Source organism: Barbus barbus (genome assembly GCF_936440315.1).
Source record: "Barbus barbus genome assembly, chromosome: 1".
In the NCBI taxonomy this organism is placed as follows: Eukaryota; Metazoa; Chordata; class Actinopteri; order Cypriniformes; family Cyprinidae; genus Barbus; species Barbus barbus.
Window position 1 is genome coordinate 5743092 of NC_136729.1, and position 144179 is coordinate 5887270.

Here is a 144179-nt window from a genome sequence, read left to right on the forward strand (position 1 = left end):
CTCTTGCTGTGCAGAAATCCATCCACACAAAAATAATCACAGTGGATAAGAACAGAGTTCCTCACATCCAACAAATGAGAAGACAATATATTCCCAGTGTGGGTGTGATAAAGAGAACTTCAACTGAAGCATTTGTCAGATATGTGCAGAAATATTTACCTTCATGAGATTAAGACGGTGCCTCTTCAAGTACAGTATGTGTAGATATTTCCATAAACACATTTTTGGTCTGAAAAATGGCCATAGGTTGTTTGTTGGATCACTCAGTTGGAACCATTTCTGCCAACATAAAACATGTATAACTCATAGCCCTTGGCTCAGACTTGACTGTTATTTGCTTAGTCAACACTGAAATACATTATTGGAAAAGGAGCAAATGCATACCAAACAAAACTTTGTTGGCCAGATTAATAATTATTTTTTGATGTTCTACAAGAGAACACCAATCAACACTGGCAAACTAGTAAAGGGTATACATTTTTTTTACCTTGCAGGTAAATGATTTTTACCACTTGCCTACTATGTATAACCACCATTGTGATTATTTTTCAATGCATTTTCCATGTACTTCTACCAACTTCAATCAACCAATCAATGCTAATGGTCCCAAATTCTAAAATAAAATTGACATTTTGGTCTTTTACTTGTAAGCTCCAGTAGTGTTTTTTTACTGTACCTGCCAACATTTTCATTACAACATTTCCCCACTGTAAACTAACCAGAATCAGAACCAGAATCAGTTTTTGCAATGCATTTTTATATTTGCTATAAATACTTGTATTTTTCATGTTTTCTTTACAAAACATTTTGTTCACTAAAATGATTTTTTTTTCAGAAAACATGCAACAAACTATAATTGTTGAGAAAACAAAAGAAGAAAATAGAGTTGCATTACAGATTTTCAGGAGATGGAAAACAATGCTATACAATAACAAAAGATTAAAAACTGGTTTTGTGTTTGAAGTCATCATTAATACAATTGCACACAGTTGTCAAATGTATATATGATGACTCCAGCGTATATTACTAGACATTATGTGCATATAGTCCCATTATACCTAAAACTCTGATAACAGTTTCCGTTAGTTGCTATTTATGGTAACAACAACTAGATATTTTCATGAAAACACTCCATATATGCATTAAAGAAAAGGTTTTAATAAATGAGCCAGGACAGACAAACTGATCAAGGCAACACATATAATTTCAAGTGTTATGAAACATAAATATTAAAATAAAAATTTTGAACTGCACATACTGTTACATAAATATACCTAAAAAAATCCTGAGTCATATGCAGCACATTCAAGATTAAAGAAAGATATTCTCCTCAGTATAAATATATAAAACAAAAGAATTCTGTGTTCCAATATTTCCAACATATTCGCTGTGGCACTGGCACAAACTGAGGCTACGGCTTCAATTGATGTAAACTCATTATACTCAAATGTAGTCTAACTGAAAATTTCTTCTAGAGAATATAGGCATATAGAATGTGCTCTATTCAACCTGCATCAGCATGTGTAGCTGCTGTCGAACAACAGCAGTATTGAAGGAAGACAGGAAGCGAGGTATTTCCCCTCTGAGAAGTTCTTCTAAAGGTACAAACTGCAAAATCTGCCTCCCCAGCTTAAGCTTAACTTTTTTCATCTTCTCTAGAATGTCCCGGAGGAAGTCCAGCAGCCGGGGTAGTGCTGATGGCGGAGAGAAACCTACACACACAAGAGCAGCAGGAGGCCAACCAGACGAGCAGCAGAATGTGATGTAACGGAAGCACAGGTGGAGTGTGAAAACCAGGCCGGAGGTGAAGCGTGTTAAGACAGAACTTAAGGGAATCACCAGGGTTGATCCCTGATGCTGTTTCTGCAGAGCTAAAAGCACAGTGTTCAGAAGCTCAAATTGATAGTCTGGTTGTCCGTCGTGCAACGTGGAATCCTGTACCTCACAACAGGATGGTCCTTGCAAAAACTCTGGCTGCAGTTTAATGCCTACAAGTGTGCCGTTACACCAAGACAGGCTTCCCAGCACCAAACAAGATGTCACATCAGGATGGCTGCAAATCTCAGATAAGATGCCTACAGGGGAGTCAATGCTGCAGGAGCTGCATACTGGCAAAGCTCTGTCAGAATGATTCGCCGCTTTGACCCTCACGTTCTCTTCCAGAGCTTCGTTCAGGAAGTCTAGCATTTCTTGGTCACAGAAGGTGGAACTGCAGACTTTCGGCAGGGCAGCTCCCTCAAGGGCAAACCAGGTTCCCAAATCACACTCATCCAATGGGCCACTAAGTACATTCTCACACCCTTCTGTCCCTGCACAATGCTTCTCTATGAATGCCCCATAATTTCCTTGGGCAAGGCGCTGCTTCCATCCCTGAAGTTCCATCTCCTTGCGCTGATTGAAAGAGCCCATTTGCTTCCTTTCACAGAGTTTTACCCATCTGGCCACGCCACCACGACAAACCCAGCTTTTCCGAGGGAGGTAATGAAGATTGAATCGTTTCGTATAAAACTCTGCAGCATATTCCCTGAGCTGCTCCAATCGCCTGCGCTGTTCTACGCTCATGCCTACAAAAAGCTTAAGGTTCTCTTGGATTGTGTTAACTTGCAATGCATGGAAAAAAGTGCATATCTCTTCATGCTGACTTAGAAACGAGTCTGGAATGCAGCGACGGGGAAAGAGCGCCGCTGTGGATGCCAAGTCAGGTCCGTAATTACAGATTAACTTTGAGAGCAATGGTTGAATTTGTTCTTTGGCCTGATAGTCCAAGCACACTATATACAGTTCTGAATTTCCAGACTTGCTGGTGCCTGGCTTGAAGACGTTCACGGAACGGAAGCAGCAGGCAAGGAGATACAGCAGACAGACAGATGAGTGTTCAAATAGTGTGAACATCTTCAGGACAAATGAGCCTCCGGTTCCTAACAGCAGAAGTGCACAAACGGCTTCGCAATATTGAAGCGGGGCAACTAATCTCTCCTGTTCCCCTGGGTCCCCCTGACAGTCAAAGCTTCCATCTGCTGTAACCAAATCAACACTACGCATGTTGCTCACAAATCTTGGCAGTTCCAGCAGATGCTTCTGAAGCATTATGTCTCCTGTGTTGTCGGATCCAAAGAACCACCAAGGCAGAGTGTGTGCGATGAGTCTGTCATCTGTAATAGTGCAACCTCTTCCGTTGGCTTCATAGTATGGGTTTAGAGTGTTCGCAATCCAATTCCAGTCGCAATGCAGGCCACTCGTCTTGAGGAAGTGATTTAGAGCTGATATGAAGGCACCAGGGGCTTCACACAGGTGTATGGAGTTCAACTCGCCACTCTTCAAAGCACTGTCAGGCAGAAGTTTAAAAGTCCCTAGGATCTCATAGAACTTGGCCCAAGCTTGGGTGCACAGCTCTGCGTTGGTTGTGGAGCGAAGGTGGGCTGTAACACTACCTGCTCGGTTGGTGAAACAAGTATGCTGGTGCCATACTGAGAGGTCTTTATCGCTGAGTTGATTCTTCACTTCATTTAGTGATTGTTTCAGAGCCTGCAAACGTGGGTGACTTACATGCGGATCACAGAGCACCACACTTGGGTTTGGTAACGTCCATTCTCCTCCAGCAGGGGGGACATAACTTCTGACCTTGTTGAAGAGCTGGTGAATCTCCACATGTATTTCCTCGTTGCACGTTTCAAAGGCATCTGATTTTCCCGGTGCTGTTCTTTTTCTCACTCCCCGGCCCCGGTTCATCCTTCAAAACTATGTTTGGCAACATCAATCATTCAAAAACTGTAAAAAACAAGGAGAGTCAATCAAGATTTCCATAAGCACTATAACATGGCCGAATAAGAAGAGTTTAATGTGACAGTTCACTCAAAAGTGAAAATTATTTCATCATTTACTCACTCTCATGTGGTTCCAAACCTGTATGATTGTTCATCTGTGGAACATGAAAGATGAATGGTAACAGTTTTGGTTACCATTGACTTCCATTGTATGGGGAAAAAAACAGAGAAAATATATTTTTCTGTGTATCACAGAATGTAAGTCATACAGGGTTGGAATGAAATGACTGTGAGTCAATGATGACAGATGTGGGGTAATTTTTGGGTTAACTATCCCTTTAATTTAAGACTAGTAAGTTCTTATTAACAATCTTTAACAATTTGCTTTAACATGACAGTGAGGCTCAGTAAATCTAATAAAGGCTATTCTGCATGAATGCACACATTATGTATAAAGTGCATGTGTCAACTAAAAACGCACAGGCAAAGAGTCAAACAGCACATTATCTCTCTGATATGGTCTGTCAGACTTACTTGGGATGCACTGAATAATTATGTTGTTACATACCACGATAAATCTATAATAATCTTTCATGATATGTTTTACATACATGCACAATTATAAATAATTCCCAAAAGGCAGCTTAAGACGGAGTATAGCCGGTCACACCGTTGTACATGACATTCAATTACTCAAGGAAGTTGACGACTTCGCATTTTCTTCCAGTGATACAGTTCCCAGCGTTCAGAGAAGCTCGGTGTTTTTACAGACCACCAAATCATGACACAAAACAACTGCGACAACTCCTACTATGTTCACATATTTCTGAGGAGTACGTTTGTTCTTGTCGTGGATTGTCTCCCTCTCTGGCTACTAGCTAGCAAACAAGCTAACGTGGCTACTTATCATAGAAATGTAAATAAAACTTCGTTCCAAAATTATTGACTTTGAATTATGATTCTTATTATGCTATTGTATCAACCGCTGCATTTTCTTCACATCAACCGAATATCCGACAGAGTTGACAGATGAACACGACCACTGTTTTATGGCTAGTTTGGGGAAGAGTTAAAGGAGAATACGATGTGTCGATTACAGCCTGATAAATTGAACTGGATCACTAAACACCAACTGAATAGAATTATTTTTCTACTTTGTGTTAACGCTTATCGTTGTCAAGATACTAACAGAATGAGATCTGTGCTTACCAACCTCACTCAGCACGTTTTCTCGCTTCCTCGCGCGTGCCTCAGCGTTAACAAGCTCGGCTGTGACGGGAGGGGGAGTGACTTTCGGTAGGAGTCACTTTGTATTTCAGTTCATGTGAATGCTAAATTGAGACGTTGAAATTAAATTGTTAATGTTTTTCTATCGACTTTGTTCTGACATGTTTCATCAAACATGCATTTCTCTCTACGGGTTTCACAGCAGATCCAACAATCACAACTTGGGTTAAGTGCACCGTATTAACAATTGCTGCTCTCTCTCTCTCTCTGTCTCTGTAGAGACTATAGTGAGAAATTACATAACATCGTTGACTTATCTCATCCATTGGTTTCTAATGCATACAAATTTGCTCTTTTTTTAATTTGCATTTTTAACATAGCTAACACACACACACACACACACATGGGGATATCCCATAGGCATACTAGTTTTTATACTATACAAACTGTATTTTCTATCCCCTACCCATACCCTAAACCTACTCACACATTTTTATTTATTTTATTTTATTTTTTTGCATTTTGCATTTTAAGATTTTCAAAAACTTTATTCTGTATGATATATTGCTTGTTTCCTCATGGGGGACAAAAAATGTCCCCGCAAGGTCAAACTTTAACCGTGTTTGTGTGTGTGTGTGTGTATTATGTGAGTCCTTGAATTCTTTGAGAATGTTGTAATCTGTTATGCTGTTGACGATGTCTATATTATACATACATACTTGTTTTGTTTGTCCTTTATCTTTACATATTCTAATCATCATATCCATAAATAACATGCTGTTATATACACTAACGTTCAAAAGTTTGGGGTCAGTGCCATTTCATTAAATAGTCATAATTTACTCTCCCTAAGGTTGTTTCAAACCTGTATGAATTTCTTTCTTCTGCTGAACACAAAAGAAGATATTTTGAAGAATGTGTAACCAATCCGTTTGTGGTCCCCATTGACTTCCATAGTATTTTTTTTCCATACTGTGGAAGTCAAAGGAGACCAACATTTTGAAAATTATTTCAAAAATATATAAATAAAAATCTTACTGACCTCAAACTTTTGAATAGATATGTGTATATATTTGATATATATTTGTATGTAGATGTAAGCATATAGATATGCTATGAGTACAATTTGCTATTGCATTACATAGTGTGACTATCTGTGTTTTATGTCATTGAATGTCTTAAACAAACCCCTCTCTGCACTATTTGTTAAGCTCATCCACTGTCTTTATCGTTGATTTATAAAACAGCATGTCGTACAACAAATTGAGTTTTATCCGACAAAATGTATTGAATTCAAATCATGTCACCCATAGAAAATGGGGGGGAAATACTGCCAGTAAGCGATAGGAACGTGTGAGTAGAGATAACAGCGATGCAGAGAAATTTCCCCTGGCTCAGCATATTAGAAGTATGTGGCCATATAACTGCCTGTGCAAGTGTGAATTTAAGGCACAGTAATCTGTCAGGGTCAGATCATTAATATGGAGATGACAAGCTGCTTGCATCAATGGAGAGCTTTATTGCCATGGTGACAGGCAGATTTTGACCCCATTGCTCATTTTTACAGTAAATGCCCAAGAAACAGAATAAGGGTCACTGGAGAAAATCCGACCTGTTTAAGGTGAAAATAAAATTAAAGAGAATGAAAAGAAAGAGTGATGGTGCACCAAAACACTCCATATAGAAATATAGACACATAGATATTGTTCTTACGGCAACTAATTCTGAGACATCAGTGTTAAAATGAGCAGCATTTAGATGAACGGAATACAGCTGAGCTGATGTGTGGGTGCTGTCATGCATAAAAGTACACTACATGTGTACTCAAGTGTATTCATCTACGTAAGGGCGCTTGTGCTTGCATGTGCGTTCGGCTCATATGGCTGTTCATTCATGTGTATGAGAGATGCGTTAAGCACGCTTATGTTGATTAGAATGCAGAATGCTAAGAGACTTATAAAGACAAGAAGGGTAATGAGAGAACATGTTATAGTTCTTAATTGTAATGTCTTATTGCTGTAATTGGAAAGTTCGGCACAAAGAAAGAGAGCCATGAGCTATCACCGCCGTGCCTTTGAGGAAGGCATTTAACCCCAGGTTACTCCAGAGGGATTTTCCCTGTAATAAATATACTGAAAGTCACTCTGGATTATGTGTTCAGATTGGTACCCTGCTTGTTCTGTAGGATTATACCACTGCTAAAATGACGATGGAGAACATGTTGAGAAAAGCTTTTTGCTGTAAACTGCAGCACCTCATAATGTCAACGTCAGAAAGGTTGCTCCCTTTAGGCCTGTGCTTTATAGGGCCTGACCTGAAATGTTAATTTCACAACAATTTTTATTAGCATCTTTATAATGTCATGTTATTGGCTTTGTATTTTCCCCTTCTTTTGAATTTTTTTTTTTGAAGCATAAAGCCTGAAATAGTATTTTCTTGTAAAATGTACTCCAATAATCTTTGTTGTATTTATTTACAACTTTTAAAAATACATTTTACAGCTCTCTCTCTCTCTTTCGCTATGAATGAATGTATGTATAGCTATTGCATGTATTAATCTTAAATAGAAAACTTTTTGAATGTGCTGTAAATTTTACAGTGCATCACTATAGTTGCGTATTTTTAGTTTAATATTAGGACTCTTCAGTCACACTCCTCAGATAATTGGCTGATCAAGTGTAGTGTGTGAGCGTGTGCTACTACTTATATGTTTGACAAGTAATTGATTTAGACACGCTTTTGCAGTCTCTGATCATTTGGTTTCCAGCTTAATAGCTGAATGCAGATGTCCTAACAACATGACAAATTGGACATCACTGGACTTCTGCTAATCACATAGCTGAATGAATAAGGAAATAGCTGCTCATCAATGTGGAAATGATTAGTAAAGAAAGGTTAGTGCTCATCCTGAAGCTTTGATCACATATGCTGGCTGCAGGCTGAGCTTTTACTAAATGGTAAAAATACAGTTTGACAAGTCACAGTATGTCACACTTCTACAACACATGAAACAACAGCTCCCCCAAGTGGCATTTTATACTCTTACGTCTACTGATTATGTCTAAAATTTAATCAACGTTTTGGTCACTTTCAAAAAAATTGTTTAGCCTACATAGCTAGTCTTGATTTTTGCGTTTTTTTTTGTTTTTTTTTGTCTAAAAGGGCTTACACTTTATATTGTAATTACCCTCAATTTAGGTTGAATGTATGTTAATTTAAAATACATACAAGCTTAATAGTCGTCACCTTTATTTATACAGCGCTTTTTACAATGTAAATTGTGTCAACTGCACAATATCAAAAAAGGAAAATAGTGTGTCAATAATGTACATATTCATGTTTTTTTCTATAGCTTACATTATTGCATTTGCTGCACTAGTTTTGTTTTTTCCCACCTCACTTGTCAGAAAGAGAAAAAAAATCTCCTTTTTTTAAATAACTGATTTAACAGAAAAAGTGATCATTCACATAACAGAGTTGAAATACTAAGGTCCCAAAAATAATGGGAGAGTAATGAGAGTTGGTTGTACATTTAATTGTCTTTTGAGCTGATGTCTTTGTAAAAATCTCTCGATTGGGTAACATTACAGTTCACTGATGCCTTACTTGAAAACCCATTTAAAGCTTCCTGTCCAGCTTTCATGTAATTGTAGTTTGAAAGTTATGATCCAAGAGTTGACGGCCAACTTTCTTGAGTTTTTCCAGACAGTCGTACAATGGACAATGCAGCGGTCGATCAAAATCCTGCCCCTGGTACGATTTCATTGGTCAGTTTAGAGCGACGCGCTGTTCTAATTGGCCGTTCCATCTGCCACTCAAATCCACTCTTCATTCTCAAGCACTTCCTCCACTAACAGTCCACTGAAAGCCCATCATCACCGGCCAACCCACCGCTTGTCCTCTCATGCCCGGAGTCTCCGGTTGTCGAGATGAAGTTGGGTCGTGATTGCAAGGCGATCGGACGAAGCTGAAAACACAGAAGTCACGATGGAGACCGTTGAGCAGCTGGTGTCTTTCCAGCACATCCATGTGCAACTGAACGGAGGCGCTCCGTGGGGATTCACTCTGAAAGGAGGACTGGAGCACGGCGAGCCGCTCATCATTACTAAAGTAAGACCGGAGTTTACAAAGAGCTAGAAACTCTTACTATATGCTCGTGTGTGTCTTATTGATTATATCCACTTGATTACATCGTGCTGAAAGTTTAAACGCACTGTTTATGCTCTGATGAATTGTAACGGTGCCCTCGTGGATGTTTGGGAACTTTGTGAAAACTTAGTGGTGGGGAAATGGACATGGATATAAACATCAGCAAACTTAAAGCTCTTTCACATATCTATTTTCACAAATGACAGATCATCAATCTCATGAGATCTGTGAATCATTGACTTTCAGATCCATAAAAACCAAAAGAAATGAATGAATAATCAATGTTTTCATAAGAGACACATTTCTGCATCACATACTGGACATGTGACCTGGACGTCTGCACAAAGTATTCATTAGCCATTTACTTTCATAAGTTTTGGTCAAAGTGGTCATTCCTACTAACATCATATCCAAAAATCCACTGACAGATATCTTAAATAATTTGTGTTGTACAGTGATTTTTGTGTGAAATAAATATACGTTTATACATTTTGTATGTTTTATTTGCATCACTTGTCATTAAATTAATTAAATTGCATCTTGCTCTCTAGAAATTGCATCTGCATTCAAAAGCTGAGTTTATTATAGTTCTTATTACAGGCTGGCATTTAATTTTAGTGCTAAAACTGCAGCTGCTTTTTGGTTGGAAAAAGATTATGAAAATATGGCTGTACCAATAATGATCCGTTTTAGAGATGTCTCGGGGATCCCTCTGTGCTCACCATGACTCTTGCTTGCTGCTTTATGTCATCAGCTCATTAACTTCATCTTTAGTGTGTAAAACCATCTGGGATTGTGGTACTGTGCAGTAATTTAGATAAAACCCTTGTATGAGCTTGAGGCAGATAGGAAATCAATGTTCAATGATTTATTTTAAACCGTATAATTAGTAATAATGAGTTAAAATACACACTTTAAATGTATCATAATTCAAATAACTGAAAAAAAGCAACTTTAATTTCTCAAAATAGTAATATAAGTTATATTTTTTTAAATTAATTCAACCCACCTATCACTAACAACCATCTTTTCCAACTCGTGTTTTTTCCTCACAGGGAGGTAAGGGGAATCATGTTTTATTTCTTCTTCTTCCACCCCCCATTTCCTCTCCAACGGCATTTGACCAAAAAGTGTTGATTTATTTTTCTTAAATGAAGATGTTTTTGGGGGACAAGACCCCCAGAGATCACATTCCCAGACTCTGCCCCCTCAGTCAGTAGGGGTCATGAGGGGGGAGGCTGGTATTTTTTGTCTGACAGAGGGAAGAAATTAATTTGATTTGTGCCTTTTCAGCGTGTTTTAGGAGTTTACAGTTGTTTATGCTAGTGCTCAAAACATCTTGATAACTTGTAATGTGCGTTGAGTTCGGTTTGGCTATGCAGTTGGTAAAATGTCTTTTCTTAGCTCTGCTGTGTTTAATTTAATGTGCTTTAACGTTTGGCACTTTAGCAACGATATTGTCCCTTTTATCACTTCCAGGCTTTTGACATTTACGTGTCATTTGATCGCTGTTTCTCAGCAGGATCAAAATGTGTTCAAGATGAAGATTGTCTTAATGATTCCTGGGTCATTCTGACCTCAGCCAGCAGTACGAAAATACAATGGTTTTTGAGTTGAACATTTTAGGGGTTTCAAAGCAATTTGTCCAATGCATGACAAAAGATTGGCAGACTTGTGATCTTCAATTGTGGTGAAAATGCATGTAAACCATTTATTTACAAAGAATGCGTGGTTCTTTTCCAAAGTTGTGCCTGTTCAATCCCCCCATCCCATCCTCAAAAATCCTCAAAGGCTTTTACATTGAAATTGGCATTGATTGAACATGAAGAACAGGCTGATTTATGTATGAAAACCTCATTGTTGCTGTTTTTCCCCCCCTGACCACTTTAATCATCCCTCCCTCACATTCCCTCTCTTTTTTTTTGTTCTTCTGTTAAAGTGGAGATGGAAACATTGTGCATTTCCTTGCATTTCTCTTTTCTGCTATGAAGTTTATGTAAACCACATGGCACTCCAGTCATCCGTCTCTTCCCACTCCTACTCGGTCAGTGGAAGTTCTGAGGTGAAAGAAAGAGAAGATTTTGGACGGAAAGATGGAAATGCTTTACTAAGGCAAAATGTTAATGTTTTAAGTTTGCTGACAGTTTAAACTCACAGTGCAGTGGAACACTGACCGCTTGTTTTTTTTACAACTGCTTTAGTTCCGGAAGTATTTTTTTCCATTAATTCCATTTAGCCTCTCCATAAATTTTAAACCATGCACTTAACCAAACAATTCAGAAATTAATCACAACATAACTAACTTTGATTCAAAGCCATTTTCAAATCATTTAAAAAAATTATATTATATTAAATTATTTTATGAGGAATGAACTACTCATCCCATGAAACACTGTGAGTACTTAAATTTGAAACAAACTTAATATAATTGCAAAATATGTAAAATTGACCACAAGTATAAAATAATTTTATTTTTATTTAACTTATTGTTGCATCTGCAGAAGCATACACCGTTAACAACCTCAAAGGTCATGGTAGGTCTGTCTAGTGTTGTTTATACAGTTATTGCTAAAAATTCATTGCACTATGGGGAAAACTAATGGATTTTTGCCTCCAGAGTCCAGAACCTGACTGTTTCTCTTTATTCGAAGCCATTTTCCACTATTTTTCCCTTTGTTTAATATGATCTCTTTGTTTAAAGTGGGATTACTTCCCCAATTCTGTTACTCAGTAACTGCATACTTCTGTTTCTGGATAGCCTCCCAAAGTTAAATCATATCAGTTTTGGACTGCTGTGTGCAGCTCATCAGTCCTAAGAGGTAATGCTTCCTTTTCTCAATGTTATTGCAATTGGATTTGATAGAGTAAATAAATTGTTTCTTTGATTATTTGATAAAAGGCTGTTTGTTTTGAACGATGTGTTGATTGTGGTGAAGTCCACAGCTGGTTATGGGTGTGGGAAGGATCTGATATGTGACAGGAATGTGAGCTTGGCTCCCGTTGCCTTTGGCAGCGAGGCTTTGATGGTGGGAGAGATATTGGGGTCTTATTGCCTGAGCCCCTCCATCACAAACACTCACCAGTGTTTCCACATGGTCTCTTAACAGAGCTGGGAGTGACAGGACTTCTAATCAGTGAGGCATGTAGTAGTAGTAGTAGTAGTAGCCCTTTATTGTCACTAGTCACAAGTACAAGCGAAATTAGCCATCAACCTGTCCATACATACACAAACATACATACAATACAATATGACAGGGGGGTGGACAGGACCGGAAGACAGGGAATTGAGGAAGAAATACAGCTTAAACATGAGGAAGGAGGGGAGAAAAAAAAATAACCCACAGACTATGCTCCTATGGGAGTACAGTGTGAGAACAGGAAAAACACCCCAGCAACAAAAGCACATAATCAATACACCATAGACACACGACTTGCAACAGGTGGGGTGTAGTCCAGGTCCTGCAAACAGGCATCCGGTCCAGCAGCTATTCTCAGCGCCGGTCACAGACCCGCCTGTCAGACTGGCGGAACAAAGCGGCGAAGGCGAGGGATCGGGGGTGGGGGGGTGAATGGAATGTCTGTATATATGGGTGTGTGTGTGTGTATTTGTAAGCCTGGAGATTCGCCAAACTGGTATTCAAATCAAGTTGTCTCAGTCCGCAGATTGTGATAGCGACACAACAATTGCCATGGAAACGGCCTTGATCGGGACCCAGACGGAGTCGACAATCACCAGGTGTCTGTGCAATGGGGGAGGAATGCAAGAGCGTCTCACTGCAGCGCTCTTCCGGGGGGTTGTTTTGGGAAGCCGAAAGAAGATAAGATTGCAAATTGTTTGGTCTTGGGGCGAGTAGCTGCATACCAATTTCACAGCTACTCTCTTTGTCCATTCTGGTCTCCAAATCCATCAATTTTTCTCAGCAAAGCCGTGAGCTTATCCGTGATAGAATCCATATTGCGGTTGATAGTCTCAGTCTCAGTGCTGACCGCTCTGCCCACTGCTTCAATCATGACGGGCAGCCTTGTGAGGCTTTGGACAGCTGTTCCCGTCTCCTGAATTTTCCGATAACCCAGGGCAACAATCCAATCAGCAGAAACCCCGTTATCATGGTTCCGAATAGGTAGATGTCTTCAATGTCCTCCACAGAAAGAGCCGCCAGACACACGACCCGCCATCTCTCCCATGCGTCCATCGTGTAGCCAGTAGCGAACGTTCCAGCAGGACAGCCAGGTTCCCCAAACCCAAAAATGAGGTCAATTGCGTTGGGAGACCAGTTGATCAAATCCATGATTTTTCAGTTTGGAGAGCAGTGCAGAGAGAGTCTCTCAAGTATTAGACAGTAGACGAGACGAGAGAGCAAAGCAGGGAGGGTAAGCGTAGGAGAGGAAAGAAAAATGCGTCCGCCTTCGTTGAGAGCCAAAGTAGAAGGTGTTAGTGTGTGTTAGTTGTGTGTTTGTTCTCTGAGTGAATGGTTAATAGGAGTAGGAAAGGTTGTAGTGAAGTAGGGACCGACCTGGCGATATGATGTTATCATGATATCTTTATCATGCTATGATAATATTGAAATTGTTAATAACTGCAACATTCTTTACTCTCTTGAGTTTTGGTTGATGTTGGTTGATGTTTTGGCACATGTTAAAGTTATTTAAACTCTACTTTTGACATATTAGGAAAATGTTGTAATACGTGAACATTTACAAATAAATTGGGAGGAGAAAAAGGAAAATACTACAAAAACAATTAGCGATTCACAATATATTTGTTATCAGACATTTGATGTGGAAGGCTATCAGAATTTTTTTTAAATTTAAAGATCTCACTGATGTTGCATATATCAGCTGATATTTGCTACATAATTGTGTATGCTAATTTCTCCTATTTTGCTATTTTTACCCCATTTAATTTATTCAAGCTTTATCTGTCATCTAATGATCACTCAACGTTTGTCTAATCATATTATAACACTAATAAAATGTATTCTTTAATAATTCTAAATGTGAATACATTTTTAATACTGTTTGATGCCTAAATTTACTTTAAACATTAGAATGGGTGCTTTATTGTAATTAATTTTAAGTTGTATATAATTTTAATATTGCCGTTTATTGGTTATCAACCCTAATATGAAGGCAATTATCAGCTTACCTCAATTTCAATATCAGTGCATCCCTAAAAATGTCATTCTTTGACAGTATTTTCCCACTCAAACCTATTGTTAATCATAAGTTTTTTGAGATTGGACTGTGCAAAACTGATCGCCGGCCTGCATGGAGATGATTGTCTTTGCTAATTTGGTATAATTACAAACTTACCATTTAACCTCAGCCTGATGAAATGCAAGTTTGTGGTCTTCAGAATCTTCTGTAAATGATAATCAGGGAGTCAGTTTTCAAACTTCATCTGTGTTCTGCAGGAGACCTGACCACATCAAACGCTTCCACCAAAAGCTTGTCGGCCAACCTCGTTTCCAACATTTGGGCTCAACCAGCCGTCAAAACCACTCCAAAAGGCCTCGTTGCTCCCAGGGAGGTGAGTCTGGGGGAGGGGGATCCGTGTGTGTGTAGGAGGTTAGCAGAGGGGACAAGGTCACTTCACACACACATTACGACCTCAAAAGACTCACTATGGCCCTATTCATAAATAGCAGGAAGCTGAGGGAAGACAGGTCTTAAATTGAGCCATCATGATGCCCCTCCTCTCACCATGTCTGCTATGACAGTGATGGATCAATCCAAGTTAACTTCGGTCCAAAGGTTGCTGACTTTCTGTCATCCACCATTGTCTTTTTCGGAAATGAGGCCTGCTAAACGCTCTATATTTGCAATTGAGGCCATAATGAGAGCGATGGGGTGATGTCGAGCATGTCAAACTTCCAGACTTGTGCATATTCGGATTTCAGATCGTACCTCATGTATTAGCGTACACGCCCGTTGCTCCAATAACAACCCAGCTCACCAAAGTAATTTATAGCCATGTGCGCTGGGAAGTGGTTTGATGTTCCTTTAATTTGCCTCTTGTTGAACTTTGCTAAAACACAAGACAATATCTGCCCATCAGGAGGCTTCTTCTTGGCTGCACTTCAAAAATGGCTTCTCACCTCTCGAGGAGAGAGACCTTGTTATGAGAGCACACACACTGCTGTTTCTGGACGTACATCAAAAGGTGGAGGTTTTCCCAGTGCACGTCTAAAGCATGATTGATCACTTTGGGATGTTTGTGGAAATGTCCACCAGTGGTGATATATGTTGTCCTGATCATCTAAAGAATGGGTATTTAAGTGAGTCAAGTAAGCTGTACCGAGTTAAGAATGTGATCAAGTAACTCAACAATAAAGGCTGGTTGTTGATCTGAGTGTCATGTATGTGATTAGTGTTGTGTTAACACTGACTCTGGGTGAATGTTGGGTTTCCAATATGAATGCCAGTTAATGTGGTCTGATTAGGCTTTGATATGTGTGCTCATGTGCCTGGTAATATAATCTCAGAGCTTTCTGTGCAGGTAATCGGCCCCTGTGATTATAGTAAGTTTCTGCTTTATTGTTTGGAGGTTTTGGGAAAAACTTCTCATAGTGATAATTTGTATAATTTGATGTGTTTTAAGTAGGATATTTTAAAACTATGACATTTTATTTGTTACCGAAAAAGATTTTTAGTAGTTTTAGTTAACAATAACAACACTTTTTTTTTATGTACAATGGCTGAGGGGACTGACGTGGTTAGCTCCAAAAATATTTTAAAAATCACCATAAAATCGTATATTCCAAGTCTTCTGAAGCCATTTGTTAGCTTTAAATGTATATTGTTCAGTATTAAATTTTCCCTGTTATATTATATGAAGAGTTCATTTGCAAAAGCAGATAACTCCGTTTTTAACAATGTTAAGAAATCATGTTTTTTTCATTGTGCATTCCAATTAATCTCAGTCAAACTGCAGTTGGGTTATTTTGACTAGGTTAAAAAATAACTAAAAAAAACAGCTAACTAATATGATTTTTTTTAATTATATGTTTTTGCAAATAAACTCTTCATATATATGCGTATGCCATTTTTGAATGTGCGTGAACTGAAATTAAACTTGAGAGCTACAAAAAAAGCTTTTAAAGTGATTATTATTATTATTTTTTTCATTTTTGGAAGAACTATCACTTTAAACTATTTATTGTAAACACCAAGTGCAGTGATTCGCATGTTAGGTGTGTAATTTGTTCAGCCGGGGCATTTTTAATCAGGACATTTTAAATCCATGACCGTTGTAATTGTAATAGTGCAGTCAGGGTAATGAGGTGATCTTTGCAGTGCTGTTCTGTGAATGTTTAACATTTAGTTTGTCTTGACTTTCGGATTAGGTGTTGTTTTGGTCTCATTTCATTGATCAGGCCATGTCCCCCACTTATTTTTTGGCTGGTTTAATGGTTTGACTGTTGAAGGCAAACAAATTGAGGAATGTGATAAAATGTTTTTTCCACAGAAAGGCATTTCTTCCTCACGAGTCTCCTTGAAACAAAACATGCGCTGTAAATCACACACTGTGTGACGGACTAGATGATTTTAGGTGTATTTCTTTCAACTCGTATTTATGTGTACTTCCTGTTAATTGTTATGTGTTGGTCATTACGTTTCTTTCGTATCTTATTTGTTCTTGTGGTCATGTTTTCCTGCGAATATAGGTCATTGGCTGTTGATTCAGTTGCAGTGGTGAACCATGGCTCTGTGTCACACCTTTAAAAGTCTCGGAGCACAATGGAACTTTAGACTCAGTCGGGCCACGGCTGTAGCTCAACACACCGAGGTAGCGCTCTCTCATTTTCCCCCAGCCTGAGCCTTGAATGAAGCCTTTGTCACCCTCTCACTCACGCTGTCTCACCCACCTTTTCTCTCTCGGCCTCTCTCTCTTTCTCTCTCCGCCCCCACTCTTCTGTCTCTCCTCATAAATGAAGGAGCTAAATGCCTGCAGTGATCTTCTCACCCACTCTGACCTTGAATGCATCCAAGTATGTCACTTTTCCAGGTTTGCCTGCGTTCCCAAGGTATTAACTCTTACTTAGAGCAGAATCTCCCTTCCTGTGGTTCCTATCTGTCACTCCCCATCTCCTCTCCGTGTATGAGATCAGGGCAGCTCAAGGACAGAGGTGTTCCAGGCTGCACCGTTGACCTCAGATACTGAAGGAAAACGTTCTGATAAGCACTTTGTTCTTAGCAGGGGAGCTTTGTTTCTGGTTTGCCGTAATGCTGAGGTGTTTTCTTTGCTCCAGATAAACCAGGTTTGTGTGTGTGTTGGGATAGATAATAGGGACTTCAGTGGGGATAATACATCTGTCAGTCAGTCAGTCTAGTTGTGTTGTTGAGTGGAGGCTCAAATCCTTGTCCAGCAGTAGACAAAGGCCGTGCTGCAGAGGAGGGGGTTACTCGGGGCTCGCAACCTCATTCTTCTCTCTTTTATGAGCAGCAGAAGACCGCAACACAAGCATGGGTGCTTGAATGTATTCACTGACCACCAGCTTACGGAGCTTTGAATACAACTGCTCATCAGTCCTTGTTGTGAAACTCAAATGCCTCCATGAATGAGAAGATAATGTGTAAGTCAAAGCTTGAATTTTAAGTTAATGATGTCAATTTAGACGTAAAATTGTTTATTTTACAAAATATTAATAAAAAATTCACAAAAGTTATCTGAAAAATTGTTTTATTGGCCTAGCTGTTACTGGTCTTTCACTAGTTTTTACCACATTATACACACACAAAAACATTTTTAGTAAATGCAACAAAAAAGTATGTAGTTAACCAATGATATTTTTTTTACTGTAGCATTTTATACTCAAAGAAAATAATTAAAAAAGATATACTGCATATGTGTGTGTGTGTACATATATATATATATATATATATATTAAATGTATTTTTTGTACTTGTACATTGCACTATGAAACATACCTTTTTAGTTATTCTTTCTTAAAATTCTGACTTTGTAAAGCACATCAAACTACAATCATGTATGAAAAGTCTTCTGATGCCATGAGGAAACGCACCAACAAGGCTAAATCTTTTAAGATTCCAAGAATGAGAGGGGAAGTTTCCTGAAGAGGATTTGGCTTTGGAATGGCAGCTGTTAGGCCTCGTCATGTGGAGGCCACTGGCGGATTCTGGGCACTATGGGGCTTCCAGAGTGACCCACTGGCTCTGCTTTTGATTGCGGTGGAATGAAAGCAAAGCCTGGGATAGCTGTCTGTGTCTGTATATATACTGTATGTGCGTCAGGATATGTTTGTGTTTTTTGAATGGATGTTCTGAATTGCATTCCCCTAGATTTTGGTATTTGGTATTAATTTTCACATTGAATATGTATAAACACTTGCAGGGGAACAAATTGCTATGCAGTGAGCCAGTTGGGAACATTATTATGTTTCATGCAAGAAAATATGACTAATGATAAATGCATGGCATGTTTTTAATTTTCCTAAGGCCTTTAGTTTCCCTTCATGCTATAATAGCTCAGGATAAGTGTTTATTCCAGCTCTGATTTTATTAGAAACTGCATTGCCTAAGACTTAATGTATGTACACGTACATAAAAGATCTAAATTTCCCTTTGGCTGACTTTTAAAACTGAACTTAAAAGTAAAATTTTAGTAAGAATATAGACCCATCTCTGTCCTCCTCAATGGATTTTTTTTTTCTTTTGGTGCGTATGCATTTCCACACATACATGTGACTTATTTTCAACTCTCTTTCCTCACTCCAGTTGCTGTGATGTCGGTTGTTGTAGAGCAAAAGAGAGCCAAAATCCATGTTCCCCACACTTCCTAGACCTGCCTAGGATGTCTTCGTCTCACACAGTTCCCCATCACCTTTCTTTCCATTTTTCCATGACCACATTTCAAGTTGGCGCATCCTTTCCTGGGGGGTTCAGAGTCTCTTCATGGTTTCAAATCAGTGTCGTGTTAAAAGTCATGTATGTAATTTAGCCCAGGATATATAGTAAAAAGTATCTTTGTCATATAAAAACAGGTCAGTCTTATACTCTCAGGCTGTTTCTGGGTTGCGTGCCTCTGGCTGTTCTCTGTCTGTGGTTTTCTGACTGGGGAAACCATTAAGGCATTGATAAAGCAGCACTTGTTTTAGAGTAGTGTTCTTGGACAACCTTCCTCCTCTAAAGGTCCCACTGGAAAACGTTGAAGAATTACTGCTGAAAAATGGTGATGTCCAAACATATATTGTAGGTCTTGTGAAAAATGTTATGACGGATTCCTTTACAAATGAGTTTATTCAAAGGCTGAACCTTCCCAGATTAGTGTCAGTCCACGTGAAATACTTATTCCACTTTTACGGAACATAATGTCATAAAATACAGCTTGATATGTCCGTTCTGCACTCTATTATCTCTCTCTTACGCTCACTCTCGTACAAGTGTTTCCTATAAAATGGCCGACTTTGTTCCCTGTATTCCCTATGTTTCTTTGCTTGTTGTGGGATTGGCAATGCTTGGTAAGAGCCTTCTGGTCTCTAGGCAGCTCAGACGGACCTTTCTTCTGGCCAGCTGTGGCACAATGGCGGGCCGTGAGCCAGACTGGCAAAGAGCGACGCCCTGTTATTTATAGAGCGATAGAGGGGGTGACCTCATGCCTTCAGGGCTGATGCTGGGACTGGGAGACAGGGAGCCCATTCTTCACTGCTGCAGAGGCCCACAGTCCATATAGACCCTCTACTCGCTACAGATCGGTTTTCACACTCATACGTGATGAATACGAGAACTGATGTGATCCCTGAAGTATTGATGCAGGGAAACCTTTTGCTTTGTTTATGAATATAACCAAAATTGATGTCTTTCACATGATTTCATGGATTTTTGTATGCATTATGCAAGGCAATATAATAAACATTGAAATGACCAGCAGTGGACGTCTGTATGATAGTGAGAAAATATCTATTTATTATTCTGGAAATAAATGCAATACATTTGCTAAAGGAAAAAAGGAAAGTCAACATAGTGGAAATTCACTCTTTCTATTTTATAAATGCATATGAATTTTCTTATTGTGAATGATTCATCCATGGATGTTTTGGTGACGTATGTAGGACTTATCCAGTCATTTAGCACTGCTTGTTTCTTACAAAGATTGGCCAAAAATCAAGTCCCCACTCTAAATGTTTTTTTATTTTTATTTTTTTATCATATTGTTCATAATACAGAAGAAATGATCTGTCATTACTTTCAATGCATTGCAACTTTAATGCTGAACTTCATTTGACTTGCTGTTGGACATGCCTGGTGGAAGATATAATTGGCCAAGAAACACCCAACATATAGAGCCTTGTGGGTTACGTTTTGCGTTCAGCAACCACCTGAAACAATCCAATAAAATTATCTATAACACCGTAGCAAAATAGTTTAGCAAACTATTAGGGTCCTATAAAATCTGGAAAAAATCATGGAATTTGTTTTTCTTAAATTCAGGTTTTTACTTTTCCGTTTTACTTTTTCTATACTCTGTTTTAATAATTTATTTCAAATTAAAATTTTATCCATCAAAAAGCATGTCTAATTAATTGAAATCATGAAACTTACAATATTAAACAGCAATTTATTAAAAGTTTCACAAAAATTACATTTTTAAGGCCTTATGAAATTCTGGATTCCATTATAATGGTTTAATTAAATGGGCCCTATTAAAGCATCTTTATTTTATTTCATTTAATTAAAAATTTTTCTCAGAAACATTTTCCATCAAAATAAATTCAGGTAAGTTTTATTAATAATTTTCGCGTGTTTATGCCATTCATTCACACAGATACACTAGTCCATCGCATTTTGGTTTAAGTGTACTGACCTACTTTTGATGTATCCATCCAACATTTGGCAAATTCTGTGACATTCCATGTTATACAGTAAATTCCGTTTTTATGACTGGAGTCTGTGTTTTACGCGTTGCGGAAATCATTGGGCCCTAAACTATGTACTGACTCAGAACTAGAGAGGTTTTTCTGGGGTGTTTACCTGTTTAATACTGGATTGTATGCAGTGTGTACAGTGGGTCAGCCCACATGTCCTTTGTGCTGAATTTAGCAATCATATTGTACAGGGAGAGGTGAAGACTAGCTTGCTTCATCACTGTCCGACACAAACAGACACCCCTCCCTCCTGTGGTCTCCGAGCCTGGGAGTGCAAATGCATTTTTCGGTACACTGACAGCATAACTAGGAATAGCCTCTCAAAGCCGTTATTGTATTAAAACTATTCCCATCATGGGACTTATAATTTTCAAGTCCTTCTCTTGTAATTTAAGGCGTTTCTCGCCTCCTCTAGCTAAAACTCAAGACCGTATTTTATCTCAAAAAGCAGTGACTGGAAAGTAATCACAGTGGTGCCGTTTGTTTGCTGTAGTCTCTGCCCTCACTACTCATCTCGGGTGTTTTTATAAACACAAAATACTCCGGCAGAAAGTTCCCCTAACATTCACATCCTCGACTGTATTTTCCACCAGGTCACGTTTGAAGAATGGGTTTGGAAATTCTTATTCTTCGCATGGCATGTAAGGAGTGGTCACTCCTGAGGGAGATTAAAGGAATGGGGAGACCGAAAAGGATTTGTCATGTAGGACTGTTCAACCTTCCATAAAGGTCCCTTTGTGAACTTTATTTCACAATCACCAAGGAGCGAGTCGGTGCCCATGCCCAAGCCAAACGAGCACTCATGCACATGCGCGCACACACACACACACACACACACACACACACACACACACAGGTCTGATGGAACATAGGTGTGGTTCCAGTTATTTTTATCAAGCCTCGAAGGAGAACATGAGCTCAAGGGAAAGGAAAGAAAGAGTAGGAGAATGAGACTACTGGGTGGACATACAGGAAAGAGAGAGCAAGAAAGCGAGGGATAGAAGTTCAGTGAGGTCCGTGTGGTGACGCCAACAGTTTGACAAAGTTTGTCTAAATAATCCAACGAGATCTGAGAGTGAACATGCACGGATGAAGTGCCAATACATCATGGCCCCGGGTACCCGTTAAACAGATTTAGTGGAGGACAGCAGGTGAACGCTCTTATCTTCTTCCCTCTCATTTTATTTTGGTTGCCCAGTCTTCCTCGCAGGGAAGATCTGAGCGCTTTGGCAGCTTATGAGGTAAGACTGTGCGTGTGAGTTTGTTTTATTGCCAAGGGGGCACTTGGGTATGCCTGCCAACTATGCAAATTTGTTCTCTTTGTGCAACAGTGTTACATATCCTGCCATAAAACATACCTGCTATGAGGGTTTTCCAGTGGAGTATGTGCAGCAGATTGAATTTTAGGGTGGAAAAAGACTTTGTTTTTAGTTTAATGAACTAAGGTCAGGCTACATCACTTCTCTCCTACACCAATGCACCTGGAGAGCATACTGTACACCGGTTTCATTTAGACTCGCACAGAAGTTTATTGGCTTTACAGGACAAATTCAGGTCTCTAAGATGGAACACACATCCATTCAGTTGAAAACCAAGTGGAAAAATAGTTCTTCAAACAAGTGTCATCTGTGTTGCATGTACAAACAAACACATGCAACCTCTCAGAATTGAGATGAAGGCCCTGTGGTCCAGGCTGAAGGGCTTTGAGGATGTTGATCATAGTATGCCGTGGAAACAGTCTGTTTGGAGCAGATGGGAAGGAGGGATGGAGCGAGAAAGAGCAATGTCCTCAGTGAGGCTGTAATTGTGACCATACATCTGAATAATGCTTCCATTACATGCAACCAGCTATTTTGCATCTTAAACCAGCAGAATACAGGAGAAAGACTCCAGGCCTCATTCACTGAAGAAAAAGACAGTCATTCAATCAGCATCTTCGAGTGATGTTATTGCACTGATCATTTAATTTTTTCCAGGAGGTCATGAGAATATGCTAAAGTGGAATCAAAAGTTATCAGATCAGACATTTATGTGGTCTTTTCTGGAGTCCCTCAAAGAGTCTTTCAGACATGCAAAAATTACTTATTTACATCTTGATCTTATTTTCTGTTTCCGTGTATCAGAAACATCTCTGGTCTCTTCGAAGTATTTGCTCTTTCAGGCCACCTGAGTTGACAAGCGAACAGCTTCTGAGCTCTTCAGGGTTCCATAGAATCAGAAAGTCCGTTATTCACAAAGCTCTTCCTGCATGTTCGGGTTATTAAATATGTTGGCTTATTTGATTATGCATTCAGCTACTGGGTATTCTCAGGTCTGTTTAAACATTTTATCCTGTCTAAATTTATACATTTCTGCAGATTTTCCCTCAAGATCAGCGCAGAAAATGCAAAAACATCTTCAGATTGTGTCTGGACCTGCTTATGAGACAAAATCTGAATATTTTGTGAAGTATGAACTTTGCCCACATGCCGACACTCACTGTCCCCCACTGAGCATTTTATTCCGGCTGCATGAATATTCCCTTTATGCCCCTCTGGGCACTTTCTGTCTTTTGATCTCCTCAAAAGCCACACTCAAATATTCCTGCAATGCTCACCGCATACGCACATTCACACACAACACATGTGCATCTGTTTACACTACAATGCAGACCGGCAGTTGGGATGAATGAGTCTTACAAAATGGTAAAGTGTGAACATGTTTCAGAAAGATTTGGTTTCATTGTTGAAACACAGGGGCTCACTTGTTGCAAAATGATTGCATGTGTATCCAAAGATGTTATTTTTTTTTTTTACTCTTGAGTATGTTTACTGGTTCTGCTGCAAAATAGAGAAAAAAAATAGCCTGATGTTACATTACGTTGCATGGGGGAAAAAAAATGCAGTGAAAATGCACTATAAACATGTTTATTTACCAGTCTTTGTGAGTTATATACAGTAAGCTCTTATTTCTTATTTAGTTTTACATGTATGCATTTATACATTTATCCGAAGGGACATTTGCATTCATGCATTCCCTGGGAATCAAACCATGACTTTGCACGCACCATTCCCTGTTTAAACTACTATGTTAAATTAAATTAGATTTCATGATTAACCAATTTATAATTTAATGCATCTATGAAAGGAAGTGTGTTTATAGTATGTATATTGGTAAACTATTAACACTCTAGAAAGAATGTATTTTTGGGGCAGAATATGGCCTACAGGGCTATAGTTTGAATCCCCTGGTTCACACCATGACGGTAGCCGCTAAAAAGAGAAATGTGATTTTTAATTTGAAAGCTTTGTGGCTTTAGCTGTGTGTTTTGATGGATTTGTTTAAAGAGAAATGAGCTCTAATGTAAGACCTAAAAATGAATATGATGCTCTGTAATGCATGTGTCTGCCAAACATGAAAGTTGTGCATTTATGATGGAAGCTGAGATTTCTATGTGCATGACTGAGTGAAAGTGTGATTGTGTATGTTTTGACTAGGCTAATATTTTGTGTATGGGAATTATGTGGCTTTGGAGCGGATCTTTGACCCTTTGTCCTATTTCATGTAGGAAGGTCCCTAATGGAATAACTTGGTATTGTGTGTCTGTTATGTGTGTATGATGAATGGCTATATACATTGAATGTATATTTAACTTCTGACCCCTGCGTCCTGCATTTTTAAAAGAGGAAGTGGTTACATGCTAAATGGACAAGGCCGTGTGTGTAAACGTGCTTATGTCTAAGTAAGTTTTGTCAAGTGTGTGTGCTTCTCTGATTTAAGAATTTGAGAACCTCTTTGACAGGAGAAAAGAATGTTATAATATGGCCCTTTTTTCTTCAGAAGACCTCCCTCTGTGGTGTGTGTGAATGTATATGACGCATATATACATATAATATTTACCCTTAAACTGTTTCTCTCTGTCTCTCCTATAGATAGATGAGGGAGGAAAGGCAGCTCAGTGTAAGAAGTTGAGAGTGGGGGATGAACTGGTGAACATTAACGGCTCTGCTCTCTACGGCTCCCGTCAAGAATCTCTCATCCTCATCAAAGGTTCTTACAGGGTTCTCAAAATCGTCGTTCGAAGGTATGCAGACATACACATATGCTGTCTTAAAGAGCAGTAACATTTACTGTTGTCTGGCGAATTTTCATAGACAAAATCCCAGTCATGGGAATCCACGCAATCAAGAATTTTGCATGAGGGCAAAACTTTCAGACTTCATATCAGGTTAAGTTTTTTATGCAAAATCGTCACTTTAACTAGAAGAATGCTGCTCAGTTTAGAAGTAACTTCTGCGTGTGCTTCGTACATTGCTACTTTATTGACAGAACAGTGGACCAATTTTTTTCCCTCAAAAAATTGCTAATGTGATTGCACCTTTCTAATGAAACTGGCACGTTGACGCAGACACACAGACAAACGCATATTTGCCCACCTTCAGGTGCGGCCACATTTATGGATATGCTGTATGCCCAGCGTGCACATGAGCATGTATTAAATTTTTGCACTAATTAGTTTGTCCACAATGTGGCAACACTGGCCTAAGCTATGTTTCAAAGACAGAACAAGAACAGCAACAACAAACTTTGGCAAAAACCATAGATGCCCGCATTGTCAGGTGCTTGTGTGAAGAGATTTAAAGATACCCGCAATTTTTAACGTAAAACATATGCCAAAGGCTTTACAGTGAAACTTCCATTTTGACACAGACAAACGTACATATGCACAAATTTAAGTTTTTGTTCTGCAAGTTTTTGCAGGTGAAATCCAGTCATTTTAATAAAAGTCCCGGTTGTCTTGTTGAATTTGCTGCGTTGATTTGAAAGTGACTTGTGTGTGAGCTGCGCTTCATACTAGGGTTGGGCGACGTCTACAAAATTGGCATCGGACAGTGTCTACAGTGAAACATCGCGATGGACGATCATATCAGGGGGCGGGAGGGAGGGGGGAGTTAGGGGGTGTGCCCGAAGCGTGAATCCATATTCAGAAAGACATGGGGAAACACATACCGATTGCTAACGGTTGCCTGTTACATTACAGTACATAACATTTCACTTACCACATAAACAGAGTAAGGAGAGATGACTGGGGACCATAGCAAATGGTTTGCAGAATCTCAGCACCACTGACAAACATCTAATCTTGTAAAAATGTGTGGTAAGTACTGCCGCTCCATAGTATAAACCGAGTAACTCACGCAATCGCAGATCTCGAAAGTGAAAGTGAAACTAAAATGCGATTCAAAAGCAGTTTATTATGCCAGGCATAATAGCGGCTCCCTGATGCCCGCAATTATATACAATACAGTATAATTGCCCAATGATATAACTGCAAGAGAAAGTATTGAAATATGTATTTTCCTCCCATCTCGTATTTATTCCCTTTAGGGGTTCTGTAGTACACGTAATTTTCTTTCCAAACACGGTATTGGGATGCGGCGGATTGCGGGGGGATGGGGGGGCGATCGGCAATGGATGATGGCATCGTCTATCGGCCCAACCCTACTTCATGCTGTACATCGCTACACTATTGACAGTAGACAATAGGCCTTTTTTGTCCACAAAATGTAGCCCCAATTTGGTCACACATTTATATTTCATTTTGATTTTTAAAACATCACACCTTGAGGATGTGACCAGGATATACAGAGGGAGGGCGTCTGCACTCTGCACAGTGGTGAAATCCACCAGTAGCCTCTGATTTTGTGTGTTGTTTATTTTAGCTGGCGTCGTGATGCGAGTTGATGTCAGCAGAGTTTGGCAGACATGAGTTTTGTCACCCATGACAGACAAAATTGACTGACACACCCTGTTTGACTCACTCAGAGTGGCCTGATCCAGGATCAGATCTTCTGATATCAGTATAACTCCTAGTTATCAGGAAGTAAGTGTTTAAGCTGTATCCAGCTCAGTGTTAGTCCGTTCGGTCTTTCCCTTTCCAGGCATGTGGACAGCCAAAAGTGTCATGTGATAGTGCCTCACCGTGGCTGTGTGCAGAGGCGCAGACGAGGCGTCTAACCAACACATACGCACACTCGCAAACATTTGAAGAATTGTATTGATGCATTCACTTGCAGTTTGTGATAAATGTTTACCTTTTATTACTAGATTTATGTGTGCAGGGTAAATGAGGTGCTTTGTGTGTTGTTGTTGTTGAGTCTGGACTGGACGTCCAGTCAGCACATTCCAGTGTGTTGAGTCCTCACTGCATTAGCAGCTACCAGACAGCTGAGTGTACATCCCACACACTAAGGGTGCTCCCATCAGGATTTTTGCGGCCGATCACCAATTGCCGATCTTTTTAAAGCCGCCTTTTTATTATGTAGAATTATTTATAGTAATACTCCAATCAGGATTTTTAGACATTTATTCAGGGCCTGAATTTCATTTTTGAGAATGAATTCCCCCCTTATGTGACTCTTGTGAGAGGGGATTTTTTAATTTGAGGGGTGGAGGGGGCATTTTTGAGACATTTTTCAAAAATATATATCATGCAGTGCATTTTTATTTTTACAATAGATTACACACAGCACAAGCCTGATTTTGTGAGCTGTATATGAGGTGGCCTTTTATGCCAGGTTCACACATCTACTCCGTTTGCAGTGTGTATGCAGTCCATGTGCGGTACGTAAGTGGTGCAGAAGCAGCACTGACTGTGCTTTCACACAGGAGTCTGCAACTGATCTGTGTCTGTCCATTATTTTGATTTCAAATCCAAACATTGTCACTGAAAATGCTTTTTCAGCATTGTGATAATTTTTTTTACACAGTACAGCAATACAATCTTTCATAGACGTGTTTAAACACAATAAATATTAGTTTTTTTCTAAGCAAGTTTATAAAAATTACTTAAATGTCCTAATTGAACTATGGCCTAATCCTGGCTTAGTCTAAGCCCTGTCCGTGAAACCGGGCCTTAAACTACTTTTCTTATGTTACATTGACAGAAACAGTCAGCTCTACTGCCTTTCCTTTTGCATTTAAATCTGTATTACAAGCAATCCTGCGGTTCATAAAGAACCTCCACGAGTACCATTCATTATTGCCTTATCTAAAAGTGCTCTCTCCCTATCCAAAAAGCCCTATGTGTTGACTGTGAAACATAGCAGACTTTAATTATATGCATTTATGGTGTTATTTCTACATTTTACTACATTACGTTTATCGGCCTTTAAAACTTCCCCAAGCGATTATCGGCTGATAGTGATCGGTAGCCGATCAATCGGAGCACCCCTACCACACACCTCCCTCTTTCATCTCCTCTCTCACTTATACTGTCCTCCTTTCTTCCTGCTCTATAAACCCACAGTTTCAATGTTCTATAGCTTTTAAAACCTTATTTTCTGTCTTAAATATTCTGAAGCCTCATTTTCTAACATCTCAACATTCTCTGATCTCATTCTATAGCCTCTCAAAATTGTATAATCTTGGTTTATATCCTCTCAAGAGTTTATAATTTTAAAACCTCTCAGCATTCTATAACCATCTGTAGCTTCTTAAATTTATGAAGCCTGTATAACCTCATTCTATATGCTCTCAGAAGTTTATCATTTTAAAACCACTCCATATACTATAATCTCTATAGGCCTCAACAAATCTATAGTATAACTTTTATCATATTTTGTCCTCAAAACGATCTGTAACCTTTAACAAAATTCACCGTAATTTGTGACATTTTAGATATAATTGTATAGAATTTTTAATATATGCCATTGGGTATTAAAATTTTAGGTTTTATCTCAAATAACTTGATTCTCTAAACACTAAGAATTCTGTAGCCAGTATTACCTTATTCTGAAACTCACGAGTCACACTATAGCTTTAATATTCTTTAACTTCTATGACTTAATTTTATAATCTTCTCATTCTTTAACCTCGTTCTCAATCTCTCGACATCCTCTAACCTCTTGACTTTCTGTGTTTATCTTATCTATAGTAAATAAACTAATTCAATATGCTGTTTATTTTTGTTCGACCCCTCACTCAACATAACCTGCTTGAGTGCACTTAAGGTATGAGAAGTTGGAATTGCAGTCTTAGGCTGTAAACATGCTTTTAGTCAAAGAAAAATCTGAACTTTTAAACTTCCAGGTTTAGGATAGCCATCCAAACACCAGCTCTGCAGAAGTTAGCCACAGAATCAGAGGTTCAGGAGAGAGAGAGGGAGAGGAGAGGGTGTAGAGATGGAAAAAATTCCTTTTCTTTTTACATCCGTTTATTTGGCAGCAAGTCAGAAATGCTGCAGTCTTAGTGTTATTACCCTGCCTGTGGTTTCCCTCTTGCTGTGGTTTTCTAGGCAGCACATGCTACTCTCTTTGTGTGTGTGTGTGTATGTGTGTTTTGTGTTCTTTTGTTTGTGGGTTAGTTACACCAGCGGGACTGTGCCTTCAAGGCATCAGATTTGACTTTTCTGTGTGGATACAGACGTAGACTATCGCTGTATAGTTTGCCTTTTTGCAGCCTGTTTTTGTATAAAGCTAATGGGTTGGCTTTAGAATGCATGTTTATTCATACTTGCCAATCAATCTAACATAGGCACAGCTGTGCCATTTAAGGCCAGTACAGTTGCCACTATGTTTTAAATCATGTGTCATTATTGTGAGAACATTCAAACAGCTTTACAGACTCACCATTCCTCACTTTTAACCTTTAGCGAAAAACACATGATTAAATTTTTTTTTGGTTGAGACGTATCAGTTTTCTGCAGTTGTGTTGTGTGTGAAAAAGAGATTCTTTATGGCTGATTTATAGCTCTAAGAATGACTGTGTGTGAGAGGTTTTTGTAATAGTGTGTTTGTGTGTGTTCATCTTTGGACGTCAGTAAAGGTCACATGCATCACGCAGGGCTCATTTCCACCTCCATTTAAAGGCCAAGGAATGTATGACTATTCAGTTAGCACCAAGATAGAGATGTTTGTCTATGTGTGCGTGTGTTTGTGTTTAATGCCAACCTCCTCGTCAATCATTAGAAATTGACCTGTAATGGGTTTTTGCAGGGTGGAACATCTGATCTAACAGCAAGGATTCTAATAAGCATAAAAATACATAAATACTGTGCAAATAAGTGTGTGTGTGTGTGTGTGTTTTAGCATTTAATTAAGAGTATTTTAATAATATAACTACATTTTAATAATTTTAAGACCTATTGAGTGCTCCAGGAGGTTTGCTGAGGCACCCTAGTGGGTCCCGACCCCCCCTGGTTGAGGACTCCTGGTGTAAAAAAAAAAAAAAAAAAAAAAAAACTTTAAATGACAAAAAAGTGCATTTTTCAGTAATGACATATATTATTATATATAGTAAAACATATAGATATTATAATATATTTTTAAAACCGAGATGTACAGTCAAAGGATGTTTGTGGTGTGCCGTGTCCAGAGACACGCTGTATTGTTTCCTGCACACACACTTTCTATTGTTTAGCAGCAACTGTTTTTGCACTTTATCCACTTTGTTCAACTTATGATTGCACAATTTAGTTCAACATTTGTGTCTTCACCTTTTGAGTTGCATACCAGTCTAGTTCTTGTAAATAATAAATACAACAAAAATAAAAAATTTATATTATACACCGAAAGAAATTGCAGTTGATCTATTGAGTTTATCAAAAACCGACGTGCTCTGTCTGGAGGTGTGGGGCCCATCTTGCCACAGAGAACAGTGCTTCTGAAATTTCTGGATGTCTGGTTCCTCCTAGTTCCTACTCCCACTTCCTGTTACACATGCTGACTGTAATAGCAGCTTTAGGAGCTGAGCTGGGAACCATGGGACAGAAATGTTTATTTACAGCAAATAACCATTGTCAGGGGCGGAAGAACATGAAATGCGTATTTTGTCCCTGACTCAAGCCAAGTCTGAAAAACAGACCATATTTGGACTGAGCATATAGTTTTAAGATTCACACACACACACACATGTTGGTTTTTGTGGTTTATGGGGACTCTCCATAGGCGTAATGGTTTTTATACTGAACAAACTGTGTGTGCTATTGCCCTACACCAACCCTACACCTAAACTTAGCCCTCACAGGAGACTTTGTGCATTTTTAGATTTTCAAAAAAACACCATTTAGTATGTTTTTTAAGCCTTTTGAATTACGGGGACATAGGCAGTGTCCTCATAAACCACCTTCATATTGTAATACCCCTGTCATACCCATATCATTATACAAATTTGTGTCCTCATAAACCACATAAACATGCGCGCACACACATACACACACACATGTTCAGACTTAAAGGAAGGGTAGGTCTTTACAGGAAAGCCAAGTGAGGGAGGAAAGTGTTGCTGTCTTGCTTTGGCATATCTGGATTTATTGAGGAATTGGCACATTAGTTCTACACCGTTTGCCAGAGAAAACTATTGCACTTGATCATCCATACATAACAGCATTAATTCTAAAAGTGCTGTGTGTAATTTCCGAGCTGCTATTGGTATTAAGCAGAATTGATTGAGAATAAATTTGTACAAATTCGATTTCTTAAAGGGACAGTTTAGATGTTTTGGATGTGTTTTCTTGTTCATACAATGAAAACCACTGGGGACCAATGTTGTTTGGACTCCAGTGTTCTTCAGAATATCTTCTTTTGTGTTCAACAGAAGAACGTCTTAATGGTATGGAACAGCATGAAGGAGAATAAATGGTAGAATTTTCCAAATTCCCTTTAAACCACCCCAGAGTGAACTTTGGTTGAGCCAGAAATTGACATGTACATGTTGGGCTGCTCAAACAAACAAGAATATTTGGAAAGCACCACATTGTTCACACTATTGGGATGGGAAAAATGATAAATTACATGCATTACATGTTTTAATCATTACCATTTACATGTCATGTCTCCTGCATTTTTGGTAGAGTTCACTTTAGAAAAAGTGAAGTTAATAAATGACACATTTAGCCATGTGCAATTCACATTACAGGAACCAATGGCTGTAATGTACTGTAAGAAGCCAAATGCTGATATTAAAGCTGTAAGCACCACTGCTCTCGTGGGGAAATAAAGTGTGGAGAGCCACTTCAGTCATCATCTATCAAAGGTTGCCTGGTCTCTCTGGGAGAAACCCCAGTTGCACTTCACTCTATGAGTTTATGATCTTGTGGTTTGGAGAGGCCGTGGAGGAGAGTTATGAAGGACCGAGACGGCAAACTCAGGAAGCTTCTAGAAAAAGCAGTCTCACGGTAAGACCCTGCCCGCTGCGCTAAGGAACAAGAAAGAACAAAGGAGACTCGATGCCGAAACAATGGACATTCCTTACATTCCCAAGACACCCCCCCCCCCCCCCCCCTGACTTTCCACATATTAGGAACAAAACTCTAAGACCTTTCAGATTCCAAAACTTTCAACATGCAACCTCACTGAATGGTGATAGTGTATAATGTTTTTCATTAAATTTGTGTGCATAGAATTTATAGTTTATGGCCTTCTTTGTTGTCTTTTGTTAAGAAAATGTGCACAGGATGAATTTCTGTACATGCATAGTGTAAATTAGGGATGCACTGATAGTCGTTAATTATTTTAATGCTTTGGCCGATATTAGAATTCTATATTTTATCTAAATATATAATAAACAAAAAATAAATCAAGCTAATAAATTATTAATGTTTGTACTATAACATTAACTTTCATATAATGGCCACTTAAAATAGGAAAAATGAGCATGCACAATGAAATATCCAGTAAAAATGATGTTGTCTGAAATTAGAGTAGAAAATTAGTGAATGGTGTGTGAGCCTTATATTTTAGTGGTAGTGGACAAAGAAGACATGTTCCTTTTCCTGGAATGTGTCAAGTGATCAATCCAGACAGCTCTCCATGTGTGCGTTTGTCCTTTGGGATTGCTTTACGATCAGACTGTGCATATTGAAATGGCTTCTTTTTTTATTAAAAGGCCCAGTAGCCCAGAGCGTCATGCCATAGTTCTCATCATGGAAAAGATGTGTTGTGATATAACACTGATATGCTGGACATGTGGACAAGATGTAGGCCCATCAGTTAGATTAACTTCTGTTCAGTTGCCAGGGAAAGTGTAAACAAACTGCGGTGTTATCATTGGTGTAAACTGTGAAGCCTTGTGAACTGCCGTGCATCTGTTTTAACATCTGTTGTTGAATTTTTTGTTAAGACTGAGTCGACAGACTTCCTTTTATTCATCCAATTTATGCTCTTGTGATTAATAAGGCACCAGGGTCATGACCTGGAACATCTCACTGCTATGTTTTTCTATTCAAAATAGTTAGGAAGGGTTTGATGTGACTGATATGCTTTTAGGCCATGATGCATTTTTACATGCATTCTTTCCCCTTAAAAAAGTACTTTAAGATCGGAGTGAAAGAGAATCCAAAACAACAAACAAGCTATTGTGCTGGAGAGCCCAGCTCATGACTGCTCCCTTCCTGGACTGGCTTTTTCGTTGTGGCCGTATTGGTAAAAGCCTGGGTGATTACATGGAATGCAGCCTTTGCGTCTCACTCGCTGTTTTTGGGAAGCGGGCAGCCAGAGAACAAACGATGCTGATTGCATGGATTGAAAGCGGAGAGGGGTGTGTGCATATTTATTTATTTATTTATTTATTTATTTATTTATTTTATTTATTTTACAGAATGACCTTGTTGCATATAATTTTATAGGCTTCAAATTAATAGCTAATTTAAGGTGAAAGGTCCATTTGATTTAAGGACATACACATGTATGAAACATGGTACAAGGTTTAAAAATACATGGTAGCACCACACTGTAAAAAAAATTCCGTAAAATTTACGATAAAAAACTGGCAGCTGTGGTTACCAGAATTCTACCGTAAAAAATACGGTAGCAACGTTTTTAGGTTTTACGGTTTTAACTTAAATTTACAATTAAATACCGTAATTTCTTTAACTGATATAATCTTAATATATCAACCTATTAAAGTACTGAAATCTGCTTTGTTCCTTTGAAATACACTGATATCCACCAAATGCAGGTGATGATGAGAAAGTCACATGATGAGCCAAAGCCCATCACAAGCAACTTTTAAACAATAGAATATACAGAAGGTGCACAGTGTCATTCACACAAGCACTAAACACCATCATGGTGAGACTCATTAAACTGAAATATGCTATAAACATTAATTTAACAACATTAGATGTAACATACAACCCTAATAAACATAACCGATAAGAAAAAACTAAGAAGAAACATAGTTATTTCAAAGAAAAAAACGTCAAATTCAAACAGAATTTGAAATGGAATGCAGGGAATTCTGGGAACGTCAGTTTACGGTTTTTCCCTGTAAATTTTACAGGAACTTTCCGTTAACCATGTAACAGGTTTTTACCGTAGCATTTTCACAGTTTTTTACCATTAAAATCACGATCATTTTTTTACAGTGCAGTACTTTGAAACAATTTTGTACTTTGTTAGCACAAAGAAATGACAGAGAATAATATGATTTAGTTTTTATTCTCTTTGCATTACAATCTGTACAAATATCTATATTCTTGATCAGTGTAGACTATTATTTTTGAATAATTGACTAGTAATTAGATATGGACATGTTATGTTATGCATCCCTTACAGTAAGACAGAGGGGACTGCTAACTGACTAATTGGATGTGTTCACTGCAAAAAAAATAAATCGTTGAGAAAATAAGGCAAAAGTCAGCAAACAGCAAAACAATAATCCTATATAAATTCTGTATTATTTAACTGCATAATATATCCATGCTGCAATGCATGCTAGGAAGTGAACGTACAAAGCCTTAACGTTTAAGAAATATGAAATTCTTTCTTCAGACCGTGTTTGACTAGTTTGGGATAATTCTGTTGGTCTGACAAGGGTTTTTATGTAGTTTCGAGAGAACTCCATTTCTCAGTATTTGAGACTCAAAAGGTTAAGTAAACTGGAAAAAATGCAGTTGCTTTTTTTACAGTGTTGGTGTGAAAAAAAACAGAAGAGGAAGGGTCTTTGACCAGAGCACAGCATGCAGTACTACTGGCTCGTGTGTCACAATAACCATTGTCCTCACACCTCAAGATATTATCATTTTGTGATTTTAACCACCCTTCTCTGCGACCACTCATGATCTCAGTTACTACAAAGAATTTCAGCGTAAATTTAACATGCTATCATAACAGAAACTCTGCACCCATAATGATTTTAAAATGGTGTCACTTAATGGTTTTTTATATCCAGAGTTATGTTCCACACACTTGTGTACTAACTTCAAATTTGTGGTGTAAAAGATAGCCTGTGTCCCAATTTGCCTACTTATACTATGGTATAAAAGTATGTTCTCTTTTTGTGATTCAAAAAAAGTACATACCTTTTAGTGTGTAGCAGAAGGGCGTCCTCCTATCGCTGTGTAGTGATTCCATCATCTTGTCACAGTTTACACCCTTGATATACAGTACACACTCCATATGTGACCCTGGACCACAAAACCAGTCATATGGGTCAATTTTTCGAAATTGAGATTTATACATGTTAGGATGGGACAATATTTGGCTGAGATACAACCATTTGAATATCTGGAATCCGAGGGTGCAAAAAACCCAGAAAATCGCTTTTAAAGTTGTCCAAATTAAGTCCTTGGCAATGCATATTACTAATCAAAAAATAAGTTTTTATATATTTACAGTAGGAAATGTACAAAATATCTTCATGGAACATGATCTTTACTTAATGCCCTAATGATTTTTGACATAAAAAGAAAAATCAATAATTTTGACCCATACAATGTATTTTTGGCTATAGCTACAAATATACCCCAGCGATTTCCCCAAGACTGGTTTTGTGGTCCAGGGTCACATATTTCAGTTCATTAATTTATGCTACGGTTACATACCAGCATTTCCACAGATGGACAACAGATCTGTTATTGAAACATGTTGTGTGCTCATCATTCACTGTGTTTTTAACCTCATAAAAATGCTTTTTTTCCCCACACAAAATCTGAATACTCAAGAGAAATATTACAATAGAAGCCTATGGGCACCAAAACAGTTTAGTTACCAACATTCTTCAAAATATCTAGTTCTGTGTCCAACTGAATAACATTTTAAACAACGCAAGGGTGAATAAAGGACTACAGAATTTTAATTTGTGAGTAAACTGTCCCCTTAAGAATGACTAGGTTAACAGTTTCAACTGAAGAACCCATTAGTGGGAGGTTGTGCGACATTGTAATTTGCCCCACACATAATTGTTGGATTTTCTTGTTGTAGTTGTTAATCAGACTGACCCCATTCTGACTTTCATCAGCCATTCTGATTAGAGCAGGAAAAGCTGTTTATTACGCACAGCTGATATGAGTTAAACTTCATTTTATTCTCTCTCTCTCTCAGACAGTTGCTGGAATAACAAAACACACACTGTTGCCTCTCAGATGTGCTTTGCATTCATGTGCTTTCTTCACTATTGAAAAGAGCAAGAATACATGTACCTGGCCTCATGCCCCAACGACAATGCACCGTTTCAATCATTTCATCTTATTCAACCAATTTGTTTCCCGTTTTTTCACATGCAGTATATCCTCCTCTGCTCTTTCTCTCTCTACACCCCCCTCACTCTCTCACCACTACTGGCCGAAATTGACTGCTCTCCCAGGGAGACAGGAAGCGGCCCTCACATTTTTCCCCCATTCAAACAATAATAGGAGAGAATGCTAGGTATTATTTTAGCGGTGGCTTGCCGCTTTATCTCCCCCAAACATAGTTTCCTCTTGGTCTGAGCACCGCTTCCTCTCCCCCTAATGTCATTAGAGCGAGTGAGTGGGAGGTTGTGTGTGTGTGTGTGTGTGTGTGAGTATGTGAGCGAGAGAGAGAATATGCCGTTTAGTGGACTGAATGTTTGGTCTTCAGTTGTGACTTGAAATTTAGAGAGAGAGAGAGAGCTGCTGTTTGAGAGGGGAAGTGGGGGGGGGGGGTGTTTGTCTGTAAATTTTTTCCTGGTCAGAGCCTCAGGCTGCCTCATTACAGCTAAATGACCACCAACCTTCACTCATGTGAGCGTTGAAGCCATTAGGGTCCTGATTACGACTGACCACTCATAGCAAATACAGCAGACCTCAGGGTTGTCCTTTGACTCGAAGCGTCTACTGATGGTTTAGACCTGAACTTCACCTTGAACCTCAAGCTGAACAGCCTTGGATTGGATTCATCTCAGAATATTTCTCTTATTTTGAGAACATCTGGAGTTGTCTGAAGTGTCGTGAGTATCTCAAGACATTTCGTACTGTGCAGAAAACCTTAAGTGGGGGTCAAACCAGCAGTAGTTTCAGCCTGGTTTCTGTTAAGTGAATTTCACTGGAACTGTGCTGCCGTGCTAAGGCAAAATGCAGTAACAATTGAAGCTGAGGAATTTTTTTTTTTTTTTTTTTGGTTTCTTTTATTGTTTTAAAATTTTAATTGCTTTGGTAATTTTTCATGCTTTTTTTTTTTTCTAAATCTGAGCGTAGTTGAGTCAAAACTCTTGAGGATAGATCATATTCTAATAGACCAGATTTCAGTCATAAGTGAATTTTACATGAAGTTACTATTTTGTAACTTTTGCCTTTTAGATAGCTGTATTAATGGAGCCTCATATCAGCTTGGTGTTAGGTTTAATGTTTTAGATTAGATTGTAAATTTTATTGGATGAGGATGACGATAGTTATGAGCTGTCATGAGAAATCTCGAATTTCCTGAGATTGCAAAAGTGATTAGAATGAAATATTAATTACATTTATTGTTTGTGGGTGAAATGAAGGAGATGATTATGAAAAGACTTATTTTGATTCTGGCGTGCCTCTGTGTTGATGTTTTTCCTTTTATTTTTTTAAGCCTCTGTTTACTAAATTTCATGTGTGGCAATAACATTGGTGTTTCTTTAATGTGTATTAATTTGTTGTATTACAATAAATATTCTTCTGCTTGCTTACAATAACTGCACTCTGAGAACTGCCATTAAATATCTAAATTAAGTCAGTATAGATATTGCTGTTCGTTTTAAAAGTGTTTTGAATGTATATACACTAACATTCAAAAGTTTGGTGTCAGTTTGAAAGAATACTTTTATTCAGCAGGGACACATTAAATTAATCAAATATATGCTGAGATTCTAAGCTTTCTATTCAGAGAAAGAATCCTGTGGTTTCCAGAAAAAAAATTAAACATCACAAATAAAAATAAGAAATGTTTCTTGTTGCACCAAATGATTTCTGAAGGACTTCTGTAAGACTGTATGAGTAATGGCTGCTGAAAATTCAACTTTGACATCACAGGAATAAATTACATCTTAAAATATATATTACAAAAAAAAATGTAGCCTTGATGAACATAAGAGACTTCTTTCGAAACAAAAAATATTACTGAACCCAAACATTTGAATGGCAGTGTATAACGACAAAAAAAGATTGTTATTCTATGCATTTTTGGATATTTCTCACATGCTTCTTTTCTTATCTAGCCTTTTGTGGAAACACTTAAATTATTATTAGTTAAAAATATATAAGCCCTTAAAAACGATTGTTCTAACGATTTTTATTGCCATCTGGAATGTTTGGGATTGCTATACTCCTGTCAGTGGGAATGATGGGATGTACCTGGAATCTGGGCCTTGTTTACATTTACATTTATTCATTTAGCTGACGCTTTTATCCAAAGCGACTTACAATTGCTATATATGTCAGAGGTCGCACGCCTCTGGAGCAACTAGGGGTTAAGTGTCTTGCTCAGGGACGCATTGGTGTCTCACAGTGGATTCGAACCCGGGTCTCTCACACCAAAGGCATGTGTCTTATCCACTGCGCCATCACCACCCCATTAACTCTGTTCCATTAACTCTGTTATATTATAAATTAATTGGCCATTATTTTGCTGTACCTTGCGATACCTTAGAAAGAACATCAATCAGCCATTTAAGAGTCTAGTGGATGGCAGGTTTGAAAGAGTTCCAGATGGCGAAGCCAAACATTTCCCTTGATTTCTGTGTTTGTCAAGACTGACACTGCATTGGAGTATAGCGTCTTTTCCTCACTCTTGAATGCTGTGGCTTCCTGATTGTGTTTTTTTATGTCAGTAATTGGTACTTAGGAATATTAGGGTGATGTTATGACTTCATGTTCGCTTATGTCTCTGTTCTTTGAGCAGGCGCAGTGTGCCAGTGATCCGTCCCAACTCTTGGCACCTGGCGAAGCTGTCAGAGGCACCCTGCACTACGGGCACTGGTGACCCCTCAGATGGCTCCCCGGCTATGCAGCTCCACTTCACACCTCTCAGTGTACCTTGGCACTCTGGAGGTGACAATAGGTTGGTATAATAATCGTCATACAGATGATGGAAACATACCTTATTCTGTATGATGATTCATTTCTTTTTAGCATTTCAGTGGTTTAAATTGAGATAGATATCATTTGCAGCATGTACATGATACTAATAGCTTTAACAGATATTTGTGTGTGCACGGGAGAGAGAGAGAGAGAGAGATCTCATTGTTGAATTAGGGAATTTTCACAAGGAAAACAATCCGAGAGGAAGCTGGTGATCTCATGTCTTATGTCGACTGTGGCTCACCGGATGCCACCACTATTTTCAGACGTATGACTCAGTCATTCTTCACAGATCACCAGCAAAGTGACCAAAAACACACAAGAAAACCTGTAGTACAAAATATAGCATTTTGGGACTAATCTTTAACTTTCAACTTCAACAGTAATGTTTGTTTTTGGGGGACTTGTTTTTCAGTGTCTTTCTGCTGAAATTGTGTAACCTAATTACAACAGCTGTAACACAAAATGAAAAGGACTATATGATTATCAATTTAAAATAAAATAGTCATAAAAGTTAGCACATACAGGTTTTTATTTTATTTTATTTATGCTGAGGTATTTTTATTTTAACTGATGGAAAATGAGGCTTACAATAGGAATACACTGTTTTTAGTTCTTTTAGTTTTTTTATTGAATTTAGTTAGGTTTAGTTTTTTTTGCTAAACTAAATACTCAAAATATGTGGCAAGAGACACTTTGTGTCTGAAGCTTTTGCTCAGTTGCTAAATGAATTTTACAAGCCAAATGCAAATTTCAAAACAGTACTTTATAATTTGATACTGAAATTCCAAGCTGACGTTTAAAATTAATTTGGTACTTTTTGTAAGCAATCTCTGAAATCCTTATGGTGATTGTCACATCATCTAACTTGGTTCACTTCTATTTCATTGTGCAGTGAGCTGTCCATGCAGTGGGGCCATATCTCCAGGCACTACAGCACAGACCGCAGTAGCTCAATAGGAAGTATGGAGAGTCTGGAGAATCCTCCTAACCAGGGTTACTATGACAGTCAGCTCTCTCCCATTGATCCTGTCATTTTCAACAACAAACGTGACTCTGCTTACAGCTCATTCTCAGCCAGCTCAAACACATCCGATTACACTGTCCCCGTCAAGCCTGAGGATACCAACTCTATGGACAGTCTTCTCCAGGGTTTTGGTTCTTCCTGCAGATATCCAGACGGAGGCCAACATTGTGCCCCCAGTGGCCATGGAAACCAGCAGGAAGAGCGTGGACACTCCAAGATACTGTCTGACAGATCTGTGGCTAAAGTCCGACCATCGTCCTATAGCTGTGAGGAGGAACACTGTACACCACCGCAGCCACCCATGAGGAAGGACAGTTTTAGGGCTACTAGAGGCCAACCAACAGATAAACGCTGTGTGTCTGCTCCTGTAGGCATCCCAAGTGTAACCAGCTGTATGGTTGAAGATCAATCCCAAATCCAGGAAGTTCTGACTGGTAGTGTTTATTTGAATGGAACACAAGACGATGAGCAAGAACGTAAAGGATGCACTATTGAATCTTATTACATCTTCAACTCTAAGACAGACTCTGAAGGAGATAGCAAGGCAACTGACCGTGAGAAAAAACACTTGGAGAGTTATTCAGAATCTTTGGTGGCATCTACACCTCCTCTCAGTCCCTTTTCACAAAGGAATATCGATGAGAACTTTGATGCCCAACCAGAACGTAATATCCAGTCAGTAATGCACAGACACAGTGCACCTGAGAAACTTCTAGCTTCTCAGCTGCGTATGATGGATTTTACTGGTGACAGAAGTGATAATCGTGTATCTCCAACTTGTCAGTGGTCACAATCACCCCTTTATCTGAGTGATACTAGTCCAAATATGGCCCAGGCCAAGTGGGGAGCGAGTAGATGTTCCACACTTGGTTCAGTGGCAACTTCTGAACTTGAGGATCCCATGTTAGAGGAGGATTCTCTAGATTCTGGACAGAATCTCTGGGGGCAACCCAGTAATGTCTCTGGAAATCCCATGGAGAATGGATTCTCCACTGCTAGCTCTCAGACCAGTGAGAAGAATTTTGGGTCTGTAGGTGCTAACGTGTGTGTGGACACTCACCTGAATGAGAATGGGCGAGAAGTGAGGGTAGACGATGGTAGCGTCACAAAGCAGTCGCAGAAACGTCAGTTCCGTAGCTCGAAGTCGCGTCGTAGAAGTGAGCGTTTTGCCACAAACCTCAGAAATGAGATCCAGAGGAAGAAGGCCCAGCTGCAGAAGAGTAGAACCCCTTGTGGCGAGGAGACTGTAGAAGAAGAGGTTGCAGATCTCAACATGGAGGCAGTAGCTCCTCCAGAGCACCGTCAACCCAGACACCAAACCTTCTCAAGTCCTCTTACCAGTCCTCCGACTATCCAAATATCTGAACAGACACCTCAACAAGATACAACCCAGGTTGAGGAACATTCCAGAACCAGGGCTGTGTGCTTCCAGACATCTCAGACGCAAACCCAGATCCCTCAAAATGACAGACAAGTGTGTGTGCATGTGATGGAGGAGATTGCACCTGAAGGTAAACCACGGAGATGGCGCTGGACACCAGAATACAAGCTTCAACCGGAAACTGAGCCCTCTGAGAGTAAGAGAAATGAGGCTACTGGACAGATGTGGTCTGGGAAAATGGGATCAACAAGAGGGAGGGCAGGTTCCTCCAGTAGTCGCTTGGACCGATCAGACGAGTGTGATATCCCTCCCTTTGCAGACCGCAGGAGGTTTTTTGAAGAGACTAGCAGAAAGTTGAGTCAGTCTGTAACAAACTTGTCAAGTCTGACAATTCAAAATCAGAGACTAGAGAAGCCGAGTAGACCGAATCATCCATCCTCACCTGAACCTCTTGAAATGGCCACTAACTTGGGCCGGAGGAGGTTTTCATATCAAGATGTGCCCTACGTCAACTCACTAGACACTGGAAGACAGTTTATGGGTACCCAACAAGAACAAGAAAAATTGAGGGAGAGGCTGATAGAGCGAGAGCAGGAGCAAGAGAGAGTCAAGGAGCAAGAGAAACTTGGAGAACAAGAGAGGGAGAAGGAAAGATTAAGGAAAGAGAGGGAAAAAGAGCAACAAAGGGTAAAAGACTGGGAGGAGAGGCAAAGACTGCAGCAGAGAGAACAAAAAAGGGAATCAAGGAGAGAAATTGTTCTTTCTGATCACAATTTGAGCGGTGACATGGTTCCTCAGTCTTTATCTCATGACGCCTGTCGGAAACAGCTGCCCAGTCCTCTGATTCCTTCCTCTCTGCAGTCCTCTGAACATTTCTATAGCAACACTACCACCAACATCCAAAAGCCTTGCTCAGCGTTCCACCCAGTGACTACCCAGCACAATCAGTATGATGACTACCACGTGAATCCACCCTACAAGGCCAGGAGCCATACCCCAGCTGAGGTAAGATTAGGAATTTAGCATTGTCCATTGTCTAAAACAAGGATTGTGAAGCTTTTCTAAACCAGGCTCTCAGTCAACCCAGGGAACCACTAATATAAAAATTCCAGATTTTCCGAGTACCACTGTAACCAACATTACAATATACTAAATTAACGCTAGTGTAGTTTTGCAATTTACCTGCTTTTAAATATTCTGCCATGTCCTGGGTTAAGTGTGCCACTGTTTTGTCCAGCAGACAGTAACTTCATGGACCCCCAAGGGATCTGCTGAATCATGTTTGGAGCAAAAACATTAGGTAGCTGTATGTCTTTAGACAAGTGATTATTGAAAGAAAATTTAATAGATATTAGCCACACAGCAAGTACTGGGTATTGATGCAAATGTCATAGTATGCACTATATATATCTTTACAAAATGGAGACATTGTTATTAAATTATTTATGCAAGTAAGATCTTTCCTCCTGTAGTTCACTGTCAAATAACAACCTCATAAATGCATTATGAATAGCCTGTACGTTTGCTTATAAAGAATAGCTTGAGCATGAATATAGATGGAAATCAAACATTTGCTGCTTGATTATATAGAAGAGGGTGTGATTTCCCTTCTTTATTGTGGTTGTTTACAGTTGTAGTTTCTTAGAAACTAAAAGATGAGTCCTTTCAAACACAGTTTGTAAAGTCATTGAACCACTTTTGATTTCAGTTAAATAATTTTGAATTGAAAATAGCCTGCCTTATTGGAGCCAGAAAGGTACTTCTGTTATCTGTCAAATATTATGTCTTCTTTGTGCATTGATCTTTCTGCACACTGTCTCGAATAAGAATGAAACCGTTTATTCTCTACTTGAGCTGTTATTTTAAGACTCTTTGGTATAGTGCCATGTAGATGGGAATGAGACAGTTGTTTTGAGTCTTTAGTGCAGACTTATTTTAATATTAGCATTCATGCAGGATATCTTGAAATTGGGCTTCCTCCGAGTCCCAAAAGGCCAAAACTGCATAAAAACCATGAATTGGCTCTAATACAACAGGAAGATTGAATATGTATTCTCACGTAACAATCACTAGTCTTAGTACATGTCCTTTTGGTTTTTTAAAAGCGTTTTAAGAGCTTCATCTTAAAACATGAATTGATAATCTAACTGATCTCAGGCATTTTCAGTCCTTCAGTGTGTTTAGATCTTTTAGACCTTTTTCTAATCCTTGAGGGCAAAATCAGGTGAATTCAGGAGGGAATTTAATAGTGGAATTAAGCCCATGCCCACTGGTTGAGAATCAGAGGTACTATTCACTGTAGTGACGCCCATTACAGTTCTCAGAACAGAATTGTTTTGAACAGTATCAATTAATTTGGAAGTTATCAAATATTTTGCTCATGGTATGCTTTTAAAAATCTGGGTTATAGATGGTTGGCACAACAGCAGTTAACTGTTGCAGTTAACAACAGTCAAGAGGCATTTAAGTGTCAGGGTTTTTAAGATCACCTACAGGTTGTTTCAGATGTGTCATATGCTAAATAACAGGTTAGTAGACAGTTGAAAATGTAGTTACATAAATCACCAGTATAGTGTTATCTATTTACCTAGTTGCCTTTTTTATAGCAGTTTTTAGTTTTTCTAGTTGTAGGTTTTGGTAAAAATCTAAAACATCATTTTTTTCTGTAAATTTTTTCTAATTATATTTTATTTGTTTAATTTATATTTTATATGTAAATATATTGCAAACACATTTTACAGGCCCACCCTGTGCAGGAACAAGCAAAAAAACTAAACCGAAATTTCAGTTTAATAGAGAGGTAAGATTTCTATTTTTAACTCAGTCTCAATAGATTTACTGCTATTTCCCCATATTTTACATGTGTTTTACTCATTTACATATGGCTATTAACAAGCCATTACCACATTTCTTATTCCACAGGGACTACTCAAGGTGTAGGAGAGACTCCAAAACAGGAGAGGGTGCTGCTGTTCCTAACTTCATGAGTCAAGGTGGCAACATGACAGGTGGCCGCACTGAGGAGCATCTTTTTTCACCCCTTAGAAACCGTGCGATGTCAGAAAATGACATTCGTGTGGACACACAAAATTTTCATAATCACACCAATGTCACACCGAGCAGAATGCGTGCGTCCACTCTTAGTGACTTGGATGAGAATGGAGTATGTGTCGGTGAAGTAAAGAAGAAAAAAGGGCCTCCGCCTCCTCGTCCACCGCCCCCAAAATGGGATCAGTTCCACAAGAGACGGGCATCTCACCATAACCTCTTCTCCTCCCCTCTACTCTATAACTCTCCCTCTTCCTCTCCACCTCGACCACAGCCATGCACACCCCAGCCCCCCAGTGTGTCTGAAATGACACGTCAGCGCTCCTATAGTCTTCCTCCGAGGGAGGTCTCAGAGAACCATCACTGCTGCGGTCAAGTGTACTCTGTGGCTCCCCCCATCCCTGCTTTTACACGTCGGGCCTTTAAACCTGTAGCCCTGCCCCCAAGAGAGGGAGACATAAGAAGAGAACTTCATCAGCCTTTGCCGCAGCCTGAACCACGTACAAGGTACAACATACTCTCCAACCCCACACGCATGACATATAAGACTTATTCATGGTATTCCTATTAATTTCATATGGTTTTAGCTAACCATTTTCAAGAATGACTCAAAAATCTTTGTCATGAAACCATTAAATAAACTAAAACAAATTAACTTTATACTTTGAATACATGGGAGAACACATCTCCATGTTTTTACAAAAAGGTTTATAAATATATTTTAATATTTTTACTGCATGGTAATTAGACCACAATACATTTTGTTTTTTGAATAGTATTAACCATTTTTGAAAAAAATAATAATAAATGATTATGCCAAACTACTAAAGGTTTTCTTACAAGATTTTTTTTTCAGTATGATATAAGGACACTTCTACTTCATACTTCATTACGAGATCAGGACACTTTTATCCTCAATTTCTTTTCACTTTATGCCAAAAAATATTAAAATTCATTTTAATTTGAATGTTTCAAAATTAGTTTGTCTCTACTGCTCACCAAGGCTGCATTTAATTGATTAAAAATACAGTAAAAACAGTAATATTGCGAAATATTATCATTTTAAATAACCATTTTCTATTTTAATATATTTGTTTTCTTGTATTGACAGCTGAATTTTTAGCAGCCATTACTCCAGTCTACATTGTGACATGATCCTCAAGAAATTATTCTATTATGATGATTTGTTGCTCAAGAAACATTTCTTATTACTATCAGTGTTGTAAATAATTATGCTGCTAAATATTTTTGTCGAAATGGTTATACATTTTTTTTCAGGATTTTTTGATGAGTAGAAAGTTCAAAAGAACAGCATTTATTATAAATGTCTTTACTGTTCCTTTGGTCAATTTCATGCATCCTTACTTAATAAAAACAATAAAAAAATCTTACTGACCCTAAACTTTTGAATGGTAGTGAATAAATTAAATTTTGAATGTACTTTTGAATAAATTACCTTCATGTCTGCCCTATTTAGAATACCGGTCCACAATGCTACAGTGTCAGATGAGCCTAGAGTCACACTGATGAAGCCTATCTTTTCTGAGCATCGAGCTGAGTGGGACCGGTCCAGTCCTCACTACCATGCACAGGGCACTACCAGGTCTCATGAAGTCCTAGAAAAAAGTTTGTCCGCTGGACCCTTGTGTCCCGAATCCTACTTCTCCATGAACAACTACCACTTGCAGCCCCATCAAGCAGGCTTCCCTGGAACCGTTTACAAAAACCAGCTTATTTCCTCCCGCAGTCCCAGCAGTATTGAAGATGGAAACCAGCCCCTGGAGACAGACATAGATGAGATCAGTGAGAATGAGCAGTTAGGAGAAATTGACAGGAGGGAAGGAGAGGACAGGATGGAGATGCAGGGTTTTGCTCGACCAGTTATAGTGCTGGAGACAGACATTGACAACATGCCTGAGGAAGGGGCTCCATCAGCGAGAAACATTAGAGGGCCGAGGGGTGCTTTGGTGGACTCCATTCTAGAGGATGATTATGGTTTATCTAGGAAAGAGCTGATGGGAGAGTTATTTCCACACAGTGTAAACAAAGAGATGGGTGGAGAGAGCTGGAGAGGAGGCCACCCAATCAGCGGAGGAACACTAAAGAGGTACACCAATATAATAGTTTCAGTCTTTCTGCTACAAAATGTTATGCTTTAATCAGTGTTACTTGATGTTTCTTTGTAATTATTTTTTATTTGCACTTTTTTTTGGTTGAAACCTCTTTCAAAGTAAATTCTACTGAATTGTCAGTGTATTCTATTCTGCTCTATCAGAAAGATTGTAACAGTGCCTCCATCTTCATTATTTTGCTCCATGACTCTTCCCTAGGCCCTCTAGACTGGGAACATCCACAGTACAAGTTTCACCATCAGCCTGTTATGACATGTCAGCTGACAACCCGCAACTTCTAGCCAGGTTTCGAGAGATCTCAGAGAGGAAAGAGGAGGAGGAAGAACTCAATTATAAGGTGAAAGATTCAGAAATGTATGGCTAGCTTATTTCATGCTATGCAATTTATTCCTATGATGGAATAACGAAACCATTCTGATATGCTGATTTCGTGCTCAAGTAATATTTTCTTCGTATCATCAATGTTAAAAATAATTCTCCTGCTTAATATTTTTGTAGAAACCGTGATACATTTTTTTCCCAGGATACTTTGATGGATAGAAAGTTGAAAAAAACTGCATTTATTTAAAATAAAAATGTCTTTAGTCACTTTTGATAAATTTAATGTGTCCTTGCTGATTAAGTGTATCAATTTCTTAAACAAACAAACAAACAAAAAACTACTGACCCCAAATTTTTGAACAGTAGTGTATGTGTATATACAGGTGCATCTGAAAAAAATAGAATATCGTGAAAAAGTTAGGTTTTTTTTGTAACTTCAAAAAGTGAAACTTTCATATATTCTAGATTCAGTACATGCAAAGTAAAACATTTCAAAAGCTTTTTTTTGCTTTAATTTTGATGATTAGATACAGCTCATGAAAGTCAAAAATCCAGTATCTCAAAATATTAGAATATTTCCTAAGATCAATCAAAAAAAGGATTTGTAAAACAGAAAAGTTCAAGTTCTTTAAAGTATGTTTATTTATGCACTCAATACTTGATCAGGGCTCCTTTAGCACAAATGACAGCATCGGTGAGGAATGGCATGGAAGCGATCAGCCTGTGGAACTGCTGAGACACTATTGAGCCTTCAGCTCGTCTGTTTTGTTGGATCGACTTGCTTATTTTTCTCTTGAAAATATCCCAAAGATTCTCTGAGGTTCAGGTCAGGCATGTTGGCTGGCCAATCAAACACAGTAATATTATGGTCAGCAAACCACTTGAAAGGGGTTTTGGCACTGCGGGCAGGTGCTAAAGTCCTGCAGGAAAAGGAAATCAGCATCTCCATAAAACTCATCAGCAGATGGAAGCATAAAGTGCTCCAAAATCTCCTGGTAGACAGCTACATTGTCTTTGAACTTGATAAAACACAATGGACCAACACCAGCAGACGTCACGGCACCCCAAACAGGGCTCGCAAAATTTCTAAATCCCTGGTAGCCCTTCGGGCAGGTACTCTTCAGATTTTGGTAGCCCGAAAATTAATTTAACTAGCCCGACTAAAATAAAGACCATAAATGTCAATCAAAAACATTTTCAATACACAAATATCAAGGAAAGAGTTTTATTTTACTATTTACAAGGTATCTGCAGAATTCTTAAAAATCTGTTTAAGGCAATTTGAAAAATTATTTCATAGACCGTTTTAAATACGTTAAATGGTATAAGGCCTTAAAAACGCTTTAATTTAGTTATCAAACTTAAGGACCCGTGGGAGCAATGTTCCCACTAATTTTTTTTCTTGCTGAGCAAAACTTTTCTCTTTTGGTTGGACATTTCGGGCACCTGAGCAAAAGCATTCTTTAGACCAGACCTGTACAGCACGCACACTTTAATGTGCTATTGATATTTGATTTGACCCTTGATGTAACTAAATGATGTACATTTTAGGTTACCTGAGAAAACATGTTTACTGTACAATACACTGCAGTTCAACAGTTTGGATCAATAAAGTTTTTAAAAGAAGTTTCTTATGCTCATCAAGGCTGTATCTATTTGATAGAAAAATACTGAATATTATTTCACAAAATAATATTGTGAAATATTGCAATTTAAAATAAATGTTTTCTATTTTAATATACTTTAAAATTGTATTAATTCCTGTGAAGCAAAGCAGTATTTTCAGAGTCGCATGATCCTTTAGAAGTCATTTTAATACGCTGATTTTTAATCAGTGTTGGAAACAGTTGTACTGCTTTTTTATTTTGTTTTTTATACTGTATTTTTTGGGACCTGTGATATTTAAAAAAAATAAAAAGTTAAAAAGAACAGCGTTTAGTCAAAATAGAGATTTTGTGTTACAATATAAACTATTCAAAAGTTCAGACATTTTTTTCTTTCTTTTTTAAAGATACTTTTAAAAACGTTTAAAGAAAAGTTAAACTTTATTCAGCAAGGATGTGTTAAATGGATAAAATTGATAGTAAAGACTTCCATTGTTAGAAAATATTTCTATTTTGAATAAATGCTGTTCTTTTAAACTTTTTATTAATCAAAGAATGAAAGAAAAAAGTAACAGGTTCCAAATAAATATTAAGCAGCACAACAGTTTCATCACTGATAATAAATCAGCATATTAGAAAGATTTCTGAAGGATCATGGGACACTGAAGACTGGAGTAATGATGCTGAAAATTCAGCTTTGATCACAGGAATAAATGCTATTTTATAGTATAGGTAACCAATATTAGAAATTGCAATAATATTTCACTATATCACTGTTTTTTTCTGTATTTTTGAAATGAATACAGCCTTGATGAGCAAGAGACTCAAAGTCAAAGACTCAAAAACAAGGTCAATTATTTATCAGGTTTATAATATAGCCCTAACATAATATATTATCCAAACAAACTATTTAAACTGATAGAATAGAATAGAAACTGAAGCAAAACTTAAGCTGTAATTTAAATATAAAAAACCGTGAACATATGAATTCTTCTATAGCTGTCTAAACAAATAACCATTTCCACTTCTCATAGTAAATGTTTACACTTACAGAAGCAGCTGATGGAGAGCCTTCGTAAAAAGCTGGGTGTCCTGCGTGAGGCACAGAGGGGCCTGCAAGAGGATATTCGTGCCAACGCTCAGCTGGGAGAAGAGGTGGAGAGCCTGGTGCTCGCTATCTGCAAGCCCAACGAGGTGGACAAGTACCGTATGTTCATTGGTGACCTAGACAAAGTGATCAGCCTGCTGTTGTCTCTTTCTGGGAGACTGATCCGGGTAGAAAGTGCCTTGGACTGTATGGACCCAGAGGCTGGCCTCCATGAGAGGGTGAGGAGAAAAATATCATTGCAAAATGTAAACTACATTATCACCCTGCCTGCGTTATATTAAACATTGAATATATAATACATCCAACTTCATCTGCATACATACAGTATAGACCTTAGTCAGGTTAGATGCCATATTGAATTTGAACGTGGATGAAAATGAGGCTGTGAGAGATAGACATACTGTCTTTATAATGGCATGCTGCACTGTATGAAGGCTCTCACAACTTTCAAAACTGTCCTAAGGAGTTTTTGTCTGCTGAAAGTTTTCTTTTTTACATCAGTTGAACAATCGGTATGTTGTTAAACAACAGTACAATCCATTGAACACACTGTACTTCTGTCCCTCACAGCCATGTTTCCTGTCAAAAATGAAATATGATGCTACCCTGACTAAGGTCTATACTTACGTATAGCGATATAAAGTATATTATATAGCACATCTCAACTGCTTGATTGCTTGTATCTTTGTAAATTGTATTGTCGCCCAGCTCCAATCTGCAAAATTTGACTAGAAGGCATGAAGATAGTAAGATATAAACATTGACATCATATTTTTTTACTGTAAAGCAGCTTTAAAACAATGTGTATGGTGAAAAGCACTATACAAATAAATTAGACCTGGAGTTTTTTATCCTTCTGCATGTTTGATTTGCTTAGCATTTTATTCTTATTCTCTCTGTCTCTCTCGCTCTGTCTGTCATGTTATAGCAACAACTTCTGGAAAAGAAGAAGCAGCTGCTGGTGCAGATGGGAGAGGCTCAGGAGCTCAAAGAGCATGTGGACCGGCGTGAACAGGCGGTTGGGAAGGTGCTGGAATGTTGCCTGACCCCAGAAAAGATGCGTGACTACTGTCACTTTGTGAAGATGAAAGCAGCCCTACTGGTAGAGCAGAGGCAACTGGATGACAAAATCAGGCTCGGTGAGGAGCAGCTCAGGGGACTTCGAGAGAGCCTCGGCCTGGGGCTGGGGGTTGGGATGGGGTACAGACAATACTGAAAAGTGCTGAATGAGTGTGTGCACAATGTGATTTGAGATGGACCGAAAAAACCTTGAACTGCAGTATGTTTTAAAGAAGACATTACATTGACATGACAGTCGAGTACAGAAAAGCACAACTATCACAGACTAATGTTCAAGTCAATTCGAAAACACTACATCACTACTTGAAGTTGTCTGTTAGGACTTCAGCTGCACTAATAACCTTTTTTTTTGCGCTACTCCATTAACATCTGACACCGCCAAAGAACGCATGCATGCATATATTTCTCATTGAATACAGCAGGGAAGTGTCCATGCACTGCTATTTATTTATTTATGTGTGTATATATTCATACACATATATATATATATATATATATATATATATATATATATATATATATATATATATAGATATATAGATCTTTCATTCTGGTTTTAAGGTCAAATTGCTTTAATAATTTACGGCCTCACAGTGCATGTATTCAATTTCATTCTGTTCTTCGGCATGGTAAGCGTTATTGTTCTGTTTAAAATGTTTTGTTTTGTTTTATGTATTTGTATGATCATTGAAAACATGTACATAGTGGATGCTAAAGTGCATCTTTAAGTTACAGAAGTTTCATTCTGTCATAACTGGAACTTTTCTTAAACGAAATGTTGTGGCGTATTATTGCAGTGTTTTCAAAAGTGGCCATTTATATTTACTTTTCATATTCCGTATGTCTTATAGTACTTGCTACACTTTTCTCAGATAATTATTATTGCCAAAGATCAAATTTATGTCTACGTAAGAATATAAATGTGCTGTACCTGTTTTGATAAATGACATGCATAAATGTCTTGAGAAGATCAGCCTTGCTTTACCAAAGCTCTTATATTGACAAGTTTCTGAATAAGAGTTTTTAGTTTAATGAGATGCACTGTTTAACCCTTATGTATCATCTCACAACATGGCAACTTTTGAGGCGATTGCTACTAGATTTCCTTTTCTTTGTGAGAAACTGGACATTTCTTTAGAAGGAAGGAGAATGCTGCTTCGTTGACCATTTACTGCCTTGAAAGTCTTGTTTTTTTGGCTTTAGATGAAGATTGAGAGACAAAGAAGAGTGAGATAAAGTTGATTTGTATTTGAAGGGCTTGTACAGGAACAAGAAATGAATGTATTTGATTTCGAAATTCAGATCAAAAAGGTAAATGTGCCTTTGTGCTTATTTTTGCGTTTTTTTTTTTTTTTTTTTGCTTAACTTTGTTTAAAATGTATAGTTTAATAACTAAACTAGCCTACTCTTGTTGTATCATACATTGTAAACAGCATAGCGCTGAAGATGAAAGGAAATACTTGGTCTATTGATAATTTTCCTCTTTTTTTTCGATTGAAAAGATTCAATGTAAAACATGTACAATTAAAAACATCAGGGTTATGCCCTTGGTTTTACAAGTTCATTGTTCATCTTTATTTTATTTTTTTAGAATGTTGTGTTTGAAACTTGCTTTGGCATCATTCCATAAATATTTAAACAATATTTTGCCAATTGACCTCAAACCGATAGACAAGGGAGTTAAGGATGTATTTTAAAAAATACATTATCAACATCCTGTCTGTGACAAAAATATGCAACATTGTTTTAACACTAATAATCATTCTCATGTTTGAGGTGTTTAACAAAGGTGTTGATTAGATAGAAAGCAGTGCCAAGGTGAGCTTATTAACTTATTGGCGGGAAACGTAAAAGTATAAATGAAACGGGCACGTATTGTTGTTTTTTTCTATTTTTACTTCTTCATTGCTGGTTTACAAGAGGCTACATGATGTTTGGCTTTGTAGGAGCACTCAAAAGCACAAGATTTACGCCCAAACAAATAGTCTTAACCCAGCGTTTCTACATTAAGTTACCTCTACATCTGCAAAAAAGCAGAGTCGGCGCTTCGGTAAGTTGAACAGATAAAGTTATGGAAAGGATGGTAAACTCCCGAGTGATTTCCACGAATTAAATCCTTACGTTAGTAAATGGTCAACACGTGTTCAAGTTGCTTTTTTGGTAGGTAAAGTTTTATTAGGTCTCTTAAGATAGTTGTAGACATGATTCACCTAATTTAGAAGAACATAGTTTTTTCTCCTCTCACTTCTCATATTAAACGTCCATCGTTCAAACTGTTGCACGTCTTTTCCAGTGCGTTTTGTAATCTTTCGGGAGTTTTGTGTTTGATATGATGTCTGAGGGAAGTGCTTGGATTCAATCAAAGCTTTGTGAAGCTGCACAACCGGTTCATTTAAAAGTCCCCATGGTTTTTTGGCGTATTGATTACCATTTGTATAACCACAGTTTTACTGTAAATACCACTGTAAACTACGGTTAGTCTAGCAAAACCATAGTTAATTTGTTTTTTTTTTTTTAGATTTGATAACCATGGTTATTTTTCGTAAGGGTTAAAACAGGAGTCGGACATATTGAATGCATCCACAATGACTGCTTTGGAAATGTATTGTCATACACCCTTGCCCCCACACTTTTAGGAGAGTGTATTTGTGATGGCTTTTTCTTCGGTTGCCGTCCTTGGTCCGGCTGGATGGATCCTGTCCAACTCCTGTGACTCCCACAGAAAACGGCCATGATGGAGAAGCATGCCTCCAGATGAATACCAGACACGTTTATAGTGTAGTGGATTGAGTTTTGCATGATTATAATTATACATTTTACCCAAACCAACTTTAAGTAGCCATCAGTCTGCATAAGGTGTAGTTTGTTGGGTAAATGAATGTAAAATGAGCACTTAAATCATTGTGCTGTCTGAGATTAAAACTAATGTAATTCTGATTTTTCTTGTTACTGGCTTGGGTCCACTTCTGAATTGTGAAATGATTTCTGAAACCACAAACGGACTTCAGTCAACTGAGGTGTAAATCCCTTTAATAAAATTAATGAAAGGCAGTGTAACAAAGGAAAAAACACTAAAAGCAAGTTGATGACATTTACAACCACAAAACACCTACTATACAACCCTAATGCTGCAGTTTGATGCAGTGTCAGTTTTTAAGAGATTACGAGTTTTAGGTTCTGTTTTCACAGAAAAAAATCATTCATTTTGTAATGTGGGGAGAACTGGAGTAAGATTAAGCATAGCATCGCATACACATGTATGACCCAACTTGGCTGTAGAACTGGGATGGTTTCTTCACAACGGAACCACGGAATGTTCAGAGTATCACTTATACAGGATGTCATAATGGCCTGGGCGGTAGAGCAGGAAGATGCGTGGCTCACTTCCTTCAGGGAAGACATGATTGTTCACCGTGCCACTCTCTCCTCTGTCCATGTATTCCACTAAAATGGGCACATTCAGTGCCTTTGCCAAGGCAATGATATGGATGTGGTCGCTCTCTTTTGACATGGGTTCCACCTCCTAAAAAGCAAAACATGGATTATTAGATGTTAATGCTTATTACTCAGTATTACTTTTTTTACTTCAGTTTTTATCATAGTCTTAGACACACAAGTAATACTCTTAGGTGGCACTCACCTGCTGGCAAAACTCTTTGATAGAACGGCCGCCCTCTATGAAATGCTTAAAGAACACATGCTCCCGCTGCAGGTATCCAGAGGTGAGAAGCCTTAGGTAAACTACTATGTAGTCAGACACACTCTGGTCGTTGAAGGAGTTCTGCAGTTCACCAAGTGATTGCTGCTTTTCACACAGCTCAATCAGGTCCATGAACTGAGACGAGAGAAACCACAGTGAGCATAATCTAATGTACAATTATAGGATTAAAGGGGTAATTCACTGCAGACAAGGTAAACGATAAAAGTTGGCTATCTATGCAGTAGAAACTTTTTAAATCAGTGCTGCACAACTACAGAAAACAGAAAAATGGCTGTGGTGAAAAAAATTTACAAAAACTTAAACACAACGCAGCACTGGGCATAGTCGATCAGACTAATTGTGAGCAAGGATACAAAAATGCAGAAGTATGAAAAAAAAGCTCTGGAGCTGTCAAAAGTCTGCCAGATGATGCATTTTAGATCTACACAAAAAATACACAGGGATATCTTGGTCCTGGCAACTCTGAAAAATAAAACCCATTGTTCATTTACTTCTACTATGAGATTAGGGTACTTGTACTCATACTTGACATGGACTTGGACATTTTTGACTTTTATTAATTACAGTCAAATCTAATTAATGTGTTATGTGAAAGATAACAAAAAATCTAATTTAGATGACAACACATTAATAATAATCTCCTACTCAAACTTAATTGGTTACGGACTTGGACTCAATTCTACAAGGTAGACTCGGACCCAACGCTACAGTTGGGCAAAAAAGTATTTAGTCAGCCACCAATCGTGCAAGTTCTCCCACTTAAAAAGATGAGAGAGGCCTGTAATTTTCATCATAGGTACACTTCAACTATGAGAGACAGAATGGGGGGAAAGAATCCAGGAAATCACATTGTAGGATTTTTAATGAATTAATTGGTAAATTCCTCGGCTATTTGGTCACCTACAAACAAGCAAGATTTCTGGCTCTCACAGACCTGTAACTTCTTCTTTAAGAGGCTCCTCTGTCCTCCACTCGTTACCTGTATTAATGGCACCTGTTTGAACTCGTTATCAGTATAAAAGACACCTGTCCACAACCTCAAACAGTCACACTCCAAACTCTACGATGGCCAAGACCAAAGAGCTGTCGAAGGACACCAGAAACAAAATTGTAGACCTGCACCAGGCTGGGAAGACTGAATCGGCAATAGGCCAGCAGCTTGGTGTGAAGAAATCAACTGTGGGAGCAATTATTAGAAAATGGAAGACATACAAGACCACTGATAATCTCCCTCGATCTGGGGCTCCACGCACCCGTGGGGTCAAAATGATCACAAGAACAGTGAGCAAAAATCCCAGAACCACACGGGGGGGACCTAGTGAATGACCTGCAGAGAGCTGGGACCAAAGTAACAAAGGCTACCATCAGTAACACACTACGCCGCCAGGGACTCAAATCCTGCAGTGTCAGACGTGTCCCCCTGCTTAAGCCGGTACATGTCCAGGCCCGTCTGAAGTCTGCTAGAGAGCATTTGGATGATCCAGAAGAGGATTGGGAGAATGTCATATGGTCAGATGAAACCAAAATACAACTTTTTTTGGTAAAAACTCAACTTGTCGTGTTTGGAGGGGCCAAAATACCAGCAACAGTGTGTGAAAACCTTGTGAAGATTCACAGAAAACGTTTGACCTCTGTCATTGCCAACAAAGGGTATATAACAAAGTATTGAGATGAACTTTTGTTATTGACCAAATACTTATTTTCCACCATAATTTGCAAATAAATTCTTCAGACAATCAGACAATGTGATTTCCTGGATTCTTTCCCCCCATTCTGTCTCTCATAGTTGAAGTGTACCTATGATGAAAATTACAGGCCTCTCTCATCTTTTTAAGTGGGAGAACTTGCACAATTGGTGGCTGACTAAATACTTTTTTGCCCAACTGTATATACTACTGACTCTGTAACAATACAAAGCTGGTTGAAAATCTGTGATCCTACCCTTTAAGTGTTGAGTTTTGAATTTAAGGCATAGTTTTTAACTGATACAATTTCCAACTCACAGTTTTGTGAAAGTCCTCAATAGTGAACTCAGTGAAGCCCTGGTTCACAAGGTCCAGTTTGCTCTTTGCTGCCACAGCTTTAAACCTATAGTGCCAAAATTGAGACAGGTCTGGTATTTAAACATTCACTACAATGGCAGAAATACAAATGATTTACAAAATAGTTATTTGCGTAAATAGGGTTGCTGCTATCTCCTGAATTAGTTTAACCATTCCAAGCAAAAGCAATGATATCTGCATTAGGCACCCAAACCCAACAGTACACTACCTTTGCAGCTCTTTGCTGTCGTCCAGTAGTGACTCCAAATGTGCAAAGCCAAAAGCTCTGTAGAAACAATTTCCATCTGGCCGTGTCTTTCGAATGTAAGAATACTTTTTTTGAAGGTCCTATAAACAAGATGTAAGAATAACAGTCTTACAGAAGGTTTCCGGTACTTGCTGCATATAAAGTAGGCTTGCAAAAAATGTAGCGACCTTCATCTTGAGCTGGTAAATTCTGTCTTCTGCAGCATATTCACCCTGGAGCACAGAGAGATCTTGTATGTCCGACACTAAAGGGTTAGTGGTGGCTATCTATTAAAACAAATCCCAAGCAATTAGAGGGTTAGATAATTTAGTCATCCTCATATTGTTCCTAACCTGTTTGACTTGCTTTCTTCAGGTACACACAAAGAGAGATGTTAAGCAGAATGTTTGTTCTTTTCAATACAATGAACTTGAATAGGGAAAAATGCTGTCAACCTCTTCAAAAACAGTTCATATGACTTATATGCTTTATAATATTTCAGGTCTAAAAGGCTGTTCACATCAAGAACAATAACCACAATGATAAAGTTTTAAAAAGAGAATAGCACAGTCAAGACCACAACTATGATGACACAGAAGAATGATATTGTTGGAATCACATTCAAAATGATTTTTTTCAGCTGATGAATGATAAAAACACAGACAGCTAAACAGAATCCACCATATTTAAAGAGCTTGAGAAATTAAAGCAGCAGATGATATAACTGCAGCATGCACTCATAATAAACAGAACATTGGTGTGGATGATAATATTTATCTTTATAGCATCTAAAGTGGCAGACAACTGCATCTGCCTTAGAATAAACAGAACGTTAACTACTGTTGGTGTGGATGTTAATATAGTTATTGTTCTTGGTGTCAACAGACAATTCAGTTTTGTGACATTAATGGCAGAAATTAACTACTTCAGCTTTAAATTCTAGATTGTTCAAAGCTACGGTATGGCTTCCGAAGACTTGGAAAATTGTGCACAAGTTGTGTGGACTACTTTCAGCCAGGGTGCTTTTTTCTTTTGAGTGTGACAGCCCATCTCTTTAAGTGTATGAAATTCAAAAACAGCCTAAACATTCTGCCTAACGTTTCCCTTAGAAAAAAGAAAAATAGCTTTGAGAAGGGAGTACATGATCACAGAATGGTATAGGTTTTGTTAAAACAATTCTTCGAGTACAATTCTATTTATCACTAAAAACAGCTACCAATTTGTCAAAAACATACAGAATATCATCAGCGATTTGTTACCATATATCTAAATTACAAGCTTTTTTACAATGTGGCATTACTCTGAACACTCACCTCTTGCTGAATACGGTCCTGCTGTGCCATAATAGCTTCGTCATGTGCAAGGCAGTTCACTCCTGCAAAATAAATAAGTATATACATATATATATATATAAAAAAAAACAGGACCTGAGCACATAATAGTTGAGAGTAGGGATGTGCATCTCCATAACTGAGGCCGATGTGATACGCATCTCGATGCATAGTCAACGATATGATACATTGAAGATACACACGAAGCAGCTAGCGATGCGATATGATTTCGATTCAACACAATGCAATTCGATGCAATGGAAAAAATATGGTCGCTTTTATTTCTTTGGTTCAGACAGACCGCAAATCATAAATTAACTTATATGTATCTTCTGACTTCTAACGCCTCGAGGCCTGTTTCATAAAACAAGTTTACCAAAAAGGCCAGGCTTATTTCAGTTAGTCTGACTCACTGTCAAATGATTTGGTTCCATAAAGCAAATTTAACAAAGATCGACCTCAGTCACTGTGGCTACTTATGCTGGAAAGCTAATCTGGTTCAGGGCTAAGGTGAGCTCACTGACCAATAGGAATGCAATGATATTACCACTGACTCTCTCACATACTATCATAGCCATACAGCCTTTCTCTCTGGTTTTATAACAGCTGTACCTTATATAGTTAGAACAGATAGCATTAGAACATTACAATCTAACATTGCTCTTTAAAGCATTAACAATCACTAAACTAAAAGTTAAAGTCACTAAATTAAATCTACATTTTAACTGCAATAAAAACACATTAACTCATATGAGCTTAGTAATTAGGACTGTATTAGCTTACATTTTATTTACCCATTATAATAGTCCCTTTACAGTTACTGCTATCATAAAATACATATTTGACTCAGAATTATTGTGCGCATGCGCACATCAGCGCTTGTCCACTAGTGTAAGCTCACTCCTGACAGCAAAATGGATATATTTGCATGACTTTCTAACTTTTACAGATGAAAAACATACTCGTGACATGTCAGTTATGCACTGAGGAAAACAAAACGTCTCAAATGCATTAAACAGCACAGATATATTCGCTGTTTGCCATGGTGGATCGATTAAGGGCTGCTTAAGAATAAGCGTGCACAAATTAGTTAGATTGTGTGAACTCACATTGTCATTTATAACCGCTTTAGCCCCGATTGATTTGTTAGGTTATTTCACGTCAGGTTTTGGACTTTAATCCCCGTTTTTCCTCGAGTCTCCATACTGTTGTGATCAGTCATTTTCACGCAGCAAAAAGGAGAAATCAATCTACATATAAAATACTGGTCACATATTATTGGTCACTTTCTTTAACTTAACTTTTAATTTTTTTTGCCGATGCACCGAGCGAATCGGGGTTATCTTCCCATCCCTAGTTGAGAGTGATGACAGTCTTGCTAATGCTGCAGTTCAGTGTCTTAACCTCGCTGACTTGCATCACGTCACATTGCGACATAATGTAAACAAAGTCACGTGTGAGGCAGGGACAGCCATCATTTCATAAGTGAGGGGGACAGAAGAGACAAATGTAATGGCTTTTTTTTTTTTTTTATCTAATTGACAGAAATAATAATAATCATTATTATAGTGAATAAAAACAGAATTTTTTTAACTCATTAAGAAATCAAATACACTGCTGGACAGTGTAATCTATAATACTTTTGCCTATATTTTACTATGTCTTTAAAAGTGAGCGGCTGAGCGCTGCTGCCGTCTTCAACAGCTCAGGTAATGTCAATTTGACCCATTTCAGGGGCTGCCAAAATTACATTTTAAAATCAGTCAGGGCTATAGAAATGCATCTTAATATTTACACGTAAATCTCCATATTATGCGTAGGCTAGCCTACTTTCAATCCCCCCTCCCCCCACACATCTGGGGGGGGGGGGTCTAATTTAAAGGGGTCAACCCGACCGCCTCCCCCCAAACACCCACCCACCTCTAAAACACAAAGAGATTTACCACTTGCATCCATAAACCCTGATTTAAAATTACATTACGGTCTACAGCTGACTGGCGAACAAGGCTACTATCCTATTCAAAGTCTTTTGTAATCGATTTTTTTTTACATGTTAGGAAGATTGGGTTTTAATTTTGGTTAAATGAGCTAAGAGTCTACTCTTTGGACATCTAACGCTGTGCATTACCTCCAGCTGCTCGTGCAGCAGTCAAAGCAGACGGTTTCTCTAATGCAAGCTCCCTCCTGCGAGACGCTTTGTTTACGCATGTCAGCTGATCCTCTAAATTGCGTGGCGGAATATTAATGTTGCACTTACCCTCCATCTCTACCTGTGATGATTCCTGCTGCTCATCCGCCATCTTGGTCGAGCTCTTTCTCCACCGCCCCCTCTCTCATGTACACTTCCGGGTCGTGTCATTCAGTTGCAGGATCACACATGCTACCAGTGTTTTGGAATAGCTTTACTTACGCAGGTTTAAAAAAAATGTTATTGAACAGGCTTGCAGTGCCGCTGAGGACCCTTCCAAAGCTGACCAGGGCACACAGATGGCATCATACTAGTTTGACAAGTTCGTGTGTATTTCCTTTTTCCCAGCTTAACATCTTATCAAATGTTTCACTTTGGTTAAGAGGTTCGTTTTGATTATTATATAACAACGTGGAATATTTTGCAGGATTATTTTTATTCCATTAGAGCAAAACTGACTGTTACATTTCCAAAGGAACCAATAGCAATTTTAAAATGGTTATATCTTAACCTGTTAAATACTTTGACACGTATTAACCTCGATTTAAGCGGCACCAAACAAAAATGCTAAATTAATTACCATTTCTAAACAGGTTACTTATTGTAAGGTAAAGGGGGTTATATATATTTTTTGTTCTAAATTCTATTTATAACTTGTGTTCACAGATGAGTTGATTGAAAACATGGACAAAAAAGCAACATGGGACAGATTCTACACAGAAAATGGAAGCAAAGGCCAATTCAAAAATTTTGAGTGGTTCTTTGGATTTCACTCAGTCCAGGACTTAATTCTTCCTGTACTTCACAGCATGGCTTATTCCCAGAGCGGCCCATTGAACATCCTAGACATGGGTTGTGGCACATCCGCATTAGGACCTTGCATCTACAGAACCTCTCCATGTGCTGTGAAGGTCACCTGTGCTGATCTCTCTTCAGTTGCAGTGAAACTTATGCAGAACCATGCTAATTCTACGTCAGTACAGCCATGTAACCCATCCTCTGCTCTTGCCTTCCTGGAGCTGGACTGTACACAGTTAAGAGGATACTTTGGGGCCAGAAGCCTGGACTTGATATTGGACAAGGGTACTACAGATGCTTTAGTTAGGTCTAAAGAAGGTCAAGTTAAGGCTGGACAGATGGTGAAGCAATGCTTACAGGTGCTGAAGCCCTCAGGGAGTCTCCTACAGTTCTCAGATGAGGATCCTGATGCCAGGCTTGTATGGCTTGAGAGAGAAGTTAGAGGAGCTACACTGGCAGCTGATGTAGGAGTTCAAGAGCTGGGAGAATTGAGAGGGGTCAGCTATTTTTGCTATCAGATTTCTTCTCGTACTTCTACACTTGTACAAAAATATTGAACACTGATAGCATGATCTTTTTGATCTTCTTTAAATTGTTTTGCATCGTATGAACAGGAAACAATTGTACTAAAACAATGAGACTTTTGTAAGAAATACAGGTTTATTTCAGAATTAAAAATGTTTTGTCCTGTGGTGCTTAATTTTTCCATCAGAGTGGCAAGTTATGATGTCACAGCTCAGTGTTTTTGTAACAGGAGAATGATATAACACAGAAAGGCTCTATAAACAAGCATCACTTAAGAAAATATATGAATAAAAAGACACATTTCAGTGCTTAATAAACATGTACACACCCTCCAAAACAACAATTCTTATAATTCAAACAAGGTGTTTAAATGCCCTGCAGAATGTGGATTTAGTATCTGTAATCACGTGGTCTCTCTCGTGTGTATGGATTATATGAATGGTACTGTCTGCTGTGTTTGTGTTTCATGACCAAGTTGTTGACTGGCCGGTAGGGGGCAGCAGCTGAATTAACACCTAATAAATAACCACACATTTAGTCCAGTTTTACATTAAGAGATAAGTGGTTTGAGAAAAATAATTAAATCCATTTGTACCTCTGTAGAAGTGTTCCCTTTCAAAGCTCTGGTATCCTGCTGTTAAGTGGGGAGGTACAGTGTCGCTGTAGAACTGTGCACCACAGTTGAACGGTGAACCAAAGCCACTGAACGGTCTCATCATTTGGCCTTGTGTCCAGGCTGGAGCTGGAAAATGAGAGTAAAAACGGTCACTTTCATTTTAACAAAATCAAACATGACTAATAACTACAACACATACATGTATATATACACACATACATACATACACACACGTAGATGCTTCATTAGCGACTAAGATACGCAAGCCATCCGCCTTTTTTGGAATGGTCTGCTAACTCTCGAGTGCAAGTTGACTCGAGTGCAATTACACGCATGTATATCTTTGAATATTCATTGATTATTATAGAGAATGACGTCAAGTTGACCGTTCCAAAGTTGTGGACGCATCAACGTATCTGGAACAGTCGAATATGGAATCTATACATATCTATGACTACAACATTCCCCAGCGCTTACTCAATTGTACAATTAGTTGTTCCAAAATGAATCATCATGAGAATAACTGTGCTGGTTAAGTAATTTTTCTCAGGAGTGGCTTGATTGTTACCATTGTTATAGTGGATGGCAGGCATCACAGGTGGATTGAAGCCTCTCTCGTTGCTATACGGAGGACCTGTTAAAAATGCATGTTTTGAATTATTAAAATGTTACACAAAAAATGTTGCAAGTTGTATACGGTATATACTACAGAAAGTTTGGGGTTGGTATAATTTTCTTATGCTCACACAAACTTAATTTGATCAAAAACAGAAACAGTGTGAAATATTATAATTTCTCAGTCTTCTGTTTCGCATGATCCATTAGAAAATCTGTGTGCTGAGAACAGATGTTGCTTAATTTGGTGAAAATTGTGATGATCATGATTCTTTGATGAACTGTTAAAAAGAACAATTAATTTAATGCATCCTTTTTAAATCTACTCACCCCCCCCCCAAAAAAAACCCAGAGTCCAAACTTTTGTACAGTAGTGTACCTCGATAGTGTATGGGAGCACTTGAGGTAGCAGTCTTCCAGTTGTCATGTAATGGTGGGTGATTGTCTGCCTTAAGCATGTCTACAAAAATAAGAAAGAAAATAAAAATGGGTGACTAAATGCTCTATGTAAGGCAAGCCATTAAACAACAATTTGATTATTTGAACTATTTTGTTGGTACAGAGAGTGATGCCAGGAATAACAAAAAAAACAAAACAAGTATTCTAGGACCCAACTAATATCCACCACTCGTTCAAAATCATAGCTTACAGTATTTTGCACCTTTTTGCTACAGCTAACCAATGACAACAATCTCAACCTGCATTTCTCACCCAGATTTGGCAATTCCACTCCCCACGCCTGTGCTACATGCTCCAGCAGCAGGCATGTAATCTGCCGGTGGGCGACAGCATTCCAGTGTACACCATCCTGCATACGATGTTGCAGGCTGAACCGGAACTGGAAGTGCAAATCTAGCACATCAAAGCCGTACTCATTGGCAAGAGTGGCTCCAAAGTAGTTGGCTTCGATCACGTCAAATCTCAATGTGGGACCCATGTGTTGGATCTGAATTTGTGGGCAAGATGAAAAAGTCCAGGATTATTGATTCTCATCATCACTGTTCAAGAAGGTTCATTCTGTACCATACAGTTTTTTTTGGTAACCCACCTCTGGAACCAAGAATCCACCCACAATCTTTTTTCCCAATGGCATGGTCATATTCCATACAACCAGGCTTTCTGCAGGCAAAATGTTCTTTAGGTTGCTGAAGAACTTGTTGAGGTTGTCCTTATATTCTGTTGCCCATTCACGGCTGTACCTGTACATTGCAGTAAAACAAAAATCATGTTAATTGAAAAATAATTATGACATTCTAAATATCTTATGGCTGTAAAGACGAGCACTCCCACCTTGATATATCCCACACACAAGAATTGACGATGACCAGGTCTGGCTTCATTCCTGATTTAAAGTCAGTCAAGATGCTCTCCATATAGTGCGAACAAACACGGGTGACAAAATAGAAACGGATCAAGTGGTGATCCGTCCTGTACTGTCTTACTTCTTTATAGGCAGTGCCATTATTCATTTCACCAAGTCGGCCACCTTCTACCAGACAGTCTTGCTCAAAGGAAAACTCACCCTGGGAAATATGGATAAGACAGATGCATCAGACACTGCTTAATCCAGGGATCACCACACTTGGTCCTGGAGGGCCGGTGTCCTGCAGAGTTTAGCTCCATCTTGCCTCAACACACCTGCCTTGAAGTCTCAAGTATACCAAGAAAGACCTTGATTAGCTGGATCAGGGTTGTTTGATTAGGGTTGGAGCTAAACTCTTCAGGACTCCAGCCCTCCAAGTTTGATGACCCCTGGCTTAAATCTATACTGGAAAAAGGAAAGTTCCTATTCTTCTCACAGTAACTACAGAAGTAACAATATTCACAGCAGCTTAATGCTTTCCTCCATTCACACATTTATTGATCAAAAACTTTACATTAGAGCGTTTTGCCAAAATCTTCATAATGAGAAGTATAGATAGCTGAACTTTTGGACATGGTATCTGGTCATTAGATGGTCAACCATCTATAATGTCCCAAAAACCAGCTTGACAGCACTAAAATGGCAAGGCCAGCTGGTACTGTAGCTGATTTGTTGTTGGTCCAAAATGGTCTACCAGTTTACACAAGCAAGAAATCAGGCAGGCCTACCATTAAAACACACACAAACCTAATCTGAATTTTACAAACATATACATTTTTAAAAATTATAATTTGAATATGTACATCAAAAGAGTTGTAAAAAGAGACACACAACTAATAAAACATGAATCCTGATACTGACCTTGCTTTTCAGCTGTGATGCACTCAAATACGCATCTCTCCTCAACAGAAGGACTAGATCCTTGTAAACAGCACGTTGAACTAGAGAGAAAACAGTCTTATTAAAATCACGAAGGCCATTATCATCACAGTACCTATTAATCTTCACAAGTACTCACTTGAATCTCCTAAAACCACAATGAACTTGTTGTGGAGCAGCTGGTTTGCAGTGCGCGGTGTCACAGGCCTCATCCTGATTTTACTAACTTATACCGGTCTCAATTAAAATCACCGTAATTGACTATAAAGCGAACTTTGGAACACACAACAATACGATATGCGTAGAGTTCGAACCTTTAAGTGTCAAACAAACAACTAATTAACAAGACCGTTAACAAGGATAAACTGCGTGTCGTAATGAGACTCTAGGAGGTGCTGTGAAGTGTGCAGAAAAATGAGATATTGCTCCCCTCGCGGTTAATAAGCCCAAAACATGGATCTTTGACTTCCTGTGTAACCAGTGATCTCTTTAACCTACTAACATTGTACTGATTTTCGTACAATTACTTTTTTATGATAAAAAATAAGCAAGTTTAATATATATTTAGATTCAGTTCAGAATATTTTAGATTAAAAAGTACAGAGAAATAATTGTAAAATATTGCTACTGTTAGAAAACACAATTAAAAATCAACACACCTAACCAAAATTAGCCTATAGGTAAGTTTAAGTGTGTCACGTTTTAATCACAGTATTTGATTGTATTTAATTCACTTAAATATGTGTTGTGGGCTATTAAAATATGATATACTTGGTTATGTGAAATATTGATAATTATATGTTAAATATAAGATTTAGATGTTTAATGTGTCTTTTTCTCTCTTAGTGTGAGTTTGTAAACTTTTAAGTTCATATTGATAAATTTGCACCTTTTATGCAAGCAAGCAATGCTAGTTTCAGTAGATCTTCTATGACTGCAGCATGAATTAGTTGATAAATAATCCTTTAAGTGATTAAACGTAGTCTTTTTTTATCAAACTTTTATTGTTCATTTTTTGTTCAGTTGATTTCATCAACAAATTACATTATTCATATCTAAACTTAATTTGTGAAATATTTAGGCATATGATTCTCATATAAACAAGTAATAGAAACAGCTCGTTGTCATATACAGTACACATAATTGCAGAACTTCTCATGTCTGCTTAATTTTTTAATTCATTCTGGATTAAAGCATGAGATAAATACATACAGTATATTAACATGTAAATAGGGTACAACAGGGCTATAAAGGCCCACCTTTAGAAACAATGTGCCTAAAATGTATAATTGCAGAAAAAATATATACGTTGTATATGAACATTAATGGAGCATCAGATTGTTTAGGTGGCAAGAGGGGCCTTTTACCCCACACACGGGGTAAAAGTATCTGTAAAAGGCACACGGTACAATACTTCAGCTAAAATAATGTTTTTTTTAAATAATGTCTAAGTTAATACTTGTTCAAAACAATAACTTTAGCAAAGTTTGTACTATTTTCTGCTTATTTTGAAAAAAAAAATTTTTTTTCTGTTCAATAAATATACTGTCATTAAAATATGTTAATATAAAAATATATTTTAAAAAACAGAAACTAATTATTTGAATGTAAAGATTCTCAAAGTATTGAAGGAGATCCAATAATAGGCCTAATTGAATTTAGAGTAGTAACAACAAATTATATTTTATTATATATGATATGATCAGTGTTGGGAAGGTTACTTTGGAAATGTAATAGGTTACAGTTACCCTATTTAAAATGTAATAAGTAGTGTAACGCTTCAATTACTTTATTAATGTAACTCATTAGATGTAATTAATTTTTGACTACTTTTCTATATTTCTAATGTTTTCAACTCATTTTCAAACATGTAAACCAGGCAGGGTTAACCTTACAGTACTCAACACTGATAACAGTCTGACTATCAAAGTCCCTTATCACTTGAATTAAGATTATAATATTTTAATTTTAAAGGAGACATTGGATGCAAAATATCTTCATTTGCATATAAATCTTAGCAGTGTGTGGACACAACCACCCTACAATGATAAAAAGTCCTTTTTCTTTCCACCCAAAAACCTAAACAGTCTCAATTATCAAGCCATTTTGATTTTGGAGTGAATAACCAGCGCTCTCTTCCACCTTCAATACCATGACTGAGGTGAGACCCTTTGCCTTGAGCTAGGCACCAAACCCCCAACTGCTCCCCGGGTGCCGCAGCTATATGGATTCCCCACTGCTCCGGGTGTGTGTTCACCGCGTGTGTGTGTTCACTGCTGTGTGTGTGCACTTGGATGGATTAAATGCAGAGCACAAATTCAGAGTATGGGTCACCATACTTAGCCACACGTCACTTCACTTTCACTAAATTAATTTATGTCTGGCTGCGCTAATCATTTTACTCCAAACTGCTTTTTGAATGAGGGACAATTCAATGCAGGTTTTGTTAAAAAGTTAAAACTCAAGGATCCAGTTGCAACTCCAGAAGAAATAAGTCTCACACTTTATATTTTTTATGATTATTTGCGAATCGCCTTTGCTCTTCCACAGAAGAGAGGGGCGGGGTGAGCAGAGCTCATTAGCATGTAAAGAGAAATGCACCGAAACGAGTCGCTGTGAACAGAGCTGTTTTTGACAAGGTAAAAAGGGTGTTGTTTTTCACAACCACTGAGACCATTTCGAGATGACCCTAAAGAATCATACCAATTTGTGGATAATGGGCATCCGATGCCCCCTTTGAAGCACAGCCATCACAAAATCAGACTTAATTTTAGATCATTCTGAGGTTAAATACAGATCTAAAATCATAACAAGTAATAGTTTAATAGCTATGATACTGTTTTTTGGAAATCAAATCTTTGCATAGCTATGACAGGAAACACTGGAATCTAACAATGCCTTAGAAAAAAATAAATAAAGCATATGCATAAACCCATATAGGAAATATAAGAGTTATCGGATAAGCATGTTATAAACTTCTAAAACATTGGTGTTTCATATTTTAGAGCAGTCACTGCAATTTATGAAAGAAATCAATTAAATCTGTATGTGCGAGTGTGTGTGTGAAAAATCAGATGTAACCCCCTTTGTAATCCTTAACATTTTCATAAGTAACTGTAATTTAATTACACATTTTTTCTTAGTAACTGTAACTAATCACAATTACTTTTATTTTGTAATTAAATTACTAAATGTAACTAGTTACTCCCCAAAACTGGATATGATTAATATCAGGTTTTTTTTAAATACGATAGTTTCATTCTAAACATGATTATCTCTAATATGGACACCCAACATAATATATTATATTTTACCATCTGAATCTAACCATGTCATGTCAACAAGTGGAAAAGTCAGCCATCTATTAATTATCATGTTAACTGTGCGCCTTTAGCCCCAACAGCAGGGGCGCTTTTTACCCCAAATACCATCCTTTTACATATTCTATAGTTATTTAAAAACCGTTGCTTTAATTATCTTAAACAAAACTGAAAATCATAGTCTTAAAATATATGCATTCATTTTAGCGATTCTCATTTGCTATATAAATCTACAACGTTTAAAAAAATATATAAATAAATAAATAAAAACATAACGAGGGGTGAGAACCAGAAGGGCATAAGTGACATTTCACCAACTTTACAGGAGAGCCAAAACAAACAAAAATTACCATAGTTTGATCTGACTTTGTGTACGGATTTCAATTGTTTATAATACAAATTTGTAAACTCATGGATGACAGTACTTTTGCCAGTAGAAAGAGCTCATTAAGAGCTTTCATTTTATGTATATATCTCCATTTCACCAAAAATGTCACTTACGCCCTTCTGGCTCTCAAATATTAGATCGAGAAAGCACAGAATCAACTTTGCGCTGCTGAGCGCGATCGGGTCAAAGATCAGACAAATCTGCATGTGCATCTTGAAAAGCGGCTGTTTTGGAAAGTGCTAAGCCATGTTTTTGTGCCACTTAGTGGTTTAGTTGAAAATAATATCAAAGGCGCCATTTACTACTAACAAGTATAAAGAATAATACACATTTTAGGTAATTGATTACTGATAGAAGGTATTGAGAAATCCCTAAAGAAATAGCAAAGAAAGCACAGTTTTGATCTGTTTTTGACACTACATGCTAATCTCCAAAGTGAAATGGATTTGTGCTTTTCTTGTTTGTATCTATTTATCAGTTGGAAATGTTCACTCACTTCGCCATGCAGCTTAACTTCAGGTGACACAGCAATCTGCATCTCCTACAGAGATAATCTCAGCATACATTGCTGACAACTTATCAAGAAAAGACACTCTTTATCTCCCACCTGTAAAAAAGATTGAGGTTCCCTTCTTACCACATTACCCTTATGTTTACAAATGGCCCGCGAGTCATCCTTCATGATCTGTTGGCCTTTACTGACATTCCACTTATATCCACCATTCATAAAACAAAAATAGAATTCTCCATCTTCAGACAACTAATGATTTAGGCTTTTGCTAGCTCGTAACTGCTCTATTAAATCTCTCTCTGTGGTGCTCAAACTGCATATGACATACAACCTTTTCAGAATGCTGTTCAAAACATCTGAGCACTCTCACAAACATAACACAAAAGTTAAAAAATGATTGGTACCAGTACCTTAACACAAGTATTGATCTCGCTTTTTGATCTCAAATCTTTTGTGATGTAATTCTGTGTGTGGATGCATCTTCTTGTATCAGTCTGTTGGGTTTCAAAGCGTGCTTCTTCTACCAGGAGACCCATCTTTGTTATTTGGTTGTCACAAAGGCTGTGCAAATGATCGAATAAAGATGATAAAGAATTGAATTCTGTTTAACACATCAGAACAAACCAGAACTAATTAAACAAACAAACAGATAAACTGGTAGCTGAGATGGCCAATCACAATTATTGTGCCATTGTGAGACTTATAAGCTACTACTTATAAAAAAATGCCCATCATATTTAATAATTGTAGAGTACTCCAAGATCTTAAATTTAGGTGTTAAATAAGTGACATCCAAAATATTTAGGTTGTACCCCTGTAATAAGGGCAATTAAAATTAACTAATAATTTTTTACTAGTGCATTTTTCATTTATTTTTTCATTAAAAATTCAGTGTTCAGTGCTAGCTGCACAAAATATAAAATTTAACACCATAATCACCATATGGTCTTTGTGAAACTGTTTTCATAAGGCTTGGTGCAGTCTCAGCACACCTTTATCAGTTATGTCATTTCCAGTAAGACTGAAAGAAAAAAACACACACACACACCAACCCAGTCTCACGGCAGTTCGTGATATAGTCACGAAATTTAATCTATTGATTCGTGTTCACACACACACACACAAAAACAGTGTTAAGAGAAATCAGTTATAAGGTTGAAATAAAAATAAAAAAGACATTCAACAGCTTTTAGAAAACTATAGCCCATGAATACTCACTCTAAAATCATAATTTTGTGAAGGTGAGGGAGCAAAAGATCCAAGCACGCATCTGTGATCTGACAATAGCTGAGATTAAGATGTGTGAGCTCCTCTTTGTCATCCAGGACTAACTGCAGAGACTCACATGTACGATAGTTAAGAGGAATGCCACTGAGGTTCAGCTCTTTTCCAAGAGCTTTGGAAAGTGATGAGGCCCATTGTAAAGACATAGCCATCGGGGCATTGGAAATCAAGGTTAAAACCTGACAAAGAAGACTTTTGTCCAAGCTGTAAAACAGAAGTTTTTGCAACTGAATCATTTAATCATCTTTACAAATCTAACAATAAAAATAATGAACTTAATTTATGTAAAAATATATATGAGGACTCACTGAAGATGCACTTTGTGCAGAATAGGGAATAGAATCTCAAGTGCAGAATCATCTGCTTGGCAGTCGTATAAAATCAATTCTGTGTCACATGTTGATGTTTTAATGGCAGAAGAAATGGCAGTAAAATCCGTACGACTCATAGTTAGACGATTCCTATTCTCTTGACCAGAACGGCCACTGCCGATGGAAGAATTGCAGGAGAAGTTCAGTTTGTGCAGTCCAGAGGGAAGACACCGAATATCCTTGTTTTTCCAAGTCCTTGGAGGCATGAAGAAAGCTCAACAACAGCTTTCTATCAACCCTAGTCCAATAAAGTACAGCAGTAGTGTAAGACAATAAGTGTAGTGAGCAATGCAAAAATGATGCAATTTTTTTTTATGTAAGCTAAACAAAAATGATTTGAGCACATTACCTCACATCAGATACTCTGTGCAGAAGTTTGACGATGCTGTCAGTCTCATTACGTGGTATGACAGAGTTCAACAGGTTGAGCTTAACACCATCACTATAGTGCAGGGCAAAACAGAGGGCTTTGCAATCAGTTGAATCCAACTCTCTCATGCAAAGGTTAATCAGGTTAGCTGAAGATTTGACTAATTTCACAATGAGATGACATGCGCGATTTTGGTATATCTCTTTCAGTGCAGCCCTGACAAACCGTGGGCTTATCCTGCATTATTAAGAAAGAATTATTTTAGAACGTCAGATGCTGACAAAACCATAAAGTATAGATATGAATAAATATATTAAACTGTACACCAGTAAAGACCTTGCCTTTTAAAGCACACTGTGTCCAATAAAGCAAGAAGGCTCGGAACTTTCAAGACATTAAATCTACCCTCTGCAAGGTCTAGTGTCACTTGCTTTTTGGTGCCCTGAATTAGGTAAGATAATACTTCCCAGGACAAATTACAAGGTGATAAATCGCCATCAATTTTCTCCAGGAACAACTGTCAAATTTTCATCTTGAGCATCATACACAGTTTCTGCCAGTTTTTGTAGAGTGCCCTCATGAAATCTGTTGTCACAGAATTCTTATTAATATACTTTTTTTTCAACTAAATAAACACTTAAAGGGGTTTAAAAAATAAATATATCATATATTCCACACTGGAATCACACTTACTTAATGGACAAGGGACCCTGATGACACAGTAGACAAATAAGCCGAGGCTCAATTTTAAATTCAGAAAGGTTCAAGTTGTGGACTGTCCAGACTCTAAGAAGAGAAGTTAGGTTACTTAATAACTGGCAAAGTGCTCTCTCTGGTAAATGAGAGTTAGTCAAAACCAAAGACAGCTCTTCCACAGTTACAGCATTTATTTTTTTATCTGATATAACCAGTCTTGTCAGCTTTGCAGTTGCTTTTTCATTTACTCTGAAAAAAAGTAAAATCAAATCAAATCAAAAATAGAAAAAGCAAGCCAGTGTACTTTGTTAGAACACTGAAATTTGTGTAACTGTGCAATGAATTTACATCATAAAATTTATTACCTTAAGGTTTGAAGATTTTTCACATTTGAAAAGAGGTAGGCACAACCTTGACAAGAGATCTTTTGAGGAAGAAGACTGAGGGAGATGTCATCCTCTTTGTCCAGCAGTTCGAAAACATTGCCAACAGCTTCACAGAGGCGACTTGGCAGCATTTCTATTAAAGAAATGCTAAAACCAAGGGATCTTAAAAGCTCAGCAATCTGTTTTGGATTCCATTTGCTGTCTGCTGAAAGGACTTCACACACAGACTGGAAAAACTGCTCATCACAGCTACAGAGAGATTGTAAGTTGCATGTAATATAATATGCAATGTAAGATTTCTCACACTAAAATATGAATTTAAAGAGATAATCCAGCCAAAAATTAAAATGCTGTCATTTTTTTCACATATATTAGTGTTCTGTCCATACAAAAAAGTCAAATATAACCAAAACGGTTTGGGTATCAACATTTTTCAAAATATCTTTATTTGTGTTCTACAAAAGACATAAAGACATACAGGTGAATAAATGATGACAGAATTAAATTTTTTTGAATGAACTATCCCTTTTACACCACCAAATGAAACATGCATTTTAATTTTGTCTTAGCAAATCAACTCACCAAAGGTGTGAAATATAGGGTAAACAATTTTTTCTCTTTCACGTGACCAGCTTGTGAGCTCCACGGTTTTTGTTACAGCCTGAAGCCTCAGTAGTTCAGTAAGAGCAATGGTCTTCTCTAGTGTTTGTAGGTCCAGTGTCCATACAGCAGGGGCAACCTGAAGAATGGGCTTCAGTGCTGGTAGTGTTGTCTTCCATGATGAACTTTCCTTCAGCTGGGTGAAGAGATCCAAAAAGAAAAAGCTCTGTATGTCTTTGCTGTCTCCAGCAAAGGGGAAGTTTGAGTAACTGCATGCTGTAGAAAGGCTTTTTAGTTTTTCCCCTCCACTTTCAGATGCAAGAATGAAAAGATCAGCAACAATCTTCACAATTGTGTGGATGTCTATTGGCTGTCTGAGAGCAACACTGAACCTGTAATATTTTGTATAAAAAATGTAAAAATTATACTTAAGAACTATAAAACAAGTTGTTTTATATCAACACTATTAAAACAAAAAACCTCACCTCATAATAATAATAATGTTGGGGAATGATGTTGTCATAATTTGTTTTTGTAAGAAATTCACATTAAATATGAATAATTCCAGTAGGCGCCAATAACCTTGTGGGCAGCAGGCCGACATATAGCGCCATTGCGCTTTGGGCGTCCTAAGTTTGAGTCCCGGCTCTCGGTCCTTTCCCGATCCCATCCCCCCTCTCTCACCCACTTCCCGTCTCATAACTGTCCTGTCATAATAAATGCAAAAACACCAAAAATAAATCTTTAAAAAATAAATATGAATAATTCCATCTTGCATTGTTAATATACATTAATATGTTTCTTCCTGTTGAAATATGTGCAATGTATGGTTTATTTAATGAATGAATATTAATATAATGTAATTTGAATTAATATAAATTCAAATTACTGTGACAGATGGAGAATTTAATCTCAATATTTCAATGGGACATCTTGCATTCAATATTTAGCAATATCAATATTTATTATGGATTTCTTAAATAACCAAACTTTGACAACATAAGCACAGTTAATGACGCCCTGAAGTGACGCTTGAGTGATCAAGAATATTTCAATATATAAATAAGTTTTCTTTTGATTCTCATTTTCTTTCCTTGCATCCTTCCCACACACGGTGCACCACATGGTGCAGTTAGAGAATTGAGATGGCCTTCAAAATGAGCAATTTTAATCGATATCCAGGACGCGGTCTGGAGGATGGAGGAGCGAAGAAATGAGGATACATTAATTTGAGTATTGAGAAGCACCCATGTTTTTATTTTTTTTTTATTTTTTTGGCTGACCTTGAAGGCTTGCCTTAAACTATTTTTGTGCATAACTTATTTTCATGAGCTCGCGATTTCTGGTCTCCAGCATTTGCATGTGAATGAACGGAAGAAGTTTTCAGTGTTGCCATCTGACTTTGTCTCTAGATCTAGAGACGAAAAAGGGACAAATCTAGCGATTTTTGGACAAACCTCAGCTACATTCCAAGAGTCACCAGCACTGTGCCACGAGCGTGACATTTTGCCATAATGAATATGATAGAGTATTATGTCATTTAGCGACTTTTCGCACAGGCTTTAACTACCTGTGTGGCTCTCGCAAAAGAAATATCTAAAAACAAAATTAAAGTTGCTCAAATTTATTTTATGTTTTAAGGTGGGCCTACATAATGTTAATAAAACATAATGCAACAAGCTAAGGTCAGAAGCATTATGTGTGAGAATTGGGAAAAAAAAAAACTTATGATATGGGAGAGCAACCAAATCATATTAAAATGGGACTGAAAAATCAGTTTAGATCTCTATCTGTGTGATTATGCAGGCAGCCGGGACGAAATTTTAAAGTTACAGGTAGGAGCGGGAAGAAATATAACTTATGGGTGGGAGCAGTGTTGTGGCAAATCAGGTTCTCTCTCGAAATCATGTCTCTATAAACTATCAGTTAATAATTATAACACGTCCTCAAAACTGAAGCCTAAATCAAGATGGCACCACAAATGGCAGCCATGACGCTGAGCTCCACCATTCTTCTGTTGTTTTTGTTTTGTCATTCTTCTATAAGTTTTACATTTGTAAACTGCACTTGTAAATAACATATCTGTACATTCATTTAAACAATTACGATTACGATTTTCCAATACTTCTACTTCTGTATATAGTGCATTATTTAATTTTCTGGTTTTCTTATATTAGTGTTATATATCTTTAGGCCTACAGTCATGGCCTAATGGATAGAGTCGGCCTTGTAAAGCAAAGGTCGCGGGTTCGAATCTTAGGTCCGGCAGGGATTGTAGGTGGGGGGAGTGAATAACCAGTGCTCTTACCAGTGTTCCACCTTCAATACCACAACTGAGGTGAGACCCTTGAGCAAGGCACCAGACCCCCAACTGCTCCTCGGGTGCCGCAGCACAGGCTGCCCGCTGCCCACTTCAACGCTAGTCTGCAGATTTGAGTTGACAGAATCCATAAAAAAATCGATAAACTTAAAGTGACAACCATCAGTTTATATGTAAAGTCTGTTTATGTATGTAGACCTTCAATGTGGAAGAGCTTAAAGAGAGCACACTGAGCTTAATTGGAGCAGCAACAATTGTAATATTTATTAAAATGACATTTTGCTAAATAAATAGTCTAGGTCATGTATTAAGTTCATATTTTATTATGAACAACTATTATTGACAATAACTTTGAAATGATACTTTTTCTTATTGATGTCATACTGAAGCTGTGTGATTTTCATAGTAGTACACCCTTTAAGCTCACCTTACAATAATATCATTACATACAGTCACAAACAGAATAAACATTAAAATATAAAACCTGATCCCTCTAATCAATTCTAAAAGCTCTACTAAAAAGGTACGATTTCAATCTAGACTTAAAAGCATCCACAGATGGGGAAGATTTAATATGCATTGGCAGAGGGTTCCATAATCAAGGAGCAGCCACTGAGAAAGCCCACCCTTTGATTTTAATCTTGGTTTTAGAATCATCTGATTCGAAGATATTATGTTTCTTGTATTTTGATACGGAATCAAAAGGTCAGCAATATATTTTGAGGCAATGCCATGCTTTAAAAACCATCAACAAAACCTTAAATTCAATTCTAATTTTATAGGCAACCAGTGTAAGGAAACCAAAACAAGGGCAATTCTCTCTCTCTTCTTTGTGCGAGTCAAAAGTCTGGCAGCAGCATTTTGTACTAACTGAAGACAAGATAATTGACCCTGTGAAATACCTATATATACAGAATTACAGTAATCGATGAGTGATGACACAAAGGCATGAATAATAGTCTCCAGGTCCCTAAAAAAGAGAATTGATTTCAAGTTGATAAAGGGTGCTCAAGGGCCTCACCACAGTCATGGTACTGAAGGTGGAGAGAGCACTGGTTATTCACTCCCCCCACTGACAATTCCTACCGGACCTGGGACTCAAACCCACAACCTTAGAGTTACAAATCTGACTCTCTATCCATTAGGCCACAACCGGCCAAGACTCTCAAGGTAAAATAAGAATATTGTAAAAATGCTTTAACAGCTGTAGGCTCATTTACTTAGAGCATAGCCTCAACTATACATCAGATAAAACATTACATCAATCATAACAGTCTATAAATTATTTTGCATATAAATAATTATAAGCATCATTTCATTATACGTTGAAACAGCCTAATTACCTTATTGAAAAGCTTTTGTGATCCGGTGAAACCACACTAATATTTTCAGAGTCGCTTTAACACGAAACAGGAAACTCATGTATACATATAAACTTGACGCACGCATACACCTATAGACACTCGCTTATACATATAAGAGTGATTCTATAATTAGGGGTACATGTCATGTCCATGGACTCTATTATCAATTTGAAAAAAATTTCATTAACTTTTCACTTCAAGCAATGATCATTTTTATATCAGGGGACGTTTATAATTAATTTAATACAAAAATCCAACAGATATCCATCATTTATCTTGCAAAAATGGCTTATTCTATACTGGAAGTTGCTGTTTTTGTGCTGTCCGGTTTGGTAAATGTGAGGTTTTGCTCTTCAGATTAGCTCTAAAATACATTTTTCTGTATATATTTCTTATAATTATTTGTGCAAAATAATCATTAAATTATGAGAAAGGTGCTTTAAAAAATATTTTACATTACATTAAATCATCCATTTTGTGTACGTCCGAGAAATCAATGTCAACTGTGTTACTCACTATAAAACCCCCTATAAATCAGGAATGGCTTGTTCCAAAGTCACATGTCCAACATCACTTGATGCATTTTCCTTTTTTGGAGGGAAGTTTGAAGAGACTGAAGTGAAGTGTGAAGTGACATACGGCCAAGTATGGTGACCCATACTCGGAATTCGTGCTCTGCATTTAACCCATCCAACGTGCACACACACACAGCAGTGAACACACACACACACACCGTGAACACACACCCGGAGCAGTGGGCAGCCATTTATGCTGCGGCGCCCGGGGAGCAGTTGGGGGTTCGGTGCCTTGCTCAAGGGCACCTCAGTCGTGGTATTGAGGGTGGAGAGAGCGCTGGACATTCACTCCCCCCACCTACAATCCCTGCCGGCCGGAGACTCGAACCCGCAACCTTTGGATTACAAGTCCAGCTCTCTAACCATTAGGCCACGACTTCCCACTGTGGAAAGTTATAACTTCTCCTCTTCAATATTTTATATATATTATTGTCTGCACGTAGAGTAATTGACCGTCAACTGTGTTATCAACATGTTCTGGTGAACTTGCGTCACGTTATATTTATAAATATGTAGAGAAAGAATATAAAAACATAAGTTTATCAAGGTCATGTACTAACTAGTCCAAGGTCAGCAGTTTGCACAAGGCCCTAAAATGGCCGAAATGTCAACTATGTTACCCATCAGCTGTAACACAGTTGACAAGGATTAACACGGTTGACATTGTTGTCAATTCAGGGTCAATTTATGCAATTTATACACACTGAGGAAGGTCTTTGAGCGGAAACATATGTGTCCTTGTCCTATTGGTGATAAAATGTAGAATAAAACGAAAAGAAAAGACTATTTCATGTGAGTGCGGATCATGGTTTTGTCTAATAAGTGATTTAATGGATCAATGCGCCTAAACAAAAGATCAAGCGACGAAAGAGTGCGGTGCAAACAACTTTTGTGGGTCAAGTTATGCTCCCACTGAGTGCTGTTGATAAAAAATAGTTACAAACTATTGTCCTTACACAGAAATTACATAGGAATTGTCTAAATACCATGATTTGCATTACAATGGATAAACTTAACTGATCTAATCACGCCCACACTTTCTATGAACTCAGTAGGCCTACCCATAATATTATATACACATTCCTCATGATTGACTTAAACCTATATAATATTATAGATTTGGCATATATCTGTTTCTGTATGGTAAACATACGTGCCATTTTTCCCGGACACGTACTGGCCAGGATTTCTACATTGCCTAAAACATCTAGGTTTTGGCTTTGTTTGCGTGTGGTGTATTACTTCGGCTCCTTATGTTTTCGAAACGCTCTCGAGGTACTTTGAATCAAAGCAATATAGAAATCCTGGCCAGGACATGTCCGGGAAGAATGGCATGACTGATAAAGTGTTATGATGTTATTGACAAGTCCTTACAATTTGAAGTGTCATGATGCATTAGAAAACTTCATAACTTTATAATAATGTAATATAGTCATTAACTTTATAATGTATGTTATTACAATGTGTGCGTGTTTAAATTGCTTTATGGATACTAAGTTCATACCTGTCAACTGTGTTACTTTGTCAACTGTGTTATGTGTGGTTTTTATGTTATAAATCTTTTAAATGTGAACTAAATCATCAGACAAAAAGATGGGGATATCTCTGGAGATGGATGTCTTTAGTAAGGATGGCGAATAATGCTAAATTCAGCATACTGTGGATTTATGTTGAAGAAAGTTTCATCCTTCATGATAGCATCTCACAGAACGCCAATTATGATGCCCCAAATTCATATTTTCAAATCAGTTAGACACTTAACATCAAAAACTCTGGTGAATAGACTCACAAATCTTCAAACAAATGTGTTACCAAACATGTGGTACTTCATGCATGTTTCCTTTGACACAGCATTTGTCTGTAACACAGTTGACAAAATAATGAATCAAACGATAATTTCCATTAACATATTTAAAAAATCATTATAGCTTAAGCTTGCCAAATAATTAATTTAGCACATTAAGGGGATATATTATTCAACCACCTAGTTTATTTATCAAAAAAGAATACTCATTTTCTGACTTCTTGGCTGACCTGAAATGTACCCCTAAATATAGAATGACTCATAAACTCCATCCATGCATATACACCTACAACAACACACACATACATATAAACTCGCTGTATGTAGACACACCTATACATACTCGCATATACATATAAACTTGATCCATGCATATACACCTATAAACACTGGCACATATTAACTCGATGCGCCTACACCCATAAAACACTCGCGCAAACATACAAAAAATTCACAAACTTATACAATTCTGATAAGGAAAGACGCATGGTTTACTTGTATTTGTGTGCACTCACAATTCCAACAAAAGGTAGTTCTTTTATAAAACAAAGAAAACAAACATGATGCGCTTTCTGCCGTCTTTAACAGGAGCGCTTCACAAAAATGAACAAAATCTGAGCGAATACATGCCTCACAGACATGATAAATGTATCTATAGAAAGCTTTAAATGATCACTTAACGAAATAAAACAATCGAAAACAAAAACTCTTTTATTATAATCTTAATCATAATCAATAAAGATGCATTTCTCTCTAAAGGCGCGTCTAATGAGGAGACGGCGAGTTAGGATCAGCAACTTCATCCTTGCAACACAGACTCAGAAAACATTAGTTTATTAGTAAATAATTCAAATATCTCCTTACTGTTTCCCGCAGACACATTCATGGTTATGTTTGCTGGGGTTTTGCAGCAAGCTTTAGTCTACTGCGTGCATTTGAACGCAGAACTATTCATCTGCGCTGAAGTCACTTGCGCACGCTGCTGCTGCGGGACACTAACCACCATCGAGCCGCTCTCAGTCAGTGGCAGCACGGTCTCATGTTGTTTCCAACAGCGCGGCAATTTTTTTCATCACTAATCGATGGATGTCTACTGTAAAGAAATGAGCTCTTAGGTGCTAAGTAATACCCGGTGGCAACCACCAAAATTGTCCGGTCAGAACAATTTAGTTATGTCAGTTGGAGGAGTTAGAAGCACACACCACTCACAGACCACTCTTTCAGAACAGTTTACTTGAGTGTGGTTCTAAATTAGAAACAACAATAATAAAGTTTACATTAAAGAACATCAGTGCAAATGAATAACAGTCGGCATTTGTATGTCAATAAAACACGGTGAATATTTATAGAGTGATTGCATAACAGGATTAACTTGTGATTAGCTTACAGAGACATGTGTTACGGCATACGCGATAAGCCCGTCTTTAAACAAATTAACGGTAGAAATGTAGATATACAGTATAAAAAGAGTGACTTACTTATTGATGCACGCACACATGCGATTTCTCAAGCATCGCGGAGTTAATGACGTTATTATCACCGTTAGGTCCAACGATCTCGCCCTTATTATAATAACAGCGCTTACACCCTTTTTCTAAACTGCGCCAGCAGCCGGGTCTCTAACGCGGTCTGGGTCCTAACTATAGGTCATTAACTAACTGCCAGACTAATAATCACACAAGAAGTAAAACTATTACACAAATGACTGCATGAACAGACAAAACTGGTCCTCATTTTAGTACAGCCGCCCCCAAATGTGCTTGCAGATTTGCATCCTGGGCCAGTACTCATTCAGTCATTCAGGGAGTGGAGGTAGCTTAATCAGTCTGACAACGGGCCTGACGTAGGTTGTGTCTTTGACCTGAATCTCCGCAGCTCTGACATTACCATCAGCTCCAGGTATGACAGCTTTCACCTTTCCAATGGGCCAGAGTGCTCGGGGGAATTGCGGATCAGCAATCATGACCACCGTCCCAGCTGTCAGATTGTCTTTCTCTTGTTGCCACTTCTGGCGAGACTGGAGTCCAGGCAGGTAGTTACGCAGATAACAGTTCCAGAACTGGTCTGCCAGTATTTGGCTGTGTCTCCAACGTTTACGGCTAAGCAGTTCAGATTCAGGGTAAATTACCTGAGGCAAAGCAGAATCCAGCCGTCCCATCAAGAGTGAATTAGGCGTTACTGGGTCTGGATCGGCAACATCAGAGGATACATATCCCAATGGCTTTGAGTTTAGAATTCCCTCTATTTCAATTAGCACAGTCCTGAGCACTTCTTCTGTGACAGTTTGTGCACCAATGGCTGTGTACAGTGCAGCTTTAACAGATCTAATCTCTCTCTCCCAAGATCCACCGAAGTGGGGGGAGTATGGTGGATTGTACTGAAAGTCAATCTGTTGCTTGGCAAGCTCTGTTTGCAACTGAGGGTGAATATTGTTGAAGGCTTCCTTCAGCTCACGGTCTCCGCCTTTGAAATTGGTGCCCTGATCGCTGAGCAACTCGTGAGGTTTTCCCCTACGGGCGATGAATCTGCGTAGAGACATGAGGAAGGAGTCTGTGTCTGCTTGAGATAGAACGTCGATGTACACTGCCTTTGTGGTTAGGCATTTATAGATGATGCCCCAGCGTTTCTCATTTCGACGCCCTATTTTGATGGTAAATGGGCCGAAACAGTCCATGCCTGTTGAGTAGAAGGCTGGCTGGAAGAGTCTTAAGCTGGAAGGAGGCAAGTCTGCCATTTTTGGGATGTTGGGCTTTCCACGCCATTTCTGACACTCAGTGCAGTGATGCTGAATTGATTTAACAGCTTGTCGACCTCTCAAGATCCAGAAGCGCCTTCTGATATCAGCAAAGACTCGTTCAGTACCAGGGTGATGTAGCTGTGTGTCATACTGCTTAATTATAAGTTTAGTCACTGGATGGATTGGGTCTAAAACAATAGGGTGTAGGATATCAGGGCTCAGCAGATGGCATTGTCTGAGTCTTCCTCCTACTCTAATCAGTTGACTGTCGGGATCAAATTCAGGAGCTAATGTCTTTAGACGGCTGTTTGAGGAGATGGGTTTCCCTGCTTGAAGCTGCGCATACTCGTCCGGGAAGCTTTCCATTTGGGACTGTTGGATGACTCCAAGTTCAGCTTTTTTATGTGTGTCAGCCGTGACGGTGTCTGTGGGACTGGCCGCCCCGTGCAGGGATTGGGTTGTTGCATCAAGAAGCTCTTGAAAGCTGTCATATTGAGACGTAGCACCTGGTTGCTTGTCATTCTGAGTCATGAGAAGATGGAAAGATGCTGGTTTACGCAGTTCCTCTGAGGTAGCGGCTGGCTCTAGGTTGGGTAATTTTGGCCAGTGCGATGGAGGTTTCTGTAAAAATGCTGGGCCATCCTTCCACCGGCAAGGTTTGGCAAGCTGTGACAAAGACATTCCACGAGTAATATCATCAGCGGGATTATCTTGAGAGTGCACATACGACCATAACTGGGAGTCAGTAAGCTCTTGAATCTCTGCGATTCTAGTTCCCACGAACACTTTGAAGTGGCACGAGTCTGACTGCAGCCAGTTTAAAACTGTGGTAGAATCAGTCCAGTATTTGAAACTGCTGATTTCTAGCGTGAGCTCTCTTTGCAGAACTGCTGCCAGTTGTGATCCAGTTAGGGCTGCGCAAAGCTCAAGTCTGGGGATTGTTTGCTGCTTCTTTGGAGCTACTCGTGATCTAGCTGCCAAGAATGATACTTCTATATGGCCTTTGTCATCTTCAGTGCGGAGATACGCTACGGAGCCGTATGCCCGCTCTGAGGCATCACAGAATATGTGCACACTTCTTGAACTGGTCAAGGGATCTACCTTCATAGTGTAGCATCTGGGCAGTGTGACATTTGAGAGTTGTGGAAACTCATCTTCCCAAGTGAGCCATACATTTCTGAGGTCAGCGGGCAATTCAGGATCATCCCATTCTCTTTTTTTGTCCCAGAGCCTTTGTACTATGATCTTTGCTCGGGTGGTAAATGGGGTGATGAATCCCAAAGGATCGTATTGACTCGAAAGGATGCGATAAATGTGTCGCATAGTCGGCTGAGCTTTAATGACATGGCCATGTTTGTATCCAAGTGTGTCGGATCTGCACTGCCACCTAAGTCCTAGTGTGCGTTCCTGAGGGTCTGCCCGGTCTGAACTGAACCAAAGCTCATAGTTGTCTGATCTGATCTGCTGCGGAAGATGTTGCAGGATTTGGGGAGTGTTGCTAGCCCATTGGCGCAGTTCAAATCCACACTCGGCTAGCAGATGTCGCATGTCATCCACTAGATGCCTGGCAGTATCAAGAGAGGGAATACTTTGCAGCCAATTATCTACATAAAAGCAACGCTCTATCGATGCCCATACCTCACTGTCGAGTTTGCTGTGATCGGCAACATGCTTCCGGAGAGCAAAGGTTGCACAGCACGGGCTGCAAGTGGTACCGAAGGGTAACACTGACCACTGGTAGATCTCAGGTGGGCTAGTTGTGTTCAGGTCTCGCCACAAGAATCGCAAGAATGCTTGGTCTTCTGTCAGGAGACGGACCTGATGAAACATCCCCTTGATGTCGCTGCTGATGGCTACTGCATGTTCTCGGAAACTGAGAAGTACCCCCAACAAGTTTGCACCCAGAGTCGGTCCTGGAAGGAGGTAGTCATTCAGACTCTGTCCTTGAAAATTGAAGGAACAGTTGAATACAATCCTGTTCTTGCCGTTGTGGTGGACCATGTGGTGTGGAATGTACCACCCTTGAGTCTGTACGGCTGTGGATTGAGGGATTTTCTTTACATAGCCTGCCTCCAGCAACTTGGTTATTTCAGACTTGTACAATTGAGATTTCTCAGGACTCTGGGACAGCTGCTTTTCAGTCCGCCGCAAATGAGGCAGTACTGCTTCCTTTGGAGCAACTAGAGGTGGAGGGCTAGTTTTCCAGAGGAGAGGGGTAGCATATCTTTGCACGCCTTTCACCTCTACCCTAATTGTTTTCTCTTCCAACATGCGCATAGCTTCTGTGTCTTGCTTCGATCTTGTCACAAGTTTTTCGTTGCGATAGGGCAAGATGTCCATCTGCCACAACCTTTCTACTTGACTGAACAGATCATTAGGTGCAAGGCTGACAGATGTGAATAGGCACTGTGGCGTGTGGGGGGTGAATTCTAGGAACTTTGATGGACCTTGCAATGTCCATCCCAAGCGAGTTTTCACTGCTGCTGGACCTCCAGGGGGTCCCAACGTGACTGGCTCAACTGGGGTGATCAGATGTGGGTAATCTGACCCAATGAGCAGTAATGGCCTCGCATGGTCAATTGACTGCAAAGGTAGTCCTTTGAGATAGTGATATCTCTTCTGTAATGTCTCAATTGGGTAAGTATGAGGTGCTAGTCCAAGCTCCTCAGCTGTGAAAGCTCTCTTGATTGTGAAGTTGCGATCTGGTTGTGTGGCGGGACTCACTGTGAATGATACTGTGGAGCCACAGATGAAGCGAATGTCTTGGCGCACTGTGCGAAGAGACAGGTCTTCGGGCTTACCACGAAGGCTGAGTTGCTGCGCTGCCTCGTGGAGAAGTATGGTGCGTTCTGATCCATCATCTAGCAGGGCATATGTATCCAGTGAAAGGTCTCCGTTGCGTATGATGACTCTGCACAGCTTCAGTAACACTTTACTGCTGCCTGTTGGACGATCGACATACAGAGTTTCTACTGCATTGCTGACAGACTGAGTAATCTCTTCTGTTGCTTTGGTAGCATGAGCACTCCTTTCATTGTTGACCTCATGCAGGACTTCTAGGTGCCTCCCCTGACACTTCTTGCATTTTGCTTTGAGAGTACACTGACCTGTTTGATGATCACGTCCACATTTCCAGCATCTCTGATTTGATCTGATCCAGGTCACAATCTGCTCTTTAGTCAGCAGTTTAAAGTTTGAACACTGGTTGAGATAGTGTTGAGTTGTGTTGCAGAAGGGGCAGTATTTCTTTGGTTTCTCTTGTGATCTCACCTCAGAAACTGCACTTTGCTGAACTGATTCCGCTTTGGGGACTTGCCTTTGCTCACTTCCATGGAAAATGGCAGTAGGTTTGTGTGAAACTCTCAACGCTCTTCGCTGTTCTCTGTGGGAACTCATTCTCTCTCCACTTGAGTCAGTACTGAATTGAGTACCGTCTTCTTGTACCCTCACCTCATATTCCATCCATTCTGCCAAGTCTAACAAGGTCGGGATTGGTGTCTGAAGGGGATTGACATACCTCTTAAAGTTTGCTCGGAGATCGTGGGGTAATTTAGCCAGGAGTCGGGAGACATGCGACCCGCAAGTCAGTTCTGTATGTCCAGGACCTCCTAACTGATCCAGCATTCCCACCAGGGCCCTTATCTTCAGAGCAAAAAGCCTGAATGCTTTGGTGTCACCACTTCTTATGCTGGGTCCATCCATCAACCCAGCAATGCGCTGAAGTGCAAGTTGATGGGGTTGTCCATAGAGTTCTGTTAGAGCTTGCATGGTATGACTGTAAGGGTACCTGCTATTACAGTAGGAGTCAGCAATGAGCAATGCTTCCTCAAGCTTCAAGTGATCTGTCAATTTCTGGAACTTAAAGCGCTCCGTAGCGTCGGCAGGCAGAAGATTATCAAGAGCTACCTTTAACCGGGCAAACTCACGTGGATCCTCCCTAGAGAAATCAGGAATAGTAGGGGTTGGACCCCGGTAGATGTTCTCTTGACTATGTGGCAGCGAGGAACGATAAGGCACATATGGTTGCTGTTGCCTTGAGGTAGGGCTGTAATAGTATGTGGATCTTGGGTGCTGGTAGCGGTCATCAGCATGCTCAGCCCTCTGGGGTGTTGCTGCACGCTTCGGTGGTGGCGAGGCTGATCTGGATGTCTTTGAACTCGCTTTCATCCTCTGAAGCTCATGGATGATCTCATCTATTCTGTCACATTGACGTTCTACGCATAACTTGTCCTCACTACACTTCACTGACTTCTCCTTGTCATAACGTGGATCTTTTTGATCTCTTGTAGACGTTACTCTGTGATATGATGTTGAAGTAGAGGCTTGTTCCTCCATATTACGCATCGAATGTCTTGGTGAATGAATTGGCTGAGATGGAGACAGAGGTCTTGGAGAGTGAGCGACAGAGTTTTCTCTGCGGTCACGTCTAAGCTGACGGTTCTCCTCTTCCAGAATTTGCAGGCGCATCTGTAGTGCTTCAGGAGAAAGGTGAGGAATCCCTTTATAGGCAGGAAAATGGTCAATACCAGCAACCAAAGTGTTGCAGGCTGGTAATGAACCTCCTGTAGCCCCGACTAAGTGTTCTCCCTCGTTGGAGTGGCCTGAGGGTGTGTGCACTAATCGCTGCTCTGGCACATATTCCACCTCATAGTCTTTGAGGTATCTTGGCATCTGTGTTTGGCGGCAAGAGCGAACAGTAGCATCGCTAATCTCCTCTTCGGATATGGACATTATGCTATTTCAGAAGTTGCCTGATCCGGCTCGAAGGACCATGTAAAGAAATGAGCTCTTAGGTGCTAAGTAATACCCGGTGGCAACCACCAAAATTGTCCGGTCAGAACAATTTAGTTATGTCAGTTGGAGGAGTTAGAAGCACACACCACTCACAGACCACTCTTTCAGAACAGTTTACTTGAGTGTGGTTCTAAATTAGAAACAACAATAATAAAGTTTACATTAAAGAACATCAGTGCAAATGAATAACAGTCGGCATTTGTATGTCAATAAAACACGGTGAATATTTATAGAGTGATTGCATAACAGGATTAACTTGTGATTAGCTTACAGAGACATGTGTTACGGCATACGCGATAAGCCCGTCTTTAAACAAATTAACGGTAGAAATGTAGATATACAGTATAAAAAGAGTGACTTACTTATTGATGCACGCACACATGCGATATCTCAAGCATCGCGGAGTTAGTGACGTTATTATCACCGTTAGGTCCAACGATCTCGCGCTTATTATAATAACAGCGCTTACACCCTTTTTCTAAACTGCGCCAGCAGCCGGGTCTCTAACGCGGTCTGGGTCCTAACTATAGGTCATTAACTAACTGCCAGACTAATAATCACACAAGAAGTAAAACTATTACACAAATGACTGCATGAACAGACAAAACTGGTCCTCATTTTAGTACATCTACAATATAAAAATAAGGAGAAACCCAAAACAGGCCCGAGGCCGCCCGCGTCTGAACTATGACGTGGAAATTGGCCCAAAGCCCGGCCCTAGAGGCGTAAAAAAGTCGGGGCCCGTTGGGCCCGGGCCAAAATGCAGGGCTCTATAAAGACTTACTTCTTGCGTTGTCGTCCCGGAGGGAGGTGTGCTAACAGGGCTTGCAGCATGTGATTCGGTCGAGCCATTAAACTGCCTTGTGTTCTTTTTGCCATGGTGGCTATATGATGCTATATGATGCTATATGATGCGTTGTTGACTTCAGGAGAGTACACACTCAGCATGCCCCTCTGACCATCAACGGTGCGACTGTGGAGAGAGTGAGCAGCACCAAGTTCCTGGGTGTGCACATCACTGAGGACCTCTCCTGGACTAACAACATTGTAGCACTGGCCAAGAAAGCACAGCAGCGTCTCTACTTCCTCCGCAAACTCAGAAGAGCCAGAGCCCCGGCCCCCATCATGTGCACCTTCTACAGAGGCACCATCGAGAGCATCCTAACTAGCTGCATCACTGTGTGGTATGGCGCTTGCAACGCATCCTGCCGTAAGTCACTTCAGCGCATAGTGAGAGCAGCTGAGAAGATCGTTGGTGTCTCTCTCCCCTCCCTCCAGGACATCTACAGCACCCGTCTCACCCGCAAAGCCCTCCGCATTGCAGGTGATCCCACCCACCCGACACACAGCTTCTTCAGTCTGCTGCCATCAGGGAGGAGACTGCGGAGTCTCCAGGCGAGGACCAACAGACTGAAGGACAGCTTCATACATCAGGCTGTCAGGAAGCTGAACTCCCTCCCGTCCTTGCCCCCCCTCCCCTCTTTCACCCCCATTTAACACAGCAACACACTAGGAACTCTGACTCTGTGACACCCCCCCCCCCCCCAGCCCCCCACCGACCAACAAACTGTGACAGGCACCTGTCACTTGTGCAGCATTGGCTGATCACTACCCATCCAACATTGACTGCAAATTACCTCTTCGGATAGTCTGACAAAAATCTATCCGAACAGTCACTTCGACTTGTCACTTTACCAGACTGATAAGCTCTTCTTGCACTACACTCATAACAAAACAAAACAAAACAAATCTGCACAGTTTTGTTTTTGTACATTCAACTGGTTTACACTCCATCTATTCTGCCATGTGCCTTATGCACTTTATCTATCTCTCTTTTTTTATTTTCTACAATGTCCTCAGACTGATAAGCTCTTTTGCACTACAAATATATCTACACAGTGTTGTTTTTATTTAACTGGTTTTGCACTCTATCTGCCATGCGCCTTTTGCCACTTTATCGATCTAATTCTTTTTTTTTTTTTCTACAATATCCTCATTTGTATATTTGTATAGTTGTATGTACATATGTTTAAACTGTATTTATCTGTATCTGAACGTGTTTAATGTTAACTGTATGCACCAAGGGTCTGAGAGTAATGCAATTGCAATTCTCTGCATGTATGTGCTGTACATGTGGAAGAATTGACAATAAAGTTGACTTGAACTTGAACTTGAACTAACTGCAGAATGGATTTCAAGGACTGCGCACGCAGATCTACGGCCAATGTTGAATCCAACATTTATATTTTTCCTACGAATCTTTTAGTTAACATGCACTAAACATGAGTGGAATGAATTTGCACCGCGACAAGAATTTGTGACAAGAATAGCATGTATAGTTATCTTTACTGAAGTGAATTAGGTTTAAATCGCCGTCATGCATGAATGAATGATATTTTTGCAATTTTACAATAATCCACCATGATCACATTACACAAAACTGAAATTGCACGTCAAAATAACACATTGTCAATATTTTTTGAGACCCCCCAAAATTTCACAAATCACGTTTTCAGGGGAGCCCATGTCTTTTTAAGGGGAGCCGAGCTCCCCCTAGCTCCCCCGTAGTTCGCACCCTGCTTTTAGAGTATATTTAAAAGGCAGCGGCTATTTGCACTAAGTGTAAATAGCGATAGATTATATTTACACTATGTTAAAATAGCAAGATTTTCTGCTATTTATACTACTTATTGCAAATAGTGGCAATTATCTGCACCTCAGTATTGTAGTACATTATAAAACAGTACGCAATAATAACGTACTGAGTGTAAATGATAATTTTAATTCAAATTTATTAAATGGATGCCACCTTATTGGGACAATAAAGCCCTTCCTACACCTACCCTAACCCTACCCGATACTTTATTTTTCAACTTTTTGATTATTTCCTTCATTTTTACTGAAAATAAATGCCTTTCTGATGCGATATGAGATTTGAAAAGGGAGAAAAAAATGTTTGGCAAAAGGTGGGCTCGAACTCGGTCGATCCGTCAAAAAGCATGCGCCTTACCATCTACGCCACTGAAACTGATGTTGAACTAACTTCTTTTTTTATTGTTGACTAACCCAATCACACGTTAGTGGGCGGAGTTAGTGTAAATAGCCTTTGCCAACAAGATGGGCTATTTGCACAGTGTAAATAGACACTCCGTATTTAAAAATGGGTAGCCTACTTTTACTCTTACTCGAGTACATTTTTAGTGAAAAAAACGGTACTTTTACTTAGTTACTGTGGGCGACTCTCCTTTCGTTACTTTATCTTATTGCAATACGTAATAATAAAGTTAAAAATGCGTCGGTTTATTCCAAACGCGCCGTCTACTTTTCTCTGGGCAATGAACGATGCCCATTCGCGAATGATTCATTCTTTTGAGTCGATTCTGTTTAAAGGCTCGAACAAACCAGTTGGCAAACCAGTGAATCGGTTCGCGAATCATTTTGAATGATTCGTTCAGTTCCCTGCCGCACGCGCTGAGTCTCTGAAGCGGTTCTCTCTCAGATAACAGAAAGTTTATGAACATCAAGAGCGATGAAGACGTGGCTTTGGATCTACAGTCAGTTGAAAGCAAATCTGAAAAGGCTATGGTTTGCTATGAAGATCTTTATTAGATGAACAGTGCTGTCGGTTCCACAGGTATAGATTCGATTGCACTGACTACACGATACCACTATGACATTACCAGTTAGTTATAAATGTACCTTATACATTAAATACAATCTAGAATTTATTCATTAATTAAGCTGTCACAGAGTATGAAATGAACACCCGCCAAACCCGCGTTAGTTCCAGGAGGAACTGCTTAGACACAATTAATATTGATATTTTCACAATATTTATGCTTGCAGAAATAAAGGCTATATTTGTTCATTTTGCAGAACAGACGGATGAAGATCCATCATATGCATTTATTTCGTTATGTTCAGATGTTCTGTTGCGGTCTTGTGAGGAGATTTCTCTCTTCTCCGTGTCAGAGGTTATATACATATATAAATAATACATAATTAATAATTCATTAATAACAATGAATATACTTTAAAATATAATTTAATTCAGTGATGCAAATCTGAATCTTTATCAGCTGTTACTCCAGTTTTCAGAGTCATATGATCCTTCAGCAATCATTGTAATATATTGATTTATTATCAATGTTGTTGAAAAAAACAGCATATGCTAGTCAGGTATGTTTTGAAGCTGTGATGCTGGTTTATGCTGGTCTGTTGCTGGTTTATGCTGGTCCTTAGCTGGTCATGTGCTGGTCTTAAGCTGGTTGGACCATTAAACCAGCTCAAACCAGCATCCCATGCTTCAAAACATGCCTATACCGCATATGCTGGTTTTTTCAACAGGGATTTTTTTTTTGGAACCTGTGACATTTTGTTAAGGATTTTTTTTTATGAATAGAAGGTTGAAAGAACAGCATTGATAATAAATAAACATATTGGAATGATTTCTGAAGGATTATGTGACACTGAAGACTGGCGTATAGGCTAATAAAAATTAAGATTTGCATCACTGAAATAAATTACATTAAATAACATCCTTTGAACGGCAGTGTGTGTGTGTATATATATATGTGTGTGTGTGTGTGTGTGTAAATTGTATCTAAATATCTATATATCTAAATAAAAATAGACTATATTCAGTATATGATCCAAAGTAAACTACTTGAGTAGTTTTTTTATCCGATGCTTTTTTATTCTTACTCAATTAACTATTCAGACTATAATAGTTTTACTTGAGTAAATATTTCTACACATACTTTTACTTTTACTTGAGTACAGTTTTTGGCTACTCTACCCACCTCTGCCCACTAGGCATTTACTATAGTCCTGTAAACATTACAGTTTTTCCCAATTGCTTTGGCTCAATTCTCAAATTAAATATTTTCTCTCGAAACAATAAGTTCAGATCTCTGAACAATTAGCTTCTTGTTCACATCAGATTGGAATTTCTTATTGATTTGAGCAAATTGCAAATGCTTTGGCACGTGTCCAAACAGTAAGTACAATTGTCTGCAGTTTGCACAACTAATTGCATATGGCTTGTTGATCAAAACTGGCCTAATGGATAGAGAGTTGGCTTTGTAACCCAAAGGTTGTGGGTTCGAGTCTAAGGTCCGGCAGAGATTGTAGGTGGGGGAGTGAATAACCAACACACACTCTCCACCATCAATACTACAACTGAGGTGAGACCCTTGAGCAAGGCCCCAAACCCCCAACTGCTCCCCGGCTGCCCGGGTGTATGTTCACTTGGATGGGTTAAATGCAGAGCACAAATTCAGAGTATGGGTCACCATACTTGGCCACACACCACTTCCCTTATTTGAGTTGTTACCGAGTTTCAGTTTAGCATTCATCCGAGTTCCGTAGTGAATGTAGACATTTTATAGGCTATTATTTATGTTTATGTAATTCAAATTAAGATCGCGTTGGAATGATTAAAGCTTACAGCGTTAATCAAAAGCAGAGGTATTTCATTCAAACACTGATAGGGCTATGGCATCTATGAATGTCTGCAGGAAATACCTCTGCTTTTTCAGCTTTCTAAGCACGTTTTTCACACCGGCCGTGCAAAGGGCTTTGGCAAATGATGTAAAGTGAGCCGAACCACTAAGTGATTAGTTACTGATTTGCACATATTGTCATGTTAATTAGAATTCAAATGCATTTTGTTTTATTGATCACAATATTATTACTATTTGTCCGAGAGGGGCACTTTTTAATAATTTTGAAAAAGGGCAGGGGCTCGAGCCCCCAAAGCCCCTCCTTCTGCACGTGCCTGCTAACTTAAGCTGTAGCTATTGTATGGATTTCATATTAGTGTGTACGTGTATTTCATATATTGAACAACCAATAGTATACATGTATATGTGAGTCATTTATAGGTGTATATGCACGCGTTTTATGTATCCATAAGCGAAGTTTGATTTAACTCCTACATGGCGCCTCATAATTCCCACTTGAATGTGTTAAGACACGTGTTTTGGTAACGTGACAAAAACTAAATACATAAAGTTACCTGAGATTGACCAACACATATTTTGAGTTAATATCACTTGTGTTATTATATTCAGTTTAAAAAAGATAAAGAGAAAAGGGCATGCATTCGGTGGAATGGCTAAAATACAACGAGTCATTAACAAAAATAGTAAAATGTAACGATAATGGGTCACAGAAACAATTCAAGTGTTGAACGAGTTACACTCCACAAATACATCAATTTCTAACCTAGCACCAGTGTGATGGCGCAAAGCCAACACTGAAAGTCCCAAACTTTCTACCGACCTTGATCAGCGCATCACTTTAGACTCGTACAAATACAATCCATCAAGATGCTGAAGTTTGTAAATCCAGCCATGGACAATATCCGGTCTCCAATGGGAGCCAATCCTACAAGGCATACTTCTCAACTTTTAGCTCTTCATTGTCATGTGATGGACGCCGAAGTTCGAATTAAGGGTGGAGACAGCGTTTTCTATAAGGAAAGGGAAGTGGTCTGTGGCCAAGCATGGTGACCCATACTCGGAATACCTGTATTTGCATCGTTGCATGGGTCATTATATTATTCAAATTTCACCAAAATCAAGTTCAAATACGAAGTTTTTGACCAGCGAATGTTTTTTTTCTTTCCCGTCATTACCGCCACATCAGAGGCAGTACGTGCATCGCATTTACGTTTTCATGAACTTGTCGCTATGTGGGCGCTCAGTTTTTTCTGTTATTTGGCCAAAATATCATATTATAAAATATTCGCTTCGCCCGAGCTATTTGGCTGTGACTTGACAACAAATTATAAACTAAGACACCCTTCTCTGCTCCTTAAAAAAAAAACTACAGTACTACTGCCCAACACTGCTTTCCATAGTTATGAGATTCAGTCAAACTGCAATATATTCCCATCTCTGCATTTGTTTTAAAACACACACATACACTAAACTAAACTGTTACCAACAGCATAACGCAGGGTAGTAACCACCATAGACATTGAGATGGATGAGTCAGGCAAGATATGGCCATAGTATGACTGACAAAGTCAAATTTGAATTAAAAATATAGCCTATTATTTATGTAATTAATTATTGAATGTGACAAGATGAGACATTGTGACAATAATGAAGGTGTTTTTTGGCATAAATAGCAAATGGATTACAATAAATCGTTATTTTACTTACTTTCCTTATATCCTTTTAATCCAAGTATTTCATTCCTTTAAGTAAAGAACCACATTACAACAACTTAACGTTTTATTATTCTTTATCACAAATTATGAATGGGAATGACCACGAATCATGGGAGGCCTGAGCCTTGCAAGTGTGCTTGTAAAACTACTCTATTTATGTGTAGATATGGCCAGCCAAAATAAAGTCTCTTCATGGCAATCTTTCTTACCAAATAAACTACAAAACACCAAACCACAGAATCGAAATAACAATGCAAAAGTAAAACAACCAAACAAACACTGATTAACTATCAAGTCAAAATAGCTGGTATTACTCTTGCATTTTTTTAGAACAGAAATGTTTTCAGTGGAAGTGAATATGTGATATCTGATAAGGAACTTGTATATTAACACACGTCCAACAGGAAAGATCTGTTGAACATCAAAAGCCTGAAATGACTGGGAACCCAAGTGAATTTCTAGGGTTGTTCAAGCTGTCATTTAAAGACTGAAGCAATCTACCAAGTGTTTAGAGTTCCATGGTCCAGCATTGTTGGCCAAGAACTGCATATTGACTTGAGTTTTGGTCTCCTGATACAGCTGGGCAGCCATCTAGACAGAACATAAAACAGATTAGCAGCTTACAACAACAGACCATATATAGCACAAAATGGCACATTTATATACATTCAACTTCAATTTTAACATATGAACCCAAAAATGTATGGCAAAATAACTTTGATGTGTGTGGATATTATTATCCAAACTAGGGCTGCAAGAGTATGACAAAATCGTAATTGTTGATTATTCCCTTGAGATTGTAATTGCGATTATTAATAACGATTATTTTGAACAGATTTATGCCATTGTTTGAAGCTGCATGCCATATTTTTATATAAAATATGTATGTAAAAAAAGGCTGAAAACACTCTTCCTGAACTTTTATTGCTTTTCTATAGCATTGAGCCGATTATCTCCATAATTGTAATCGCGATTAGAAATTTGATTAATTGTGCAGCCCTAATCCAAACTAAAATAACATACATACTTAAGAAATGTACATACTTTAGCTTTGCGGTATGTAGTGAATGACAAAAAGCCATGGTGGCCTGTCAGTGCTGAGACTTTTCTGAAGCAGAAGTACAATGCTCTTTTACAAAGTCTGCTGGATGATCCAGGACCGCTTACAAATGGAGACCTAAAAGAGAAATATAAAATAAATAATGGGAACTGAAAATTAATGAATTTCTTGAGTGGAGTAAAGAAATGCCTGAATAAGACCACACTGTTAAATAGTGATAGACGTTTTATGGAAATACTTTACTTTAGAGTTAAATATCAAACTATAGGAGATAAAACAGTGGATAAGAATCTAGACAAAATGAGTGGTTGAACAAAAACACAAATACATTATTAAACTATTGACTTATTGTATACTGATTAAGGCATCAATTAGAAGTAGGGATGTCAATTTTTTATCATTTCCACAATCGATCGTCGTTTAAATTAACGATAATCGTTAACCTTAATACTGCAAAATGCATCTATTGCAGTAGCATATAGTCACCGGCATGACAGGATGTGCAAATGCCACTCAAAACGCAAGCTTCCTCACCTGAATGAAAGGGGGTTTTAGTCTAAATAAAAGGCTAGTAGCTGGATCGTAAAATTAATGGAATGCGATTATGATCATTTGATAAAATGAAGAGTGTTACGCACGGGATAATTATACTTTGTGGCTGTTTCATATTCTGTCCCGGAGACCGCTGAATGCGCCTTTTTAAATGGTTTCATGGTGCTCGTTGTTTTATTTTAAAACATTGTCGCAATGTTTGCAATTGACATTATCGGGATTTAAAATAAAATTATCCCAAACGCAAGTACGGTGCGTGGGGCTGTCAGTGATCCGTTTCCAAAACCACCGGCATGAAACGGCAAAACACACTGTTACCCATCTGCTTAATCGACCATCGCTTATCGACAATTAATCCATCGTCGATTAATCGTTGACATCCCTAATTAGAAGTATAAATGTTTGCAAAATATTAAACTAGATTTAGCATCAGGAGACTGTCTCGAAGTGGCTTGGTTACAAATGAGCTCTTCAAATTCGAAGCACAAATAACTGCATGGCTATAAGAGAAGGCCGTCATTAAATTGTTTATTTAGTATGACTGACTTGTTGATTGCATAACCAGTGATGCCGTCCAGAATCTCAATACTGGAGTCTCCCAAACACCAGTTGACGCTGAGGTCTTTGCAGTGGTCTGTGTTCTCATCAGGCCCCACGGGCTCTCCACTCAGGAAGAAGATGGTGGTCTGTTTGAATGGAGGAGGCAGTGCATCATTCCAGCCCGTGCCCAGACACTTGTTAATGATTTCAGACACTTTCTCCGAGCAGTACTTGGAATCACCTAGGCAACAAGTAGAGAAAATGTTAATAAATACTGTCATTCTTCTGCCTGCTTGGATTTTAAAATGACTAATCAATCAATATCCAATTAGGATATTTGGAGACATTGGGAGCATTCTGTGACCTACCAAAGCAAACGGCTTACCAAGTACAATGCTGGTAATGTAGACTGGGTTGATGAAATGACTCAGTAGCGCCCCCTGCACTCCTGTGACAGTCCAACGGGTGAGTTTGGCACTGTCGGACATGCAACAGATGCGGGCACCCCACACGCTTGGAAGCAGGAAGGCAGCAGCGATGAGAGAGCCTTTAGCATGGCACTGCAGCTTCAGAGTGGAGTAAGTACTGCTCTGAGACTGCCTGTGAAAAAACAAATATAGACATCTCTTTTCACCATGTTCTAAATATAATACTCTTAATATACCCAATAGAGATTTTCTAACATATACAGTGGAGAGCAGACAACATAGAGTGTAAACAATATAGTTAAACTTACAAAACTATGCACTGAGCTGCTCCTTTGGGGGCTTTATTAGTGTACAAGTGAAGGTAAATGTGTGGCTTGAGCTGAAGCAGTCGTTCAGATGGAACATTTTCCAGTATGGAGCGCTTCTTCAGCTCTGGATCAGTACTGTAGAACAGCAGGAGCTGCTTGTACAAGTACCTGTGACACCAGACAGGACAACAGACACATTTTTTTCACATTTACATCAGTAGTTTAACTTAAATAAAATAACAGAAACCAACTATGTCTAAATATATATTGGGCACACACTAAAAACAGCATTCATACAAAGCAATTAAAATAAAATCTCTGTCTGTCTTCCTCTATACTCTTGAGTATAGAAATATTTTTATATTAAATTTTTTTTTATAAAAACCTTTTGAGGGCTCTGCGGGCGATGACAATGGCGTGGCAGTCATGGATGACACATCCTGTGTAAGAAAGCCAACCACTGCAGCAGTTCTGACCTGATCCCAGAGCTACCACTTCATATTCCTCACAGCGCTGCCCACCTGTGTCAAGCACCTCTGACACACACATCCGATACATATACAATTATTTCATGATATTTTTCACACACACATATATATAAAGGGAAACGGGAAGTGGTGTGTGGCCAAGTATTGTGACCCATACTCAGAATTTGTGCTTTGCATTTAACCCATCCAAGTGTACACACAGTAGTGAGCATACACCCGGAGCAGTATATACCAAGTATGGGAAGTCGTGGCCTAATGGTTAGAGAGTCGGACTTGTAATCCGAAGGTTGCGGGTTCGAGTCTCCAGCCGGCAGGAATTGTAGGTGGGGGGAGTGAATGTCCAGCGCTCTCTCCACCCTCAATACCACGACTGAGGTGCCCTTGAGCAAGGCACCGAACCCCCAACTGCTCCCCGGGCGCCGCAGCATAAATGGCTGCCCACTGCTCCGGGTGTGTGTTCACGGTGTGTGTGTGTGTTCACTGCTGTGTGTGTGCACGTTGGATGGGTTAAATGCAGAGCACGAATTCCGAGTATGGGTCACCATACTTGGCTGAATGTCACTTCACTTCAAGTATATATATAATTTTGATATATACCAAGCGTGATGGTTTTATACATGCACAATGCAATAAATGTTTCAACATTTGGTTTTCTATGAAGTTGTGAATTCTGTCCATGAGCTAGGTAATACGACAGGCTAACATGTCCAAATTGAACAAGATAGAGCAAAAATGACTATTGTGATAGTCTTGGTAGGATCAAGAAAAATGGATCGAAAATTACAAACTGAACAAGAATTTATTGAGAATTTATTGAATGAAGAATTTATTGGCTGTCGGGGGTTTCCCTTTTAAATGAGATAATGGTATAATTTCCAGCTATTACTGTAAATATTCTTTGTAAAGAAAATATGATGACAAAAATATAAACGTATAATATATATAAACGTATAATATATATATATATATATACACCGTGGGTACGGAAAGTATTCAGACCCCCTTAAATTTTTCACTCTTTGTTATATTGCATGCTAAAATAATTTAAGTTCATTTTTTTCCTCATTAATGTACACACAGCACCCCATATTGATGGAAAAACACAGAATTGTTGAATTTTGCAGATTTCTCTCATATATATATATATATATATATATATATATATATATATATATATATATATATATATATATATATATGAGAGAAAACGTAATAGTTTTAAAAATAATTATATGATTTATTAAAAAACAACAACAACAACATTTCCAAATAAGAAATGTTAATAATAAATTAATAAAAAGGGCAAGTACAAATCTGACCTATTGGTCCAACAGAAAAATCTTCCTGCTTCAATCCTTAACCATGCACAGAATGTGGTCTTCTTTGGTTGGCATTGTCTCTCACACCAATGTTATTTAGTATGATGGAGATACTATTTTTATTATTATTTTGAAATAGTTCTTATTTTTATAGTTTCCATTTTTAGTATAGTTTCACAAAATTTAGTAATTTTGGTGTTTACTGTCATTTTTATTAGTTATTATGTTAATAGTTGCTGTGTCAGTATAGTGTTTTCAGTACATCAAGTTAAACTGATCGAAAATGAGAAATGTTACCTCTCACACTTACCTCTCTCCAGTACAAAAGCAGTGAAGCAGCTCTTAGTGTTGTGGTACTCAGGGCATTCTCTGAGCAGCTTGTCAAAACGCTCAGTACACAGAGCTGTTATGCGAAATTTGTGCCAGTCTGTGAACTTCACTGAAAGAGCAAGTGTTTGAGACAACACTGGTAATGAAGAAACATCTGCAACCAAACATATTGAAACTCCAGTCAAACCTCCATTTCTTTGGTCCCTCCGAAGAGAGCCATCTGTATTGTCTTCCAGTATTTCTAGGGTGGTTTCACCCCCTGTAACACTACTCAGACTCCATGCAGAAGGGGATTCTGGGTCAGAGACCAGGTCCTCCACTTGGGGTGGAGACTCCAATGACTGGTCTTCTAGGGTATGTTGTTTCACAGCAGAGGATTCCTCAGTATCAACAAACTCTGGGATGGTGGATTGACTCTCTTCTCCGGAAGATGGAGAATCTTCAGACTCATTGCTAGACGTGACAGGCCTGAAACTGGCCCTGTGGATGCCAAAGGTGGGCTCCCTCTCAGCGGTAAAGCCCATCATTAGAGTGGCAGCCATTCGTGGAAGACGCTTCCCCTCTGCATTGATACCATGATTTGCCATTTTCTGCTGAAAGATTTTAAAATACATAGAATAGTGCAGAATACAGTAAAAATTATATACTTTAAAAAGAACTGTACTTGAAATATGACAGTTATAGAATAGGGCATAATATTAGTTTGCCAGTGTGACTGATAATGAAACACTAAAAACAAACGTTCACATTTACCCTCCTTACATTTGTATAAAAATACACACGAAATAACATGAGCTAGAGTATAGGTAACGTTACTGGAATAACAAACTGACACTCTTTTTGCTTTAACTGCACACAAGTGCTTGCTAAGCGTACATTCATTTGAAATCAAATTACTTGTCGTATTGCTAAATTGACAAATACTGTCAAAAAAGTAAGACATCTCAATTCTTGCACAGTGTTTCAATGTACCTTATTAGAAAAACGTCGAATAATTGGTCAGCGCCCCTTCTTCACCTGTAATGTTGAACTAATGATGGGCGGAGCTTGCTTGGGTCACGTGACGGCAATGGCGAGTAATTTAATGAATAGCGAATAAAAAACATTTACATTTTTTATATATGAAATAACATGTTAAATAACAATTATATACAATTTAATACAATTATAATTATAACATTTATATATGTTAAATAACAATAATAAAATAAAATAAAAAAAATAATCCCCCAACAAAATGTTAAAATGTTCACATGAAATTAATAACCTTCAAAAAAAAAAAAAAGTTGGTCACAAAAGTTACAACTGAATAGTATTTAAGGATAATAATTAAAATATAACCATAGCAAAGCCTTTTTATAGATCCTTGTTATATATGGAAAGTTAAGGAACTAATGTATGTAAAATAATGAGTTAGGATCTCTCCATTGCATTTATATGTATTTGACCAGCAGGTGTCACCAGCGGACAGTATTTTGATTTACAAAGCTTACTGTATAGCAGATAAGCTTACTTCATAATTATATAATATGTGCATTTTCTCCTTGTATCATTTTGCCATGTTTGTGTTTTCACTTTATGATGTGAAATTCTCTTCTTGACATAGCGACCATCAGAAGAATGTCCCTCCTCCATGACAATCATGCTTCCCGCCTGTAATGAAGTCATTCATCCATTGGCTGACTTCGCTTGTCAATCAACATTGCAACAAGCGGAAAACAGTACGCATCTTCTATATGATTGGTCGATGGTATTGCGTTCCCGCCCACTCGTCCAATCATTGCGCTTCCTGAATGTAACGTCGTGGCGGTGGCGCGAGTTTTATATTTATTGTTCTTTAGGTCGGTGGGAGATAGAGCTCTATCTATCGGAGTTTAATTAAATTACTTTTTTTGGCATTTGTTATTTTGGAGCGTGTCAATTTAAAAGCGTTACAATGGATGGCTTCGGTGTTTATGCCATATTTGGAGTAGATGAACAACCACAGCAGATCTTAAGGTAAACAAAAATGATTGGAAATGCATTGGATGTATTTGGCTGCCTATGTAATGTTTTGTTTAATTCAACTTAAGCTGTGCACGCTTACAGTGATTCGAGTAGTTTTGTGCATGACATATTTTTTAGATAGCTTCATACGTTTTAATATTTTTAAGCAGTCTCGATAAGTTCTTACGCAACTACAAAGATGTGCACAATATCAACAGTAACGTACTGCAGCTACTTGTATTGCTAACTATGTTAAACCTGTGTTCTTTATATGAGGGGATTGTGTTCTTCATCATCGTTTTTTCCCCACAGCAGACGTGAAGGATGGCAGAGCTCAATTGAGATCCAGCCTAGTGTCCAGCTGATGGTTCTCTTCACCAGAGGAGACTGGGGAAAGCGAGATTCAGTCTCTGTGGAACTGGCTGATGAGAGGAACATAGCCATTAATATGGGAAAACTAACACCATTCAATAGGTATGCTTACTATATACGTTTAATCAGACCAGTACGATTAAATAGTAACATTTAATCCATTACTAAACCTTTCCTCTTCTCAGATGTCTGTCATGGGAATCTGGTGAGGATGGTGTCTGGTCCAGTGGAGCAACCTTAACTGTAAAACTCATTGGGGTGAGAGACTGTTCAAGCTCAGTTTCATTTTGTGTTAAACAACAAATCTCAAATTAAATCTGGAGTGTTATATTTTCTGTGCTGATTTTTAAAGTCGACATGACATGGAAATTCATCAATTTTTAAGAGCATAAAGCATGTCGTTGATTTATTGTTTTATTTGATTCATCAATGTCAGAACTCGATCTTCTGGTGAACACGCTAATTTCTTTCTGGTGATGTATGCCAGTCTTCTTCAGTCATTTAGGCTGCTTAAAGGGACAGTTCACCCAAAAATGAAAATTCTGTCATCATTTACTCACCTTCAAGTAGCGCCAAACCTGTTTGAATGTATTTGTTCTGCTGAACACAAAGGAAGATATTCTGAAGAATGTGGGAAACAGATCAGTTCTGGGGCACCATTGACTTCCATAGTATTTATTTTTTGCCTACTATGGAAGTCAGTGGCGCCCCAAAACAGCCTGCTTACAAACTTTCTTCAAAATATCTTCCTTTGTGTTCAGCAGAACAAAGAAATTCAAACAGGTTTGGAGCCACTTGATGGTGAGTAAATGATGACAGACTTTTCATTTTTGGGTGAACTATACCTTTAAGTCTTTTCCCTTTCTTGCAATCGACCTCATTGCTTGCATTCAGAATTGCCAATCAGTCAATAAATGTTCAATAGATAGAACCAAGTCCTTGTCAATCATCCATTTCACTTGGATGTAAGTCACAAAATTGAAGATATGTCACTACTTCCATTATGAAAATTTCCAGTCAAAGATGTTAGTCTTTGCTGAAAGCGCAATCAAATTATGCTTAATATATAAGAAATATAATGTAATGCATTTTGTGTGAAGTGTTTGGATCTATTCATACACTAACTGACCCATGATCCTGTTTTCCAAAGGGTACTACAGAGTTTTTAGATCCGGGGCTGACTCTCTCACAGATAGAATGCACTCCAGAGGTGAGTTTAACCTGCCTGAGGTATTTTCACTGTGTGTTTGTCAGTACTTTCCTGCAGTGTGTTCTCACTTCATTGTTTCCAGTGCATTCCTGCAGTACCTGCATTACGAGAATGTCCAGGCAAAAGGAAGCGATCTCAGGGAGAGGAGGAGGAGGAGGAAGTTAATGAAGGTAGAGGCAAGGAGAACATCTGCCCTAATGCCTCTGAAAAGGTGACACCTCAAAGACGGAGCAAGAACAATCACCGTGGAGGTCAGACACGTCTCTTCTCACAAAAGGAGGAACAGACTGCAATTTCAAGTTCTCAGGGCCACAAAGCTAAAGGCAAGCAGGCCAAAACCCCCTCACAGACTGGTGAGTGAATATTTTCAGTGCGTACATGTGGAACATATGGTATGGTAGTTATTGTATGTTTAACACTGTCTTTTTCAGCTCCATTGGACAAGCCATCAGGTCGTTGGGGTCAAACTCTCTGTCCCATTGATCCTCAGACAGCCATTTTGATTGGAGGACAAGGTGCCAGAATGCAGTTCTGCAAAGACCCCATTTGGAAACTGTGCACAGGTAAGCATTTCACATTATGTCTCATGTCAGTAGATTGTAATATATTATTAAATATGATTTTACTTGGTAGATGCAGCTCTGCTCTTAATATTTTTCAGAGGATCTTTCTTGGGTTCCTGCTGAAACCCTTGCACAAGGACCCACCCCTGAGGCCCGCATTGGTCACACAGCGACCTATGACCCGGAATCTAAACGTATCTTTGTGTTTGGTGGCTCAAAGCATAAGAAATGGTTTAATGATGTTCACATCCTAGACACACAAACCTGGCGTTGGACTTTGGTTGAGGTTAGCCTGCATTTGATTTTAAGATTAACAACAAAACCCTTCAAAACATTCACAGAACTATACAGTATTACTGTAACATGTCTAGGCACAAAGATTTATTTTTGTATCATGATATCATCTGGTTGTAGTCTATAGGAAATCCAAGTCTAATTGTTTTATCCAGTAGAAACTGAATAAACTGAAAAGCTGATTTGAATTTCATTTACCCCTTTAGGCGCAGGGAAAAGTGCCTCCTCTGGCCTACCACAGCTGCAGTATGTTCCGAGGAGAGCTCTTTGTGTTTGGAGGAGTGTTTCCTCGCCCACACCCAGAACCAGACGGCTGCAGTGACTCTATCTACATCTTTAACCCTGAAATGGCCATCTGGTATCAACCTATTGTCAATGGAGAGAAGCCTGCACCACGCTCTGGGTAGGGAGCTCATGTCTTTTTATTCAAAGTTGCATGATGTAATATTTCATTAACTGAATGACTGATGTTTTCATCTGATGTGGCCGATGAGTATTTTCTTTTTGATTTGTTTGTGCAGGCACTCAGCATGTGTGATGCAGGGGAGGATCTTTGTGTTTGGTGGATGGGACACCCCTGTATGCTTCAATGATATGTTCATGCTAGACCTTGGTAAATACTGCAAGAATTGTTACTCTTTCAAGATCATATATATATATATATATATATATATATATATATATATATATATATATATATATATATATATATTTTTTTTTTTTTTTAATTTGTGTGGTTTCTTATTGGGGAAAATAAGCAATAACAATGTTCACCACTAATAAAAGTCATTTTATTATTATTGTTTGATTATACTAGATTCAGTGCTTTTTTTGTCTGTTTGATACCGTTATAATTCAATTGATCTGTCTAGATTTTTCTGCATATTTAATACCTGGTGTTACTCCTAGTGTTTTCACTCATTAATTACTGAAGGTGCTCTTTTTAAAAGTGGAGTAGTCAGCTTAAAATACCACATTGTCACCACCTGTTTCAGGCCTGATGGAGTTTTCTGCTGTGAAGACAAGTGGAACAGCCCCGTCTCCCAGAAGGTATTTAAAATGTGACAATTTACTCTTGGAGTAAATGAAGACTTACAACAGATTGTTCTTTAAATCATGCTCGCTACTGCAAATTAAATGTATAACAAAAATTCAATCAGTGGTCTTATAATAATTACACGATTGGGCATATCTTGATCAGCCTAGATGCACTGAGCATTTGACCTCTGACCCTTACTGTATCACAGCTGGCACGGCTGTGCGGTTCTTTCAGACTGTAGCTTCATGATCCATGGGGGCTACAATGGGAACAACGCACTGAGTGATGCATTCGTCTTCAACACGGGTGAGAATAAGGTTTTATGCCCCAATTCCATAGCCAGGACTTTCATTGTTACCATAAACTCTACTGTTCAAAAGTTTGGGGTTAGTAAGATTTGTGTTGAAAATATTTTATGCATACTAAAGCTGCATTAATTTGCTCAAAAATACAGTAAAAGTAAATACAGTAAAATCAGGATTGATCAATATAAAGTTAATAGCATTTATTCAAAAATGTAAATCTTTTATAACATTGTAAATGTCTATTTACTTGTAAATGCCTAGAGTAAAATGATTCATTTCTTTAAAAAAAAAATTACTGACCTCATACAATGGCATAAATGCTGTTGACGAATAATATTTAAGCATATAAAGACAATATTTTTTCTCTTCAGACACTAGTTGCTGGTCATCTCTGGCTTTTCCCCAGCTCAATTCTGTACCCCGAGCTGGACATTCCATCATTACCATGCCCACAACATGCAAACAGGTAAAAACATTCAAATTATGAAGATCTTTATCAAGTGGCTTCAGTTCATTATTTATAATAATTGTCTTTATTTTACAGGGATGTACAGATGAACAAGAGGAACTTCCAGAGTCAGCCCCACAAACACTTCTGGTTTTTGGTGGTGGTGACAATGAAGGGAGCTTCTTCTCTGATCTTTTCACTATGCCAGTAGAGGAGCTAAGAAACTAAATATTTGATCAGGATTTGTTTTTACATGCATTTTTTTTATTTGTTTTATGTCGTGGTATTTCAGATTTTGTTTTTTGTGTGTGTGTGTGTGGATTGATGTTTGTTTATTTAAAGAGGTATATTACACTTTCACTCAGGTATTTGCATTGTCCTCATTTATGCATAGATCTTACGAAGTCACTCTTCATGATGCTGGGGAGGATGTGCTAAGCATTTGTGATACAAGCGCAATATTATAAATCATTAAGGGTGGACTGTTTCTTAAAGAAGAGAACTAGTTTATCGAACTATTATTTACTCACCTTTGAGTGGTTTCGAATTTGTATCCAAAAACATCCTATATACCAGGTCCACGTGTTGTGTTATACTGCATGTCTATAAAGTCATAAAATAGCTGTTGACAAACAAACCTAAAAAATCTCCATGATAGCTTTTTTTAAACATCATGATATCAATTCTGATTTAAGAACTATGATGATTGTTGGTGTTTTTTTTTTTGGAGAAACCTTAAAATATAATTGTTTCTCACAGAAAGTGCTCTTTTTTTCTGTGTAAAGATTCTTCAGATTCTTGTGCTCCACAAAAATCAACAGCATTTGTTTATGGATTTACATGAGGGTGAGTAAACAATGACAGGTTTTTAATTTTGGGTTGAACCATTCCTTTATCTGTCAAGATGGAGAGTCATTTTGTGATTCACACCTCCATGCCTAGTTTTAGACTAAGATTTTTTTGCTTGTTCATTTTAAATGGTTGTAAATTTATAATTCTTGCTGTAAATACTGTTGCAGCAGGCCTGTTCAAAATTAAATGTTCTTGGAAAATTCAAATGCCTCTTTGCTTTAGTTATTTGAACACTTCTCACACAATCACACACTGATGCGGTTTCCAGTGTCCAGGCATCTGCTCGATTTCAAATCTCCACGGCAACAACGACCGCATGATGTCACCCTACGTCTACTGTTGCCGTTACGGCCGCGAATACCGCAGTTTGCGAGCACCGGCTGACGCCTAGAGCATCCGCGCACGGATCCGCCGCCCCTCCCCGCTCAGCCCCCTCCTCTCGCTCCGGAGATCGGCCATGTTGCCTCTCGCGCTTGTTCCGGTATCAGGCACGAGCGTTTAAGCAGCTCGGCCGCAGTACGACACCACATCCCCGAAGCCAATCATGGATTTTTCTACCTGACTCTGGATGCGAGCCCTCAGACGTTTCCTTTCATTCAAGAGCCGTTTGTCACCGGGATCCAGTGAGTGGTGGAAGACGGTTTCGTGGATCATGAGGGTTTTTTGGGATAGATTTAATTTTTTTTTAAACCCGTCTTACGTTTGCTAGTCCTTCGTTATTAGCACTCACGGTTGTTTTTCTTAACATATGTGTTCGGTCAAGCGACGCTTGTTTCGTTGATTTCAAACTGACGGTTGAGGCATTTTCACCTTTTCTTGACACTTGTTTTTGAAGGTCGGTAAATTTGTGATTTTTGGCTGGCCTAACTCTTAATATCGCTCGCAGAGACCTTTTTCCTTTTCGTTAGCTCATTCTCTATGACTGTCATTTTTAAGATATTAAAATTTTATATTAATTATATTATTAATTGTTTTTAAACTCGGAAGCAAATATAAATGTAAGTGAGCTCCATGTTAGTCTCCCCGAGAAGACTTCAAATCGTTCATAAGTCCTCCTCAAGGACATGCTGTTTATATTCAACTGGAGACTTCAAAACAAGTTTTTTTTCCTCCCTCTCCACATATGGACTGATGTTGGGCTTCAACTTGTTGATCTCTGTCTGCGTGGCTAGTTCAGGCTAGCTAGCAACACTGATTACTTCTGTCAGAACAGACGAATAGCCTCTAACGACAAGATTATAAATGCTTGTCAACCACTGAAAACGATTTTGCATTTATTTTTCCCCCTTTGGCCCTGTTTTTGAGAATCCCTGGGCGAAAATGTCAACCCGGCCTCAAGGAGTAGGTGTTATAGAGACTTCATCCAGCCAGGTGAGACATATCTTCACACAGAAACTAATATGTATATGAATGTGTGTTTTGTTGTTGGGAATGACGTCATGCTTGCTTTTCTATTGATCTGTATTTCCCTCAAGCTTGTTGGGTTAAAAGACAGATGACTAGAAGAAAACAAGTTAGCTCAGGGAGAGTTTCCCTGACTCAACATGACTTCCCATAACTGTTAATTGATAGGCTTGTCAAGGTTTCTCATGTTCCTCACTGTAGATGATGTAAATCTGGTGTCTTTTATGGCTTATTTATCATGTCTTTACTGTAAGTCATTTTCTTCAATGGAAAAACTGAAAATCCTATCTATTCCTCGTACTAATAATCAATGTCCTCTGATATAACAATGAGTCAAGCCAATGCTGATGAAGTTAACAAGGAGTTTAGACCCATCTATAACAGTGGTTCTCAATCAAGGGGCCCGGGCTCACTGGGGAGCCTCAGCAAACATCCAAGGGGGCCTCAAGATGGCTTAAATGTTTTAAAATTAGGCAAAATAAGCTCCAGAATATTAAGACATTTCTTATTGTAATTCACCCCTAAACTTCTGAAATTAACTATTTAATTATTTTGATTTTACATATTATTATTTTATCTATTTAGTTTAATATGTGCACACTGCCAATATTTATACATGAAAAAGCAGACTTTCAAAGAAGGCCGCAACATGATTTAAAATGAAACAAAACAAGCTTTAAATAAGATAAATCCATTTTAAAAAAATGTAAGTTATATTTTATATGAATTCATCTCTTGAATTTAAAATTTAAAAAATAGATTTTTTGTTTAGAAGCTTATTTTATTTGAAAACATTTTACATCATCTTGGAAGTTTGCTTTATACATTTACAGAAATTAGGAGTGTGCACAGATTAAAATAAGAAAAACTATCATTCAAATTAAAAAACAATTGGTGAATTGCAGCAGTTAAGAGATGAATTCATATAAAATACAACTTAATTTTTTTAAATGTTTTTTAAATATATATATATATATATATATATATATATATTATAAAATAAAACGTTTTTAAATTATAAAAATTATAATTATTTTAGTTGCTTATTTTAGTATGTGGACACTGATAATTTCTTTAAATTAAAAAAAGCAGACTTCCAAGGAGGCCTCGAGATTGATTTAAAATAAAACAACAAGCTTTAAAATAATCTAAAACAATTAAAATTCAGGATTGCTTAACTTTTAGTTACTTATTGTAATCTATGGGCACTCCTAATTTCTGCAATTTACAAAAGAGTGACGGGAATTCAAATGCTCGAACAGGTTGACAACCGCTAGTCTAGAGGAATAGAGGAAATCAGTCAACAGGTAGTGCGTTGGATTTGGGAGCCATGAAGACCACAGGCAGTGAGAATAGCCAGCCTTGCCCTTCTCAATGTGAAAAGGCACAGATTGCGGTGCGAGTGCCAGAGGACGGAAAATTGAACCATTCAGAGTGAGGAGGAGGACAGATTCAGTGCTCATTTAATAACTCATGCCAGTGTGACTAATGCTGACTGAGCTTCATACAATACAGGCAGCACTAACGTGTGTGTTTTCTGTTAAGTGGCTTAATGAAAAGCGAAGAACTGTATATCCTTGTCCAGATCTCCGGATGGCATCTCTGAGATCTCTAACCTCTTGTCCAGAGCGTGTCTGTTTTAGCAGAAGAAGAGTGAGAGTGAATCATTGGTGTTAATCATACTAGTGAGGTCATGGGTGAGTTTCAGCCTGCTGTGTAGGAGGAGAGGTATGAAAATGTGTTATTTTGCATTATCCTCCATTTGGGTGGATGGCGCAGGGAAGGATGCTTTGCATAAAAAAGATTGGACTCAGAACAGTGTGTTTATGACTTGGACCATGTTTCTTATCTTTGGGAGTTTTATCTGTCACTCACTCTGCTGTTTCAGCATTTTAATATACATGGATCACACAAACATGATTTTTTTTTCCCATGTAACTCTTCACAGACCTTCATGTTCAGCCTGAATTGAGGCCTATTTGGCCTGCGACTCTGTTCTCCAGCCTTACGGCATCCATGTCTGAAAAGCAAGTGTTAACACAGGGTTTCCTTGTCCTCAGTAACTCAGTGTGTCACCTTGCTGATACTGTGACCTGACACCACAGGCTTGTGTTACAGATCCCTGAAATCCCAGATCCCACTAACACAGATTTAGAGAGAGATAGAAAGGGCCTTCACCTGTTTCTCATCCTCTGACCTCTGCTCTCTGATGTTTTAGCTCAATTATGTGGTTTAGGAACTCTGTTTCTGTGAAGTTAATATAAAATCCGAATGGGCTATATTTGCTTCTTTAATTAACTGCGGACAGTTTGACCAAAAAGCATTTATTCATGCATGTTGTTCCAAAAGGAAAATGTTTTTCTAAATGTAGTTGCTGTCTCTGAAATGTCTTTTCAGCTGACATCACTTAAACTGCATGTGCGGCAGATAATACTAACTAATAAACATATAGCTGTATAGGATTTGTTTTAAGCATTTGTTGGGCAATGCAGTAATTCAGTGCTAATGTAATAAAGATTTTAGTGGATTTATATGGATTTTGTATTGGCCAATGCCGATATAAGCAAGCGCATGGTCTATATAAGGCCGATATACAGTATGTTTATCACGTTTAATTTAAAGATCGTAAATAGCACATTGTACAATTAAATTTAGATTTATTTTACATATGTATTAAATTAGAAGTAAAACAATTGAAAATGAATCAATATGGCAAAAAATAATTTGAACTTGATGAAAAATCAAAATCTTGTAGTAGTATTTATTTATTAGATAAAGACTTACATTTTATAAATACACATTTTCCGAATGCTGGTGGTATATGAGAAAGTATTTTAGTGTTTGTCTGTGTATTACTTATAATAGTAATAAACACTGTAATTAGGGATGCACGATATGAAAAAATTTAACCGATACCGATAATTAAGTCCTTCTCATGGCTGATACCGATAAGCTCATATTTTTATATTATAATTTTCATATAATCTGCAGTTTGTGCACCCAGGAGAATACAAAATCTAAGATTCACTGATTAAACTGATATTTTAGTAGCTCTGGCCTAACTATAGCAAACATCAGTCCTGACTCTTCAAATGTTTTTTATTTTTTGTGTAAGGCACCACAATACTTTGTAACAGAAATGGTTTAACAGAATTGTGACAGAACTATGGTTTATCTGCAATTAACAACAAATTTATATTCAAATATTTCATGCATAAAGAAATGCATCTATTCAACGTTTTTAGTGCACGAGGATGAGAAAGTTATATAGTCTTTAAGCAGTGTTGGGAGTAAGGCGTTACAAAAGTAATGCATTACAGTAACGTATTAGTTTTTGCTGTAATGCAGTAGTGTAAGGCATTACTAATCAATTTTCAGTAATATTTTACTCGGTACATGTTCAGTAATGCTTGCATTACAACACACTTTTAGCCCCAATTATTATTATTTTTTAAAATTTAATTTAAAGTCGGGCTCCTACTTTATGTCCCTACGGCCGGGCTTCGGGCCAATATTAACGTCATAGTTCAGACGCAGGCCGGGCCTCGGGCCTGTTTTAGGCTTCTCCTTATCTTTATATTTTAGACATCCATCAATTATTGATGAAAAAAAATTGCCACGCTGGTGGAAACAACACGAGTCCGTGCTGCCGAGACTGTTAAGAGCGACTCAACGGTGTTTAGTGTCCCGCAGCAGCAGCAATCCGTCAGCACAGATGAAGAGTTCTGCGTTCAAACACACACAATAAAGCAAAAGTAATTACCATGAATGTGTCCACGGGAAATAGTAAGGATTCGCCATCTCCTCGTTAGACGCGACTTTAGAGAGAAGTGCATCTTCACAGATAACGATTGTATTAAATAGTTTTTGTTTTTATTTATTTCGTTAAGTAGCAACTTAAAGCTATTTTTAGATATATTTATCACGTCTGTGAGGTATTTCGGTTCATTTTTGTGAAGCGCTCCTGTTCAAGATAAAAGGATGTTTTGTTGATATTGTGAGTGCACACAAATAAAAGTAGACCCTTTACAGTTCAGAATGATGTATTACTCTTACTTTTATGAGCAAAAATTATGGCGTAAGTTGTTTCCATTGAAAAAAAATTGCAATTGATTGTGCTGGTGCCTCCATGTCCTGCGCTTTAGCTTCCACTCTCCACACAAACTACTGGATGCAGCGCACATTTATCTAGGTTTAACTTTTAAACATTGTTATATGCTGTATAACAACTGTTTTAGTATATGTTTTATAGTAATCACTTGCACTCGGAAAGAAGATGAATCTCAGATAAATCAGACTGATTGATTGGTTTACCAGCAAGCATACTTTATGGGATCTAGTTATCGGATTTAATTTATGTATCGGAGCAATACAAATTGTCATTTTCTCTCATATCGGTCGATAATTTATCTGTCCGATAAATATCGTGCATCCCTAACTGTAATACTTTTTCTTTGTTTACCATCTTTGTGCCTGCGCTCTAGCACTGGTTTTCTCAGGACTGTCAAAATAAAAGTCTGACACTTCCAGCACTTATTGGTTCAAACTGAAAAACTTATTAGTGACGCCTATAATTAAAAAATGCCAAATGTCAGCCAATACATTTTTCAACCACTGAAAGGTTCAGACTTTAATTGCATATTTTTGACCACAAGAAATTGCCATTGGGATTCATCAATATGCTGTCAAGGGTGACCTTGACCCTCATTCTCCACAGCCCATCTGAAAGGCCTACTCAAAAGTGGTTGCCCACATTGCAAGTTCTCATTAGGTCTGACCATCTTGAATTTGCTATATAATTTGGAAATATACCACATTGCTAATGATGTTGATTGATTAGACGATAAGATGTTTTGGTAGTTTTTGGCTGTTTACCAGCTACGTGTACTGAACAGTCACTGTAAGCTTTTATGAATAGCCTATATTGTTGCCGTTGGATATAACTATTTTGGGGATAGTCTACTAAAACTTCTGTCCTTATTGACTCACCCTCAAATGTCTCAAATGTTCATACAGTGAAAATCTATTGGATCCAGCGTTAGTTGGGAAACCACAGCCTTTTGTACTGTACGAACAAAAAGTTTGGAATGCAATGAAGAGTAGCCTAAAGCCTCATTCAGACTGTCAGCCCAAATGTGTGACAGAATGTTTATTTTTCAAATGCAAAATGAACTATCTTTTTGCCTGTTGTGATTTGAAATGACTGTCATTATTTGTGCTTACCGCTGTCGTTTTTGTGGACTTTTAGAAATGTCTTTGCACCTGCCTGGATTTACAGCTCACATCTTGAGGAAGTCCTCAAATGCGTTCTGTGCTGTTCAGTCTGGTGTGCTTTGTTTGGACATCCTCCATAGTAGCACAGATCTCTGCCGGGTCCGCTGACCCTGATCAGTATGAAAGACTCACAGTTTTCCACTGCAGTGATTTACTCCATTAGCACTTCTCGCTCCACTAGGCAGATCATTTCACCGGAATAAAAACCTTTTTTTAAATGCCAGCAGTTTACGTATGTGAAAGCAGTAATCCTGATATTATCCATTCAGTCAAAACTGATCTACAAGGACTAGGCAGGTATGTAATCTTTTGAGATGCTTAGATATAAACAACTCATTGTCAAGTCATCTGTAAGGATGTCTCGCAAACGACAGATTATAGTAATTCCTGGATTTATAAATCATATGCAAATGCTTCTTTAAGATACCATCATCTTGTCGCTTCAGCCGCTCTGTTATATTGTTGTTGCATCTGTAGTGGAACATGGCTCTCAGTGTTTCAATTCTGAATAGATTACAAGATCATAAATAGTAAATATGTAATGAGGCCAGGCCACTGCCTTGATCATCACTTAAGGAAATAAAAACATCTTTTAAATGTGGTTTGTATAAACACATCCTTTCCCACATTTGTTTTGCGTTGGTTTCAGGTTTATCCATGTTTCATATACACAAACAAAAGCCAGTATTGACATAGAGAAGGTGCAGGTGAAAGAGCAAGTTATAAAGTCATAAAGTATGGGTGCCATCTTAGTGTTTTTTCATCGTCAGGCTCAAATGGTTGATTCTCTAAGACGAGAAATTTAAAAAAAACCTTTCTACATTATTTTGTCAACACAAGATATTGAACTGCATCCACATGTTCTCAGCCTCTGTGAGGGGATTAGGTGTGGTTAAATCTCAAGGGTGAACGGTATGACGTTAGCCTCACTGTCACTGCTCACTGATAAATTACTAGACAGAACATCAGCTCTGTGGAAACGGCTCGCATTCAGGGCCCTGAAGCCTTATATGGCTGCAGAGAAGACCCACAATACAGCGATCTGACCACATTAGAGTGTCTCGCTGTGTCTTCTCAGATATGTTGTAATTCATTTATGTAGTGGAGTGAGCAAATTATTTGGCCTAGAAGTCAATTGATTGAACATTTACAGCAGCTTTTGAGCAGTTTTTTCATTTATGTAGGTGATGAATTCACAAAATTCTTTCTTTTTTGAATGCTTACCTTCAGTTTACCACTCACCAACCAATGAAGTTTGAACGTTCTTAAGGACAGATAATTATTTTTAGTGATTATTGGGGGTTGCTTCCAAATTATTGGTGAGATTTATCTGGAGTTCTAGTGACGTTACTTGATGAAAATAAAATCAACTTTGTAATAGTTAGACCTTATGAGGAGGAGACGGACCACTCATAGAAAAACTAATAAGAGAAAACAATATGGCAACTTTAGAAAAGAAAGTTTTGCCTTTCAGTTAAAAGAGACAGTTACCTTTTTGCTAAAGGCATTTACTGTTTGTTTACTGTAGAATGCACATGCTCATTTGCTGGGCCTGGATTTTGTGATACCATTATTGGAAGATTTGCTGATTGTACATGTTATTAAAACATCTTGGCAAACCGTTTTAGAGTTTTTAGCCATTTACAAGTATATAGAAGCTATATTTGTTTACCTATTGCCTACATATAAAATTATCACAGAGCGAAGTGGCTTGCTATAAAGAAACTTTGGCCATATCTCTAAAAAAAATTGCATTTCTTACTTTGTCCACAGACATCCCACATTGATTTTTATGGGGTAACACCGCACTCTCATAAAACATAGATGATCAGTAGTGATTCACTTCATGACTGGATTTGTTTCAGCAAAAGTGAACCATACTGTTGCCTTTAAGCACCAATCTTTAAACCTCGCAATGAAGTCACAAAAAGCTTGAATGTAAAAGTGCCCAAAGACTTGAAATCACAGCCTCCTTTGCAGGCGTCGTTTCAGTGTAACTGTTTGTTGCAGTCAGTAAGCAACAGGTGAGTAAATTCAATTGCATGTGCAATAAATCAGTCAAGCGGGCATCAACAACATACCTGCCCATTGCGCAACCGTTGTTGACATTGTTTGTTTTAGTAAAGTAGGAGTTCATTGCACATTATGTGGTAGTTTTATTTAGTACAGTATTTGTTTTATTGCTGTAATAATAGGTTACAAAACTATCAGCAAGTTATTTGTAACCCCCCCCCCCCCCACTGCCTTAAGGTTTGACCTCTGGTACTTGTATTGGCATAGGATACTGTAATACTGTATTCAAATAAACCAGCTTTTATGTAATTTAAAAGTTGCATTGTACTTTCTTAGTATTTATTATTTCATAGTCACATTATGAAATGTTTGGCTATTCATTTGACAGTTGTCTAAAATATAGGAAAGGCAATAGAAATACTGTAGGAAATATTCAAAGATGGCAATCGCCTCATCCTCTGAGCTGAGATTAACTTTTCCATTGACATATCTGAAACTGCCACACCCAAACAAATGAAATAATGCTTAAAAAAACAAGAGACCAGATTTACCTTTCAGTTTGAGGAGGGAGGGGGGGGGTATTTGAATACTGTCGGAAAGTGCAAAGTTTGGGAACATGAGGTTGGGCGGCTGAAGATTGAGCTTAATGTGAGACTGTGAACACAGCGGACTATAAACCCCGTTTAGCTCCCTGACCTACAGCAGCTCGAACAGGGCTCACATTTACACACGGCTTTGCATTTTTTACGATGGTGAGCATGGAGTCACCGTGTTGTGATCAAGTCCAGAGTCTAAAACGCTCTGTGTGTGTGTGTGTATAAACAGGCCTTTCCAGTTACACTGGGTGTGAAGTTGACTGAAGGGAGTGCCGAGGCCTTCTCTCTGATTTCAGGCACTTGACGTCATGTAGGAGTGTGTGTGAGAGAAAAGAAAATGCTTGTTTTTAAGTCTTCTTTATTAGTGCTTTTGTTTCGTATGGTGAATTCATGCGTGACTGTTTTATACCTTTATGATGTTTAAGGCACCTCACTATCCGGTCTTGTAATCACAGTCCCATTCTAAAACGCTTCTTGATCTGCATTTTTTTATTTTTAATTAAGTTTACCGATTTTGAATATCACAATTATTTGTGTATTCTAAATGACTTGTAAAATTATAATCACTATAATAATTACAAATGAATAATAAACAATTGTAACTAACTAAATATAGCTTAAAAGCATACAAGGAAATGTAAAGTAATAAAAGGGAACAAAGGAACACTTTACAAGCAATAAGCAAATAGTGCTTTCAGAATCGATTCAGAATCATTTCTCCCACCCCTAGTTTTTAAAGAGAAATTTTTTCTCCGCTCCCTACAGGTTTACATTTGGTATCATGTTCTCATTTCCCTCTCATTCTTTCTCTGTGCATGTTTTTAAAGCTCAGCTCAGGTAAATGGTCGCTAGAGGTGTATTTGTTTGATATCTACACTCCATGCGGGCAGAAGGGCGTAAACCACACCCTGCAGTGCAATGGAAAGAGCGGGCCACCCTGTGGAGCTTTACATCCCAGAGGAATTGTTGCTCATTGAGGGAGAGCGCATTAATATCAGGATTATTTATTCACTGTTGACAGTTTCCTGACATAGGACGAGCTGGAGAAGCGAGGGGAGAGGTGTGATGAAGAAGCGGGAGAGTGAGAGAGACACTCCATCTGCTCTCTGTTTGTGCCCTTGGCTGCCTCCAGACTCTAGTTTTAATTAGAGGCAGTGTGGGATTTACAGCTCCATGCATTACCTGCAGGCCCTGTCCACCATTCATCCATCCGTCAGTTCATCTGTGCTTCTCTTCCTTTATATGTTTGTATCTGACTTGTTTGATGTGAGAAACACCCGAACATGGTGAAGTTAATGAATTCCGTATCTGTCTTTCCATCCATCTTTCTGGTCATCCAACTTTTTTCCTTCCTATTTACTAATAAATCATTCTTTGCTTCCTTTCTTTCCTTTCTTCTTGCTGAAAAACAGGTCAAAGCAGTTTTATATTACATAATTGTTGCCTTCTGCAAGCATAACCAAACATACAGCATGACTAGTGTAGCAAGATTCACATATGAATAACACTTATTCTTGTTGAACTTGTTGAATCACAAGTTAAAGTTGGCAAGAAATGAAAAGTTTCTATGCATCTTTTGTTTCATTTTTTTAAATTTAGCTTGACCTTCTGTTAAAATAATTTAATGGCAGACTTCCCCAATCATTTAGTCTACTTAAACCCTGTCTCCTCACAATAGACTGTAAGCTCACTTTTCTTTTGATTGCAATGCCCACATTTCAAAAGGCCCGTTTACTTTTGTCACCTTGTGCGTTTTCTCAAATCAGATGGCTATTCGATTGGTTAAAAATGTTCAATTTACACTTGGCCACATAACTGTCTCCAAAAAACGATTATAATTCCGATCTTCAATTCCCACACTACATGCAGATTCATTGGAGATCACATCACAGACAGCAACAGATATGCACTGTGTTTTTATTTATCATCAGTTGATCTCAAGATCAAAGACCGCAACAATGAGAGAGCATCATCAGCACTAGTGAAAGAATTTAAAGTTCAGCACTTTTAATGAAGATGACTGTTGGACATGTGAAGATGCGATGCTGAATGGTGAGTTTCATTTGCATTAATTTGTGCATGCTTGCTAAAGAGAGATGCTTATCCCTGGTGGTCCATATATGTGGAACTGCATGTTGCTGTGGTATAGCTGTAACTCGCTCTCATGTCTTTATTTTTTGCCATTTTGGGAGGAGTAAAATTTACATATGTGGCTTTAACAACCAGATCCAATTACACTTATACAGTTGCATCTGGAATGCATCTCAAACCACCTCTTGAAGTGGTTTGTGCAATCGGATTGCAGTCTGTCTCGAATGCATTTTCATGTACACCTCGTTTACCTTTTCATAATCTGATAGCTATCTAATGAAAGAAAACGCATGAAGAGACCAAGGGTAAATCGCCCAAAGTCCAATCAACAACCAACAAATAACCTATATTTTAGGCCCACCTATATTTTTTTTCGATTATCAGTTACACTCGGATTCAACATCAGTTACATTACAATATAGAATTGTAATGATTTGTCGTGACTTTTTCATTGTGACTTTAACTGTTTGGATCCATCTGAATCAGTCAGAATAGTTGCTCTGTTTGACTTGTTACTTGTCTGGATGTTTATACTACAACGAATAGTTAAAGTTAGACATTCAAAAAATACTTTTGTTTTAATAACTAGCATTTTAATGAATAAAACAACCAAAAATAGTATGGTTTTGTTTAGTATGTAGTTAAAACCAATTATGGGAGTGAGGTTCATAAAAACAGAATTTTGTAGAAAACACTGGTTTGTGTGTGTGTGTGAGATGAGGGAGATGGTGTATGTGTAGGTGGTGAAGTATTTATAGTTCTTCATCGTGACTGTCGTTTCTAGGTGTATATGACCGCATCTGTGTGTGTTGAAAAAGAGTTTCTCTTTTTCTAGGCAGAGATGGGCTTCACTCTCTGTACTTGGAATATTACGCCCAATTTCCTTTTTGCCACAGAAAGAGAAGATGAAGGAAAGTAAGAAGGGGGAAATGGAAAGAGAGAGATACAAGAAAAAGGGAGGAAAGAGAGCTGTCCTTTAGAAAGGTAAAGAATAGAGAAGATAGGTATGAGGACGAACAACAGATTTCCATGGCAACGCTGCATTCATGACCCAGCGACTGACTGCTTCTTTAAAGACATGCTGGATTGCGTGCAAGTGTGTTTTGAAACAGAACAAGAGAGCATGCTTTACAGCTACTACAGCATTTATAGTGTTCCTGGTGCCTCTGGTTCACCTTTCTTTTAAAGAGACTGTTCAGAAAAGTTTGAAAGATCAGTGATGAAACTCATAACCAGGTCAATAAACATCAGGTCCGGTCACAGAATTCTGTGCCGTGTAGCTATATGAAGCACTTAGAGCAGCTTTTGGGTCTGATCGGCTTCCTACTGAGCTGAACTAGTGTCAGCTAAACTCAGGCTCTCAGAGCTGCCGGAGAAGGTGGTATTTAAGGTTCAACGCTGAAGTGAGCAGGACTCCCAGCAAACCTAAAAAAGATTCCGGCACAGACAGCATGTTGTCAGGGAGAACATTATCCTATCCTCATTGCTGTCTGTGGAGGGTGTAATTACAAGGAGAGATAGATGATGATATGGAGCGAAGAAAAGACCCAGAAAAAGAGCAAAAAAAGGGAATTTTATTTAGCCCAGACTGACCTTCGTCCTAGATGATTCTTTAATAGTAAGGTAGATGCCAAAGGATATAGTTCTAGATACAAAAAATGAGCCCTTTTGAGACTCTGGCTCTGTTTTAAATCCTCGTGGGCTGTCTGCTGTCTACGTAAGCAGTTACTTTCGAAAGAGAGAGTTGATTCTGACAGCATTTTAAAGCAACAAGTTGTTCGTTTTCATTAAGAGTTGGCGATTTGAATGACAGGAATTTCGTGCATGAAAGAATAAATGGATAGTTCACTCAAAAGCGAGAATTCTGTCATTATTTACTCATCCTCGTGTAAACCTGTGTGACTGACTTTGTTCTGTAGAAGGCAAAAGAAGATATTCAAATAACACTGGACTCCACTGACTGCCATTGTATGGCCTAAAATCACAGAAGCATTTTTGTAAATAACTTCTTTGGTGTTCCAATATAAAAAGAAAGTCATAAAGATTTGTACTGATGAGTAAATGATGACAGAATTAGACATTTTGAGTGGACTGTGCCTTTAAGCAAACTTTTTTCGTTTTAACTGAAATGGAACCTGGAAGTGACTGATTTGAAACGCTATATGTCCAATTCAGCAACTCAATTAAGGGTCACTCATGCATGCAACACAAGTTGCTCATGTGACACTCACAAAAGACTTTACTAACAATTACATTTGACTCCAGTAGAGATTGATGATAGTATGTTGCTAAGCTAAAAGCACAAACAATTCATAGAACATGTTAATGCTAATTAAAAATGATTTGTTTTTAAATAGATTTAACTTTCTTTTCACTACTGCTTTAAATTGTAAAATAATTTTTCCTTATACTCTTGTTTTTCAGTATGTTTGCATGTGTGGTGGGGCAGATCTCATGTGAAGTTCTGCTTGATAAGGAAGAAAGATTAGCCAGAAAGGAGAGTGCCATTGTAAAAGTGCATTGTGACATTTGTAGCAGAGTGTTTCATTGCTGTTTATGAGTGATGTATTGATATCAGTTCTGCTTTATGCATGTATCAGCACTCTCATGACTATGCATACACACAAGCTACACCAATGTCTAAAATCTGAGTCCCCAGCCATACCTGCACACATGCCCTCTAATACCTTAAGTCCTTACCCCTCTGTTCCTGTCAGCACACTGTCAATCTCCAGCTTTCCATGCCCTGACCTTTGCAACTGCTCTTAGCTCAGCTTACCTATAAACACACACATTCAGACAGACAGTGTGGGTTTGCTGTTTTTTTCAGCCAGCTTTTCTCATGCCTTTCTCGTGAGCTGCCCCTCTTTCAAAATTGGCATCATGTGAAACGGGAAATAAAGAGCGTCTTCATTTAAATACATACCTCTGTGTGTGCACCATTTAGTGGATTGACGTCAAGCATTACATTTATGGCTTTAAATTTTGAGCGGTTGGTCTTTGAAGACGGAGCTGTCATGAAGTACAGCGCCTGGATAAGTGAACTGTGGTTTGCACACACACACACACACACACACACACCGCACCACATGGAGTTGACTGGGTCCCTCTTGATGATTGAACTTTCTCTTTAATGAGCTCTGCTTTAGCTTGAGTACAAAATGGAGAAACTTCTGTAAAGTTAGAGATTAAAATGATGAATGCTGTGTGATGCAGATGCTACTTGTGTAAATGTTAACACGCTTATGTTTATAACGAAATGAAAGCGGGAAAGCGTAGAGAAGTACATAGCATATCTGTGTCTGTGTTTGTGTGTTTGCAGGTTTAGCAAATGGACCCGTCTGATTTAATCTAATCCACTGTAATATAATCTGATTTGATCTGTAGGTTTCTCCAGTGTAATGGGGTAACGTGGGAAATTGGGATTTAATCTCGATTTGGACAGGAGAGTTGAGAAGATTTGGTGGGGTTAAGGGACTCTCATGAGATTGATTTTTCATTCACTAGAATGCTTTATGATTGCTGTGGTGATGCATCTTCCTTTTTCTTGTCCCATTATTTTGTTCCCTTGAAGAGCATTATTGAAGGGATGGTTCACCCAAAAATGAAAGTTCTGTCATCATTTACTCACTGTCATGTCATTCCAAACCTGTTTGACTTTTCTTCTTCTATGGAGAAGTCTGGTTGCACACATCTTTTGAATTGGGCTGCTTAGGCAATGCAAGTTCAAGTCTGGCTTATGTCATTTACTCAAGACCTTTTTTTTTTTTATTCCCCCAATTTTTAAAAATGTTCTTTAATCACTCATGTTCTCCAAAGCTGCATTTATTTGATCAAAAATTACAATAAAAAGTCATTTTGAAATATTTTTGCAATTTCATTTTAATATTAAAATGTGATTTATTCTCATGATGGCAAAGCTGAATTTTCAGCAGCCATTGATTACTATAATCTTCATTGTCAGATGAACCTTCAGAAATCGTTCAAATATGCTGATTTGGTGCTCAATAAGCACAGTATTTCTTACTGTTATCAATTGTGCTAATCAGAAACAGTTATGCTGCTTTATATTTTTGTGGAAACCATTTTTTCAGGATTCTTTGATGAATAGAAAGTTCAAAATAACAGCATTTATTTAAAATTGAAATTTTTTGCAGCATCATAAATGTCTTATGTCTCTGCTGATTAAAAATATTATTTCCTTACCCAAACTTTTGAACAGTAGGAAACTCCTGTACCCATATCTCCCGTAACTACAGAAAGCCTTCTTCCCAACAGTCAACAGTTGTCAGATGATTGTACTTAACACACACCAAGTGCTGCTTCAAATGCTTATTTTACACTTTCTGTGCTCTAGAGCACAACAATGACATGATACATACAAGTTTTCAACTGTGGTTCTGTTCATACCTCACATATCACTCAAACGCACTGACCCTCAATTATTAGGTAGTCACTTCAGTCTGAGGTTGTGATCACTGTGTATTTGGCACGCCAAAATGATTGAGCAATATTCTACGGCTGTGTGAATGTAGCCATATTTTCCCCTTGTGAATCAGTCTGATACATCTATCTGCATGTGTGAGTGTGTGTGAAAGCGAGAGGGGGAGAATGTAGTTGAATTTGAGTGTCAACCGAGTGTGACCATCTGAAACATTTTTCTGATCCCTATATTCTATCTCTCTGTCAGACCCACTCTGATGCCAAAGGAGGAGGGCGTCCCAGTGTGTCACGTAGTCGGAATGTGGTGCCGACGGTGGATGAATACCCCCAAATAGGGAATTACAAACTGCTGAAGACCATCGGCAAGGGCAACTTTGCCAAGGTTAAACTGGCCCGACATGTCCTCACTTCTAAAGAGGTAACTAGATCTTCTGTGTATTTACCTTTTTTTAGTGGATCTAGTTAGCCGAGTCCTCACTACGCTGAAAAAAAAAAATGGTGTGGGATTGACTTTGTTGTACATTGAAACAATTTTCACTCTGAAATTACTAGTAAATTTAATTTACAATTACAGAGTATAATGGCAAGTAACAAACTGATTACTTTCATCATATAGTACAGTTATTTCATTGTTTTTGACCGTTTGAGATTTATACACGATACACCCTAAATTGCATCATGTCTGACCGTGATGCATGTTCAGGGCCTGTTGCATTAACTGCTTAGACTAGTATTACAAGTTAGGGATCTATTTTTTTTTTTCTTTTAAGGCTACTCATAACTTTAAGTCAGTTGTATAAACATTTAAATTAATCTAATTTGAGAGAGTACGGTTTATCCCTTGGCTAACTGCTAGTTAGTCAGACTAGTTCTTAAGACATGGTTTTAACATAATGACTGTGTTTATGCAACTAGCTCCAGATATGCTGAATCTAATTTCAAATCACCTATGTTTGTGGTGTGGACTGGATGTGACAAAATAAGATTGAATGTGAATTTTGCTTAAATTCAGACTAAGGAGAAGTAATCAAATACACAAAAGGTTATTTATCTTTGATATTGATATTTCTCTTGAATCCTTTTGACATATTTCAACATTCCCAAGCGGGTTCTTCATTGATACTGTTTCCTCCTTGCTGAACAATTTAAGTAAACTTTATTTGGGTGAAAATGATGCCACAACTGTGGGACAGTTATATAAACCTTTAAAAGATTTATGATTATTTCAACAAGTAACAAAAATAAGGGAAAGCATTTGTTATATGATTCAATTGTTATATAACAAATAAAAGAAGATGAAATCTGAAAGTTGAGCTGTTTTAATCAAAATCAACCCCTGGGACATGCTTCTGGTGCCTGACTTTGCAGAAACATGCAAATATAGATCAAGCACAGTTAGCATTCAGAGTAGAGGTCTTCTCGGGTCCTAAAATCCATGCCCGACCCGAATCACTTCTTACCCGAACATGACGTGCATAAATAATTTAAAAAAAAAGATAAACCCAACCCTAGACAGACCCGATGAAATTAGACCCGAGTCTGACCCGACCGCATTTATTTTCGAACCTGACTGGTCCCGAACGTAAACAGTATTGACGTGTGTACAGCCTGCAGCCCCGCTGCTCCATTACTTTCATTCAGTTTATTTACTTATATTTTTGCCTGCCTGATGGATACATGTTATTTCTGAGTTTGGCTTTCAATTGTAACCAGTGGATTTGAAATATAAACGTGAAAAATTATCAAATTATAAAAATTCAACCGATAGGCTAGTAAATCATGGATTTGCTAGTTTTGTCTGCAGCGTTAGCTACGCAAACGTTAGCTGCGTGTCAAGCCTTGCATTGACGCGCAGCGTAATGAAGTGAGTGGATTTCCTGATGGATCTCATATCTAGATTTCATATCGGTTTCTGAGGTTAAAAATGTGTTCCTTTTTTACGTGCATTTCTCAAAAATGAACTTAACATTAATGCACAAGTCGGGAAAGTTTAAAAGAATTCAGGTCTAATCGGGTCCATTTGGGAAAAGCACATTCATTTTAATTACCCGAGACCCGAGGCTGCTAATACCGAACCCGACCCGTGGCCGAGGCACTCGTAGAAGTTTTGGACCCGTGAAGACCTCTAATTCAGAGTCATCTTTCTAGTGTAACTCTGGTATTCTGGTAAATCCTTTTGAAAAAAGTAATTTTATGTTTGAGAGAGGTGTTTAAAGATGTGTTTGTGTTTCTTTTGTCTCAGGTAGCAGTGAAAATCATAGACAAGACACAACTCAACTCTTCTAGTCTTCAAAAAGTGAGTCTGCAGATCTCCTCTCTATCTGTATGTCTGTCTGGAGTGAGGGCACAGAAGGGGTAATTACAGGAAGAGAGGCTGAAGGATTTCCTCTGACGTGGGAATGAACGGGTTCTGCTTTACCCCCACGCACACATACATATGCTGGTCATGTACCATTAACTTTTTACTGTAACTACTGCAGAATCCTGGAGGATATTAAAGAAATGAGGTTAAGGCATTGTTCCTGCTGCTAGTGAAAATTTAACAATGTATGTGCTGTAAAATATTAATACACTACCATTTACAAGTAGGATATTTTGGGGTTAGAAAGATTTCTTTGGAATAAATTTTGAAAGGTACTTTTATTCAGAAAGGATGCATTAAATTGATCTAAAATGACAGACTAAAGACATACAAATAGATTTCTATTTCAAAATGAACGCTTTTTTTCAAACGTTGTTCCTCAGAGAATCCTGGAAAAAACACTTTCCACACTTCATTGAGCAGAACAACCATTTTCAACTTCAATAATAAATGATTTCTTGAGTACTACAATGAACACCTTAGAATGATTTCTTAAGGATCTGTAACAGAAGTGTTAAACATATTAACATATTATTTTGTTAATTATAATTATTATATTATTTTGTTAAACATTATTTTGTTGGTCTTAGATTGTCTGCCAGCCTGGCTTAAAGCGCTTTGACTAACTGCTCAAAATCCCTATAGAACCAGCCTGACCAGACTGAGCCCAGCAGTCACCAGACGTCTATGTAACATCGAATTTACATTGAATTTTGGTCACCTGACGTCGCAACCGAAATTGAACCAAATATCAACGTCTTATGACGTTGTGTGCCTCTTGTGTACCAGCTGGGAGAGACCAGCAAACCAGCTTGTAATGGGATTGATCTGAGCCCTTAAAGGGACAGGTGACCCAAAAATAAAAATTCTGTCATTTACTCACACTCAAGTTGTTCCAAACCTGTTTGAGTTTCTTTATTCAGTTGAACACAAAAGATGACATTTTGAAGACTGTGGGTAACCAAACAGTTGCTGGTCCCCATTGACTTCCATAGTATTTTTTTTTTCCATTCTATGGAAGTCAGTGGGGACCATTTCTTTTTAAGCTATACATTCAATTTAATGTATCTGGCATTATCGCAAGGATCAGGTTAATAGCACCTTGTCAATGCTTACAATCTTCTCAAACCTCATCTCTGTATTGTGTTTTCTCAGCTCTTCCGAGAAGTGAGAATCATGAAGCTTCTGAGTCACCCAAACATCGGTGAGTGAAAGAACCCGTCTAACTGGCCACACCACAATTAATAGAATTATTTTAATATTTCAAATCAGCATCTGACACGAATCATCGGAATTGTCCGATACAAGATAAGACCAGTCTACTGAAATCAGCATTCCTGAGACTTTGATGTCATAGATGTTGAAGAAATGGACTGTTTGATATGTGCTGCTGATATGCACTCGCTCAAGCCTACACACAAGTCAGATACTGCTGATGTATTGAACTGTGTGTTTAAGTATGTGTGTGTGTGTGTGCGTACCTGTACTGTGGTGGTGGTCTTGACGAAAACGCTAGCTCATTAGTGCTCAGCTTGTGCTCATAAATATCAAAGAACAGAGCAGAAATATGAAAGGAAAAACCTGCCCCCTTTAAGGATGCCACACTGTGGATTCAGTCCTGATTCAGATTCTTTGCTCTTTCTCTGTTCAGTGGCCGAGTGTCTCTGTGCTGATATCACATCACACAATCACAGCTGATTGATCTGAAACGCTCCTTGATCTTTCCATGATGACACACACAAAGTAGGGATTATGTATTTTATTCAAGTTCAAGTTGAGCTTTATTGTCATTCCGCTACATGTGGGGACATACAGTGGAACGAAATGTTGTGCCTCGCAGGACCACGGTGCTACATAAATACAGACATACAACAATGAAGTAAAAAACACTATAAACCTATACACAACTAACCTACTGACAGATTTTAACTAGAAGTATACTATATATAAATATTTACCCTATACAAACTAAAAAAAATTATAAATACAAACTATACGAATGCTTCATAAATACTGTACATGTGCAAAGAGAAACATTTTGAGTCAAGCAGCTGGTTGGGAACAGTGCAGGATGATTTGTAGTGCATGAGCATGTAAACACATATATTGCTGAGTCTTTTGTGGGATAGTGTACACGCAGCAGTGTGTGTAACGTGTCTAGTACACATAGAGGAGAGTGTTACTACAGGTGGTTTGTACAGGCCCACTCACCTGTGTGTAGCACACTTCAAATTGCACAAAAAAGTTCCATACAGTTTTTTTTTCTTTGGTGTGGTAAGGTTTGGGGTGGGGGGTGGTCCATGCTTCAGCAGGTAGGGGTTTGCATGGGGTTTCAGAGGGGGGTGGGGTGGTTTGAGTTCAGGGCTCTCACAGCCTGGGGGAAAAAGCTGTTGAGCAGTCTGGCGGAGCGGGCTCTGATGCTCCGGTACCGTCTTCCTGATGGTAGGAGCTGGAACAGACTGTGGGAGGGATGGGTGGAGTCCTTCACCATGCTGTTGGTTTTGCTGGAGCATCGTGTAAGGAAAATGTCCAGGATGGAGGGGAGAGGGCCACCGATGATCTTTTGCAGCTGTGTTTACTGTCCGCTAGGGCTGGGTATCGAGTTCGATACTTTTTAGGCACCGACCGAATTGCCTCGATACCACCGAGTATCGAAAAACGTCTTGTCGTTCGGTACCAAATTTCGATACCTAAGGGGTTAATCTCATCACCGTCAGTGAGCCAATAATCCTGCAGCACTAGGTGTGTTTGACTAGAAGCGGCGCGGCGCTGATAGATCAGTGTTTGACATACCGCGAGAGCGTTTCGAAAGCGCACGGAGCAGTCTGCTCTCTATATCGCGCGGTTTGTTTACTAAACACAGACTGAAGCTCGCGTGACGCTCGCGGTGATTTCAGCTTCTGCCGCCTAACTAAATGAGGACATAAACACATGAACAACATCTCCAGAACTGCTGTGAGAGTCAATTAATGAGCAGTTTACCGTTTGATTCGAGTAAAACTAACGTCATATCATATAAGTTACACACAGAACTGTAAAGGTATTCCCGGAAACCCGTCAAAATAAAAGTTCGGTTTCATTTGGAAGACACTGCGGCAGAAATATTTTTGTTCAGCGGACAGTATTACATACTGCTACTACTAGGCTACTGTTAAAATTAAAACTTTATTATTATTATTTTTTTTTTTTAGAAATTATCACACAACAGTTATTCAATTTTTTTTATTTTAATAGTAAACCCCCTTTGTTTGCCAAAATAAATAAACTTTGATTTTCAATAATTTAAAGAAATTAAATTAATGTTTTATGTCTTCATTTGAAAACCAGATGCAGAACACAGAATTTCTGAGGAAAGATAAAACATTTCATAAGGCTATTTTAAGAATACGTTTAAATAAACTAAGTTGTTTTTATGCATTCAAATAATTAGACATACTACACCAGAATTTAATAACAATAAAACATATGGTGAAAGAAAATAAAACACCCACTTATGAAAGTGGATGAAGATTTAAAATTTCTTGGAAGTCTTTAACAACCTAGAAGTGATGATGTGTTTTAAAATGAACACGCACTAATGTAAACATAGCCTAACAGATGTGTAAACTGAAAACAATTTGAACTTTATTAAAATTATTTATTTATTGTGTTGGATATATTTTGTTCCATTGTGCAGTGGCTCAGGAGATGAGGCTTTGAGTCTGTATAAATATCAACATTAAAAAATATTTTTTTGAGATAATGTAATCTTATTAAAACTGATTTCATAAAACTGGTATCGAAAAAAGTATCGTTCAGGAACCGGTATCGAACTCAAGGTATCGGTATCGGTACCAGTATCGAAAATTTTTGAACGATACCCAGCCCTACTGTCCGCTGGAGGGTCTTGCGGTCAGCAGCACTGCAGTTCCCGTACCAGACAGTGATGCAGCTGGTCAGCATACACTCAATGGTGCCCCTCTAGAATGTGGTGAGGATGGGTGGAGGGAGACTTGCTCTTTTCACCCGGCGGAGAAAGTGTAGGCGCTGTTGTGCCTTTTTTGGAGAGTAACAGGGTGTCGGTGGTCCAGGTGAGATCCTCTGTGATGTGCACCCCCAGGAATTTAGTGCTGCTGACTCTCTCCACAGTCGAGCTGTCGATGGTCAGTGGGGGGTGATCAACGGAGTTTCTTCTGAAGTCCATCACAACATTGTCTTCCCCACATTGAGGGACAGATTATTAGTGCCACACCATTCAGCCAGCTGTGCCACTTCCTCTCTGTAGTGCGTTTCATCATTGTTGCTGATGAGACCTACCACTTTTGTGGAGCAGGTCGAGTGTGTTGGGGAGGCTGGTTTTGATGTTGTGCATGACTAACCTCTCAAAGCACTTCATCATGATTGGAGTCAGTGCTATGGGACTGTAGTCATTTAGACAGGACACAGGTGATTTCTTTGGTACCGGTATGATTGTTGTGGATTTGAGACGTGGGGACGACTTCCTGGCTCAGCGAGGTGTCTTCATTGCATTAATGTCAAACAGTAGTGGCCTGTTTTCGTTGAATAGACTATGATGAATAGCGTAGCTCTGAGCTTTAAAACTGACTCAAGACTGTTCATTTTTATAATTCTTTTATAATTTTTATGAGAAAAAATTCTTGTCACTGCTGCTCAGTTAAGCAGACTCATTCTAATGCAGTTTGTAAGCGTAATCTTTAGCGCTAAACTTTGGCTATAATCTTGTCAGCTATTCAAGATAGATATGGTGGGTTTTGTAGCATTCATTGCAAAGCCTGAAGGGCTTCATGTAGAAATAGATGTATTTATCACCACTGCTTTCCTTCATACTTCAAACTCGTACAGTGTTATCCCATGAAGTAATAATGCTGTGCTTTAGAGGTGTAGATGTGCTACATCATTAATATGATTTTTTTTCTCAACATCAGTTGTTAGCACTGTTGAAATAATTTTACTGCGAAGGCTTTCTAATGAGGTTAGAAGTAGTTAAAAATATACCACATTGAATTGTTCAGAATACAAACAATTAAAAAGATCACAGTTTCCAAATCAGATGTGACAGTTGATTTGCTTGTATATATTGAAAGCTAAAATGCAACACAGTCACAGCTAGCTATTGCTAATAGAGTGCTGCAGTGGTGGCCTGTTTTTTTAGGAAGTTAGCATCACCCTGGTTCCCTTGACAAAAACCCAATAGAATTTTTCCATTGGCTTTTGGATTATTGCAGGAAATATGCACTATGATGAAATAAGCACTTCATGAATTTCAAGCCCAAACACATAATATATCGACAGAAGTATTAGAATAGTTTGCAAAAGCAATTATAAACACAGTGAGGCTGTAAAAGTGGACTTGTGAGTAGATGAGTTTACCTGTAGAGTAGATGGGTTTAGCTACTTGTTAGCAACTGTCCTTTTCAAGACAAGTAAAAGCTTTAAAAAAATCACAAGGGGTTTTTACTCATGTGTTGTATGTCATAAGTAAAATGTGAAAATGTCTTCCTTGTGTTAACCACACACCTTATTTCAGCCAATTAACCAAAAACCTATTAAAAAATTGACTTCAGGACAATGGAACCAGAAGTAAAATGTTAACTTGTTTTGGGTTTTGACCTACAAAAACGTTATCCCTGTAGAACTCTACTGATTTTGGGCCAGTAAGATAAAGATGTGAATGATTTCATAGAGATGTGTTATTTCTTGTTAATTCTTGTTTGGGATGTGCCTAAAATTCAAATTTGGTGTGAATAATCTCTTACATGTTTTGATTTGTGATCATCTCTCTTTTTCTCCTCCAGTGAAGTTATTTGAGGTGATCGAGACAGACAAGACGCTGTATTTAGTCATGGAATATGCCAGTGGAGGTGAGTGGGCTGAAAGACTAGAACTGCCAGCTGTCAATTATGTCAAGATCTAAAAATCAGGGGCCGGTTGCACCAGCTGTACGTAAGTTACAACTTAGCCTAGTTTTGACGTAAATGGGCAGTAAGTTACAACTTACGCACTACTAAATATTTGTTCGTTGCACCATTACACTTAGTTGAAGTGTAACTCTAATATTTATGGAAGCCTCTGGTCAGGAGTAACGGTTGGAATAAAATAGCAGACTGAGTGAACTGCATCAATATTCTCTTCTTTTACCCGACAAGCTTCAATCCTTTAGGCATATATGATGCTGCTGACATTTACACTCACGTACATATTAATAGAGAGAACAATATGTGAATAAACTTACTCTGTTTTTATTAGCGCGTCTTCAACACCCCATCTGCAGCGCGCCTCTGTGCGCTTCGGTCCATGTTGCGCATGTCAGATGAAATAATAAACAAATGGCATTTCTTATGTTTTTTTTCTTTCTTTCAGTATCGATCCTTATTTATTTCAATTACAGTTTCTGAATGTTATTTATCTATAAAATAGCTTACATATAGACTAATGTTATTAATGTATCGTTTTTAATGGAAACGTTTTTTTTACCGTTAGTATACGTCAGGCAAAATAAGTTAGAATAAAGGATAAATTAAAATTCATAGCATTTAATCAAGTTCTGCTCATGTATTTGAAGGTTTCTATTGGATGATTTAGGGTAAACATCATATTATGCGACTACGCATTACTTTACGGAGACATCCTGCCTTACGAACAACTGGTGCAACCAAATAATGTATAGATTTAGTTACAAACTAGCTAGTAGTTACTAATCCTCTAGTGTGGACTTAACGTTCTAATTTAAGTAAGAACTTATGAATGGCTGGTGCAACCCTACCCAGGACACTGCATTTTAAATAATTTAATTCTCCTATCTTCCTTTCTCTTTTGCCTGATCTGTCTGTTCTTCTCCTCAACTTGTACCACTTCTTCTTTACCTGTCTTTCTCTGTCATTTTCTATTCTATTGCAATGTTCCCCTCTTCCATTTCCAAGGCGAGGTTTTCGATTACCTTGTTGCTCACGGGAGGATGAAAGAAAAGGAAGCGCGTGCCAAATTTAGACAGGTCAGTGCGAGTGCGTATGAGTGAGTCATGCTTCAGTGTCAAAGCTCACATGTACATACAATGAGGTCTGAGCCCACTAGTGAAAATGCTTCCATTTTTCTATTATAACTTTTAATTACTGATCATATCATCAGTTTGAGTGCAATAGTGAGAATGATCCAAACAGAATTGTGTTTCAATGGAAGCAAGAACATCTGACATCTGTACAGAATTTTAATTGTAATATTTTACAGTAAAATTGTTTTTATTGTATATATGATCAAATAAATGGAGCTTTGGTAAACATATACTGTTTTAAACAATAGTGGTTTGCGACAGGTGGTGCCAAGTAGTGCTGTTTTGCTAGTACGAGCGTGTGTGTGTGTGTGTGTGCGCGCGTGCTCATTAACTCTGCTGTGTGCATATGTGTGTATGATGGTTTAATTGCTGATAGAAAAGCTCAATTAAAGAACGACAACTCCCATGAGCAGCCAAAATGACTTCACCTACTCTCCTGATTACTCACCACACCTTCTCTCTGTATCTCTCTAGATTGTCTCAGCTGTGCAGTATTGCCATCAGAAGTGTATTGTACACCGAGATCTTAAGGTGAGAGTGTGTGCTTGTGCGTGTGTGTGTGTTAGGGCCGTTAGGGTCTGCCCTGAGCAGCAAGATCTGCATTCAGCTGTACCTTCATCTTTCACATGGTCTTTAGTAGTTCTTCTGTGTCTGTCACCAAAGTCCATTACAGAAGTCCAGGTGAAGGAATGAGTCCTCTGTTCACACACCCACACCCACATGCTATCATGAGTGTACTCTGAACTCTGGAACTGCTGACCCCAGATCTTCTCCTTGTTAAGATGAAAGGAAGTGTCTCTCTGGATGAACGTTCCCATGATGAAACTCTGCCCATGTAACTGAAGTTGCTTATTGGTCCAAACCATCATCTTAGTGACTCTTGAACCTTGAATTTAGTCACTGTCTCCATGCATAACTTAATGTAATTCTCTTGCGTTCAGGACCCCCAGAAATCCTGCATAGAGTACAATTGTGTGTCTGAACCTCTCTCTCTCTCTCTCTCTCTCTCTCTCTCTCTCTCTCTCTCTCTCTCTCTCTCTCTCTCTCTCTCTCTCTCTCTCTCTCAGCTTGTCTCTTTTTTTTTTTTTTTTTTTTTGGACACACAAGCACACACACACACAGAGATGTACACTAAATAATGTCACCGCAGTGCTGCACAAAGTCTCCTGTGAGGGCTAAGTTTAGGTGTAGGGTTGGTGTAGGGCAATAGCACACACAGTTTGTTCAGTATAAAAACCATTACGCCTATGGAGAGTCCCCATAAACTAAAAAAACCAACGTGTGTGCGTGTGAGTGAGTTAACCATTAAGCCACACCTCTATTGTGGCTACAGAGGTTTTTTGCAGTTCAGGTTGGATTACTGGATCTATCGCATTTCTTTCAAGTTGCAGGCATGTTGATTGTATTGTATTCAGAGCCGGTTGCCCCAGCAAAGGAAATTAAAATGATTGAAATAGTTTTGCCCTCAGTAGTTGCAAGCAAAAACATACATACACTACCATTTTTTATATATATATATATATATATATATATATATATATATATATATATATATATATATATATATATATATATATATATATATACATATTTATTTATTTTTATTAATGGGCTCATTCATTAAGGATGCATTAAATTGGTCAAAAGTGTCAGCATTTATAACGTTACAGAAGATGCATTTCAGATAAATACTGTTCTTTTGGACTTTTTATTCATCAAAGAATCCTGAAAAAAAGTATTATGGTTTCAAAGCAGCACAACCGTTTTCAGCATTGATAATAATACAAATTTATCTTGAGCAAAAAATCAAATGACCTTAAAGACTGGAGGAATGGCTGCTGAAAATTCAGCTTTGCCATCACAGGGATAAATTACATTAATTTATATTAAAATAGATAACATTTATTTTAAATAGATATAATATTTCACAATATAACAGTTTTTACTGTGTTTTTCAATGAATCAAAATGAATGCAGCTTTGGTTAGCAGGTGTGTGTAAAAACTGTTATTGACTCCAAACTTCTGAATAATGTACAGCATGACCAGTGTAGTCTTATTCTTGAATAAATTACTCTTATGAGTCAGTTCTTTTTATTGAATTGGTCTATAAGACTCAAATCAGTCTTGAACTCATAGGTTAGTGTCTTTTTCTTTCACTCATCTCCAAATTGAGAAGAACCAAGAACTCTTATTGTATTAACTGTGACTGGTTTGTCTACATGACAGTATGTAGTTAACATATAGGGCCCTTTTGCAAAAACAAAATTCTTTCACTGAAATGTGATTGATTAACATCATGTTAAGCAGCCAATGGGCACACGGATGACATTAATTACAACACAGCTAAATTCAGTCTTGCAAAGGCAATGTAATATCGACTTTGTTAGATATCCCCACTGCCCATGCCTCATCCATTTCTTTGTTGCTGTGTGTTTGCATGTTGTAAAAGTTAGGCTCTTTTGGCAGAGTAATATTTAACTCTGCAAACCGAGCCCAGTTAGCACCCCGCATCTGTTGCTAGGCAACACAGCCTCTCTTCGTGGCTAAAGTTGGTGTGTAGATCTTGAGTGGCAGCACAGAGGTTTGGAAGCCCGTTTCCGCCAATGAATAAAAAGTAAAACAAGGTAATTGTAACTTTTTATCTCACAATTCAGATTTTTTTCTCCGAATTCTGAGATATGAACTCGCAATTCTGAGATATGAACTCGCAATTCTGAGATATGAACTCGCAATTCTGAGATATGAACTCGCAATTCGGAGATATAAACTCGCAATTCTGACTTTTTTTAGTTCTGAGTTTGAGGCAGCTTCTATCGCGTTATTTTAATAACTGCTGTCAAGTAAAGAGTGTATTGCGAGAAAATTGTGAGAAAAAAATTGTGAGGAAAAAAAGTCAGAATTGCGAGTTTATATCTCCGAATTCTGAGAAAAAAAGGCAGAATTGCGAGTTTATATCTCCGAATTCTGAGAAAAAAAGGCAGAATTGCGAGGGAAAAAAAGGCAGAATTGTGAGATAAAAAGTCGCAATTACCTTGTTTTATTTTTTATTCATTGGCAGAAACGGGCTTCCATACAGAGGGCAAGTCTCAACACATTCACAAACACACACAATAGCATGAGAGAACTCATTAGGAAAAGTTGGGCAAACACCCTGAAGGAAGAGAAACGGGCATTTCCGATAGAAAATTGAGCATTGAGGTCAAAAAGGGAGATGTGTGTGTTGCCGATTGTGTGAACGACGAACGCTGAACACTTCTTGTTCACTGTATCAAACTTCTTACCATCATACCATTCTCTTTTTCTCCCTCAGGCTGAGAATCTTTTACTGGATGCTGACATGAACATAAAGATAGCTGACTTTGGTTTCAGTAACGAGTTTATGGTGGGCAATAAATTGGACACGTTTTGTGGGAGCCCACCATATGCTGCCCCTGAACTCTTCCAGGGCAAAAAGTATAGTGGTCCAGAGGTGGATGTGTGGAGTCTCGGGGTCATACTTTACACGTTGGTCAGTGGCTCGCTGCCTTTTGATGGACAGAACCTGAAGGTGGGAGACACTGAATATCTGTCTTTTTGTTCCTGTTTGTCTCTGTCCTTTTATTTATCTTCCTCATTTGTACTGTATCATCCTCATTGTGTTTCTCTTCATCTTATGCAGGAGTTGCGAGAGTGTGTTATAAGGGGGAAGTATAGGATTCCCTTCTACATGTCCACAGACTGTGAGAACCTGCTGAAGAAGTTTCTCATCCTCAATCCTACCAAGAGGGGAAGTTTGGAGGTGCGCTTGATTTAGACATGTATACACATCTGATATCTGACTGTAAACTAAAATACAGACAAAGGCCTTACATTTAAAGTAGCTTAAAGTATGAGTTTTCAGTGTAAAATATGAAGAAAATATTTTAAAAACCATACATACCTATAAACTTCTATATGCTGAGCCTGAAATCTGAAAACCTGAAAGTTAATTTTTGAGGGGAAAAAAAAGGTAATATGAAAAGCAGTTCCTGGCAAAAGGTTTTATTACAACATACTATACCTATTCAGGTGAGATAACAGTAGATCTCAACCTATTGACATCAAGGCCTTCTGTAGTTCACAATGATATTCGAAAGCCCCATGACTTTTCCAGTCATTTATGATTTGCTGGATAAGGATTTTTACAAATATTTTTTACTCCCGTAACCCGAAAAAAAGCTTTTTTATGAAATGTTTAAAATGTTTTCCCAAGGTTGTGGGAATGCTTGGGGACATTCACACTGAACGTGTTTTTCCATTCCAATGCGCTACTTTTCCATTGTTTTTCTATGTAAACGTGTGCAAGATGGATGTGTATGATTGTTGCACTAGCGTCTTTCGCAGTGTCTCACACATGAGATTGAGTTAAAAGAATTTACACTTTTACACACAGCGCGCTCATCAGTGTTAGTTTCGAAACATTGGGGCAAACAGAAGACTCCGAAGGCGGGGCAAACGTTGCAAGCTTTTGTTTACAGTAGCAAGTTGGCATGGCTACTGTTTTATTTGACAGCAATATGGCGGAAAAGACATTTTGCATGGTGCTTTTTAATTTTAAAACCATTCGTTAACACTGCATCATTGTGTTTTTAGATGCAACAATGCTTTCTGTGTGAACAGCCCCTTAAAGGGTGAATTAAAATGAGAAATTTCTTGCTTTTTAATTATTTTATCTTATCTTTAATGCTTTTTTGTCTTATTTTAAATATTTTTAAGTTATCTTAAGACCCTTTTGAGGTTCGCTGAGGTCCCCTAGTTGACCCTGGTCCTGGTTGAGAGCCAGTGATTTTAAATAAATTTATTAATTAAAATAAAATAAATTTGTACTACAAGTTTTTTTGCTGCTTTTGATTGATTGATTGATAAAATCAGTTACATTTACATAATGCTTTATATTTTGCATTTAAGCTTGTGAATGACACAATGATGTTGTTTTAATTGAGATAAGCAGATTTTTTGGCAAAAATTTGCGCTTGAATTCAAAGTCTGGTTGCCTAAAAACACTTAAAGATATGGTTATGTGATCCCTCACCATTCTCTGTCTGTGTATCTGCCGTTGGCTCAGCAGCAGATCATGAAGGATCGCTGGATGAATGTAGGTCATGACGATGAGCAGCTGAAGCCTTACACTGAGCCTCAACCTGATTACAAAGACCCCAGGAGAACAGGTGTGTGTAATTCTCACACATTTGGAATAGTATAGATGTTAAGAAAACGTTCCAAGATTTGGAAATGTTTTACAAAGGTATTGCAATGACATTGTGTATATGTGTATATGTTGCCCATTTAGACATAATGCTTCAGATGGGTTTCAGTCAAGAGGAAATAGAGGAATCTCTCATCAAACAAAAATACAATGAAGTCATGGCAACCTACCTGCTGCTTGACTATAGGAATTCAGAGGTACACACATACATAAACACACACATACTTTAATGCCCACAGAGGTAGCTAAGTGATGATGATACTTTTTGTTTTAAATTTCTGACTCGCAGCTTGACGAGGGTGTCGACTTGTTACTAAATCCACGCCCAGGAAGTGACCTCACTAGCAGCAATGGCCCTTCTCCACCTCATATGGTACTGCGCAGTGTGTCATCCGCTCAGAAACCTGTCAGAACATCAACAAATCAGGGTGAGCAGATTGGGAGCGTTTGTGAATGAAGACCTTTATAAACACACATTCACACCATTTGCCATTCATACTCTCTCTTCTTTGTCCCTCAGGCTCATACTCGAAACGGCCTCAAGGGGAAAAGAAGCATGGAGTGGAGGATTCTGGGAGGAAAGGTTCAAATAGCTCCACCAAAGTTCCACCCAGTCCAGTTATCTCCAGCGAACGCAAAAAGAGTTCCACACCCTCTACTGTAAGTGTGTCTGTTTGGTGATGTTTGTTAGAGATTTATTATTTTTTTTATTATATTGTGTCTGAAAACTGATAAATGGACAAATTTAAATTCTACATTATTTTGTGTAAATAAATTACTAAACTAAAATGCTACAAGTGAAGTATGCATTATGTACTGTATAAAAATATTATTTTTAAATATATACTGAAGATTACATTTAACACTGTTATAAAATTATTTTAAAAAAAAACTGCCTAGTGAGTTTTAGGTGACCGCAAAACCGAACTAAATATAAAAGTTGGATGAAAGAGAATGTATAATTAAAAATCGTACCAGAGGTGCACACATACCATTAGTTAGAAAAATAATACTTGTTCAACAATATTTTGAGTTGTGGCATTCATGTGTCCTTTCCCAATTCTGTGCCCCCTCTTGTCCTGTCACTTCCACTCTCGACGGCCAAACAAAGAAGTCAAAACTTTTCAACCTATAAAACACAGTTATGCAAAAAAGGGAACTATATCAATTAGAGCATGTTTATCTAGACCGAGTGCTTGTTGATCTTTTACAAGCTAGGGCACTCAAGCTTATCAACAGGACTAATACAGTACCAAAGTCACGTCATGTTCTTTAGTTCAGTTTCCATGTACTTGAAGAACATGTAATTACATTATGGATTGAGGAAGCTTTTGACATAATAGCAGGGTAATTTTTAAACATCTTAACTACTGCTTCTGTTCCCAGTTACACAAGGGTGCTCTGAAAAGCCTGCTGCTTTCCACACTGATATTTTTCATGCAGCAGATGGTTGGAAGGGCTTGCCCAGGGTAGAAGCGCACTCTCTGACCGAGAGATGTTTGGAACGTCCAAAGCTCATGGCTTCTGCTCTCAAGTTATTTCTGAGAAAATGCTACAGAGGATGCTATTTTGAGCTTTCACACACCACATCATACTTGGAGTTTCTTGGTTTGCACATCTTTAGATAATGTGCCTTTTTTCTATTGTATGAATAGGCCCTGTCTGAGTACCAACCAAGTAGTAGCTCTTCCACAAATTGGATGAGAGAGCAAACATTTTCACACCTTGAGCAATAGACAAAAATGTGTTTTGTTTCTAGTTTGTCATTCACCCAGGGTTCATAGCAGGGCTGTCCTTTGTATGGTTCATAGCATGATTCATTTAATTACTCCCAGATCAAACTTTGATTACTGTTGCAATTCCAGAACTAATACATGCAAATGTGCATTTGTCAGAAAAATCTAGTAAAGAGATTATAGAAATTTAAGCTGTAGTCAGTAACTTCTGGTTCTCTAGAGGATAAACAGAACGGCTTGTGCCTTGCGGAAGAACATTGTAGCCAGAGCTACTTCTCTCTGTTTATGTCTATGACAAAACATGCAGAAATTGGGTTCCTACCAGAACCAGTCTGAATATAAAAACTCATAAGTGCACCGTAGTGATGCAGGATAAGCCAAAAACACGGTTTGGAAAATGGATTCATGATGTACTCACTTATTATATAAATTTTGTGAATTTTGAGCAAGAAAAGTTACGGACTGCAGCTTTAAAGAATATTATTATTAATAATATTAATAATAGTAAATGCATTTATGTGTGAAGACACCTAAATGCCACTTCAAAAGTACTTCTCTGAAACCTTTGCAGTGTAAATTTGGCATTAGTTCCCTCTCGAGCTTTCACGAGACATGACGGAGAATTCTCCGTTATGGGAACTCCTTCCCTTCAACCTTTCCTGAAGTCTTATTGGCTCACGCCAGTCAAATGACTGGCCAATTGTCGCGAATCAAGCAACCGCGTGCACATACTGACGAGCTCGAGAGGCAGTATAAAAGCGACGCCCGTGACAATTACGTCAGAATCTTCTACTTCACCTGTCGAATTCATCATGGCTAAAGTTTGCAAGATCTGCGTGGGACCAATAGAACCGCCAGATCAACACGATCACTGCGTCGCCTGCCTGGGCCTGGCCCACGCTGAGGCGGCGCTGGACGAGTCCACCTGCGGACATTGCGCGGACCTGCCAGCCCGCGTGCTCCGGACCCGCCGCGATATGGCTCGCGGTCTATTCGGGGTGAGACCCACTGCCGCCAGCGTGCCGCTGGTGGGCCCCCCCCCTCTCCTGGTGGCGGGAGCGTCATCTTGCCGCTCCGCCAGACCCAGCGGTCGCCCCATTCCCCGGTTTCCTTCCCCGAGGACTGCTTCCGCCCTCCTTCCAACATCGAGGAGTTTGTGTCCTTTGGCCAGGAGGAGGTGGACGACTCGATGTCCATTTCGGCCTCGGAGAGGGAGGACTGGGCGGGATCGGAGCCCGATCAGACGGACAGCATGGGGCCCCCAGACCTCCAAGAGGAGCTCATGAGGGTTCTGTCGAAGGCTGTCCAGGAGTTGGAGCTTACCTGGAGTCCTCCGGAAGAGCCTACCAGGAGTAAGCTCGACTCCTGGTATTTCAGGTCCACAAGGAAGGCTGACTCGAGGGCGTCCGTCCCCTTCTTCCCCGACGTTCACGAGACATCACGGAGGTCGCCGTGCTCGCTGCTCGACCAGCTAACGTTAGCGGTGTTCAGTTTCAGATTCTGACGTAATTGTCGCGGGCGCCGCTTTTATACTGCCTCTCGAGCTCGTCAGTATGTGCACGCGGTTGCTTGATTCGTGACAATTGGCCAGTCATTTGACTGTCGTGAGCCAATAAGACTTCAGGAAAGGTTGAAGGGAAGGAGTTCCCATAACGGAGAATTCTCCGTGATGTCTCGTTCCCACTCTCAGGGAACCGAGGTTACGATAGTAACCGGAGACGTTAACAGTAACAACACTGGTTTGCAGCTATGTGTGTGTTTGTGATTTCAGAATAGTATCCTGTCCACGGGCACAAGCCGCAGCAGAAATTCCCCCATTTCTGAGAGAGCCACTCTGGGAGTGCAAAACGGCAAGGACAGGTACACCCAAAGACACATGCATCTGTTGAAAGAGTGTAAATCTCAAAAAAGGCAAAGTACAGAAAAACACTTACTTTTCTCTTACTGTCACACACACGTATACGGGCATAGTTCATCCCTCTAGATAAGATCACTAACAAAACCAGTCACCAGTTTTCTCTATTTTACATTGCACCACACACACACACAGTCTACTTCTATCTTCTGTCTCTATGCTGTTGGCCGTTACCTGCCATGGAGCCCAGACTGGCATGCTTTTGATCTCTAGAAAGGCTGAGTTGTACCTGATTGGCATACTTCATCCTGGATTTCAGCCGGATTAGTGATGCCTAGAGAACCATCTCATTCAGACCCACACACTAATTTAAAGAGAAAAATGTCCATCACCAGAGTATTCTTTTGAAAACCTTTTAGATGCCTTAATTGGTTAAATCCCAGTCACACATGCATGCATTAAAGCGTCATGTAACCCCATATAAACCTCCCACAATCATCACCAACAAACACTAAGTCAGTCATCCTTCACTTCCTGTGCACCACTAACCATTCATGCATCATAACTCTTCCTTCTCCAGCATTCATATTGCTGCTTATGCTCACATTCCACACACTCCAGTGTCTTCACTATATCAATTATGCATAAGCATATGCATGAGATGTATTTTTAAAAATGGAGATGGAGCTTTCTGCCTACTGGAGTCTTGTTGCATGAAGATGCTGTCTTCTGCGCTACCAAAGTGGTGACCATCAGATGCTTTAATTATGGTCATGAGTCAAATCAATATGCATGTACCTTGTAGTTAAAAAAAAAATATTAATTGTTTAATCAGCTGAGACAAAACATATCTGTGGGAATTTGAACTTTGAATGTGCACTTTTGCTCTGTTAACAAGTGTCAATTCCAGTGCAGAAAGCCCTATGCCATTAGCAATAATGAAGGCTTGTTCAGACCAAGTCTAAATATACAGGGATGATAAGATTTCAATAGGAAACAATGTATTTCTATAGACTCCTTTGCACCAAGCTCTGAATAACATACCGCATTGATATTTGTTGTACTTTTTTCATCATTATTATTATTATTATTAGTGTCATTATTTGTTTATGGTTCTGATGGAGAAAACAAACTCTCAGACGAATAAGATATTGGCTTCATTGGTGTCAAGAACTGACCTATCAGTAAACGGACGAGTAAGATTTGGTTTTGATAACAGAAGCTTGCAGTATTTGCAGAGCTACATAGATACACACAGAATAACAAAAATAACACAATACTAAAATACCACATACTGTTAAAATATTTGGAGTTAGTAACATTTTTTTGAAAGAAATTAATGCTTTTATTCATGTGCAGTTATATAGCAAAAGACTTGATGTGACAAAATACTTCTATTTCAGTTCCTTTGTACTCTGTATTTATCCAAGAAACCTGAAAAAGGTATTTATGGTTTGATACTTTTTCTTGAGCATCAAATCAGCATATTAGAATGGTTTCTGAATGATAATGACTGGAGTAATCGCTGCTGAAAATTCAGCATTGCCATTGCGAGAGTAAATTAAATTTTTAAATATATTGAAATAGAAAACTCTTATTTTAAACTAATAATATTTCACAATATTACTATTTTGCTGTATTTTAGATCAAATAAATGCAGACTTGGTGAGCACATAAGAATAAAAAAAAAAAGTAATCTTATAGACTCCAAACTGTAGTGTATGTACAGAACAGTTGCTATATACAAAAGAATGTGTCTGTACATAAAGTAAGAGAAATGATGGCATAGGAGCAGGATTGGAGAAGACTAATGTATATTCACAAACAATACGTTATTCATTGGACTTGATGTGTATGGTTTTGGTGCAAGGAGTTGTTATACTTTCTCTCATTCTCCCAATTCTCTCATCATTTACTCACCCTCATGCCGACCCAGATGTTTATGACTTTCTTTCCCATAGCTGATGCATCAAAAATCACAAAAGTGAACTTGAAGGTAATCCACATGGCCCCAGTTATTAAATCAATAGCCGCTTTTCCACTGATATCACTGTCTGCGTTTCCATCACTATCCATTACCGTGAAGATTGGTCTACACCAGGGGCGTTTCCTCCAAGGAGGCAAGGGAGGCAGTGTCTCTTCAAAAAATTGGATGAGAAAATAATCGATATTACAAACCTAAATCGCAAATATTACTGCGACACCCGCAGTTAAAGTTACAGCGGAGGCTTGCCTCCCTTTGGTCCATAGACTTAAAACAGAGACCCTAAAGCGTGCGGTGACTTTTCTGGAGGCTCATTGAGTTGAATGGGGGAAAGTCACGTGAGAGCAGGCAATGCCTCCATCATGCTATAATTGGATATGATCGGTTATGATTGGATGTGATTGGTTCCTGCGATAAATCCCGCCTCTTGTTTTCATGCGAGCTCTCAGCCTGAATGAAGAAAATTATGGTGTTATTGACTAATTATAAAGTAAGTAAACATTTATTTACCCAGGAAAATGTGACAACATTAAGTGTAACAGGGACACACACATATGTATAAAACTGCCTCCTCATTTTAAAACACCACCGCACGCCACTGGTCTGCGTGCGTTTCTCAATACCAAGTACGCAAATTTCTGACTTGCATCCTCGGTAGTTTGGATTTCGCAAGTCAAGTCATCTTGCCCGGCTACTGCAATTTCCTTCACTGTATTTACAATAAGACGAAATATGATATCAAACACCACTGCCTCTTTTAGTTTTCATTTAAACATTAATAGCCGCAAAATTGTAGTTCAGGGAACGTACATGCAATGAAACTAATTATTATATCAAGCAGCATTGCCTCTTTTTATTTTCATTTTAACATGTTGATAGATATATTATAAAGACCAAAGATTACCTGTTAGATTTTCCCAAAGCGAATTACATCTTATGTTTAACCACTACAGAGACATCAGAGCCAGCGGCAAATGTCAGAAGGACTAGCCGAGTTAAGGCTGCTCTTGTTGGGATACATGAGCACTGAGCGCCCGGTGATCGTGTGGAGCTCACATCTCTGAAATCAGCGATGCACATTTTCAAATGTTTTATGAAAATAAATGTTATTTATAAATCTTCATAAACCGCAGGTCTGAGTTTAAAACCACTACATTCTCGCCTGAAATACTCTTCAAACTACATTTCATGACACAATAACAGTAATATTTAGAAAATTATGTGAATATGGTGGTTGAAATACAATGCTGTGTGAACTCAACCAATCACTGCCCAAGTCCCGCCCCTGAAAGTGGGGCAAATTTTTACCCAGAACTTTTAGATCCTGGTTCCTGGGTTGGAAACATACCGAGTACTGGCCCAAAGTCCCTAGTTACTGGGGAAGTTCATGCAGTGGAAAAGGGCTTAATTTCTGAAGTAAAACAATAGGTGTAAGAAAAATGATCTTATTTTTTACTTACTTTTTTACTTATTTTCTACTACAGTGGTGTGAAAAAGTGTTGGCCCCCTTCCTAATTTATTTATTTTATTTTTTTTTGCATGTTTGTCACACTTTAATGTTTCAGATCATCAAACAAATTTAAATATTCATCAAAGATAACACAAGTAAACACAACATGCAGTTTTTAAATGAAGGGTTTTTTTAATGAAGGGAAAACAAAACAAAATCCAAACCCACATGGCCCAGTGTGAAAAAGTGTTTGCCCAAAATTACTCCAAGAGCGAATTGTCAAAATTACCCCAAGAGCGCAGCGACAAAAGACCCACAATAACATCTCAAGAACTGCAGGCATCACTTGACTCCGTTAAGTTCAGTGTTCATGACTCCACCATAAGAAAGAGACTGGGCAAAAATGGCCTGCATGGCAGAGTTCCAAGACGAAAACCGCTGCTGAGCAAAAAGAACATAAAGGCTCGTCTCAGTTTTGCCAGAAAACATCTTGATAATCCCCAAGACTTTTGGGAAAATACTCTGTGGACTGACGAGACAAAAGTTTAACTTTTTGGAAGGTGTGTGTCCCATTACATCTGGCGTAAA

At 38.4% G+C, this 144179-nt stretch overlaps 8 protein-coding genes across 23 annotated transcripts in view; 4 read left to right on the plus strand and 4 right to left on the minus strand.

Moving 5' to 3' along the window:
• Positions 1-737: 737 nt before the first annotated feature.
• On the minus strand, positions 738-5040 carry LOC306869513 (cap-specific mRNA (nucleoside-2'-O-)-methyltransferase 2). 2 transcript variants are annotated; one of them, XM_079416274.1, is made up of 3 exons: positions 4978-5040; positions 3886-3965; positions 746-3768 (listed from the first exon to the last, which is right to left on the minus strand). In XM_079416274.1, exon 3 carries the CDS (start codon positions 3727-3729, stop codon positions 1501-1503), a length of 2229 nt encoding a protein of 742 aa, XP_079272400.1. In that variant the 5' UTR covers positions 3730-3768; positions 3886-3965; positions 4978-5040; the 3' UTR covers positions 746-1500. The 2 variants fall into 2 exon arrangements, with proteins under 2 accessions (XP_079272399.1, XP_079272400.1); XM_079416273.1 differs by lacking the exon at positions 3886-3965 and having other exon boundaries at positions 738-3768; positions 4978-5037.
• Positions 5041-8938: 3898 nt separating this feature from the next.
• LOC306865076 (protein Shroom4-like) lies at positions 8939-51405 on the plus strand. Of its 2 annotated transcripts, XM_079409442.1 has the most exons (10): positions 8939-9101; positions 24937-25088; positions 39112-39270; positions 40186-42703; positions 44440-44498; positions 44621-45253; positions 46224-46853; positions 47077-47215; positions 49857-50129; positions 50840-51405. In XM_079409442.1, exons 1-10 carry the CDS (start codon positions 8979-8981, stop codon positions 51125-51127), a joined length of 4974 nt encoding a protein of 1657 aa, XP_079265568.1. In that variant the 5' UTR covers positions 8939-8978; the 3' UTR covers positions 51128-51405. The 2 variants fall into 2 exon arrangements, with proteins under 2 accessions (XP_079265568.1, XP_079265567.1); XM_079409441.1 differs by lacking the exons at positions 8939-9101; positions 24937-25088 and adding an exon at positions 36812-37192.
• Positions 51406-53996: 2591 nt separating this feature from the next.
• Positions 53997-60677, minus strand: LOC306872181 (ubiquitin thioesterase OTUB1-like). 5 transcript variants are annotated; one of them, XM_079420633.1, is made up of 7 exons: positions 60590-60677; positions 58315-58376; positions 57190-57288; positions 56984-57102; positions 56716-56800; positions 54632-54826; positions 53997-54514 (listed from the first exon to the last, which is right to left on the minus strand). In XM_079420633.1, the coding sequence occupies exons 1-7, from the start codon at positions 60630-60632 to the stop codon at positions 54317-54319; spliced, it is 801 nt and encodes a 266-aa protein (XP_079276759.1). In that variant the 5' UTR covers positions 60633-60677; the 3' UTR covers positions 53997-54316. The 5 variants fall into 5 exon arrangements, with proteins under 5 accessions (XP_079276759.1, XP_079276762.1, XP_079276758.1 ...); XM_079420636.1 differs by having other exon boundaries at positions 60603-60661; XM_079420632.1 differs by having other exon boundaries at positions 60461-60603.
• On the plus strand, positions 60676-62444 carry LOC306872203 (citrate synthase-lysine N-methyltransferase CSKMT, mitochondrial-like). The gene is made up of 2 exons (XM_079420683.1): positions 60676-60842; positions 61187-62444. The coding sequence occupies exons 1-2, from the start codon at positions 60710-60712 to the stop codon at positions 61873-61875; spliced, it is 822 nt and encodes a 273-aa protein (XP_079276809.1). The 5' UTR covers positions 60676-60709; the 3' UTR covers positions 61876-62444.
• LOC306872174 (PC-esterase domain-containing protein 1A-like) lies at positions 61964-65742 on the minus strand. Its single transcript, XM_079420622.1, has 9 exons — positions 65456-65742; positions 65299-65378; positions 64365-64597; positions 64123-64273; positions 63786-64020; positions 63454-63534; positions 63028-63093; positions 62439-62585; positions 61964-62358 (listed from the first exon to the last, which is right to left on the minus strand). Exons 1-9 carry the CDS (start codon positions 65526-65528, stop codon positions 62234-62236), a joined length of 1191 nt encoding a protein of 396 aa, XP_079276748.1. The 5' UTR covers positions 65529-65742; the 3' UTR covers positions 61964-62233.
• A 28317-nt stretch (positions 65743-94059) lies between these two features.
• LOC306868737 (adenosine deaminase domain-containing protein 2-like) lies at positions 94060-99628 on the minus strand (the record flags this gene model as incomplete). The annotated part of the gene is made up of 7 exons (XM_079415054.1): positions 94060-94607; positions 95061-95193; positions 96175-96409; positions 96554-96768; positions 96905-97072; positions 97290-97440; positions 99022-99628. The coding sequence occupies 7 exons, from the start codon at positions 99626-99628 to the stop codon at positions 94497-94499; spliced, it is 1620 nt and encodes a 539-aa protein (XP_079271180.1). The 3' UTR covers positions 94060-94496.
• Positions 99629-100804: 1176 nt separating this feature from the next.
• LOC306870890 (uncharacterized protein) lies at positions 100805-106314 on the plus strand. 3 transcript variants are annotated; one of them, XM_079418404.1, is made up of 13 exons: positions 100805-101039; positions 101340-101501; positions 101585-101657; positions 102550-102609; positions 102692-102962; positions 103041-103172; positions 103271-103458; positions 103673-103869; positions 103988-104079; positions 104462-104516; positions 104714-104811; positions 105182-105276; positions 105355-106314. In XM_079418404.1, exons 1-13 carry the CDS (start codon positions 100978-100980, stop codon positions 105484-105486), a joined length of 1617 nt encoding a protein of 538 aa, XP_079274530.1. In that variant the 5' UTR covers positions 100805-100977; the 3' UTR covers positions 105487-106314. The 3 variants fall into 3 exon arrangements, with proteins under 3 accessions (XP_079274530.1, XP_079274532.1, XP_079274531.1); XM_079418406.1 differs by having other exon boundaries at positions 100815-101039; positions 102692-102932; positions 105355-106313; XM_079418405.1 differs by having other exon boundaries at positions 100826-101039; positions 101343-101501.
• Positions 106315-106538: 224 nt separating this feature from the next.
• The window catches only part of LOC306875185 (serine/threonine-protein kinase MARK2-like), a 55182-nt gene continuing 17541 nt past the window's right edge, over positions 106539-144179 (plus strand). For 5 of the 8 annotated variants that reach the window (XM_079425634.1, XM_079425636.1, XM_079425639.1 and 2 more), the window contains exons 1-14: positions 106539-107481; positions 122179-122349; positions 124174-124227; positions 125449-125497; positions 130089-130154; positions 131214-131284; positions 131816-131872; positions 134653-134889; positions 135001-135120; positions 136429-136528; positions 136651-136763; positions 136856-136994; positions 137087-137226; positions 140074-140162. In XM_079425634.1, the coding sequence (XP_079281760.1) occupies positions 107431-107481; positions 122179-122349; positions 124174-124227; positions 125449-125497; positions 130089-130154; positions 131214-131284; positions 131816-131872; positions 134653-134889; positions 135001-135120; positions 136429-136528; positions 136651-136763; positions 136856-136994; positions 137087-137226; positions 140074-140162 (1457 nt within the window). In that variant the 5' untranslated portion in view covers positions 106539-107430. Of the gene's footprint in view, positions 107482-122178; positions 122350-124173; positions 124228-125448; positions 125498-130088; positions 130155-131213; positions 131285-131815; positions 131873-134652; positions 134890-135000; positions 135121-136425; positions 136529-136650; positions 136764-136855; positions 136995-137086; positions 137227-140073; positions 140163-144179 lie in introns of all 8 variants that reach the window. The other 3 variants (XM_079425633.1, XM_079425635.1, XM_079425638.1) reach the window with 1 other exon arrangement.

Coding starts and splice junctions, on each gene's coding strand:
- LOC306872174 (XM_079420622.1), bottom strand. CDS start 65,528: ATGAGGCCTGTGACACCGCGCACTGCAAACCAGCTGCTCCACAACAAG. Junction 64,274..64,364: donor TGTGTGTGGGATATATCAAG/GTGGGAGTGCTC, acceptor TGCAATGTACAG/GTACAGCCGTGAATGGGCAA. Junction 63,094..63,453: donor TGCTCCCATACACTATCGAG/GTACACTACTGT, acceptor CATTTTTAACAG/GTCCTCCGTATAGCAACGAG.
- LOC306872203 (XM_079420683.1), top strand. CDS start 60,710: ATGCTACCAGTGTTTTGGAATAGCTTTACTTACGCAGGTTTAAAAAAA. Junction 60,843..61,186: donor GCATCATACTAGTTTGACAA/GTTCGTGTGTAT, acceptor TTGTGTTCACAG/ATGAGTTGATTGAAAACATG.
- LOC306870890 (XM_079418404.1), top strand. CDS start 100,978: ATGGATGGCTTCGGTGTTTATGCCATATTTGGAGTAGATGAACAACCA. Junction 103,173..103,270: donor CATTTGGAAACTGTGCACAG/GTAAGCATTTCA, acceptor AATATTTTTCAG/AGGATCTTTCTTGGGTTCCT. Junction 104,517..104,713: donor ACAGCCCCGTCTCCCAGAAG/GTATTTAAAATG, acceptor ACTGTATCACAG/CTGGCACGGCTGTGCGGTTC.
- LOC306869513 (XM_079416273.1), bottom strand. CDS start 3,729: ATGAACCGGGGCCGGGGAGTGAGAAAAAGAACAGCACCGGGAAAATCA.
- LOC306865076 (XM_079409442.1), top strand. CDS start 8,979: ATGGAGACCGTTGAGCAGCTGGTGTCTTTCCAGCACATCCATGTGCAA. Junction 47,216..49,856: donor AGGAAGAACTCAATTATAAG/GTGAAAGATTCA, acceptor TTACACTTACAG/AAGCAGCTGATGGAGAGCCT. Junction 50,130..50,839: donor AGGCTGGCCTCCATGAGAGG/GTGAGGAGAAAA, acceptor GTCATGTTATAG/CAACAACTTCTGGAAAAGAA.
- LOC306872181 (XM_079420632.1), bottom strand. CDS start 60,596: ATGGAGGGTAAGTGCAACATTAATATTCCGCCACGCAATTTAGAGGAT. Junction 57,289..58,314: donor AGGACCGTATTCAGCAAGAG/GTGAGTGTTCAG, acceptor TTGTTTTAATAG/ATAGCCACCACTAACCCTTT. Junction 56,801..56,983: donor GACAGCAAAGAGCTGCAAAG/GTAGTGTACTGT, acceptor TTGGCACTATAG/GTTTAAAGCTGTGGCAGCAA.